Below are 121,896 nucleotides of genomic sequence, written 5' to 3' on the forward strand. Positions count from 1 at the left end.
TGCCCTGAACATCTCACACACTAAATAGAAAAGACAGATGCAGGGTGGAAGGGAAAACACAGAGGTCAAGAGACTTACAAAGGTTACTCAGCAGCTCAGAGCCAGGAATAGATCCTAGGACTCGAGTTCCAGTCCAGTGCCCTCTCCACTAAGCCACATTACCTCTCAAATCCATGGAAGAACTCAAAAAGTAAAGTACTGCTGGATGCAGGTACGTGTAGCAGAATCTGGCCCTTTAAACCATCTGTAAAATGGAGCTAACACTCCCACACCTTTGAGAGGAGATTGTGAGTACAACTAGTTAACATTTGTGCCATGCTTTATATATATGAAGAGCTATAGAAGCGTTGAGTACAGCTGATAACAGGAGACACCCACACACAGATCGGGGGAAACCAGACCCCTAAGGATAGAAGGAAACTCTAATGGCATAAACAAGTAAAGGTCAGTAAACCCTTTCTCAGCATTTCCAGCAACGGCTCCTTTAAGACAGCTGGCTAAGCAAGCTATTCTTTACAGCTGCCCATAAACAACTTTTTAAAATATTGATCATGTAAAATCAATATGGGATTTTCCCCCTCCATGTTCAGTAACTAACATCTTTATGGTTGTAAGTCAGTGTGCTGTGATGTGCAGTTCAAACAGGTGGGCTCAGAGTGAGAGAAAGAGAGAGAGAGAGAGATTCATTTCACTGAGATGCCAAACACTTCTTCTATACACACACACACACACAAGGATTCCAGGATGTGACTGGACTGGAAAATAAGCTCCTTTTCAAGGACATTTTCCAAACAAAATGATAAAAAATATTAACTTGAATTAAGGACAGAAAAAGCAGAACTAAATCTACCTGGGTACATTTTCCCAGCTGTTAATTGTTTGTCCTGTTGGTCAATTTATTCCATCATTAATTGAGAAGCCTGGGGGTGTGGGGTGAGAAAGAAAAGGAATTTACAAAACATTCAAAATTGGGTATTTAAGAGGTATTTTCAGATGGAATGTTATAAACCCCTTAAGAGGCTCTGGTGCTTAGTGCTCTACCCTGCCAACCAACTCAGGCAAAAGCCAGTTAAACCATGGATGCGTCTGTGAGGGTTATTCAATGAGGGGGTCCTCTTATATAGACAGACAAGGCCAAACTAGTGGCCTCTTTCCTATACCTTATCAGAGAAGCACATCACAATGAAAACAGATCTAAGCTGGGACACACACACCTCTGCTCAAAATGATCATCAGTGTTTAATATAGATATAATGATGCATTCCAGCATAAGTACATAGGGACCAATCAACCACATTCTGGGGCCAGAGGAAAGACTGGGGCTTTGGATCAGATTTATAGAGGGTAAATAATGTCATCTACGTGCAGGTTTCAGAGACTGGGTGGAGCTCCACATCACTAAAAGAGAAAAATGAATGTAGAAAGCAAACTATTTGGAAGGGATTTCTATCAGGAGCTCGTTGGAAATTTTCCATTAAAAAGTTGCGGGGAGGATGGAGGATTAATGGAAAATGGCTTTTTGACTACGCAGGAATTTTCACAACAAATTTCAGTTTTTGTCCCACAAAAAATGGTTTTCATTTTTTAAAAATGAACATTTTTCTAAGAATAAGTTGTACTGTAAACAAAAAAAATGTAAACATTCCCTCCTCTGAAAGGCTTCACTGTGATCACAATAATACTGGCTGAACTCTAATCAAAGCTAGAGCAGCTCTGGTGACCATTTAGAAAATAATTAATTGAACTTTACATGACATTCAGATGCTTCAGATCTCAAATGCCATGCTACTCCATGGGTATTCTGGGAATTTTGCAAACTATGGAGAGTATTTGTTTAATGGTGGGGTGGCTCAGTATGCCTATAGTGTGCTGAGTCATTGTATTTATGAAGGGAAAATGTACAAGGGATCTTAGATCTAGATACTAGATAAGGATAAGATCTAGATAAGGATAAGTGCAGGGTCCTGCACTTCGGATAGAAGAACCCAATGCACCGCTACAGACTAGGGACCGAATGGCTAGGCAGCAGTTCTGCAGAAAAGGACCTAGGGGTGACAGTGGACGAGAAGCTGGATATGAGTCAGCAGTGTGCCCTTGTTGCCAAGAAGGCCAATGGCATTTTGGGATGTATAAGTAGGGGCATAGTGAGCAGATCGAGGGACGTGCTCATTCCCCTCTATTTGACATTGGTAAGGCCTCATCTGGAATACTGTGTCCAGTTTTGGGCCCCACACTACAAGAAGGATGTGGATAAATTGGAGAGAGTCCAGCAAAGGGCAACAAAAATGATTAGGGGTCTGGAACACATGACTTATGAGGAGAGGCTGAGGGAACTGGGATTGTTTAGTCTGCAGAAGAGAAGAATGAGGGGGGATTTGATAGCTGCTTTCAATTACCTGAGAGGTGGTTCCAGAGAGGATGGTTCTAGACTATTCTCAGTGGTAGAAGAGGACAGGAAAAGGAGTAATGGTCTCAAGTTGCAGTGGTGGAGGTTTAGGTTGGATATTAGGAAAAACTTTTTCACTAGGAGGGTGGTGAAACACTGGAATGCGTTACCTAGGGAGGTGGTAGAATCTCCTTCCTTTGAAGTTTTTCAGGTCAGGCTTGACAAAGCCCTGGCTGGGATGATTTAATTGGGGACTGGTCCTGCTTTGAGCAGGGGGTTGGACTAGATGACCTCCTGAGGTCCCTTCCAACCCTGATATTCTATGATTCTACTACATTGCTACACTTTGAGTGGGCTGAAAGATAGCAGGAATATAGCAAGTGAAACACCTCATTGGTGGGACACAGGAAGCTGTGGGATAATTCTTCAGCTCCCCAAGGAGACCCTTCAGCTAGCTTTGACTTTTTTCTGCTGTATTAATATTTCTACAGTGCTCAGAAGGGAAGTCTAATGTTATACAGTAAGATCCATTTTATAATGTTACTGTCTAGCATTTTAAAAAATGCAGTAGAATCCTCTAAACTGAGATGTTTTCCACCTAGTTCCCCAATTAAAATTCATAGATTCTTAGAGTTTGTTTTGAGCCAGACTAGGGCCCCTTAGATCATCCAGTCAGACCTCCTGTATTTCACAGGCCATTAATTTTCACTCAGATACCGCATATTATCCCAAAGACTTTAGTTAAACTAAAGGATTTCAGTCCTCAGGGAACTAAACTGTGTGCCACGGGCAGAGAATGTGAGAGACCGAGGTGCCCTCAATGCTTGCGAATCCTGCAATAGCAGGCAACTGATTGGGTGAGATATGCCCATATGATTTCAGCTGGCATACCATGACCCAAGCTGCAGAGGAAGGCAAAAAAAAACCCCTAAGATCCCTGCTAATGTAACCTGGGGGATAAATTCTTTCCTGCCCCAAACCTTGCAATCAGTATGACCCTGAGCATTTGAACAAGACACACCCACCAAACATCTAGAAGAAAGATTCTCTGCATCACCTCAGAGCACCGGTACACCCCGTCCACTGTCCTGTCTCCAGCTGGGACCAATATCCGATGCTTCAGAGGGAGATGTGGAAAAAGGCCACCTCAGAATACATCTAGCCAGTAGTGCAGCAGGGGAAAAATGATTTTCTGACCCCTGCAGGTGACCGGCTGAAGCTCTGAAGCATGAGATTTGATTATAGCCATTATCTTAATGCAGAGCTGCAAGCATTATGAGTATGTTGAGGGCTATGCAGGCAAGCCTGTCCTCCCCCAGCCCACGAAGGAAGGGGATAAACAGGACTCAGGTACACAGATTCCAAGTGCAGAAGAGACCACTACAACCATCCAATCTGACACCGCCCCTGCGCACACCCCCACCCACATACAGACCACAGAATTTCTCCCAGAACAAGCAGCTGCCCTGATTGAGATACAGATCTATTAAATATTGAAAAGATTTTAAATGACACAAAACACCAAACTGAATAAAAGTAGAGAATTAAATATCATATTCCCTCAGTTTCATTTTTCTTCTATTTTTAAGGCAGGATCCTCAATTGATGTAAATTGGCATAGCTCTGTTGACGGCAATATTTATTTGACCAAGTCTACATTTAAAAAATCTGAGCACAACATCTCAACACTAACTCACAGCTTAACTCCTTGGCACTGGCCAAATGTATCCACACAAAAGGGGACTTTTGTGAATACCATCCCATCACCGCTATTTGCTTTCATAAAGCTAAATTTGTCATTATCCCATTATTGTGGTCATCCGAGATTATGTAAAATTTGCATTGCAAGGAAGGGTGGGAAGGCTTTCAAGGCTGTTATAGAAGCAGTAATATATATATTTTTAAAAACAGATACAGATGAGTGCTTACCTGTCCAAGGAGAGTTACAAAGTCCAAAAGCTATCTTGCAACCAAGCAGATTGAAATGGGGATAAATCTGCATCAGAACAATCCACCTCCCATTGCGTGTGGAACTTCCTGTCTGCATTATCAGAAGAAGCAATCAACGATTCTCAACATGTTTTGTGTTTGGTATTTCCATAGCCATGACAGTGCAGCCTGTCTGTGAGCTGGCTAAGCCTTCTCCTGAATAGTGTGGTGCTAATCAACCCACCACCACGAAAGGAAAATGTCCTTGGTTTTTCAGTGAACCCAGCACTTTGCTCTCCCTTCCTTCCGCTTCCCCTCTCACTCCCTTTGTTCCACCTGAGGCTCTCTCCTAACCATTTCCTTCATGCTTCTCATCTTTGAACCTCCTCCCACACTGCCCATTTGTGTGTGGAATGCTCTGCATTTCTTGACTGTCAACCAACCAGTTTAAACCTTTCAGTAATAATCTACCTAAGACAGACATCCATAATTCTATACATTTTACAGTGGCATGGAAACTGTAATTTCTGTTTTGGAGAAAAATCCACATTTCAGAAAATATTTTCATTCCAAATCGCAACAAAAAATCAGATACGCGAAGGCTGCCCACAGTTGTGGACAGGGAGTGGCACAGAGATTCCCCCATCCTTTCTCTCATAGTAAGCATGTAAAGCAACAGACACCCACAATGGCATGCCACTTCTGCTTCCTGTGATCACACAGTAAATATTAACATGGTAGGAGAGAGAATGGACTCCATATGGAGAAGTAAAGCAGGTTGGGCTAAATCTTGAAGTCTTGACTCAGGTTTTCTCTATCACTTATTCAAGCAAAAGCCTTGAGAGAGAGAAAAAGTCTTGGAAGTTTGCCTAAGATTTGATGGTTATGTAAGTAGAAGATGATAGATAGATAGATAGATAGATAGATAGATAGATAGATAGATAGATAGATAGATAGATAGATAGATAGATAGATAGATAGATAAAAATGAGTAAGGACCTCACATTTAGCCCATTGTGATTATTTCTGATTACACTTCCCCCTAGTTTCCACACTACAGAAAGTATCTACCAGCTCTTGTTGACCACTTTTAGCATCTATAGTTGTAGTTCTCCTACAAAGCATTTCAGTTTCAGAGATATTTTTGTTGCAAAACAAGTACATGTGCAGGTGCATCCTAAAGTAAATAGCTGAGTGCTGTTAGTGGGTCTGGCTTTCATTTACCGGGCAGAAAATAAAAATTACCCAAGAGAGGTGTTCACCATCTAAGAGGGATATATCCAAGATCTTAACTCTGTTTGGACTGAAATAAAAAGGGTGACAAAAATGTTCACAGGTTGTGTAAAAGATAATGTAATCTTCAGTGGAGGGTGATGGCCCTTAGGAAACACTGAAATGGAAAGGTAAGCTCAGAGAAGCGGTGGCCAATCAGATTCTTTCTGACTAAAAATGAAAATCTGTCCTAACTACTCCAACCTTGAGAACTTTCTACTTTATGGGGCCTCAAGTGGCAATCTCTGTGCTAAACCATTTAACACACTTTAGCATTAAATAGTTCCTGCTGATAGTACCATAAAAATATTCCAAAATATAGGGACATCCTTCATGTGCAATGAATACAATGACTGAAAAGCTACGTCAGACTTCTATCTAGAATAGTTTGAGATGTTTCATTAAGTGATTATGGAGAGATGTGCTTGTGCTTCAGAACAGCTCACAATGGCTCAGCACTTCTGCCTGTGGGGTTGAGGTGCCCAGCAGTTTTGCAGGGAAGTACACATCAATTATAGCAAGTACTCACTGCCAAAAAGCTAAATAGTTTTTGAAAGATCTGATTACCCATTGCTTCCCTTTTATTGGCCATTTGCTTTATCCATGGATGGTTTCATTGGATGTGCAACTATAAGTGAGTTCTGTCCCAGGGGTGAGGTCCATTTGGTGACTTAAGTGCAGTCACTTGTCATGATGGATATTTCCACAAATGTATGTTTTTCAAGTTTGCATGTCTTTTGTCAATACCTTGGCTCTCCTAGGGGCAGCATGTCAACTTCCTACACTCTTAGAGTTGACTGTTACTGAAAATCCGTCTGTTATGGTTCTCTGAAGCCTGCTTGATGGGAAAGGCTTTTTGACAACCCCTGCCTCTCCAGATCTCTTACCTTGATGCTCCTCTTTCATTTTTTCCCCTTCCCAATAACAGACCCTGTTATTCAGCATGGCAGCATTTATACCTTTCTTCGCCCCAATCTTCCAAAGTATATCTGCAACAAACAGGTCTCCAGCTGAAGAACACTAGTGAGCAAGCACCATGAAGCTCCGCAGTTTAAGCTGCAAGAGTTACTAACATTTTCCCTGTAGGACTCCCTCTTCACTGTGAGTTTGAAGGTTTGCATTAAGCTCATGCTGAAGGGTGAACAAGTGAATAAAAACACACCACTGAGGGTAGCAGGGGAACTACAACTATTGCAAGCACAGAAGTCAGCAGCTGGCACAAAAGTAATGAGGTCACCACATTAAGATCCTGTGCAGCACACGAGTTTTATGGGGTGTTTCGCACAAGGCAAAACTTTAGGTTAATCTGGGAATTCTATCAGAGGGAGGAGAAGGGGAACATGATGTGAGCAGCATTTTGCTCCAAAAATCATGGTAGAGGATGAGAGAAAGAGGAATAGAAGGTGATTTAAGTGCCAGAAAAAGCATTTTGGGGGGTGCTGTCAGCATATACTCAGTATTCGTTCAAATTGAAGGACTGTCAAGCATCTGATACAAGAACACAGGAATTAGCAGACTGGATCAAACCTCTGGTTCATCCCATCCAGTATCCTTTACTCGACAGTGGCCAGTACCAGAGGTTTCAAAGGAAGAAACCCTGACAAGGGATAAATCGCACTCCAGGAAAATCTACTCGTAGCCCCCAATAGCTAGCTGTTGTCTTATACTGTGAAGCTTGAGGGTTTAAACCCTAATAATTGATACTGTATGCTCCCATTTTACAGTCCCCTCAAATGACAATGAAAACAGTCTCATCACTTTCACCTCATTTTAATTTGACTTTACATTTTTATTTTCATCCATGAAAACTGTTTTGTTTTCCACATGAGCTTTTTTGTAAAAGCCCGTTTCTAAGCACTAAAAGTCAACAGCAGCCTTTAAAGTGCTGCTTTAAAAAAAACAAACAAAAAACCCCCACCACTTCCAAGCAATTGAAACAGAAGAGAAGAGGGGTGAGAGGAACATGGAATTGAAAGCTGCTCAAAACACCATTTCCCCTCCAAAGATATCCAATACACTGAGAGATCCTCCCCCAAGGAGTACGTGGGTCTGCGTGGCTTTCTTGGAGATATTCGATGACCTGACAGAGACTTGTCAGGGATAGAAGAGAAACTCAGCAAAACATTATTTTATTTTATTTTTAAGAGTTACATAAACAGCAGCACTTTTCCCTGTTCTTTTCCTTTTTGGAGATTTATTTTAACTATGATCTAACTGAAGCCCATTGAGGGAAGATCAAAACTAAATCTGAACAGATCTTTTAGGTATTTCTTCCCCCAGAGCCTCCACCTTGGAGAGGGACAGATTCTCTGGTTGCAAATTGGCTGTACCTCTCTGGCTGGGGATTCCCAAATTGTGAGGTTGTATACCCATCATAGCTGGTTCCCATCGCTACACCACCCCCTTTAGCCTTTGGTGTAAGCAGCATGCTGGGGACAAGGAGGGAGTGTGGCTGGAGCCCTCTGTATTCCCAGTATCCTCAGCTGGTGGAATGCTTCATCATGGCCTGGCCAATTGCTGCATTTACAGCAACTCCTCAATTGCTCTAAGCAGTGCAAGAGTCAAAGCAGAGCTGGCTTGAGAATCACAGAAACACAGCAAACTACCTTGCAGCCTTCTCTCCCCTCATGCTGTGGCTGGACATAGCAGAGAATCTGGGTCATGGTTTGTTTTGCGATATACTTGAAAGCAGTGAGGGGAAAGACTTTTCTGGTTTGGAGTCGGGAACAAAGTTCAGTGATGCAGACTAAACACATAAAGACATAATAGCGAATGGGAACATTTACGCCCACAGCCGATCCTAAGAATCCCAGCCTCAAGTCTGGTACGTGCTTCTGGTTCAACCCTGTGTTGTAACATGTTGTTGCTACTAGTTCTTCATCTCTGGCCAGTGTCACTGGAGTAGAAGAACTCAAAGAGTTGACTGATAACCAGGAAAAACCTGTCTGATGGCTGAAGGTTACAAAAAGCAGGCAGCAGCCTCTTCCTTGTTTCACCTCCTTCGTGGACTGAATAGCTAAACACCAGGAAGAGCTGCTGTGGAGAGACAGCAATGCATGTAAGAACTTTCAGCAAGTGCTGTATTGCAGCAACAGGCCCAACAAGCATCCAGCTTCTGGATAACCAGAATATATCAGAGCCGAGGATGTATGTGAGAGAGTAAAGAATCTGTAGGTGAGCTGCAGAAGTAAAGAAGGAATATACTCACATATGGCTGTTCTGAAGGCTCAACATTATATATTAAAGACCACATTTTCAGAGACAGGCACCTACATGTATTCCATGCAGTATGCACAGCCAGGGACAAACAGGTATTTGTGGGCACAAAATAGGTAGCGGTGACACATACCAATAGCTGTTTTCCCCCGTGTACATGTTTTACCGGTGCAACATAGGCACTTATCTTTGAAAATCTGGCCTGAAAGCCTCAAGGAAAGTAGCAGAGTAGTGCACAAAGTTTCTTTTTACTGGCTTGTAGGAAAAGCTCAAAACATTCAGCATCTGCCATTAGCTGGCAACCCCAGCACTTCCACTTTTTCTTCTTAACTGAAAACACTGAGCACACTGGTGATTGCCGACATGGGGAAAGAAAACAGAGCTAAGACTGCATGCAGAATAAGGTTAATGGCCAATAGTTCCTCCCTGTGGGGGACTTTCATGAACAAACTACAGGTGTTTTGGCAGCAGGGGAAGTTGTCTGAGCGGCAGGGCTGCTAGCCCCACTTCTGAGATGTTATCCTGCCCACCCGATACTTTCATCCAGCACTCACACGTTTCCTGTCTCCTGCCAACACAATAAGGGGGCAGGTAGGGCTTAGGCCCTACAGCGATCTAAGGGTAAGAGCTACCATTTCTACTTCTCAGAACACTTCGAGGCACCTGGGGCTTGCCAACAGGAACGTCCTATGAAGATGAACCACAGACAGTTCCTCAAACTGGAAGTGCTAGAGGTAAAGGAAAGCATTTTCCCCTGTTCCAAGGGTACTACAGGAGAAAGGACAATATTGAAGGGGGATATGGATAGGGTGGCATTGATCTCTCCCAGATCTCTCCTCGACCCATTCTCCCCTCTCCACTCTTTCCAAATGGAGCATTCACTCCCTATATCCCCCATAACTGCCTGTTCCACTATCCTGCAGACCGCTGTGAAACTCACCTCTCTGTCTCTAGCTCCACAGGGCTCTACACTGAGCCCAGCTAGTGAGTCAAGGAGGCTGACAGGTAGTGCTGGAAACAGGCAGTAGCTGGAGAGCTGTCACCCACATTTGGCGGAGACAGAAAATATTATGGCGGATAAAATGTTACCTAGAAAATCTGCAGCTTGTGATGCAGTGCACATATGATCAACTTGTGTGTGTGTGAGAGAGAGAAGTTCAGGGTTTATAGGGTCTGTGGTTGTTTAGAGGGATCTAGAAAAAAAGTGAGACATATCAAATTCCAAAGTAACTAATTCTTAAAACAAATGTCTTTTAGAAAATTCAGTGGGGCTCAGAAGAGTTCATGTGTAAAATCTGGAGGCTAGATTAAATCACCAGTGGGTTAAAAATAACGATTTCATTCCTACTTTAAATGAAAAGCTTGTCTCAACGTTAGTTGTGCAGTCGCTATTGCCTAGTCATACTACGTTTTTCTTGACATTCCTCCTAACATTTTCTTACTTTTAAATCCTCCACTAACTTGAACACGCCTGTGGTATGTGCTAATACAGGTGAGATTAGCAAGAGTGTTAATCTCCCTACGTCCTGGAGAAGCTAGATTGCCCGAGCTCTGGTATTCATTGTTATCCCGCTCTGCCTGTGTCTGAAACTTCCCCTCTCTATTCACCATCTCTCTCTGAAGTGTGTTGTGATAGTTTACATTATTTCTTCTTTATGTAGTGCTAATGAAAACTGTTGTACTCATCCTCTTGGAGACCAAAGTCCTCTGTTTATCCACAGAACATGGTAGCACAGAGCAAGCACAGGTATCACACAGCAAGCTTCCACACCCAGCTTGCCACTTGGGCATTACAGCACATACTTAACCTGTGGAACTCACTGTTACAAGATGTCATTGACAATGATAAAGGTAAGTACCTGACAATGGGTATCTTCAATGGGTGCAGCTGAATTGGTGCTGAGTACAGCTTAACTGCAAGCGTTGCCAAAAACAAGCTGTGTTAAGGACCATTCCAGAAATTGTGGCTACAAATGCACAGATCCTGGTCCTACTTTAGGAGTTAAAACCTTCTGGTCATTTCTAAATCAGCCTAGATTTGAACCAGCAGTCAAGATAGTCTGCATCCTATCACCAATCTTAAGCTATCAGGTCCCATTTGGGATATTGAAATGGATGTTGCATAAAATTGTATTGCCATATTCACTTAGATGCTATGATGATGGGGGCCATATAAGCACCTAGACAGATGGACAGACAGACAGATACACAGAAAGACTTCAGAAAGTGGAAACGCTGAATACAGGTATAACTATATCATCACATTTTTGCTACCACACCTGTTTCTGTTCATAGATCCATTCAAGAACAACTATGCTTTAAGAGTTTCATTCTTCAAGTCATTACTTGAGCATTAGGTTGCAACAGATTTTTCACGTGCTGTCTGGTCTGCTTTGTGGGGACAATTAAAATAAAAGGCTGATGTACAGAGATGTATGTGAGGCATAGTTGAGGCAAATGTTCATTTACATTTTCTGCAATTTTCTTGAATGAAATACAGTACCATAGCTTGAAAAAGGAACATCCAATTGACCTCAAGCTTTCTAAAGAAAAATTCTCCTCTGGCATAAGACTAAGCATGCCAAAATATCATATGATTAGATAACTCGATAGATCTTGATCAATTCTTGATCTAGTCCTATGTGGAGCACAGGATCTGGTCCAAGAGGTGAATATAGCTAGACTGCTTGGTAATAGTGACCATAATATAACTAAATTTAATATCCCTGTGGCGGGGAAAACACCACAGCAGCCCAACACTGTAGCATTTAATTTCAGAAAGGGGAATGACACAAAAATGAGGAGGTTAATTAAACAGAAATTAAAGGGTACAGTGCCAAAAGTGAAATCTCTGCAAGCTGCGTGGAAACTTTTTAAAGACACCATAATAGAGGCTCAACTTGAATGTATACCCCAAATTAAAAAACATAGTAAGAGAACGAAAAAAAGAGCCGCCATGGCAAAACAACAAAGCAAAAGAAGCAGTGAGAGGCAAAAAGGCATCCTTTAAAAAGTAGATGTTAAATCCTAGTGAGGAAAATAGAAAGGAGCACAAACACCGACAAATGAAGTGTAAAAATACAATTAGGAAGGCCAAAAAAGAATTTGAGGAACAGTTAGCCAAAGACTCAAAAAGTAATAGCAATTTTTTTTTAAGTACATCAGAAGAAGGAAGCCTGTTAAACAACCAGTGGGGCCACTGGATGATCGAGGTGCTAAAGGAGCAATCAAGGATGATAAGGGTGTATGGGGATAGATAGATAGATAGATAGATAGATAGATAGATAGATAGATAGATAGAAGGGGTGTAAGGGGATGGATAGATAGATAGATAGATAGAAGGGGTGTAAGGGGATGGATGGATGGATAGATAGATAGATAGAAGGGGAGTAAGGGGATAGATAGATAGATAGATAGATAGATAGATAGATAGATAGATAGATAGATAGATAGATAGATAGATAGATAGATAGATAGAAGGGGTGTAAGGGGATAGATAGATAGATAGATAGATAGATAGATAGATAGATAGATAGATAGATAGATAGATAGATAGAAGGGGTGTAAGGGGATGGATAGATAGATAGACAGATAGATAGATAGATAGATAGATAGATAGAAGAGGTGTAAGGGGATAGATAGATAGATAGATAGATAGATAGATAGATAGATAGATAGATAGATAGATAGAAGGGGTGTAAGGGGATGGATAGATAGATAGATAGATAGATAGATAGATAGATAGATAGATAGATAGATAGATAGATAGATAGATAGATAGATAGATAGATAGAAGGGGTGTAAGGGGATGGATGGATGGATAGATAGATAGATAGATAGAAGGGGTGTAAGGGGATGGATGGATGGATGGATAGATAGATAGATAGAAGGGGTGTAAGGGGATAGATAGATAGATAGATAGATAGATAGATAGATAGATAGATAGATAGATAGATAGATAGATAGATAGAAGGGGTGTAAGGGGATAGATAGATAGATAGATAGATAGATAGATAGATAGATAGATAGATAGATAGATAGATAGATAGATAGAAGGGGTGTAAGGGGATGGATAGATAGATAGACAGATAGATAGATAGATAGAAGAGGTGTAAGGGGATGGATGGATAGATAGATAGATAGATAGACAGATAGAAGGGGTGTAAGGGGATGGACAGATAGATAGACAGATAGATAGATAGATAGAAGAGGTGTAAGGGGATAGATAGATAGATAGATAGATAGATAGATAGATAGATAGATAGATAGATAGATAGATAGATAGACAGATAGAAGGGGTGTAAGGGCATAGATAGATAGATAGACAGACAGACAGACAGAAGGGGTGTAAGGGCATAGATAGATAGATAGACAGACAGACAGACAGAAGGGGTGTAAGGGGATAGATAGATAGATAGATAGATAGATAGATAGATAGATAGATAGATAGATAGATAGAAGGGGTGTAAGGGGATAGATAGATAGATAGATAGATAGATAGATAGATAGATAGATAGATAGATAGATAGATAGACAGATAGAAGGGGTGTAAGGGGATGGATAGATAGATAGACAGATAGACAGATAGATAGAAGAGGTGTAAGGGGATGGATGGATAGATAGATAGATAGATAGACAGATAGAAGGGGTGTAAGGGGATGGACAGATAGATAGATAGATAGAAGGGGTGTAAGGGGATAGATAGATAGATAGATAGATAGATAGATAGATAGATAGATATCAAAACTGAGTTTAGAATGGGAACTTCCTGATAATCTTATCTATGGAATCACTGCCCTGGCCCCATAGTTGTCATTGTATCGCAAGGGAGTTGTTATGATAACTGCTCAATACCCTTGCACAGACAAGTAATATCTGAAGATAAATCTTGCAACACTTTGTTGACAAGTAATTTCAGCAAGTTAATATTCTCTTGGGGCAGCTTTAATGTATGATTCCTCCTTCTTTAGTTTCCTTTAATTGATTTGCTCTTTTGTGAGTAACAGAGACAAGGCTTCTGCATGTACCAGACGCAGATGAACTTGTACTAGCTCCAAATGTGCACGTGCTTCGCCTTGCCATTCCCTTTCCTTTCGGTCTTGCTCTTCTGACCCCTTTCTGAAATGTCAATCTGTCCTGCTACAAACTCAACGTGGTAACCACCAATGCCCCATTTTAACTCCCAAACCCCTCTCCTTTACTCCTTCTCCATTGTCAGTGATTCCACTCCCTTTCCTGTTCCACAGATCCACAATCTATGTATCATTTTCATCTTCTCTTTCCTCCTCCTCACTTTGCTGCTATTGCTGAATCTTGCCAATTATTCCTCTACATAGCCAGCATCTGCCCATTCTCAAGCTAAGCTACTGGTGCAAGCTCTGATCACTTCTCACCTTGATTACTGCAACCTCCTCCTTTTCAATCTCCGTGCTTCTTGCCTCACTCATCTAATATAAAATGCAGCCAGGAAAATCCTCTTCCCTGCCCACTACGATGACTGCCTCCGTCTGCTTTGCACATCCTTTGTTCTCACCTTACTCATCCAGATAAAAGATGGAACCTAGGAACAGAGAGCTAGGTCAACCCAGATGATCTCAACCACCTGGGAGAAGTTGCTAATGTGTCTCAGGAATACATTATGTTTAATAATGAAGAGAGAAGAGAATTATAGAAAACCTGCTGTATAAGCAGATTTGTATCTAAATGGAATCTTTCTAAAAATGTGCCATGACATGTCATTGACCTTTTAATGCAGCCGTTTAAAAATTCACAAGTCCTTTGGAAATTATATTATGATTCCCCTACCCAGCCACCTGTTCTTTTTGTCAGGGGAGAGAGTAAAGGCCAGTCAGACAAGCAGCCCCTGGGCTCAGGACAGTTGAGGGGTTGATGTTTAGTTGTTACCAATGGGAACAACTGACTAGAAAAGCCATAGCAAGTAGACAGAACCATGGCTCCCACCCAGTTCCACACAGGACATGTATAGTGCATCCCCTAAAGGTGCGTGACAGATGGCTTTCCCCACCCCGGTGCAATTAGAGAGCTCTGGGAAGTAGCCTGCCTTTCTCGTGCTTCCTGATATTGCCTCTAGGATGACGAAGCACTGCATCTTCTCCAATATACATGTCACAAACTAGTCTTAACTGTGTAGTGGTCCCTATTTCCGAATGCTGGTCAAGTATTCGGTGGACTATTTTGCACACATGTCTCAATACCTAAGCAATGCCTTGAGGGCAGGGATGCTATTAAATAATTTGTAAAGTGGAAGGCATAGTCATGGTGATGTATAAATCATAAACAAAAAAGAAATCACGATGACAGAATTTTATTCTTAACTCTGGATTCCTATTTTCTTTTAATCTAAGTAAAATAATCATTATTAAAGAAAATGTTTCTACCTAGTTCCACATGTATTCTGTAAGGAAAAAATGGCCAAAGGAGGTAATGTGATACCTCTTATTGGACCATTATATATATATATATAATGCATAAGCCTGGAGGCTAAAAACATATTTTAATCAGAAGTTATTCTTATATAATTGTTTTGTGGTTTAAATAGTTATCTGCATAGACCTGTGTCCTTGTCATTTCTTGCATGGCCCTAAAACCAGAAATTAATCTGTGCTGGTGTTTCAAGAGAATCTATTAAATACACATAAGTAGGATGAAAGGCAAAGGCCATGTTGTAACTAGAGCATGAGAGGGGGCGGCAGACTACCTGGTTACTCATCTGATGTATAACAATGGTTTGTGGTGTGACCGTAAGCAAACATTTTCAAAAGGGCCTACTAATTTGGAGTTCCTCAGTATATTTCAGTTCCTATCTTAATACACCTACAACTTGATTTTCAAAGATACTGAGCACCCGCAATGCCAAATGAAAGTTAATGAGTGGTAATAAACTGTTATAAACATTTTAAGTTTGACTGCTGTGGTAATTAATCAGAACTGTACACTAACCAATTGTCCCTACTGCAAACACTCAGACCATAATATTGAAGCAAAATATTTATTTTCTCATGACATTCCTCCAAAAATGCTCTCTTGCGTCAGTGTATTTCCTTGTTATTCAAAACTGTGTCTCCATTTTATTTTGTCCCCATTTATTCACTTCCAAATGTTGGTGGATATTCAGTAAAATAGGGTACTTTGTTTTCCTTCCTGCCCTTAAAACTTCTTGTGCAGTTAAACGAGCCATCAAATAGTGCAGGTAGACAGCCTATGGAACCTCATGATCTTGTCATCTCTACCCCAGCTTTACAATCACTTGTTACAACTTGACTTAAATTAGATTGCAAGCACTTTGGGGGCAGGGACAATGTTCATTTATGTGTGTTGAGCCCCCAGGATAATGGGGCTTGACTCTTGTCATCTTTACCCACCCTTCCAACTGTGTATATATATATATAAATTGTATAGCTGCTTTCCCCTCTAAACCAGGTTGTCGTTGTTGTTTACCTGCATGGTCTTCTTTGATTGAGGGTTTTTTTTTTTTTTGAGCATCTCGCAAAGCCGCTCTTACATGATTTCCACGTATCCTTCACATTTTTCTGATTCAATTCTTCCTCCCAGCTGATTTGGCTCCTAAAAGTTTTTTGGCTTTGTGAAGCTTGCATTAAATAGTTATTGTCGGACACCCCTCCCTCCCCCAATTTCCCACAACTGTGAAAAATTAAATAGATTAAAAAAAAAAAGTTGAAAAATACTTCGATATTATCTGTGAGAATCGTTTTTTAAAACAAATGAAAAAACCGAACTGCGCCAAGGCTGACGAAAGAGGAGCGGGCGGCTGTCTCGCCCAGCGGGGAGGGAGGCGGGACACCCCAGCCTGAGGACTCCGGGGCACTGGGGAGAGAGGCTGTGCTCCGAGGAAGGGGTGCCCCGACGCTGCAGTCCGTCTGCAGACGTGCCATAAATCCCAACGGCAGCCCGTGGAAGGAAGCGATGCCCCCGAAGAAGACAGGCTACCCTTCCCAGACCACCTTGCGAGGAACTCCCACAGTCCTTCCGATTACCCCACGAGGACTACAACTCCCAGCAAGCTTAGCGGGGCAAAAGAGCAATCCCTCCCCCAGCATGCCTTGCGAGGGATAAGGCCGAGAGCGGCTACCGCCGCTCCCCGCCTGGGAGCGGACTACAAGTCCCAGCAGGCCTTGCGGGCATGCGGTAGCGGCTTCCGGAGGCTGGGCCGCGCCGCGCCGCGTCCGTGGGTGCCGTTGAGCTGTGGGGTGAGGAGGCGGCGAGCCGAGGCGGGTCTGGCCTGGCGGTGCCTCGGCGGCGGGGGCCCAGGGAGCGGCGAGCGGGGCTCCGGGCGGCGGAGCAGGGGACGTAGGCCGGGGAGCGCTCTGCGCCGCCATGCTCAATATGTGGAAAGTCCGGGAGCTGGTGGACAAGGCGTGAGTATTATGGGGTGTCGGGGTCTGGGCCTGCGGCCTCGCGCTTACTCCCCCCCCCCCTTCTTGCCCTCCGACGTGGCCGCTGCCCCGCCCCCTGTGGAGCTGGCGGGCGCCTCCCCCCCGTGCCAAGCTGTCTCCTCGTGCTGCCCTCACGGCCCCTTCAGCTGACTTCCCCGTTATGGTTTCTGACCCCATACCCTGTGACTACCCCTTCTACCTCCCTATCCCCCGTGTGCCCCGTCATGGCTGCTGCCCCCTCACAGCCTCGTCTGCCCCCGTCCCCCCACCCCCCCCGTGTGTCCCGTCATGGCTGCTGCCCCCTCACAGCCTCGTCTGCCCCCCCCCCCCCCGTGTGTGTCCCGTCATGGCTGCTGCCCCCTCACAGCCTCATCTGCCCCCGCCCCCCCCCGTGTGTGTCCCGTCATGGCTGCTGCCCCCTCACAGCCTCATCTGCCCCCCCCCGTGTGTGTCCCGTCATGGCTGCTGCCCCCTCACAGCCTCGTCTGCCCCCGTCCCCCCACCCCCCCGTGTGTCCCGTCATGGCTGCTGCCCCCTCACAGCCTCGTCTGCCCCCGCCCCCCCCCCGTGTGTGTCCCGTCATGGCTGCTGCCCCCTCACAGCCTCATCTGCCCCCGCCCCCCCCCGTGTGTGTCCCGTCATGGCTGCTGCCCCCTCACAGCCTCATCTGCCCCCCCCCGTGTGTGTCCCGTCATGGCTGCTGCCCCCTCACAGCCTCATCTGCCCCTGCCCCCCCCCGTGTGTCCCGTCATGGCTGCTGCCCCCTCACAGCCTCGTCTGCCCCCGCCCCCCCCCCGTGTGTCCCGTCATGGCTGCTGCCCCCTCACAGCCTCATCTGCCCCCCCCCGTGTGTGTCCCGTCATGGCTGCTGCCCCCTCACAGCCTCGTCTGCCCCCGCCCCCCCCCGTGTGTCCCGTCATGGCTGCTGCCCCCTCACAGCCTCATCTGCCCCTGCCCCCCCCCGTGTGTCCCGTCATGGCTGCTGCCCCCTCACAGCCTCATCTGCCCCTGCCCCCCCCCGTGTGTCCCGTCATGGCTGCTGCCCCCTCACAGCCTCGTCTGCCCCCGCCCCCCCCCGTGTGTGTCCCGTCATGGCTGCTGCCCCCTCACAGCCTCGTCTGCCCCCGCCCCCCCCCCGTGTGTGTCCCGTCATGGCTGCTGCCCCCTCACAGCCTCGTCTGCCCCCGCCCCCCCCCGTGTGTGTCCCGTCATGGCTGCTGCCCCCTCACAGCCTCGTCTGCCCCCGCCCCCCCCCCCGTGTGTGTCCCGTCATGGCTGCTGCCCCCTCACAGCCTCGTCTGCCCCTGCCCCCCGCCCCCCCCCGTGTGTGCCCCGTCATGGCTGCTGCCCCCTCACAGCCTCGTCTGCCCCTGCCCCCCCACCCCCCCCCGTGTGTCCCGTCATGGCTGCTGCCCCCTCACAGCCTCGTCTGCCCCTGCCCCCCCACACCCCCCCGTGTGTGCCCCGTCATGGCTGCTGCCCCCTCACAGCCTCGTCTGCCCCCGTCCCCCCACCCCCCCCGTGTGTCCCGTCATGGCTGCTGCCCCCTCACAGCCTCGTCTGCCCCCGCCCCCGCCCGTGTGTGTCCCGTCATGGCTGCTGCCCCCTCACAGCCTCGTCTGCCCCTGCCCCCACCCCCCCCCGTGTGTCCCGTCATGGCTGCTGCCCCCTCACAGCCTCGTCTGCCCCCGTCCCCCCACCCCCCCCGTGTGTCCCGTCATGGCTGCTGCCCCCTCACAGCCTCGTCTGCCCCTGCCCCCCACCCCCCCCGTGTGTCCCGTCATGGCTGCTGCCCCCTCACAGCCTCGTCTGCCCCCGTCCCCCCACCCCCCCCCGTGTGTCCCGTCATGGCTGCTGCCCCCTCACAGCCTCGTCTGCCCCCGCCCCCCCCCGTGTGTGTCCCGTCATGGCTGCTGCCCCCTCACAGCCTCGTCTGCCCCTGCCCCCCACCCCCCCCTGTGTATCCCGTCATGGCTGCTGCCCCCTCACAGCCTCGTCTGCCCCCGCCCCCCCACCCCCCCGTGTGTGTCCCGTCATGGCTGCTGCCCCCTCACAGCCTCGTCTGCCCCTGCCCCCCACCCCCCCCCGTGTATCCCGTCATGGCTGCTGCCCCCTCACAGCCTCGTCTGCCCCTGCCCCCCCACCCCCCCCGTGTGTCCCGTCATGGCTGCTGCCCCCTCACAGCCTCATCTGCCCCTGCCCCCCCACCCTCCCCGTGTGTCCCGTCATGGCTGCTGCCCCCTCACAGCCTCATCTGCCCCCACCCCCCTGTGTGTGTCCCGTCATGGCTGCTGCCCCCTCACAGCCTCATCTGCCCCCGCCCCCCCCGTGTGTCCCGTCATGGCTGCTGCCCCCTCACAGCCTCATCTGCCCCCGCCCCCCCCGTGTGTGTCCCGTCATGGCTGCTGCCCCCTCACAGCCTCATCTGCCCCCGCCCCCCCCCGTGTGTGTCCCGTCATGGCTGCTGCCCCCTCACAGCCTCGTCTGCCCCTGCCCCCCCCTCCGTGTGTGTCCCGTCATGGCTGCTGCCCCCTCACAGCCTCATCTGCCCCCACCCCCCCGTGTGTGTCCCGTCATGGCTGCTGCCCCCTCACAGCCTCATCTGCCCCTGCCCCCCCACCCCCCCGTGTGTGTCCCGTCATGGCTGCTGCCGCCTCACAGCCTCATCTGCCCCTGCCCCCCCACCCCCCCGTGTGTGTCCCGTCATGGCTGCTGCCCCCTCACAGCCTCGTCTGCCCCTGCCCCCACCCCCCCCCGTGTGTCCCGTCATGGCTGCTGCCCCCTCACAGCCTCGTCTGCCCCCGTCCCCCCACCCCCCCCGTGTGTCCCGTCATGGCTGCTGCCCCCTCACAGCCTCGTCTGCCCCTGCCCCCCCCCCCCCCCCGTGTGTCCCGTCATGGCTGCTGCCCCCTCACAGCCTCGTCTGCCCCTGCCCCCCCACCCCCCCCCGTGTGTCCCGTCATGGCTGCTGCCCCCTCACAGCCTCGTCTGCCCCTGCCCCCCACCCCCCCCGTGTGTCCCGTCATGGCTGCTGCCCCCTCACAGCCTCGTCTGCCCCCGTCCCCCCACCCCCCCCCGTGTGTCCCGTCATGGCTGCTGCCCCCTCACAGCCTCGTCTGCCCCCGCCCCCCCCCGTGTGTGTCCCGTCATGGCTGCTGCCCCCTCACAGCCTCGTCTGCCCCTGCCCCCCACCCCCCCCTGTGTATCCCGTCATGGCTGCTGCCCCCTCACAGCCTCGTCTGCCCCCGCCCCCCCACCCCCCCGTGTGTGTCCCGTCATGGCTGCTGCCCCCTCACAGCCTCGTCTGCCCCTGCCCCCCACCCCCCCCCGTGTATCCCGTCATGGCTGCTGCCCCCTCACAGCCTCGTCTGCCCCTGCCCCCCCACCCCCCCCGTGTGTCCCGTCATGGCTGCTGCCCCCTCACAGCCTCATCTGCCCCTGCCCCCCCACCCTCCCCGTGTGTCCCGTCATGGCTGCTGCCCCCTCACAGCCTCATCTGCCCCCACCCCCCTGTGTGTGTCCCGTCATGGCTGCTGCCCCCTCACAGCCTCATCTGCCCCCGCCCCCCCCGTGTGTCCCGTCATGGCTGCTGCCCCCTCACAGCCTCATCTGCCCCCGCCCCCCCCGTGTGTGTCCCGTCATGGCTGCTGCCCCCTCACAGCCTCATCTGCCCCCGCCCCCCCCCGTGTGTGTCCCGTCATGGCTGCTGCCCCCTCACAGCCTCGTCTGCCCCTGCCCCCCCCTCCGTGTGTGTCCCGTCATGGCTGCTGCCCCCTCACAGCCTCATCTGCCCCCACCCCCCCGTGTGTGTCCCATCATGGCTGCTGCCCCCTCACAGCCTCATCTGCCCCTGCCCCCCCACCCCCCCGTGTGTGTCCCGTCATGGCTGCTGCCGCCTCACAGCCTCATCTGCCCCCGCCCCCTCCCCCCGTGTGTGTCCCGTCATGGCTGCTGCCACCTCACAGCCTCATCTGCCCCTGCCCCCCCACCCCCCCCGTGTGTCCCGTCATGGCTGCTGCCCCCTCACAGCCTCATTTGCCCCCGCCCCACCCCCCCGTGTGTCCCGTCATGGCTGCTGCCCCCTCACAGCCTCATTTGCCCCCGCCCCACCCCCCCGTGTGTCCCGTCATGGCTGCTGCCCCCTCACAGCCTCATTTGCCTCCGCCCCCCCCCCCCGTGTGTCCCGTCATGGCTGCTGCCCCCTCATCTGCCTCCGCCCCCCCGCCGTGTGTCCCGTCATGGCTGCTGCCCCCTCACAGCCTCATCTGCCCCCCCCCCCCCATGTGTGTCCCGTCATGGCTGCTGCTCCTCTCTCAGCCTTCCCTTCCACCCCATCCCATCATGGCTGATGCCCCTCTGACAACCTCAATGCCTCTCTCTCCTTTAGCTGATCTGTCTCCCTCCCTCCCATTATGAATGCTGATTTGCCCCCACATCATGGCTGCTGCCCCTCTTATCCACCTCTCTTCTAGATGATCTGCCCTGGCTAACTGCTAGTCTTCCCCGCTCCCAAGTTCACTGTCTTTGCAGCTGACCCTTGGTTATTTGGCCCCTGTCATGGGCTCCAGGCCTCTCAGGTGGGAGAGGAAGTGATACACTTAAAAATGACCTGTACTGGAAGAAATCCCCAGAATACTTGCAAAGGTTCATTTCCTCTTCTCTCAAGTTTTCTGCCACTCCCTCCCTCCCCCCCGAATTCACATACTGCACCTTATTGCTACTGTGGCTATAACTGACTCACAGCCTTTAGGCCAGAGCTGGAGTGGGTGGGGAAAAGGCAATCCAGGAAATAACACTCCTTTTGTGAGGACCTTAAAAAACCCCAGATAGTTTAGGGCAAGTCTACACTACAAAATGAAGCTGGTTTAAGTTACATCAACAGACAGCCACCACAGTAGTTAAATTGGTTTTGCACATCCACACTATGCTCCTTGTATCATGTCCTCACAAGGAGTGCTTGCAGTGATTTAACTGTCAGTATGGGGCATTGTGGGATGGCTTCTGAAAGGCAGCAACAGTCAATGTAAGCAATGCAGTGTCTACACTGATGCTGTGTCGACCTGATTACATCGACCTAAGTGCTACTTCTCTTCTGGAGGTGGAATTATTAAGTCAATGTAGTGGGCGAGTTACATTGGTGGGAGCTACATTTTCATGTAGATGCTTACAGAATTAGGTTGATGTAAGGTGCCTTAGGGCAACCTAATATGTAGACTCAGCTATTTGCATAGTTACGTACTGCACATGAGAAATTCTATCACTAGCCTGGCTGCCTTGGTTACTATCATCATGACCATCACCTTTGTCTCATTTTGAAGAATGTAGCAGGACATGAGTTATCACTTAGTGTGTTTCTCTGCCATTCCTTATTTGTTGTGGTGGAGAAAAGACTGAGAATTTCACCCAAAATTTGTCTGTATCAGAGAATGCAGTTTTTATTTAATGGTAAACTTTTTGCAACTTTGCATGAGCTATCAGCTTCAGTACAGGAGTAACTGGATGAAATGCTATAGCCTGCACTATTCAGGTGGTTAGACTACATGATCTAATAGTCACTTCTGACCTTAAAATTTAAGAATCTGTCTTTCAAAACATGACTCTATTTGTTTAATCTTCAGTTACTCTAGTTTGTCTGAACAGTTTTTAACCAGCCTGCTTTAGAAACAGCCAGCTGAAGAGGAACAGCGGTTTCTTATTGACACTGGTTAAGTATTCATTTTGCTTCCTGGTGCACCCTGACCCAGTACACAACTGAGTCTTTTCTAGGACAGGAAACAAAGTTGACATTTAAAATATGCAGAGTGTAAGACTTTTTCTCAGGAAGTTGTTTACCTTTTCTCTGCTGAGTCTCCTTTTTATGACAGCAATTGATTCTTGTCAATGGCGGACACTAGTTTTAATAGATAGAAAAAGTGGTATGTCAGGTTTTGTTGGCCTTCAGTTTCTAGTATTCCTGTGCTGATCTTGAATTCCAGATTTTAAAAAGACATTGTCAGGGATTAGTTTTTGTTGCATAGGTTTTGTTATAAACAAATATACATACACACTTATTTTACTTTCCTAAACATTAATATAGAAGGAAGCTGAGATATTCAGTGAAAGAGCTAGGAATAGAACTCAGTCTCCTTATTCATGTCTAGTGCCATATCCACTGGCTTTGACCATTATAGTAGCTTCTCCACTCTGTTTATTATTAAAAATCAGTCATTCAAAAAATCCTCTATTTCTGCAGTGTCGAATTTTAACAAGAGTAACACTTTCTCCCTTTGAAGAGGGAGAATGGGATTTAAATAAGGAAGTGGCTTGAAATGTGTGCAAGTAACTTGAAAACACAGTTCTGAAAACTTTAATATGAAGTCTTTTGCTTATTTTATCTCCTAGACCTTGGTTCCACATAAAGCTGATTTTGGCCTTCTTACTATTGTAACTTACTGATCTGTTATATAAATTCATACAAAAAGTTTGTTAGAAATATCTTGATAACAAAAGAAGACTTCCATTCAATCATTTATTTCTATTCTTTGTTTGTGATCCACACCACAATGACCTATGTCCTTCACTTTGTCTTTTGCTGGCTTAGAGCTCTGTTTGATCAGTCATCTCAGATGTCAAATTGGAGAACCACTTCTAGACTTTCTAGGCTCTCGTTCTCTAAAAAAGACATTGTGGAGTCAGTAATCATTTGTTGTTAAGTTACTACTATTACTACTTATTTTTTTATTATTTTGTTATTAACATCTGCGTGTGCTAGATGAAATTCCAGAAGAGGTATAAAACACATTCCCTGCCCTGGAGAGTTTATAATCTGAAAATAGACTGGGCATGACAAGAGATGACAGAATAGTTCTTTAGATTATGAAAAGTGCAAATAAAGATCCAAGTTTATAATTAACATTTTTAAGGTATTTACTTTGTATGCTTCCCTCAGTTTAGATAGAAACTGAGTTGTCTAGTTTTACTTTTTGATTTACCTGCACTAGCATCACTTTGCAGTAGTACCTGGATGTCCAAAACGGGGTTAACTTCCCATTGTGTGAGGCACTGTTCATACATATAACAAAAATGTGGTCCTGTCCTCAAAGAGCTCCCATTCCAAGGCACTGATCCTGCAATATTTTAATGTGGGTAGACCCTTGTGCCCACACAGAACCCCATTCACTTGGCTCCATGTTGGTCCAGGGACCCATGCATAGCAAATTGCAGGTTGGGACCCAGGCAGTGGTGGTTGCAAACCAAACACTAAAGAGGAATATTTAAATCCCCCAAAAAAGAAGTTATCTTGATTACTTCAATTTCATGAAAGTATTTCTATTTTAACTGAAGTTTTGTGAGATTTTTGTTTAATAAAGTTGTGATTTTTTATTTTAACTACCTGATCGTATCCCTTTAAGTTTTGGGAAGACACTATTCCAGTTTCCACTGTGTGACCTGAGTATTTTTAGCTATCAATATAACCTTTTAATAGTCTTCACACTTTTTTCTTGTTAAATTTATAGGTTTACTGAGTAGTGGTAAATGAACAATAATTTCATGCCATGTCTTTACTGGCCGGTTGAAAATAGTTTGGGGCCTAAACCAAGTGGTTAATGTAGTTCTGTTGCTATATATGGAGGGGATTTTGCACCTTTAATTTTATCCCGGCTGTCTCTAATTACCACATTTTTCACAGAGATGTTCAGAAGTATTTTAAAACATAGGCTACTAAATATCACAGTCTGTACAAGTATTCCTCAAATGTGTCATATTAGTATGAGGAACTGCCTGTCTGCATAGCTTATTACTGCTTGCAGGCTTCTGACTTGAATTTTCTCATCTTTTTTGGAATAAATTGCTATTTTTGAGTCGTTGTTAACTTGTAAGTAAATTAACATTGGAAAAGATGAAACCTTTTGATTCTGTGAGCTTGTGTCATTTGGAAGTTAGTTTTATTTTTTAAAAAACTAATATTTGAAACAAAACAATAAACTCTTTGACTGCAGCCCTACTGCATTGAGCTGTCATCTTGTTCACTGTCCTACCACCAAACAGGGTTGATTCTGGTCTGCAGAGCTCTCTTCTTCCTGCCGAAGAAAAATCTAGGGTATTGCATGATGTGATCTTGGTGATTCAGGTGGCACCCTCCCCTCTGAGTCATTGCTGAACCAGTGCCCTGGCAGAATGTTATGAAGTGCTGTGCCGTCAGAAACTTAGGTTAAGGTCTACTTCAGTAGTGCTTTTCCAGTATAGCTGTGCTGTTATACTGGCCAATCCTAGTGTAGAGGCAGCTGATACCAGCAAATCTGTGCTTTTGTTGGTCTTGTTTATTTAAGCCCAGCCCCTACAACTAAAATCACCTATGCCATCAAAAGCACAATTTTGTTGGCATAATTGTCTACAGTAGGTTTTTTTGCCAGCGTAGCTATTTCAGTCAAGTCACACCTCATCACATGACAAGAGTTTGTAGTGGGAACCTGGCCTTAGTCTCTTGGGTGAAACATACATTTTAGGCCTTGATGTTAGCCAATTTTAACTATGGGGACTGAATATTTTGTAAATATTATGTATCTTGAAATTTCCTTTTTTCAGTTTTGTTGTGTGCAATGCTTCATATTCTATAAAAGGTTTTTCCAGAGAAGCTTGTAAAGGAAAGTTTAAACCAAGACACAGTCCAAAAAAAACCCCTGTCATTCAACTAACTGTAGCTCACGAAAGCTCATGCTCAAATAAATGTTTTAGTCTCTAAGGTGCCACAAGTCCTCCTTTTCTTTTTGCGGATACAGACTAACACAGCTGCTACTGTAAAACACAAACTAGAGGTCACCAAGTGAAATTAATAGGCAGCAGATTTAAAACAAACAGGAAGTATTTCTTCATGCAACGCAGAGTCAACCTGTGGAACTCTTTGCCAGAGGATGTTGTGAAACCAAGACTATAACAGAGTTCAAAAAAGAACTAGATAAATTCATGGAGGATAAATCCATCAATGGCCATTAGCCAGGATGGGCAGGGATGGTGTCCCTAGCCTCTGTTTGCGAGAAGCTGGGAATGGGCAACATGGGATGGATCACTTGATTCCCTGTTCTGTTCATTCCCTCTGGGGCACCTGGCATTGGCCACTGTCGGTAGACAGGATACTGGGCTAGATGGACCTTTGGTCTGACCCAGTATGGTTATGTTCTTAAGATCCCTTGGTGTACTTTTCAAAGGAATGGAAATGTTAGCTCTAGTATCCTTGCCAAATTCTAATTTAGGTAGTTGTACATATGTTTCGACTTCCCAAATCCCTCTTCTGCTTTCAGTTGGATACAGTATTCTTAATTTACTGTCCTGAATGAACTGTTTGCATATTGTTGCTTTGCCCTGTTTAAACAACAAATGTGTTCTTCCCCTGAAGTGGCTGCATTTAAAGTAGTTTGGATACGATTCCTATGTGTTTGTGTTTCTATAGTTTGCAAAACAGTTTGGGATCCTGTGGGGGGAATAAAAGCTGATGCATAAATATAACATGTCATTGTAACTTTGTGTGTTGTCTAAGAAGCTCCCATCACAGGCTTTTAGAGCACATTGATAACTTGTTCCCTCCATCCTACTTAACCTTGGACCTACTGTGACAAGCAACAATCAGATCTAAATCTGTTGACTTTATAGCCAGGGGTTTCACTTTCTGCAGCATTTCATTATTTTACTGCTCTGAGCTTCTGTTATCTCCTGAATGCCCATGGCTTTTGGAGTGAGAAATGAATTGATAATAGTACAAAATGTTAGACAATCTGATTTTATCAATTTAAAAATTAACATTCTCCTATAAGGAGAAAGTAATCGTGAAATAAGAGGTTTGGAAGATCTAAAACCAGGAATGGCCTAGACAAAGTAGGTGTCACACTGAAAAATATGAATGTAATGAGCACAGGATGATCCAAATGTTTTCAGACTGTTTTCATTTGGATTACAGTTTAGATGTATGAGTTAGTGGTACAGAGGATTGGTAGCTAGAAGATTGGTCACTACTCTGCTCATGTTTTGGAGATACTTGGATATAGGGGTTAATTAAAAGGGTGAGGGAGATCTTGAATTCTAAATTCCCTGCCCTTATATAGTTTCCCCCCCCCCCCCCGTAGATGGGTTCTGATCCCATAGTTACATAATCAGTCTTGGAGGACATCATAGAATTGCTTTGGAGCTTTGATAGTTGAAACTTGACCATACCCCTCCCCAGGGTGAAAGTGTCACCTACACAACACTTCAACATGCCTCCTCGCTGTTGGCTATAGAGGTAAATGCATATATATAGCTCTACTCTCACGTGACAGTGTATAGTTCCATATCACTGTAGGCCCTACTTCAAGTGGGATATTTATGGAAACATATTTCTCTATTACTGTCCTGCCAAATATATGCATTTAGGTAACTTCTGTGTTTTGATATGCAGAGCAAGTGTGTATGTCCCTGTTTAGAATGGGTAGTAACGTCTGCACTAGTATTAAGTGCTCAGCTCTGTAGAGTGAGACAATGGTAATGAACGCTAGTACTCTGGAGTTCCTGGCACCTAGTCGCATGTGCTTGTATATCTGCCCGTGTTAAGTCTGCACCATGTTTAGTGATTAAATAGTATTGCTTATCAGTAGTTTACCCTACAGTTATATGGCTTATATTTCACTTTCAACTCCCTGTTGCTTATATTTTTTTGCTGATGTGTGACCAAGATGTAAGTAGGGCCTTACCATTACCCCACTGTGTGATTTAAGTCACCTCATTTAACTACTTTCAGCAGGTTTTTCCTTATGCCTGTAATTGTTGAGCTTGTTAACAGGCAGTTTTCTTTTTGGTTTATGGATTTGTCCACCCAGAGTATTCAGCCCTTCCATGACTGAGTTATTGCTCATTGGCTTAGTAATAGCAGGTATTATGGTAAATGGTCTGTCACATGATATATCCAACTGAAGGGTAAATAACTGTCTAATACTTATCTACAGCTGTCTGACCTTCCTGTAAACTCCCCTCTAGCTCCAGGGTCATTTCATTTTACCTTATATTTAAGATTTATTTTGTTCTGCATAAGTATGATCTCTAGAGCAAGGAGCATATTGATCACTGTATGTAAGGGATAGTTAACCCTCACTGCATGAGTTATCCTCCCATTGCTGCTTTATGAAACCTCCTGGTGATAACTGCTTTAACAGTGAGCGTTTTGTATCCTTATTACAAGCAAGGTGATTGTTACTGTCTCCATCCTTAAATGTACTTTTCTTCTCTGCTCTTCAGTCCTTCTGAGAGAGAGAAGGAATGTAGTGTTGGGATTGAGAAGAAAGATCATTCTGAAGCTATATGATACATACAAGCACAGAGTGTAACTGTGTTTGCTGAGCACGGCTGTCACAGGCAGCATCTTTCCCAGAGCCTTTGTTTCTTGTAGGGCTGAATGAACAGCTTAATAACAAAGAGAACAGTTCCAGCTTAATTTCAAGTAGTCACTCTACCTACTCGTCTACCTTTCTAAATGAATCCCTCTAGTTACTAGTGCATGTCATTTAATATTGTACTATAAATTACTCATTTTTGAAAGAACACACATTCTGCACCTCTGTGCCCATGCGCTGTTTTTGTGGCAAAGCTTTTTTTCTCTATCCAAAATGTACCAGTAAATTATCGCCCAGAAAATAAGAGGTAGATGAAAGAAAGTGAAGCAATATTTTTAATGCAAGATAAGTGGGTGTAGTCATATACACACAAATATATACATGTATTATACAAAATAGGTTTGAGTGCAGAACACTTGGTTTACATGAATACCCAAAAAACTGAGTAAATCGTGGTAATCATTAAAACATTAATTATTTTTTCCCCTCTACAATGAAGCTGTATTTCACCCTTTTGGTGTGGTTCTGTGTTGCTAAATTACTCTGATTCCTCAGTTTCCAGGGATCAGTGAAATCTTTCCTCTGCCAACTTGGAAAGGAAATAAAACCATATGCTTCTGGGCAAAGGCCTACAACCTCTGCTGGGGTAAGGAAGAATCATGTCTGCTGGCAAGTTATTCCATAATTGCCTATTACAGGGTTTCTTAAACCTTCTATTTGAAGCCTCTGCCTGTCATATGGGGTATTGGACTTGGATGGACCGCAATTGGATCCAGTATGGCAATTTCTATGGTTTAAGATCTTGAAATACCTGACCTTCAATATTAATGAAATCTTATGGTTCATGCAGACAAGTGAAGGTAGCTCTAATTGCCTGGTATTTATAAGGATGGTTAGGATGGCTTGAAGAAATTACTTTCCAAAATGTGCCCCTTTGTCCCTTAACATACTACCTTGTGTGCATTCGTAGGCATTGTACCACTGATGATTTGTAACCTCTTGTACTAAGACCTGCCATACGTAATTGCATTTAATGGGTAACGGCATTCTGTGGTGTTAGAATGTTCAGCCAGTGGAGTGATCTAATTGGGCACATAATTTTAAATTTAAAAAGGCAGTTGTGATCAGGAAGACTTTAGGAAGCTTGTGTGTCATAACTCATCCACTCAAGCTTTATTCCTGTGATGGCTTGATCTTAGAGCTCCTTAATTATTATTTATTTGTATTTCTATCGTTCCTCAGAGCCTAGTTATAGAACAGGACCCAATTTGGTTGAAACTCTTACCCTTGTATGGAGTGTAAAAATACAACACTTAGAACCAATAGAAGCACTGTATGTACTGTATGCTAATCTTAGTTCGAGTGCCTGATCTAAGCATCTTTAGAGTGCTCTTCAGACATGAGCTAACTTTGACATCGCTCAAGTAGCTAAGCCTTGCTTTCATTTTATGGCAAAGGGAAGTCAGGCGGAGGTGAAGTGCCTTGCCCAGCACTACACAGTGTGAGAGCAGTAGAACCAGGATTAAAACTCAGATGTGCTTTGCTCCCAGTGCTGTGCTATTTCCTCCAGATATGCTGCCTACCACAGTGCGTTATAAATAGTGTGTTGTACACATGCTTTCTTCCCAAAAGCCTAATTTCTTTCCATTGTATACATTTCTAATCAGGATTGCTCCTTTCCAAGTAATCTATACATAAACATCGCAGCTGTAACTAAATCATTTGAATTCCAAAGGAAGAATCCTGCACTCAGATGCTGTGTATGCACCCTCTAATTTCAGCTTCTAACTAAACTATGCAGCACCTGCTTTTTGTCTTTATTTTTTTTCCCATGTGTGACAGCATAGACTGCCATGATCTGTTTCAGTGGAAACCTTAAAGTGAGGATCCATTGGTGCCTGGCTTTCTCTTCCCCTTGGGTGAACAGTGAGCACATTTACAGAGTTTAGAGGTAGAGCTGGCTGATGGCCATTTCTCTTCCTCATTTTCTGGAAGCAACATAATAATGAGGCAGATGCAAAAAATTATGAATCCCTCTGAATTGCTCCTAACTGGAATAGCTTTGCTTCGTTGTAAGATTGGCTTTATGGCAACGTTAGGAAAGAGAAGAGATCCTCTTGGCCTCTGAGGTGAGTAAATTGTGTGTACCCTGATAGGTGAGTGGGATATCGGATTTAGTGATGGATCCATGTCAGAACTCAGTAATAAAAACAAGAGATTTCCTTGATAGTAGGGAATGGTGCTTTCCCACCCCCACAAATCGGGAGTGTGAGCCTGCTTTTGTTTTCTCAGTCAGTCTTTAAATAAAAAGAATACTTGAATGGCTGAAAGACCATTAAGAGAGGAGTGCTCAGCTGTAAATTAGTGGTGACTGAAAGCATAATGATAGTGCTGTCCCTTTTCCATGCCAAAAAATATCAATGTGCATTTCTGTTTTCACGTGCCACTTTAAAACGCAGCCTTTGTATGCTTGAGATTTAAATCTTTCTACTTACTTTAATTAGTTTTGATTGTTCTCCTGTTTCAAAATTGGAAAATGGTTTACAAAATAGAAAAACAGAATAAAAATACTTGATTAGCTCTAACTTCCAGTGTGTAAAGTGACAATTTGAAAATAGAGATGTTTTCGAGAGAGAGAGAGCTTCTACTTTTTTCTGAGCAACCGTGTTAAAGGCATCTGATCAATCACTTTTACTAAAAAACAAACAACCCCTTTCCTCCAAAACCTCATAACTTGTTGAACAAAGTAATATAAAATCCAGTTACCAATAATGAAGACATAAATAGCAGATCACCATTTTTCCCTCGATGCACATACATAACTCTAATTGTTCGTGACAGTTATGTACATGTATCAGTGGGAGAAAAGAACCTGCACTTCAACTATGGACTGCTAGAGAAACCAGTAGTATATAGCGAGCGTCTTGAACTCAAACTACTTTTTCGAGTAGTGTCCCTATGGGTGCTCTACTTCAGGTGCACATTGCACCTCTTGAGCCCTTGATTGGAGAGTTCGAGCTAGCAGCGTCCATATGATGACCTTCACATGTGCCCTGTACTTCCTCATGGCAGACCCTGAGGCTATATAGAGGTGTGTGACAAAGCTGCCCTCAGTTTCTTCTCTACCGCGTTGGTCTGAGAGGGAACCCTACCACACCCACCTAGAGCATACTCGGCCTTCTGTTTTTTCTTGCAGTTAGGTAGTTGTAAGGAAGGGCTCGTCTTCACTACTGTGAAGATCGATGCTGCTGCAGTTGATGTAGGTGGTGTCAATTTAGGTGGTGTCAATTTAGTTGGTCTAGTGAAGACTCGCTCAATCAACAGCAGAGTGCTCTCCGGTCGACTCCAGTACTCCAGCTCCCTGAGAAGAGTAAGGTAAGTCGACCAGTGAGCGTCTCCCGTCAATGCAGTGCAGCAAATATACTGGGGTAAGTTATTGATGTAGCTGGAGTAGCATAACTTAGGTTGACTTACCCTGGTAATGAAGACAAGTCCTTAGTGTTCAGTATAGTGGGTTTTTTGGTTTTTTGGTTTTTAGGATTTCCCCCCCTCTAATCCCTCCAAGAGAATTGTCTTCTCCTGGCAGGACATGCCTGGCTTGCCAGAGTTCAAACACTGCCTCTCTTCTCGGGAGGCTCTATGGGTAAGCAACAGGTACGCCAAGTGTGTCCATTGCCTGGGGGATTCCCATGTCTCCCAGAAGTAATTCTGTTTGGCTCTTATGTCCAGAGCAAGGAAGAACAGTGAGATAAAGCTCAAACTGCTAGCCATGGAATACACCTTTCAAGCCATGGAATACACCCCAAGCCAGGTCAGGAGCCTGCCGCCCCTCTCCCCCCCATACATCTGTCCCCGGATAGATCCAGTGCCCCATCAATCTCAGGGCATGGTTCCTCTGAGAAAGGAAAGTCTATGAAACCCACTGGGAAGACTCCCAGAAAGAGGACTGTGGACTCTCACTCTAAGGAGCCTGCTCCAAAAAAGACCACATCACTGGTAAGATCCTCTGTCTCTGAAGGTAGCATTGAGTCTGAGGACTCTTCCTCTAGTACAGCAGGCCTGTGGAGCCCTGCAGCTCCAAGGAGAGGATGCATGGCTCCAATAGGGCACCAATGCTCTCCACCAGTAAGGAGAACAAACACAGAGAACCGTTGAGTTCGGCCTGAAGCATCAGCCATTGGTGCTGACACACGCCTCAATCCAGCCATCAATATTGATGCAGGCAGCTCAGCTGCGAGTTCCTGTGCAAGTGGTACCATCGGTACTGAGCAAGCAATGGCATCTAATATCTACAATGCCTGTACTATGCCCATCGTCCTCAATGCTGTTGGGAATTCCTATACTTGAGGTACCTCTCAGTGTTGGAAGAACCAGAGTCCTGTTGACAGGTACTGAATGTCTCTCGTTACAGAGGCCTCTGTCACTGAGCAGCCATCGCATGGCCCAGGGTTCTCCTCCATCCTCAATTGCTTCCTGACCTCCCCCATTGGAAGATGTGTAAGAAGATGATTCCCAGTAGGTCTCCTTGGTTCCAGGGAGGGTTCTCCTATGTAACGCTTTAGGAATTTGCTTTTAGCCAGCCACAGGGAGGAGCTTGCAGGTGACCAAGGATGGTAGAACCAGCTTTGCATGCAGCTCCGCATCTTTGCAGACCCATAATGGCTGTATTGGGACCTGTGGGCTACCTGTCGGCACCAATTTAAGAGACATGTGTCATCCCCCAGGGAGACCAAGGTTTCACATCCTCCTCCCCACCCATCCCCCCACAACAGGTGGAAACTTTCAAAGAACAGGAAGCTAGGGCAGAAGAAGTTGTCACCCTTGACACTCCTATTTCATCATCACCGGATGAGACTGTTATGCCTCCACCACCTTCCATGGCTGATGACTTCAGGCAGTTTCAGGACCTCATTAGAAGGGTAGCAGATACTCTGCAGATCCTGCTGGAGGAGGTCAAGGATCTTCAAAACAAGCAGCTGGATACCTTGCAGTTGGCAACACCCTCCAGAGTGAATCTACCTGTTAATGAGGCACTCCTAGACCTGACTAAGATGGTATGGCAAATGCCTGCCATTATTCCGCAATGTGCATACTAATGTGTTCAGCTCTCTCATTGGTCTACCTCTATCTTTCTTGCAGCATGTCTCTCATCTTACTGACATCGCAGTCGTCTGTATTCACAGGAAACCGATAAAGGTAGACGGAGGAGATGTATATTTTGAGTTGTGTGAGGGCTTTAACTTCCCAGCTCGACTTGGAATAAATGGATATTGTTTAGCTAAAGTCCTTCACACTTGAGAATGTGCTCCTTAGACAGAGATGGTAGTGCATCTGGGATTACAAAGGTCACTCACATAAAGAAGTCCAACAGTTTCTTTAAAGACTAATTTTATTTCTCCCTGTTCATACCCTGTTTCTGAAGAGTAGAGCCAAACTATTGAGTATCTTTTTAGAGAGAATGTCAGTTTGGAATTTTGCCTCAGTGTCCTCAGTTGGGACCGTACTAAGCTTAAAGAAAGCAATCCAAATAACTAGGTTTCAATTAATCTAGTTTCAACTGATTAAGTAACATATTTTGATATTTCCCAGACTGGGTAATCACTTTGGGTATGACTGTGCTGCAACTGGGAGGTGTGATTCCCAGTCCAGATACTCTCATTAGCTCAGCTTGAGCTAACATGCAAAAAATCACCTTGTGGATGTTGCACCATAGGCTAGCCACCTGAACTCAGACCAAGGGGTTGGGGAAGCTTGGACTCAGGTGGCTAGCCCAAACGGCCATCAGTGTCAGCTAGGAATCGCTTCCCAGTGTAGACATAACCTTTGAGATCTGTAAGTACAATGGAGACTTTCATGACTGAATAATTCCATCAATAGGCCTAAGTGAAGCCAGTGTAAAAACACATACTAAGGGCATGGCTACACTGGAAACTTCAAAGCACTCCCATGGGAACGCTCCTGGTACTCCACCTCCACAAGGGGATTAGCTCTGAGCGCTGGGAGCATGGCTCCCAGCGCTCGGGCTTGTCTATACTAGCAGCTCAGACTTGCTGCACTCGGGGGTGATTTTTCACACTCCTGAGCCAGCAAGTTAGAGCGCTATAAAATGTAAGTATAGACAAGCCCTAAGAGTTTTAAGGAATTTTGCAACCTCAAAAGGGACTCCCCTACTCTGTCCCCGAAGGGCAAGGATTATAAAGATGGGGTAGTGCAGAAATATTTAATGTCTAGGTTGTGACGAGGTGGTTTTTGGTCTCTAGAAGAGTTGCTCTTAGTAATGTTTTAGGACAGTTGTGCATGTCACAATGATTACAACTTTAGACTTGGCCACACTTTCTTAGGGCTGCATCTTCCTTATCACACATCACTGCTTCAGACTTCTGACTTTGTTTACCCAATGTTTGTTGCATTCTCATCCCAGCCACTCTTTTGGGTTGAACACGCCATTATTTCTGGTTTATCTTGGGCACTTCTGCTAATTTGTGAAAACAGCAGCAAACTGAAGTAGATGATCACACATTTGGCGACTAAAATTTGATTTAGCAGCTGTGCAGATAGCCACATATGAGACACTTTCAACTCGAGTTCTAAGCTAACGTAAATAGTGTTCGAAGCACTGGAGGGATGTACTTTAATTTTTCTTGTTTTAGGGTTGATGAATCATTAACAAACCAGTACTTTGTGTAGAATAGTATTTTTGAATAGATAAGTAAATCTTTTTGGACATGGATCAGATTGTCATTAGGTTCCAGCTAGTGTGATACCAAGCCACTGTAGAGTGTCTGTGTTTTAAGGAAGCTTTCTATGATACTCTTAAAGTGTATTCCATATCATAGAATCATAGAATATCAGGGTTGGAAGGGACCCCAGAAGGTCATCTAGTCCAACCCCCTGCTCAAAGCAGGACCAATTCCCAGTTAAATCATCCCAGCCAGGGCTTTGTCAAGCCTGACCTTAAAAACCTCTAAGGAAGGAGATTCTACCACCTCCCTAGGTAACGCATTCCAGTGTTTCACCACCCTCTTAGTGAAAAAGTTTTTCCTAATATCCAATCTAAACCTCCCCCACTACAACTTGAGACCATTACTCCTCGTTCTGTCATCTGCTACCATTGAGAACAGTCTAGAGCCATCGTCTTTGGAACCCCCTTTCAGGTAGTTGAAAGCAGCTATCAAATCCCCCCCTCATTCTTCTCTTCTGCAGGCTAAACAATCCCAGCTCCCTCAGCCTCTCCTCATAACTCATGTGTTCCAGTCCCCTAATCATTTTTATTGCTCTTCGCTGGACTCTCTCCAACTTATCCACATCCTTCTTGAAGTGTGGGGCCCAAAACTGGACACAGTACTCCAGATGAGGCCTCACCAATGTTGAATAGAGGGGAACAATCACGTCCCTCGATCTGCTCGCTATGCCCCTACTTATACATCCCAAAATGCCATTGGCCTTCTTGGCAACAAGGGCACACTGCTGACTCATATCCAGCTTCTCGTCCACTGTCACCCCTAGGTCCTTTTCCGCAGAACTGCTGCCTAGCCATTCGGTCCCTAGTCTGTAGCTGTGCATTGGGTTCTTCCGTCCTAAGTGCAGGACCCTGCACTTATCCTTATTGAACCTCATCAGATTTCTTTTGGCCCAATCCTCCAATTTGTCTAGGTCCTTCTGTATCGTATCCCTCCCCTCCAGCGTATCTACCACTCCTCCCAGTTTAGTATCATCCGCAAATTTGCTGAGAGTGCAATCCACACCATCCTCCAGATCATTTATGAAGATATTGAACAAAACCGGCCCCAGGACCGACCCTTGGGGCGCTCCACTTGATACCGGCTGCCAACTAGACATGGAGCCATTGATCACTACCCATTGAGCCCGACAATCTAGCCAGCTTTCTACCCACCTTATAGTGCATTCATCCAGCCCATACTTCTTTAACTTGCTGACAAGAATACTGTGGGAGACCGTGTCAAAAGCTTTGCTAAAGTCAAGAAACAATACATCCACTGCTTTCCCTTCATCCACAGAACCAGTAATCTCATCATAAAAGGCGATTAGATTAGTCAGGCATGACCTTCCCTTGGTGAATCCATGCTGGCTGTTCCTGATCACTTTCCTCTCATGCAAGTGCTTCAGGATTGATTCTTTGAGGACCTGCTCCATGATTTTTCCAGGGACTGAGGTGAGGCTGACTGGCCTGTAGTTCCCAGGATCCTCCTTCTTCCCTTTTTTAAAGATTGGCACTGCATTAGCCTTTTTCCAGTCATCCGGGACTTCCCCGGTTCGCCACGAGTTTTCAAAGATAATGGCCAATGGCTCTGCAATCACAGCCGCCAATTCCTTCAGCACTCTCGGATGCAACTCGTCCGGCCCCATGGATTTGTGCACGTCCAGCTTTTCTAAATAGTCCCTAACCACCTCTATCTCCACAGAGGGCTGGCCATCTCTTCCCCATTTTGTGATGTCCAGCGCAGCAGTCTGGGAGCTGACCTTGTTAGTGAAAACAGAGGCAAAAAAAGCATTGAGTACATTAGCTTTTTCCACATCCTCTGTCACTAGGTTGCCTCCCTATCATCCTCACCAGTTTGATATAGACTGCATATTTATTGTGTAGCAGAAAATAGCTGGCCCATCTAGGATACAATTAGAAATGTTAAAATGACAGGATTAGTTAGAATTTCTCAAACTTCTTAAAATACACAGCCCAGCCTCATTAATCTGCAGCAATGATAAGAAGACCTAATATGGATTAGGGAGCATGCTCCTCTCCTTGTTTGCCCTATCCCTGCCCCCAAAACAGCAACTGATATTCAACTCATTTATCACTTGAGTGCCACCTGACATGCAGCGTCACACACACAAGGTAGGATTTCTTGTCTTTAAAAAGAAAAGGAGGACTTGTGGCACCTTAGTCTCTAAAGACCTCCTTTTCTTTTTGCGGATACAGACTAACACAGCTGCTAGTCTGAAACTTGTCTTTTAAGTGGGACTTGGTGGGGGGGGAGCACTGTGGAAGACTGGAAAGGGACAGGAAGTGATTTTGGGGGTTGTGTTCTATTGAGGTTCTAAAACTTCTTAAAATATTCAAATTCATTTTGGAATGAATTTGATACGGTCAGAATCTCCCCTTAGATGGGGATCTCACTGAAGTCGGTAGCTGCGTGTGCATCTCTGAAGCATGAAAGAAAGCTGTAATTTTTCATGATGCTTTCTAGTCACCATATGATGATGTGAAGTAAGGCTGAAAGAATCTGCTTTTCAATTAAGCCTTTAAAATACTAAACATTCAGGCTGTTGCATGGTAAATTAATAATCTTTTTGGTGACATCATAATATAGTTTTACTTGCAGTAACTTGGAAACTTAGAAATCCAAAACTTTCTAATTGGAAACTGGGTTCTCATTCCTATTTTCCATCATTATACTTCCATCATTATATTCCATCAAAATGACAATTCGTTTGGTTAATTATGCAAAATAATATAAACATATTATAGCAATTTACCTAGCACAATTGCAATGATCAGATTTTAGAACAGTAGAACACCAGAGTTAAACCAGTCAATCACACCTCATTTGAAACTGGACAGCGCAGCAGCAGAAACCAAACAAAAAACACACACAAAAACCTACCAAATACTGAACAGTAATACTGGGGGTTTATAAACATAAACTACTAAAAAAAAAAAAAAAGGAAAAGTTTAAATTTTTTTTGACAAGATAAGGAGATGGTTTCTATGCTTTTCATTTAAATTAAGATAGTTAATAGCAATATTTTTCTTCAGCATAGTAAAGTTTCAAAGCTGCATTAAGTTAATGTTCAGTTGTAAACTTTTGAAAGAACAGCCATAACGTTTTGTTTAGTGTTACGAACGTTTCAGAGTTACAAACCACTTCCATTCCCAAGTTATTCGTTCCTCTGAGGTTTACTGTATGTGCAAATCTTCCCATTAATTTGTAAGTTTTTATATCTGATCATAGTTAAAACATTTAAATAATTTTTCAAGTCTGTTGCTTCATCTCAGATTTTCCTCTTTTCATTGTACTTGCAGGCAGAAACTAGAAACTGGGGCTATGACGGAAATGAAACCACCTTATGTTGTCTTTTGAGGATTTAATTGTTTGCTCTCCTAGTGGAACCATTTTAATAAATGATACCTCTGAAAGGAGAGGAAACTTCACATTGTCCTTCTATATGAGCATTTTAAAAAACTATTTTGTGTATATAATATTGACAGCCAAGCTTTGCAATACAAAAGAATATTTATCTTCAGTGATCACCATAAGGTATTTGTAATGTATTTTTAGCTCTGTCTCAGTTAAGTTCTCTCTCCCCCACTGTCTCCCCCCACCCCAAAAAAAAAAAAAGTTTCAAGAGCGACTGATGTATATAGATATCTCTTATCCTGGATGTTCCATTGTCACAATTTTATTTGTATGCAATTTGTCTGGCATATTTGAGTGTGAACCAATGGAGGTGGACTGTAGCCATTCATATAAGATCCTCTGGTTTGTTACATCTTATGAAATAACTTTCTCCAACTCTATAAAATAAAAGGATTTGTAGGTTGTGACTCTGCTTTACTGAAATCTTAAAGGTAAACAGAAGTATTGAGCTAATTGAGTATATTGAGAGTTGGTAACTGCGTCTTTTGTTATCCTTAATTGGCTATTCAGGGAGTGGGAAAGCAAAATTATAGTAATCCAAATTCATCAGAGAACAGAGGAAAAATCTGAAACAGGAGAAGATTGGGCAGCAGTGTTTTTTTGCTGCTGTTCTTTAAAGGTGCTCCTTTTGATAAAAGGATGAAGATTTAAAAAAAATTGTGCTATTGTACATTGGGATGTTCCAGACCATTGGGTTCAAATATATTTAAGATGTATCTGAATATTGTTCCCAGTATGCATTTGAAACAATAATGTTTACTTAGGAAGCTAAAATTTTGCATGCAGAGATTACTCAGGCTTAGGGTTTTTTTTTAATGTGAAAATTCTGTTATATTTTTCTAAGGGAGAACTTGGATTCAGACAGACCCATTTATGGCAGACTGGATTAAAATGTTATGGCCAAGGAATAGATTCTGAAAGTAAGGTTATAGTGAAAACAACGTCTGGAATCTTAGGGGCTGCCTAGATACAACACTTAAAGTAAACTAGAGTAGAGTGTTCCTAGAATATCCAGAGGGAAGAGGACAAGAAAATATACTGCCTCCTTATAAAATATCTGGAGTTCTTTTTAACTTAAGAAAAGGTTTGTAGTATAACTCATTACATAATATCTCTTCTAGAGAAGAAGGAATATATTCCATTCTCCGGAAAACTTGTTTCATTTTAGTTTCAGCTGTCTTGGCTTGATCTACAGTTTTTGTACAGATTTAACTATTTTGGTTGTGGGGGGGTGACTTTTTAAACCTAAATCAGAGGTCCCCAAAGTGTGCTGCAGCTCCTTTCCTGGCCTGGGGGCAAGGCCAGGAGCAGACCTGCAGCTGGCCACAGGTCTGGCTGCACCCTGATCCCACCCTAAGCCGTGGCCCCGCTCCCAGACCCATCCCTAGCTGTGGCCCCCTTACCCCAGTTCATATTACACCCCCACACACAGCTGCAGTCCCACTCCAGGGGGGGCGGGGGAGGAGGGGAGGTGAGGCAAGGACAGCGGTGGGGGGGGGACAACCCTCAAAAGTTTGGGGTTTGCAGACCTAAATAGTTAAAGCAGTATACCCCCAACATTGGACTAGATTATACCAGTAGGAAGGTGTAAGTTATGCAGGTGTAAGTTATTCTCCTAACTGTGTCAACACTCAGGGTTTGTACTGTTTTTAACTATACAGGCATAGCTAAGGTGGCAGAGTTTTTGTGTTCATAAGCCCTAAGTGTTAGTGCAGACCAGCTTGGGTGTAAATTCTAATATACACGAGTGTGGTGTGAACATGATTGGTGCATACTAAAAGTCTTCTAGTGTATGTTGACATAGTACTGTTTGAAATAGAACTACATCAGTGCATGCTAGGGAACTTTCAGCGTGCATCAACGGGCCCAGTTAGTGCACAGCACACTGGTGTGCACTATAGTTTACATCCCAGCTGGTGCACATCAACATGCAGTGTAGACAAGACCTTAGTATTTTGCAGCATAGCCTCTCTGCAGAATGTCTGAGCCAGTGCCGGGGCACTAAAAAATGAGTAAAAAGAAAAGGAGTACTTGTGGCACCTTAGAGACTAACCAATTTATTTGAGCATAAGCTTCCGTGAGCTACAGCTCACTTCATCGGATGCATACTGTGGAAAGTGTAGAAGATCTTTTTATATACACACACACCATGAAAAAATACCTCCTCCCACCCCACTCTCCTGCTGGTAATAGCTTATCTAAAGTGATCACTCTCCTTACAATGTGTATGATGATCAAGTTGGGCCACTTCCAGCACAGATCCAGGTTTTCCATTTGTGAGAGTGTTGGGTCATCCTTCAAATCTTGGGAGACAGGCCAGTCCTTGCCTACAGACAGCCCCCCAGCCTGAAGCAAATACTCACCAGCAACCACATACCACACAACAGAACCACTAACCCAGGAACCTATCCTTGCAACAAAGCCCGTTGCCAACTGTGCCCACATATCTATTCAGGGGACACCATCACAGGGCCTAATAACATCAGCCACACTATCAGAGGCTCGTTCACCTGCACATCCACCAATGTGATATATGCCATCATGTGCCAGCAATGCCCCTCTGCCATGTACATTGGTCAAACTGGACAGTCTCTACGTAAAAGAATAAATGGACACAAATCAGATGTCAAGAATTATAACATTCATAAACCAGTCGGAAAACACTTCAATCTTTCTGGTCACGTGATTACAGACATGAAAGTTGCTATATTACAACAAAAAAACTTCAAATCCAGACTCCAGCGAGAAAATGTTGAATTGGAATTCATTTGCAAATTGGATACAATTACCTTAGGCTTGAATAGAGACTGGGAGTGGCTAAGTCATTATGCAAGGTAACCTATTTCCCCTTGTTTTTTCCTACTCCTCCCCCCCCCCCCAGACGTTCTTGTTAAACCCTGGATTTGTGCTGGAAATGGCCCACCTTGATTATCATACACATTGTAAGGAGAGTGATCACTTTAGATAAGCTATTACCAGGAGGAGAGTGGGGTGGGAGGAGGTATTTTTTCATGCTTTGTGTGTATATAAAAAGATCTTCTACACTTTCCACAGTATGCATCCGATGAAGTGAGCTGTAGCTCACGGAAGCTTATGCTCAAATAAATTGGTTAGTCTCTAAGGTGCCACAAGTACTCCTTTTCTTTTTGCGGATACAGACTAACACGGCTGTTACTCTAAAAAATGAGTAGTGATGTTTGAGACTGGAAGAGTACCTGTTGATATCTCCATCACGTAACTAGCCAGCATATTGACCTGAATGTAATAAGGGGTTATTAAAAGATGTATGAAATGAAAAATTTCAAGTTGTTGAGTTGTTCAGCTCCCATTTAATAGATTTATGCTGAAAAACCTCTTTATGTCAGCAAATTGGGTGTAATCAGGCTAAAATTAACTAGATCACGAAGTGAGACCACGGACTATTGCTTTATCTGAACTAGTATTTCAGCTTCTTCAAAACTCTAGATTACTTGAGCTCAGGAGTTTTCCCCCGCCCATTTATTATCAGTGTTGAATGGAGGGGGATAGCCTTAGTTTTGGCAATTCTTGCATCTCCAGAAAAAGAGAAGCCACTTTGGAAACTGTCTTAAATTTGTGTTTCTTTATCATTTGCAATGTGCTCTTCTTGCTATATGCAATGGAGTCTGGGAATGAGCTCCATTGATCTAGTCACAGCCAATGCATTCTTGCTTTAGCACAATATAGGGCACAAATAGTGTCACTTGGTCACTGTATTTATCTGGCATGATTTGCGAGATAAATTTGATAACTTTTTTATCAGATTTCAGTATTGCTTGTGAAAGGAATGCAGTAGATGTATCACAGCTACATGTGAGTAAAGCCCTATAATATGTGGTTTGGGTATAATCGGGGTCCCATGAACTGAAAGCCTGTAAGCAAACACAATACTAAAGAGCAATGTATTGAGAAGGTGCATTGTAAGACTATCAATGTTTGTTAGGTACTCAGATGCTGCAGTGGTAGAAGCGGTAGAAGTCTGTAGATTGAGAATGTTTCCCAGGAAATTAATGTGCTTGGGTGGGTTGAAAAGCAGTATTAATAATTCAGAAGATGAGGACTTGGATGGAGGGTGGCTTTTTTTCAACAGTGGTTTTTTTTAAAAAAACAAAAACCCCACTAAATAAACACACACTCTAATTGTAGATGGTGCTTGCAGGATAGTGAAAATATTCAGGTTTTATAAACTTGTTTTAAAAAAATGACTAAGGGTTTGTCTTAGTTGCAGTGTTGGCTTGACTTCACTTCTCCTGAGTTAGCCTAGTTTGAGTGAGAGTAGTCACACTGCAAAATAACACTGAAGCTGCTTTTAAAATGGGCTCCAGAGTTTGGGCCGGTAAGCCTGACTTTAGTACGAGACAGACAGGTTGAAACTATAGTAAAGAACAAAATTGTCAGACAAATAGATAAACATAATTTGCTGGGGAAGAGTCCACATGGTATTTCTAAGGGGAAATAATGCCTCATCAATCTACTAGAATTCTTTGAGGGGGTCAACAAGCATGTGGACAAGTAGGATCCAGTGGCTATAGTGTACTTAAATTTTCAGAAAGCCTTTGACAAGGTCCCTCACTAAAGGCTCTTAAGCAAAGTAAGCTGCCACAGGATAGGAGGAAAGGTCCTCTCATGGACTGGTAACTGATTAAAAGATAGGAAACAAAGGGTAGGAATAAATGGTCAGTTTTCAGAATGGAGAGAAGTAAATAGTGGTGTCCTCCAGGGGTCTGTACTTGACCCAGTCATATTCATAAATGATCTAGTAAAAGGGGTAAACAGTGATGTGGCAAAATTTGCAGATACAAAATTGCTCAAGATAGTTAAGACCCAGGCAGACTGCGAAGAGCTACAAAAGGATCTATCAAAACGGGGTAACTGGGCAACAGCATGGCAGATGAAATTCAGTGTTGATAAATGCAAAGTAATGCACATTGGAAAACATAATCCCAACTATGCAAATAAAATGATGGGTCTAAATTGGCTGTTACCACTCAAGAAAGATCTTGGAGTCATTGTGGATAGTTCTCTGAAAACATCCACTCAATGTGCAGCGGCAGTCAAAGCGAACAGAAGGTTGGGAATCATTAAGAAAGGGATAGATAATAAGACAGAAAATACCATGTTGCCTCTGTATAAATCCATGGTATGCCCTCATCTTGAATACTGTGTGCAGATGTGGTTGCCCCATCTCAAAAAAGATATATTGGAATTGGAAAAGGTTCAGAAAAGGGCAACAAAAATGATTAGGAGTATGGAATTGGTTTCCGTATGAGGAGAGATTAATAAGACTGGGACTTTTCAGCTTGGAAAAGAGATAACTAAGGGGAGGATATGATAGAGGTCTATAAAATCATGACTGGTGTAGAGAAAGCAGATAAGGTAGTGTTGTTTACTACTTCTCATAACACAAGAACTAGGGATCACCAAATGAAATTAATAGGCAGCAGGTTTAAAACAAACAAAAGGAAGTATTTTTTCACACAATGCAGAGTCAACTTGTGGAACTCCTTGCCAATGGATGTTGTAAAGGCCAAGACTATACCAGGGTTCAAAAAAGAACTAGATAAGTTCATAGAGGATAGTTCCATCAATGGCTATTAGCCAGGATGGACAGGGAGGGTGTCCCTAGCCTCTATTTGCCAGAAGCTGGGAATGGGCGACAGGGGCTGGATCACTTGATGATTCCCTGTCCTGTTCATTCCCTCTGGGGCACCTGGCACTGGCCACTGTCGGAAGACCGGACACTGGGCTAGATGGATCACTGGTCTGACCCCGTCTGGCCGTTCCTATGTTCTTATGACTGTATGTGGATTATCAGCACCAAAGTGACTAGTGTATTAGCTGCACAGGATAGAGGAGACCCCACTGTATTATTAGTTCAAGCATCGTCAGCACTTGAGCTTTAACCCTTGCTCCCTGACAGGCCAGCTAGCTAAAGCACCACTTACCTCCAGACAGAGTGTGTGTTGTGTGTAATCGGGAGTTGATTTAGGGACAATGGCAGAGGTATACCTTGAGCGAACAATGCAGGGATGGAAAGCCAATGAATGGGGTCTTGTTTGATAAACCTGGTCCATTACAGTGGCTATTTTGCAAAGTAAGAACTGTGCTTTATTGTGAAGTGTGTACATTCTTCTTTGTGTACCATAGCCCCTCCAACCACCAATTCCTGGGTATTCAAATCCCATCTTGATTCCTCGATGTAAGGATAGTTTTGGATGTATCTAGAATTCCAGTTTGAATCACTGCACTACACAGTGTATTTGCTAGGACCAGTGGCTGAAGTCTTTCTCTAAGAATTCCTTTCTATTTTGTGGCCTAAGCACTCAATTTCTAATGGTTCAGCTAATACTTTTCAAGCATTTATCGTGTCAAGACCATTCTTTGGCAAGCTGTGTTACTTGTATGTTGGCAGCATAACCCTGTCACATGCTCTTGATCTCTTTAGAAAGCCATGGTGTGATCTGTGTTATGCCTTACTGGAACACAATCAAAAGAGACCAGTAAATGAACAGTCATCAATAGACCAATATCCTCAGTGTTAGTTTTATTTTTTAAATCAATCGAATTCTTGCGTGGGGTACAACTGCTTTTGTTTTCTAGAAGAATTATCTTAATGTAATTTTTTTAACAGAGAAATTCTCTGCATTAGCATGTTGATAAATCATTGTTTGCAATGCAAAGAGTAGTTGACTGTTTCTGCACCTAATTTTACAAACTTAAAAAGAAAAGTTGCCCCACAGCTAGTTATTATGGAATAATCCTGCACTGATTTCCACAAATCCTTTCTCCTTAGTATTGTTAGTAATATGAAGCATAAGGTTCAAGGCATTCAGTTAATTCTTTCTTGTTTTTATGCAGCTTCTTATAATCCCTAGTGCTGTTGTCTCTCCTTTATACCAAAAGAAAAGGTGGGTGAGTTGAACCCTGATTGTCCATTTGAAACCATTATTTTTATCATTTGTGTCTCATGGTCTTTTTAGAGGCAAAAGCCTGATTCTCTTCGCTGTGTGGAGATTTTTAGGAAGTTGAAGACTTTTGGGGCCTGATCCTGCAAGCTGATGTACATGGAAGGCCCTTTGTCTTCAGTGGGGCTCTGTGCAAGCTTCAAGGGCTCTTGTGGGGGTGGGGGGATTGGGGCCTTAAAGTGATAATTTAATCAAATGTAATTATGCTGGAGGAAAATGACATCAGAAATGTTTCTCAGACAGTGACTTACATCTATTCAGCATTTTATAAATGCACTTCACATTTAGTTTTTTTCTACAAGGACATTACTGCGTAAATTATATAAACACAGCAAGGGGTGAAGAGCTGAGTAGGGGAGTAAAAAACAGTGAAGTGTTGCAAGATATGCTATGCTTAGGTATCTTGTAAAAGGAAAAAACTGAATATAGTTACTATATTAGTAAAATTTGGGATGATTCTTCGTTTGTATTGCAGTAGTACCTAGATACCTCAATCAAGATTGAGGTGGTTTTGTGTGAGCCATTGCATGCAGCATAAGGAAGAGTTTCTGCCCCAAGTAAGGAACATGACAGAGGCAATAAATGGATGGGGGAGCACAGGAGCTCAATAATACTATTATGATTAGTATAATAAGCAGCAGACGTACCACATCAGCTGGCCTAGTCATTGTTGAATGTTTTGTAGGCTAAGGTATAGGCTAACAATGGAAGTGAAATGATGTGTTCCCTTTTCTCCTCCAAAATCCATCCTTGCTCAAATAACTCTTTAGCTGATTAACTTCGGGGTGAAAGATGTGATACTGGAGACGTGGGCCTTTCATATCAAAAGTACTTTGACTCTTACAGAATATAATCAGATTTCACTTGTTCTTATCTGTGTCCCATTTTGAGACACTTGTCAGAGGAATAAAGGAAATGTTAGAAGTTTGTTCAGACCATTCTTATAAAGAAAATAAGTGCTTTAACCTGTCCAAATAAAAAAAAAGTACATAAGTTAGTTTACACACAGAGTTCAAACACCAAATCAACAGCTGTATTCACATCATGGAATTTTACAATAAAACTTCATCAGTTCTCGCATTGGTTCAGTTGAATTGGTGGGGCTCATAGTCTAGGCAAGGCTTCAGTGACCCTTGTGAATATACCGGTGTAAACTAGTACAGCTTCAAGAACATCATCTACGCTATGGTTCCCACGGGTTCATCTGAACTTGTGTTGGAACAAGGGGAAGTATAACTTCTACAGAATTCTCTAGTGTAGACAAGCAAGTATGTTCAACACTTTATATTGTAAACCGAACCGGCTAAGGTGGAAGGATGGCCTTCAGGCTGAGGCCTTGGACTGGGTCTCAAGTGATCTGGTTCCATTCCTGCCTCTGCCACAGACTTACTGTTTGAATTTTGGGTAAATCACTTAATCTTGCTGCTTTAATTCCCCATCTGTAAAATGGGGATGATGTAAGGATCGTGACCTGTTACGTCTTTTTAGTTGGAAAGGTCATCAAGACTGATACTCCTATGTGTTTGTATAGTCCTTTAAGAGTTAATGTCATAAAAATATTAAAAGTTCGCTATGGGTAGCATCTGGAAAGCAAACCTTGGTACAACAGGAGCCTTCACTTGAGAGGTCTTGTAGCAGGAGTTTTGCTGGTCAAGAAAGACAGTGGAAGTTCTGGGTGGGAAGCTTGCACTCATTTTAGTGTAGCCGACACTGCCAGTGTGTCACACACATAACTGAGAGATTTGCCAAATTCATCCCAAAAGACAAAAGGCGGCATTGGTGCAATGCTCTGCATATTTAGTATCCTTTGCACTCAAAATATCTGAAAGTCTATAACATTACGTGTAATACACATGTATTGTTGCATGTAATGGGCCCAAATTAATCTCTGGTATAACACCATCATATTCATTTGAACTGCACTAGGGATGAACTAGGCTCAATGTTCAGGAGCAAAATGTGTTGCATTTTAAATAAGGATGGGTCTGACTATTAAAAGAAAATAGTTATGATGTGCATTCACTTGATGGGAGGTGATTTTGCATTAAGCATCTAATTTACAGACTGAGTGCTTTTTCCTTTTTTAAAAACGGTTGTCTCCAGCAACTGATTGCAGAATAAATAATCCAATTTAATTAGTGATTCCATCTGTAACTGTAGATAAATACTAATATTCAATCAATATTTTCTAAATTAATGTTTGTGTATTACTCACAATCAATTAACTGTTGCTGCCTCTGACCCTTCTGTAAACAGGTGTGGTTTCCAACCTCCTCTGAATAAATCACATGCACATTTTGTATAATCCAGATTAGCCCTTTTCTGAGATTTGACTTTGTGTAACACAACGCTCAAACAACGCCAAAGCTTTCTCCAAGGTTTATTGCTGCTTGAGCTCTTTGACCCAGATCCTTGTTTCCTCATGCCAAGAGAGTTTCAACAAAATCCACCTGCTTGTATAACTTAGCAGTAACTGTACTGTGCTCCAGTGCAAGGTTCAAACAAACCGAGCATGGCTTAACATAGGAGCCCTGCCTCCCTATACAGGGTTTTAGATGTTCAAATAATATGCTGGTTCTGTTAAAGGACATCTTATGTATCAAACAACTGAGTTCATGTTTTTCTTTGCATCTAAAGCAAGAGACTCAGGCTTTCATAACTAAATATAAGACACTAACAGTGGCTATTTTCAATTACACCCATGTAACAAGCTCTTTAAAAAATCAAAATAGATGTTTGTAATTTTATTGTAAAATGTAATTGTGGAAATTATCTTCCATTAACAGTTTAGTATTCTGTCAGCTAACTGACGCAACAATGCTGTTAAATGTTTTAAGTGTAACTCTTTCCTTTCCACTTTAGCTTTAACTTCTGGTTAAAACCTCTTGCGTCTCCCACATGTCTCCTGTTCTTCCTTCTAAGAAGCCTAGGAATTATCATACTGACTATATATATTTTACTGACTATAAATATTTTATGGGATATGCTTAGTTATTATTAAACCTATGCTCTGAAGAATAAAGGCATATATCCATACTGTTTTTAATTTCTTATCTAATACAATTATGGATATTCTCATTATCTAGATAAATGTCTACGCTCTTGCTATCAATAAATTATGGCAGTATGTTTCACAGGTTAATTGTTATGTAAAAGTATATTTTTATCAGTTTGAAATTTTGCTGTGTAATTTGCCCTATTATTGTATTATGAGAGGGTAAATAAGAGCACCTGTTTTACCTTCTGTAAAAGTAAAACAGGTGCTCTTACACAATCACAACTTAGACAAGAACTGAAGAGATCATCAGGACTATTTCCTTCTCCTCTTCCCCCTCCCTGCCCCCCAAATCATTCCGTTCCGGATTACAAGAATTTCACCAGGGATATGGTAGAAATTCTGCAGCCTCCTGAGTGGGTTGAATTTAGTTTGATTAAAAGTTCAAGTAGCTCTCAACTACTTTAATCTCAAGTATCCTCAAATTCTTGCTCTATGGTTTTCCTTTTTTGTGCCATTAATAACAGCATTTAATTTCTTAAAACATGTTTAATATCCTCAACTTCATTTAAAACAGATGTTTTACTTGGTTTACAGTTCTGCTTTAGACGTTGAAACTTTATGTGCAACTGTAGATACATGTTTCAGAGTAACAGCCGTGTTAGTCTGTATTCGCAAAAAGAAAAGGAGGACTTGTGGCACCTTAGAGACTAACCAATTTATTTGAGCATGAGCTTTCGTTCTCTGAGTGATTTAAACACTAGTACATTGAGAGAAAAGAACTACTAAAGCATCCCTTTCTGATTAGTGCTGGGGATTGGGGAACTGCAGAAGGAGAACATTCACCTGTAGCCCTGTCCCTTGGGGTGCAAATACTAGACCTCAAAAGGACTTTGATGTCTGTTTTTCCTTTAGTACATCATGGACTTGTCATTGATAGAACAAGCAAACCCCACTATAGAAATCAAGTAAGGACTCTTCTTCAAAAGGGGAAAGAGCCAAAGCGCCAAGCAAAAAAGCTTATGTAGGTCTTCTGGCAAATCAGCGTCATTATGGCAAACTTCTGGCTGCCATCCTTTCTTCCTTCTTAATTAAACATTTCATCTCTCTTCCCTAGAAGCCCTCTATCCCCCAAGAGGTGGCTGTGTGGGCAGAAGGAGCTGTCAACAGTAGCTGTGGCCAGAGCACTCTTTTTTTCCCTCCTGGATGTGGTTGGTGAGCAGCTCCACCAGCAGTCAGATGGCAGGCCAGGGAAGCAATCACTCTCAATCCCTAGTGTTACCTCTTTTAAGTAGTGGCTAACTCTGTCCTGAGGGAGGGAACGAGATGTCTAAATCCTGTACACGAACACAGTTAATTTTAAAAGTACTAATCTCATTGCTAGTTTGCCCATTACCCGAAAGAAAATGTTTTATTCACTTGTCCTGTTCATTATCTAAAAGTCTGAGAACTGGTTAAAAAGAGAAGTAAGTGTAATCATTCTGGCTACGAAATGTATCTAAACTGTAAGAACCAGAAATCTATATGTCAAAAATTACTAGGATCCCCAAACTACATGTTTTTAAATCTTTTGGTTGTATATTTATTATAGTCTAAATGTAATTTGCATAACCTTGGGAGCATACAAATCAAAAGGAACTAATCCTGCTAAACAGTGACTTCAGCTGTAATAAGCCAGATTTGTGTGTGTATATTGGTGTAGGAAGAGATGGGGAAATTTGCCCAATTTGCAGTTCCATGACTACTTTCTCTGTTCTATTCGTTTGAACACAAGCTTACTTTTCCAGTGTTCAGCAATGTAAGTATTGAGTCTTGTCTTCAGCTAAGAGGGTGAATTGAAAAGGAACTATTAAATCTTTGTGAAATTTGTTTACATTTTTACTAATTCCATTCTTAGGCTATGTTTCATTGTAAAAAGGTGCAGTGACTGTAACATTATAGCAGTGAATACTGTGCAATCTAAACATTGTAAATCCACTGAGAAACCTAATATAATGAAATGAAATTCTTACTCTATATTTACCATGTAGCTGTCGAGCCCTCCCATTAAAAGGAAGTGCGGTTCTTAAGTACTTGAATTTAGAACTTTCTAAGTACTTGGTGTGTTAAACAACCTTTTTAAAGAAGGAAGTTTGTATAAGAGAGAGATCATATGTTAATAACTTTAATCCTACCGTAGACATGGCCATAGATGGGGCCAAACAGCTTGAATTTGGAGAGAAGATGGTAATGATTAGAGGAAGCCACTGACAGCATATCCAATTTTTTATTTTTTATTTATTTATTTTTTTAAATAAGTTGCAGAACTTTGGGTAGACTGAAAATGGGAAAGATTGGGGCTGGAGAAGGAAGGCAAGAGGTAACCAAGGAATAGACCAGGGTTGAAGGACTTGGATAAGAGCAGAGGCATGCTTTTAGATGTGGTACTGATTATCCGTTGACAACACTAAATGTGCTAATATCACTTATGGTAAGCCATTAGTGTATCATTTGATTGAAGTAACTAATTACATTACCCAGGAATGTTACAATTGTTGATACTTTTGCTTAGTATTAAAACTGTTGTGACTGTCTGCATAAACTCTCACATGAATACTTTCTGTAACATTCTGATGGGTGAAGAACTGGAAATACGCACTGTAACTGTGTGTGTAATATAATTCAAGTCTACTGATTTTATATATAAGGAATTACTTGAAGAATTAGCAAATGTTTGACACTTGAAGACACTTGAGTGACATTTCTGTTATCTATTATGCCACTTGCTTCTCTCATCCATGTTACATATGGCTCTTAAACTGTAAGTTCTTTGCAGAAGGGGTGTCTATATTGCAGCTAGCACAGTAGGGCCCATCCTTGGAATTAGGAGCAACCACAATATAAAAATTTAATTTATTAAGAAATGGTTTCTTGCTGAACTTGGTAAGTCTTAATGTGGCCATTGTATCAGCTTCCCGACACACCTTTTCAATCCTCTAACTTGTTCTTATCCCAATAGATGCCTTAATGTGATTGTAAATCTAGTACTCACAAAGCTGATGGAAGCAGCCTTTGAGCCTTTAACCACTTTAGATTGCCTTCCTTATTGCCAATAACAACATCAAGGAGAGTTAGTGAACTATTGGCCCTGGTGGCTGATCTTCCTTATGCTATTTTATTTGATTAGGAGACCGTGTAGAATCCCAGGTCCACTGAAATCAGTGGGAGTTCTGCCTTGACTTGAGTGGAACTGAGAATTTCACCCTATGTCCACAACCAAAATTCTTACCTGCGGTAGACTCTGACATCAACTTAAATCAGATTCTCAGTTTGCCAGCCTTCTTCCCTAAATTACACTCGTCACTGGAAAAGGATAATGGACTTCGAGATGCTAGGGGGGAAAAAACAGTCACTGGGGCCCTGAACCCTTAAATACTATCAGACCTGAGTGCTCACCACTGTGAGAGAGCTTACCTGTGGCCCCAATGGCTAGAGGTTTGTAGCGTCAGATGCATCAAGAATTCTTTCAAAGAATATAACTATCTGAAGTACTTCCGTGAAAACTTTCTCTTATTCCTAGGTACAGCATCACAGACTAGATATTTTTTGTTCAGTGTATGGTACTGGATCACTACAAGTTTAGATAGTTCTAAGGTTATCTTCCAATCCAGGTGTCCCATTGTCCTGTGCTGTTGTGCTTCTTGGCTAGCTTAAACTGCTGTTTGTAAAAGTCCTGAGGGTGGGTCTGTTTGTAATACAAGCAGTTCACAAAATATGAGCTTAGCGCATATTGGTGAAATATTTCCACAGTGATCTGTAACCGGGGAAAGAGAGCCCATGGGTTTGAAGATTATGGGTGGGATTTTTCAAAAGTACCTATGTGATCTAGGCGCACAAGTCAGATTGAGTTTTCAATAGAGCTTTTGCTCCTGAGTCACTTGATTTGCTTTTGAAATTCCCACCCTATATGTCTTATGGAAAATACTTAAATATATTTATCATTCTGTTTTTGAACAAGTACTAATTGATTACACACAAACTTCAGTGGACAGGAAAGACTGAACTGTTGATAGTGTGGGGGGTTTTTTCTCCCAAAGCACTTTTAAAATTTCACCAGAAGAGGGCGACTGCCTCTCTTATGACACGGGACACTGACCTTTTAATGCAGATTTCATTGTATAACTACTTAAAAACAATAGTCTCATGTTTTCTAAAACATTTTGAAAAGGGAAAAAAATGTACTTTAGCTATAATACAGCATTGGTATAAGTTGTAGCAGCTCTGGAAATGGAATGATTCTGTTTGTTTTAAGTGAGAAGTAAAAGTAGTTCATGAAGGGAAAGGAGGGTATATTCTGTACAGCGTATTAAGGTGTTCATAGCAGCATGCAATCCTCATTTCTTTAATTCGGCATGCTTTTTAAAGGTTTGAAAAAGGGGTTGCTGCATAGTGGGTTATCTTATTTACTTGGTACTGTTTTAACCACAGAAGTTGTAAGGCACAGGAAATAGCTTTATAGTTCCTTCCTCCCCCAAGTCATAATTCAGTTGTGGACACCAGGATGTTTTTCTTGGCTTATCTCTTTCTGTACAATTTGCCTTGCACATCTGCCACATAAATAATGAAATTGCTAACTTGAAAAAACGAAGACGATATTCAGACTCTTACTGTGCTATAGTGAAGATGGTATCATTGGTCAAGAAACTCAAATGATTGAGAGTTCCAGAGAGAGAATTCTTATCATATCCGGTATTTATATACAACATTGCCTGCTGTTGTCATCAGTGGCACCAATTCAGATATTTCTTTTGGGGGGGGGGGAGCAAATTCTGGTTCTCCCTCAGCCTGGAACCTGTTCTGGTCCCCACTCATCCACCCTCCTCCTGCAGGGACCTGGGATCTCCCTTGGCTGGCAAGTCTCCCCTCTTACCCACACAGCGCATGAGCAGGTGTCACAAGGAGTTGAGTATTTGCCGGACTCCCCCACGCTGCCCCGTGTGCTAACAGACTTCCTGTGTGCCAACTCACAACACCATTGCTAAAATTGGGCTCAGCAGCCCCTCTCTATGGAGGGGCAGGTAGGTCAGATTTCAGTGCACTGCAACCATGTAGTCTGAGCAATGCTCCAGACAACTCTGACAGCAGCTGTACTGATTTAGTACGGGACCACTGCTTAAAACTGTTCGGGCCATATCCCTCCCCAGTTCCACCTGTGGAACTTTGAGCAAGTGCAAAACCCTTGTGGGAGAGGGAGCCCTTCGTGCCCTCTCCTGCTCCAACTCCTTGTAATTGTGCCACTGGTCTTCATTCTTGTGGTGTTTTAAACTGCTGTTCAAAAGTAGGTAATTTCAAATGGTCAGGTAGCACTTGACCGAAGGCATTTTAGAATAAGGGTGCCCATCTATTTCTCAGCTGAATTTGAACTGCCGGTGTCATAGTTGGCATCCATACGTTCCATCTGTAAGATCTTAAATCCAGACTGCACATTTCATAACAATACTGACATAACTGACACAAACTAAATGAAAATGACACGAGCTGGCTAGTTGAGAATAAGTGGGGGATTGCTGGCTGGTAAGATGGTAACTAACCTGTGTTGGATTGATGAAGACTTTGTTTTTTTTTAAATGCACTATTAAGATTTATTCCAGGTACAATTGACTTCCCTTCCTCTGCAAACCTAGTCAATAAGCTTGAGGAACTTTGATACTTGAATTTCTGGGGGGGTGGTTGGGAGAGCAGACGGGCAAGTAAGCATGTGACCTCCCACTCCCAACTGTAAACCAGGCTACTTGGTGCATTAAGCTTTCTAAGGCAGTGACACATACTGTAACAGGTTAAGTCAATGAAATCCTAAGGCTGTAATATACCTTTTCTTCTGAGCTCTGATATACAAGGAACAGGACTTAAAGAAAAAAGAATATATTTCTGAAACAGGAGCTTGTTTTGGATGGGCGATCAACTCTGTTTCCTCAGAGTCTGGAACAAGTGATGCCATGATAATCTCCTAACAGAAGGAGATGAATAGAGCTGTATGATCAAACTTTTCCTCTTCTGGGATGCTAATGTTCCTCACGTGTTGTGCTGGCCCCTAGTGGCTGATGAGCAGTGCTGGGGTTCAGGAGCTCAGGTTTCTCATGTTACAGTTTAAATGCCCTATTGAAATATTTCAGGCACAGCTGGCTAAGTATTAGGTAAATTATTTTAATAACAAAGTAATGCTTCTGGAAAACTAATTGTAAACTGTATATAGATGGACTAAACAGGTTAAGAGCAGCTTAGGTAGGAATGTGGGGAAATGTCTTCTATATGAGCCAGTTGGAAATTTTGTATGTTATGACACATCAACAGTAGAGGCCAACTTCTGAGCCCAATATTAAGACTGCGTGGTTTATATTGAAGGAAAATCTTTAACTTTTTAAAATGCATCTGTTTTCCTCCTACAGTACATGACTGAGGATCCTTTAATTAGCAATCTAGGTACTAAAGATACTTTATCCACTCAGACGTTTGGACATAGCACTTTTGTTCTATCTCTTGATGATGACGACCCTGTTAAATGGTAGAGGAAAATTTCTGACTTCTTTCTAAACACAAGCTCTACTGGATAAGTGCCACTTCATTGCAAATATAGTATTAATGTGAGCTGCTTTTTCTGCTGTTAAGGTGATGTGATAAATGTTCACCCTGGTGATATGATGTGTAAAAGGTTATTTTACTCTATAAGTGTGGATGTTACTATCTTTGACTTCTAAAGGTTGTGTAGTATAACCTCATGTTGAAATAAACCCCCTCATTTTACCTATTATGCCATTTTTAGCCCCTAGCTGTGCTGCTTGTGTGAAGTCAGGGGACAGGTCTGAACAAAGCTCATAAGAGAGGCACCAATGAGCTGACTGAACTATTAAACTGGGTTTCTGTCTCTTACCACAAGCAAAGTCCTATCTCTTCCAGTTTGGGTGTTTAGAGCAGATCCCAATAACATGCACTGAAGTGGTTAGTAGTTAAATTGGTTGGAGAGATGGTCTCCAGCACTCGTATTACTAGAATGAACACAGAGCTCAGTCTGAGTCTACTTACGTTCCTGGAAACTCCCAAGTCCACACTGGACATGCTCAGAGGTTTACCTCAGGAGTTAATTACCAGCATGATATTACATGGATAAACATTCCTATGTGTGTGTGTGTACCCCACCTCAAGAGTCTTGATACTCTGGTTGAGAGAGCTGTGCAGGAGGGAGAGAGTGCAAGGAACTACTTGCTTATTGAGCCAGATACAATGTGATCTTTACTCCTGTTGTAAAATGGATTTATTTATTTATTTATTTGCATATCCATTTTCAGATGATGTCAGCCATTGACCTCTTATGGTTGACAAGTAACTAGATTGATATGGCCAGTCTGAAAATACAACAGATCTTTGTTAACATATTTTTATTTGGTTTTATGGGTGCAGGGCTTGAGGTTGCAGAAAACCACCATTTGTTGATGTAGAAGAGGAGAGCACTAGATTGTTACCAACTCTGAATACATAACCATATTTTCATGGCCCCAATATAAGATTTTATTTTATTCTCCGCTTAATAAGAAAACTGTTTGAAGTGGTCAGGTAGAAGGTATTGTGGGAACTGCTTCATAAAAAGGGAATAAGCAACTAACAAAATTAGACTTGATGAAAACTGAAGTGTTCACATCTCAAAATTGTTAAAAGGTACGACTGTTCAGCAGATGGTAATTATAGATTGAGGATAGGACTATTAGGCATATACTGTGATAGCTCTTATAGAAATAACTTCAATTATTTAAAAAAAAAAAGATTTCTTATCTCTTGCAAAATTTTCTCCCTATACTAAGCAATGTTTTACAGTAATAGAGCTTTTGTTGCCCGGTACCTAACCTAATAGTCTTTATCAAAGGAGTAATTCTTGGGAAGGAATGATTTCAAATGTGGGTTGCTGTTTTTCTTTTTTTTCTTTTTCTTTTTAAATTTGGTGTTTATTCAGTAGTGTTGGTATTAAAGCTTTCTATAATATATAACATTTTTTTTACTCAGCTTTACTCTTCAAATGGAGATATTTAAGGAATGATCTTTCATTGCAAATTGTTAATGGTGGTAAAAAAGAGAGTTTCTCGTTTCAGCTTTTAGTATTTTAGTGTTCCCAGTTGTAAAATTAAAAAGGAAAAACAGAAGGTGCATAATCCAGTAAGGTCCTTGGAGTAATAGTTAAAGGTATAATATTATGCACATAGGAGTTCATGTATATATGATATCATAATTGGTTTGAAATATGCATTTAAAAAATTTAACTGGGTAGCCAGGTTCCCTTTTCACGCTGCTTGCTCCCTCAGCACAGTGGGTAGCTTCCCAAAGGTTTGAGAAATGTTTCTAATTAGTCTTGCCCTGTCCAATCCAATACCTTTTTCCATCACTATAAAGAAACTATTATAATATTCCCTTTCACTATGATTTCAATTTATTTTAGGTTTCAGAGTAACAGCCATGTTAGTCTGTATTCGCAAAAAGAAAAGGAGTACTTGTGGCACCTTAGAGACTAACCAATTTTTTTGAGCATAAGCTTTCGTGAGCTACAGCTCACTTCATCGGATGAATACTGTGGAAAGTGTAGAAGATCTTTTTATACACACAAAGCATGAAAAAATACCTCCCCCCACCCCACTCTCCTGCTGGTAATAGCTTATCTAAAGTGACCACTCTCCTTACAATGTGTATGATAATTTTAGTTCTCACTAGTTTTGGCTTAGCATTGAACAAAGCTAGTGCAGATCTCCTGTCCAGAATAGAGCCTGTGCACTTGCTGACGCCACCTACATCAATAGAAGTCCTAATGCTCATAGCTCTTTAAATGGAGTGCCCTGACTCTTACCTCGGGCTGCACTTGAGGTTTTTTAGTTGTGCAAAATACTAATTTAAACAACTTTTGTTATGCTGCTTGGTCCCTTAACCAGCATTAAGTGGGTTCTGTGTGTGGATACGTTTTACACTTTCCCATTACACTTCTTAGTGTGTGAATTTTTTTTCTCAACCCCTTTTGATTGGCTCATATTTGCTTTCCTTACCTAATATCAGCTCTTCTAGCTACTTTGAAGTAATAGCCAGTGCTACAGTGGGGATTGAATTAAGGGAATACTTTACTAGTGTTGCTTACATGGGAGCGTAGTTTTATTCAGCACAGTGATTCTCCCCGTGGCAAGAACTGTATTTGCAAACTCCAGTAAATACTGATTAAAGTGTGCTGCAATAGTTAGTTTTTATCCACTTCAAATTTTGTATACTGATACTTGTAAAGCAGTACTATATTCCTTGATACTTCAGGGATATTTCAGTTTGGGTCTGGATCTGGGTGTTGGGGGAATCACTTGGACATTTCTGAATCCAGAAACTTCTTGTCATTAGAGGATTCTTGTGCACATTGAAGGGCTGAAATGTCATTTTCTAGTGAGCCAGGTATTTGTAATACTTCAAAAGAGCATTGCTTCCCAAATTCTATAGAGTTGGATGGTAAACCTCCCTTAGGAGTTCCAATTTGGGTACAAGTACAGCATAAGAATCTGTGGAGGGTGTCCTGTGATCCAGAATAATGAAAACCACATGATTGATGATCAAGGTTTCACCTCACAACATTGCAAGTATTATTTAAAACTGTTATCCCTAATGTTTTGGCTGAAAACACAAAATAGAACAGATTTTTCCTGGCACTAAAGTGATTTTTTAGCCTAAGGGTACTTTCCTTTTCAGTGTTTATTTTATGGGTGTTTTATGGTAAAACACTTTGAAGAGACGTTGATACTTTCTGGAGAGCATAATACACTTCACCCTCTTTAATACGCTGTTCTTCAGAGCTGAGGAGCATTATTGAGATCTGATGATTCATTATGGGGTTCAGTGTTGTGAAGAGCCCTAGTATAGTAGCCTAAAATATTACTGTTATCACAGCCACGGAATGTATTGAAATCAAGTACTTAGAAAACTCTGCACAACATAGTTATCGCTTACTTATGTACACAGTGTTTCTTGTGCCTACTTTGTTCCTGAGTTGTGTGTACCATCTGTATGGTGAAAAATGATCTTCATGCTTTCTGTATTTAGTCTTGTGAAGTACGCTCCTTCAGAAAATTGTAACACATGTAAATCTTTACTTGCAAATGAACTATTTCATTTGTATGCTTTAAGAAATCCATATATGTTTGTTTGTCTTTGGAAGAGCATTTCAGGTTTCTTCCCTCATTTTATTCCTGAAAGCTGATGTGATTTGAGTGTTCTATAATATGAGTGGGAACGGATAGCTAATTTGTAAATATTCTGCACACCAAATTTTGGATGGAGCTTATTGTTTTTTGGCTTTCTGTTATCTTTGTAGGAATGGTTACAGAACTGACTTTTTTCTCCCACACCTCCTTTCTCCCTTCTTCCCCACAAAAAAGACAAGCAGCAGGAAATATAATGAAGCATGTACAATATTTCTCTCCAACCCGTTTTCCCTATTTTCTGTTTTTAACTCATTTTAAGGCATGACACTTGGGTCTTGATGAGAGCCGCATTGCAAATATTCTAGATCTCAGGAAACCATAACTCAAAAAGAAATTTGGAATATTTATGAGGTTACTGTATAGTTCTTTCAAAGATCCTTTCCTTTTCAGAAGCACATAAAACACTTTAAGTAAACTGGGTATGTTTAATCACAATAAAGGCATCTCTTTTTTTAGTTTATCTGATTGTAGAATTAGGTGTTAAATATAAATATTCATTTTTTCAAAAACGTGAAGAATATTTAATCTTTGTTAATTGATCCACACTGAGACAAGCCAAATATTTTTAAATAATGAGATGTACTGGCATTCCCACTGCCAAAGAATTTGAGAGCATCACTTAAGCTACCTTTTTAAAATTGTTGTAGATGTGTAGCTTTTTGTATTTATAAACTTAACCCATCTGTTGCTGAGATTTTAAAATAAAGAACACCCCACGGACCACGGCTTTTTTTACTGAACCCATTTATTTATTTATTTGTTGCTAGTGCCTCTTTCTGGCTAGAAATATAAGAACCAAACCTATACTGACATCACTGACTTTGAAAAAAGGTGCTGGAACAGTGAATGAAAAAGAAAATTAAAATGTATCAGTGGGAGTTGACACTGATCTATAAGATTAAAAAGACAATTATAAGAAAGCTAACCTGTACCATGTAAGCAGAAAGGAATTTGGCAAAGGTTTTGTAATCATTAATTTATCTTTTTCCATATGCCGTACTTTTAACCTAATGGCTAAATCCACTTCTTCCGTTTACTTAACATCTCTATCCATGTCAAAACTGGCTTGTTATAAGATTTCAATTGTGAGGGCTTTAAATTAATGAGTTGGTGTAAATCCAAAGGGAATCTTTGAGATTATAGTGTGCTTTAAGCGTTCAGTACTAGGATTCCTTCTGTTAGTCTTAGCTATTGCATAACCATTTGTTTGCAAAGCAATCTGTCCATGAAGTCCAGCACGATTCCCTGGAAGCTGCCCAGTATAAACTAATCAGAGAGCCCCCCCTGGCGTCTGAAAGTGTCCTCGGATATTAAATTTATATCAATCACAGGAAGTCTTGGCAATCAAACCAGTCACTTTTTCCCTTCACATCTGGACATAAATTATTTTTTGCTGCAAAGGTCACAGGAATCATGGGTAGGGCATGGAATGAGGGCCATAGAAAACATGGGAAAGGAAGAATAAAACTATATTTCCACCTTTTTAAAAATAGCTATTTTTAAAAGACCTGGAACAAAGCCAAACTATACAACGTTTTTAAGTTTACATTTGTTTCTGAATTAACTGTGGCTTAAAGATATTTTGTTTTGGAACGTTTTGTGCCATTAGATCTCATCTTGGTATTTGAGAGCTTTCTACAATTTGCTGAGAACAATAACTTTACTGTAGGATGGTTTTAGAAATGGAGCATGTCTTCCTATTTTAGTGGGGTTTAACTGGACTTCCCCCCCCCCCCCCCCATTGCTTACTTCTTCCCAGTACTGTGTTAGCCCTGTACTTTGAGAAACTATTTAGTTGATGCTGGTATTTTTCCTGCAAGTTTCTTTTTTATGTGATTTTTTTCCCCCCAATCTCAAACGTTACTTGAAATATAGGAAACTCTTTTTTATATTCCCCATCCATCCCCTCAAACAAGAGCTTGGGGAGGTTTTATAAAAACAAACAGAACCTTTCCCTTTTGACCCACAAGTTTTCCTTACATAGGACAAGAAAACTAGTGTGCTGAAAGCTGCAAAGCTTCTGAAGCCTGTAGTTAAACAAATAAATGAAAATGTTCCATATGCATGAGAATTGAAAATGGTACTAGCTTACATCTGGATGTCTACAGCAAACAAAACAGCAGAAACAAAAGTTTGTAGGGTTTTTTTTTAAATAGTTTTTAACGGTGACTTTATACAACCCTAATTGCTATTGTTCAAACCTATTGCTGAGTTTGGACATGCTTTCTTAAACAGATCATAGTCTATTGGCTTGCTGATTACTTACTCAGCCATGTAGGGTATGCTTTCTTCAGACACAGTCAAATAAAATTATTTTTCAGAATCTGATCGCAAGAATTCTAATGCTGAGAATCCCTGATTAAGTCTAGGAGTTCTACCTCTGGATTTATTACCCTCTGTGTCCTTTTCTGGCTCTTAAAAACTTTTTGTTTCTCCTTTCTCTTTTGCTTTACACTCCAAGTTCCATCATTCTTCTGCACGGAGGGTTAGATGGGTGTCACTTTAAAACCTATTCATGCTTCTCCCTAAACACCCAGACGGGTGACTGTAAAGCAGTGTTTTTGTTGCCATTCTGGATTCAGAAAACAAAGGAAGGTGAACCCAGTCTCCGCCCCGCCATAGCATTACTACTAAGCCACTGGACCAGTTCCGCATTTCATTCCAGTTGGTTTACAAGACGTTCTATGGACTCCAAGTTGAAAACAATCATGTTGCAGCAACTTCTTTCAGGTTCTGAAACCAGTTGTATAATGTATTTAACAGGTTTTTTTTCTAAACTTTGTCGTATAAGGGGTATAAACATAGCCATTGCATATCTATTTTAAATACACTAGAGCGTGTGAGAACATTCTACAAGTAGGGCAGAGTATATGTAATGGTGTGTGTTTTAGTTGTGCAGTGTTTCTCTGATGTACATGTGAATATGCACAATTATTCCATTTTCCCACTAACACATCATCTGAAAAAAATACATCTTTAAATATTGCCATAGGAGAGCTCTTTTCATGTGAATACAGTTAAGGAATAAATCCATTGAGCCCCTCTTTTGTTCGGGTTAAGGCAGATCATCTTGCTTCCAGAGTATATTAGGACTTCTTTTTCGTAAGAGAGCATTAAAAATTAGACTTGTCATTAAACGTTGTGATTAAACATTTTCTACAGCAGCTATTCATTAAGAAGGCAGATTCTTTGACTCTCTTAAAGATAGTACTGCAACATCTTTTTTCCTCTTTCTATATTGCATTTTTGCAAGAACTCCCGTAGAGGGTCCTTGAACTCTTGATATTGTTTTCATTCCTATAATCGGCATACAGGGAGCCCTGTAGCTTCTCTCCCTTTCTCCTTCCCATTTTCCCTTAATTAAAACTGTTCAAGCTAAAAAACATACTTCCCTGTGAATTTCTCATCTCCCTTCTTTCCAGCTTCTCCTATCTGTGTAATTTTGCTAGCACCTGCTGGGATACTGACATTGTTTGGATTTCATTATAATGCACATGGTTTGAAAAAATACACATCCACTTCTGTTCATTGAATTATAGAAGTACTGGCAAATAATTGTGCAACATGTAAGCCTGCAAGCAAGCCAGATCTAGCTGGGGAAACTACCAATTTAGACTCTAGTGGTTGTTTCAGTTTTAAGTTGACCAAAAGCCATTTTTACTGGACTGATTCCAACTCTCGTGTAATCCCTAGTCTCTCATCTGTATTCTTGAAGACTAATGGAAAGTAAAAATCTTCTTAAAGATAACTTAAATGTGTTGTATAATGTCCTCAGGGTAGCTTCTTCACTAAAGATGTTTTCTTACCTCTACAGGGTGGGAATCTCATTAAGGTACCCACTAGTGTCATTATTAAGTTTTCATGTGTTTCTCAGTTTGATGCTAATCTTCATGTGTGTGTTAATTTTTTGTTCCTTTGCAGCACCAACGTGGTTATGAATTATTCAGACATAGAGTCTAAGGTTCGAGAAGCAACCAATGATGATCCATGGGGACCTTCAGGGCAGCTCATGGGAGAGATTGCCAAGTAAGTGATGATTTGACTCAGCGGTGATGAAAAAGATGCATCTTTATACAGAAATGTAAAATTTGCTGCCAAACCAGCAAGGATGCCAGGTTGATAGAGAGGAGCTGACAAATAATTGTAAATTAAATTTTAGGATTATATGCTGGAAAAAAAAAATCAGAATCACCAAATCAGAGACATGTCACAGTGTACTTGCAGTGTATTTTTTTTTTTTTTTAATTCTTGGTCTTACAATATGTATAATTTTGTGGGGTTTTCAGAATAAAAAAGATCCTATTTGGGGCCAGTTGCTCCAATACTTTTTAAGGGTTTAAACAGTAAGTTTAGCCAAATTTTTGCTCCTGAACATATGTATCAGTTTATCTTTCAGAGAAGGGCTTGGATAGTGTGTGATGAGCTAGTTATGAGGGGCACCACCACAGTCATGTTGTAGACATTAAACCATTGCTTTGAAGAGAATAGATTCCTCTTCTCTCCTCCCCCCCCGCGTCCCCCAAATTGATAGATACTCAGCTTTGTTTGAATGGTGGTGTGTGAAATTCATCTGTATAAATAAGAAATTTTGGTAGCTCTTCACTTGGAGTGTGATGGAATTACAATAGTTTTAGACCAAGTCTGCCATCTACTGTCAACATTTAATTGTAGCAAACTACTAGGGAAAACTTATGAAAATAATTTCTTTGCTCCTTTTGTTTAATTCTCCTAGAGCTACATTTATGTATGAGCAGTTTCCAGAACTTATGAACATGCTTTGGACTCGAATGTTGAAAGATAATAAAAAGAACTGGAGGAGAGTTTATAAGGTGTGTGCATATAAGACATTTTTAGGGTGTGATTACTCTTACTCTGTGTACTGAAGAACAAACAAGGTATTAATTTCAGTTTCATATCTTGATGCACTGTTGTGCATGTACGTATTCAACTATGTTACGTTTGTATTACCAAGAAACTGTAGTTACAATAAACTTTAGTTTTCTCCTGTCAGTTGTTACTATTAACTCTGTTATAAAAGTCAAATTTCTGTTTTGTTTTTTGTTCTGCAGTATAGAGCTTTCTGAAAACAAGTGTTTTGTGTAAAATGCTTTTTAATTAACATAGTAATCTTATTTTACTGTTGCAGGAGTGTCAAACAGAATAACATCTACATTTTGTACTTAAACAAAAGAAATATAATTTGTATGTATCCCTGTTGGTAAACAATTCTTTTTCAAATTATTTTCAAATTCTTTTTAAGCATTCTAAAGGATATTGTTTCTAACTAGAAAAATTAAAATTGTTTCCAAATTAAACAGCTTAAAACTTAATTTACATTAAGTATTCTGCCTGAAAAGAATCCAAATTTTCCCACTAATTTTGAAGATTGTATTTCATTTGCCTTTTGTCTTATTAGTGGTAGAGAAAGCACTGAACACCAGTTGAAGTTTTCGTGGCTTTGAATAATTTGTGTAAAGTAGATCTTTTTCCTTAATATTGTAATGCTGTACTTCCAATGTAACAACATATGTACGATTATATTGTTTTTTTTCGGGGATGGGGTGGGATTGGTATAGCACATATCATTTTTAAAATTTAAGGTTTAGATCCTACTGTGTCTTGTTTGAGGCTTAGATTATATATAACAAGACAAAAATAATTGTAAGGCACACTCTGTTTTCTTGGGGTGCCCAATGCTTTGTACTCGTAATTGTTTTCCCTGAAGTATAATGTAAATGAATATTTAATGCTATCATACGTACTACTTAATTTTCTAAATTAAGTTGGAATTATCTACCAGGTTTGAATATATTGCATTTTGAGTACGTATTGTAGCTGATACTCTGTTTCATGTGACTTTTTTTTAGATGGAACTTATTGAAGTTCAAGGAAGTTCACAATTTTAAAAAATACTTTTTCAACTTCTTAAAATTTTTCTCTTGAAGTTTCCTTTAAACTTACTCCAGAATACTGTGTTTTATACATGAACACATTCCTGTAGAGAGCAACAGAAATAAGTCACCATAAAAATTGCTTTTAAATGAAAAACTTTGGGGAATTGAAGGGGCAGGGGGGATACAGGAAAACTGTTTTGTTTTACAGGTTTAGGTTTGCTTTTTAAATTTCCATCACCATCTTTTTCTGATAAGTTATTTTGCTTCAAGAATTAGTGATGATCTAATAACAATCTACTTTGTTTTTACTGAACAAATGCAATCTAAATTTGCTTGCGATGCTTATAAATGAAAAAGGGGAAGGAAAAAAGAGAACCTGATAAGGCAAATCAGTGTAATAGTTACTTATTTAAAAGGGGAACAAACCTTGACATTGACTGACTTTTTTGGATTTTAGGATTTAGTTTTTTATTGCACTTAAAACAAATTCTGATAGAGCTTTTGGTCATGCAGTCATTTAATGTGCTTTGTATTTTTATAGTCTTTGCTGCTCCTAGCTTACCTCATAAGGAATGGATCAGAGCGTGTTGTTACGAGTGCCAGAGAACACATTTATGATTTGCGCTCCCTGGAAAATTACCACTTTGTAGGTGAGCAATAGAAAAATCTTATAAGCAAATTAAAACAGGAGTTGGAGTTGTCAGTCACCTGAACCAGCTTAGAAGCTTCCCTGCTCTAATTAGAATGTGACTGTTGCCGGTTGTGTGAAGAGTGCAGAATCCAAGACGTGGGACCCTAGAGTATTAATTAGTGAAGACAAGAACTTGCAGAAAAGACTGGCTAATAACAACAGAACCAACACAACATGAGTGTTCGGGTTTATATTAAAATATGCACTAGAGACTGGTCCCCTGTGGTGTCCGTAAAGGAATAGCTTTAATCATATGGGAAGAAAAGGTTAGAGCTCCAAAACACACACATCTGTTTGAAGCTGGGGGTTTTTTTCCTCCCACCAAATAATATTTACAGTGCAAAGGCAGCAAGGCCAATGTGTGTTTTGAATGTGAAAGAGGCTGGCGAGAAAAGCAAATTTTAGTTTTTAGCTGAAAGCACTTTAAAAATTCAGTTTTGCAGTGTGACAGAATTCTAGCAATTAGTGTTTCTAAAACTGCACTAAAAAAGCTAAAAACTGGTGCTGATTCTTAAAATGGGTTAAAATCGGAATAAAATGAGTGAAGAAAATAGTTTAAATCTGAGTTTGGTTGTTTTACTCCAAAACTTACTGTTGTTGGTCTGTTAAAGATTAATGCTAGACCTTTCTAAATAAAAATTGTGCTTAATGAAAATACATGATTTAGCTGAGGATGAAATTTCAATTGAAATAAAATGTTACGTTTGACCTCATATTTTAGACAGGTTCAGTGCATTTTAGGATTTTTCTCATAACTGTTCATTTTGTAACTTTTTAAATTTGTTAGCTTGTCTAATGCTCAGTTCTAACTGCTATTTCTGAATGTTTTCCCCTTTGCCAATATATACAGATGAGAATGGCAAAGACCAAGGTATAAACATACGCCAAAAGGTAAAAGAAATGGTAGAGTTTGCCCAGGATGATGATCGACTTCGTGAAGAGAGGAAAAAGGCAAAGAAGAACAAAGACAAATACATTGGGGTTTCTTCTGACAGTGTCGGAGGGTTCAGATATGGTGAGTTCAGTGCTGTGTTGGTCAACTAGTTGAGGAGAGCAATTTGCACCCAGTGACTTAGCTTGGTTTCATGGATGTGCTGCACGGAGCAAATTAATACTAAAAGAGTAGCTACTTACTGAGCAAATCCTTCCTGGATAAATTGTCCCTTTCTAAAGGACTCTTTAAAATATACCTGGCAATTTTAATACTCTTATCAAGCTAATAACTTTTCACATCCTTCTGGTACCTCTGAATAGAAATTAAATATTTTCAAATGTCCCTGGGCGGGAGGGGGAGAGAGTCACTTAAATGAACTAAAATGGAGATTTTTTTTTTTAATATGGCTGATGGTGATGCACTGACACTTCCAAAACTTAACTGATCTACCTAAAAATTGGCATGTAGGGTCTTTTGCCACAATAGAATTCGAATGGAAAGTTTGAAGCAAATCAAACAAGGCATTTTAAAAATACAGGGCTTCCAGAAGAATTCTGTGGGTTTTTTTGTTCTGTTTTTTTTAAATTGCTAATACCTTGTCACCGCTTCATAGCTGAAAAATGGCTTGATGTAGACTTTCTACCCTTGTCTTAGCGAACTGACCTCGCTGCGTGCCTCTGATTTTGTTTTGGTGGTGGGTGTATGGTGTTAAAGTAAAACAATGTGTACCTTAAGATATGCAAGCAGATCTTAAACTCCCCGGGTAGCATTATATGGACCCTTGGCATATAAGCCATCATATGTATGTATTTTGATATTCACATCAGGTCTGTGTGGTGGTGGTAATGTGTGTGTGGTGCTGCTTGCTGATCTACAATCTCTAATGGAATTCAGGGGTCTGCATCTGGTCTATGTGATTTTTTTTTTTTTTTTTTTATTGTATGCGTTGAATCTGCAGTTCCCATGCGCGCCTCAAGGAGCGTGCTTCCCAGTGCCAGCACGAGCACCACACCCACTTTGCCTTGATACGCTAGGAAACTTGCAGCTGAATATGTACTGTGCTGCTTTATTGCACCCACCAGGCCCACTCTGCCTTGCAAAACTGAAGGCAGGTCACCCATTCAGTGTTTCAGTGGGTGCTTGGGAAACTTAAAGGAACCTTATTTGAGCAACAGCTGGTATTGAAGCTTAGGGAACTGTGAATTTAAGGGAGGAAAACTAAGCAGTAGCTTTGTCTTAAAAATCAGTTTAAAGGGATATTCTAGGGTTAAAATGCAAAAATGTATAAGTCTGTAAATGCCATTAAGGTCACTTGACCATTCATAACTCTGCATCTCTCCTTGACAATAGGTGCTCCAGAGCCTAATGTGTCCAGGGGAAGTTGCCCTTCATCTGCAGGAGTGATTGCCTAAAATCTAGCTTCATAGAACTGATAGGTTTTTTCCTATGACTTAAGCATTGATATCTCACATCAGGCCTTTTTTTGCCGTGCTTTGAAGCTTCCCCACCTCTCTCTGCTTTGCTTAAATGATCACTCATGAGCAATGCAAGGCACATCTTTGTGCACCACTCCATCCTTGGCCTCCTGCATGCTCCCAGCCCTGCCACAGTGAGGAACAAAGCTCTGAGCGGTGCATCTAAATTTGCATCTCTTCAGTGTAGCCCAACATGTTGCATCTAAACCATCAGTCTGTCCATATTCTCCCTGGTACTATTAGAGATCGGGATATTTTCCACTAAGAGGAAAGTCCAACCCTCATGCTCACAACTTCTGAGTGCTCCTGTGCAGTGAAACCAGTGTGACTTCTCTGTGCGAGAATGGACTGTATGTGAGGGAGGTGTGCCAGGAGTATGCATCCTCTATGTGATCTGGAGATTTACTCTGAACAAGCCACTGTGTGGCACTATGGACCCTTACACATACCCTTCCTCCTCTCTGTGGTGGAAGTGCCAGTGGGCTGAACCGTCTCCATGGTATAGGGAAGGATTCCCTTCCTTCCCCCTCCCCCCCCCCCACTAAATAAGATAGACAGGCAGTTCCACTATGCTGTAGGATAAGTGCCTCCTTGCAATATATTTCTTTGGGTTTTTGCTACCTGCTGGGGGCTCTGGTAATCCTCTTGTCTTGTAGAACACTCATGGGCCACTGCCTCTATACCTTCTTCATTGTTGTCTCCTATCTTTCTGTCTGGGTTGGCTCTTGTTTTACTCTGTCCAAAGATAACTTACCCACCCCATGTTGATCAGTGGAAAACTTCATTCCTTTTCCGTATTCTCTTCGGCTCTTTTCACCACACTTCCGAATCTGAACCTGTCATCTCATTCAAATGTTATTTGTTTTTATACTAAAGGATCTATAATTAGCATCGCTTCATTTATCACTATATTGAAGTGTTTGCAAGCCATTTGCATCATCTTAAAATGCCAGCACAAAAAAACCCCCTTCAGGCTGAAATTTTACATACAAGGTCAGGTCTTTCAGCTGGAAAGGAATAGTCTCTTATACAGAAAATGGATTTTTTGCAGAGGGATCCAGTAGGATTTATGGGGGGAAATAGTTTTAAGATTCTTTTTGCTTTTTCTGAAGTATCCAAAAACATATCCATTTGGGTTATTTTGTGAGTTTTAAAAAATGTGAACAGGCTATTTTTTAGCCCACGATTTTTAACAATGCTGTGTCAGGCTAATGTGTAACAAAGTTCTGGAACATGTGAATAAACTTTACATAGGGAAACTTGTTTTTTTTTTTCACAACCCCACCCAACCAATATTTCTTTTTGTTGTCTCAATCTACATTTCAGTACATCAGGCCAGGTTTTTAAGCTGTTTGTCAGCGTTCTAAATGTTTATAACACACAAGGAAACACAATAGAAGTTAAAATACAGAAACAACAACAACAAAAAAACACATTCAGTGCACATTGATGTGCTGTCTAGCACTTTCTCTGCTTCTTGTGATGGAGAGCACTATTGATTATCTGGTTTGGTAGACACTTTCAATATAGTCTTGGTACATATAAAATGGAGAAAAGGATATAGGCAGCTGGATACTAACATTGAGCCATTTGATCAGAAAGCATATCTGTACGTGTCCAGATTCTGTGTTATACCAAAAAAAACTAACAAAGTGAGTCACTTTGATCTTCACATTTTCTTTTCCGGAGATTGAGATTTTTATTTTTGCATGTGTAATTCAGATTGGAGAGAGGCATAATTTGGATTCAGTTGAACCTTTTTCATATTCCTATCACTTGTGTGTGGATTTAAAACTTTAATTGAGCATGATCCTTGTATTTTTTTTTTTAGTATCTTACAAGTTTCTTATGAGTTCCCAAATAATTTACTGTTTTTGCTGTGTGCTTGCTAGTTCCCTTTCACTCAGGTAAGGCACTAAAAGCAGGCTGGTCAATGTTTCCTTTCTAATTTTTATGCCCTATAACCAACATGTTCAAATGTTTGGTGCTTAAATGTAAGTACTTGAATACAAATTTAGGTACCCCATAAGTGGCTTAATATTTCCAGAATCCAAATACCTGCCCTATGAAAACCAAGCCACTGATTGGGTGGCTAAAATTTTCAACCGTAGTGCAGTCATCATCATTGTTTCAGATTCCAACAATTCAAGGGGAAGTTTTAGTGAAAATATCTACTTTAATAAATCTCCATTTAGATGTGTACATGGACTATTTGCACGTAATTCAAGCACAGCTATAATCTTTTTTCTAAACTAACCAGCAGCTAGTTGGAGTTCTTGCTTCTCAACATTCAGAAGCAGATTTATTTTGCTGCTAATTCTTGATGGCTCTGTAGTGTTGAGAAGTGAAAGCACTGACTGGCTGCTGAGAAAGTAAGTTGCTATACTTTCCTTAATGGTTTTTAAATCTTGTTGTTTTTGAGGGTTTTTTAACAGGAATAGATGCTAGAAATATTACCATATGTTTTCACACTAGTCTGTTTTGGTGTTTGGTACTCTGCCTCTGTATTCATGAGCTTTTAAAATGTATAAAATCTTTGAAAGATTTACCACTTAGCATAGCAGCTTGGCCTGGAATGCAGTATTGCACGTTAAGTGACCATTATAAAAATGGCATGTTCCAATTCTGATAAGTTGCTTATACAGCCTGAGTTGATTCTCTTATGCTGCTCCTCCAGCAAGGTTTAACACTATCCTGATGTGCTATGCTGTGCAGTGCATTAAGGTTGTGTAGTTATCATAAACAAAAGCTTTTGAATCTGTATTCCTGCCACTTAATCATTGGCCTTACATGGCGTGCCTTGCTGTAGCAGTGTTGATTCAGCACTGTGGGAGCTTTCAGTTTGCTTTGAAAACTCATAAGATTACAGTTTTTGTGGGGTAAGGGGGGACGACTCCAAAAAGACTACAGGCTTTTTTGTGTGTTTACCATCAGTATTATGTCTTCACAAATTATATAGGTGAAAGGTATGATTCTGAGCCCAAGTCAAAATGGGATGAAGAGTGGGATAAAAACAAGGGTGCTTTTCCATTCAGCGATAAACTAGGTGAACTGAGTGACAAAATTGGAAGCACAATTGATGATACCATCAGCAAGTTCCGGAGGAAAGATAGAGAGGACTCTCCTGAAAGATGCAGGTACTTTTACTGTGTTAAAATAGCTGTATCTATTCTGAATAGTCACTGTTATTGTAAGGCTTATTAGGTGTCTGCAGTTTTTTGCCACGCTTTCCCCTCCTAATAAAAATACAATTTGGGGCCAGTTTGTTGTATGACCCTCTCCCACCCCCTTTACCCTGCTCTGTTGGTCCGGGGGTGGGGGGGGCGGCTATGTAGCTGTCCTCCCTAACCCCAGAGAATAAGAAGGCTCTTTGGGTGGTGTAGAGTCAGCATAACTTCCCTGGCCCTGCAACTGCTTGTTCAGGGGGAGTCTGGCCAAAGTGCACTGAGCTCTAGTAATTCTCAGCTATTGGCCTCCTGGGCCCACTGCAGCAGCCTTGAAGCTGCTCTATTTTATGACAGAGTCCAGGCAAACTCCTAAATGACCCAAGAATAGGAGGAGACACAGAAATTGCTCATAGCCACTTTAGCCCCACCCTCCATCTCCTATTTTCATTGTTTTTCACTGGGTTTCTGTATTGAGCAGATCTCAGGAAGAACAGATTTGGCCCACTTACTCTTGTACTTGAAACAAATAGTTTCATTTTCAGCTAACCTTTTTGTAAAATATGACAGATGTTTGTTCACCTGGCCACTAAATCCTCTGCAGTAAGAAAATAAAACTGAGGTGTGTTTGCCTACAGCACGAACTCTAAATGCAGCACAGTTTAACAGGTGTGTTAAATTTTATTATTGAGAGATCAAAATCATTCTTAACAATCTGAAATTGCTACAGAGAAAATGCTCATTTAAATAATTTCCTGTTGGGTAAACATTCTAAAATTGTAGGAATTCTAATACATCGTGCATTTATGTGTATTGGTAGTTTTTCAAAACACTATGTATAAGTATTTTTTTTAATACCAAGTGGTCCATCAGGGAAGTGAAAGTAATACTAATGGCTGCACTTTTCAGAACAGGGCAATATGGCCTTCCCCCTAGGACATTAATAAACCAAAACCTAGTACTCTATGCACACATCAGCGTTCCCTCTTAGAATTTATCATCAATAGACTACAAAGAGAAAGGATCAGAAGAAACCTAAACAACTTCAGATTTAACAATAATGGTACATTGATTTGAGCTTTATGTCCTTATCCTTCAGAAGCAATTTTGCACACAAGAATATCCTTAAAGATCCTTAGCTATATTTCAAATAGAAAATGAACAAATATTTACCTTGATATTCCCCTCGTGTTGTCTTGTGCCACTGTGTTCTTCCTCCCACTACTGCTCATCACCTGGGTGTATCTCCATCTCCGAGTGTGCCAAGCAAGCCTCTCTCCACCTTCTAATCCCACCCCAAAACAGTCATCTTTCAGCTAGCTTTCAACTGCTAATCTCTGCTCTACTCCAGTGTTTTTAATCTTCTGCACTAACCAGTTCTCTAACTTAATCATTTGCTCTTTCACACCTCATAGTTATTACATCTTGTATACTTTGTTGTTATCCTTTCTCTTTACATAATCATTAAGTCATTATGCAAGGTAGCCTGTTTCCTCTTGTTTTTTCCTACCCCCCCCCCCCCCCCCAGATGTTCTGGTTTAACTTGGATTTAAACCTGGAGAATGGTCAGTTTAGATGAGCTATTACCAGCAGGAGAGTGAGTTTGTGTGTGTATGGGGGTGGGGGGGATGTGAGAAAACCTTGATCTATGCAGGACATAGCCCGACTTGATTATGTAAAGAGTTGTCACTTTGGATGGGCTAGCACCAGCAGGAGAGTGAATTTGTGTGGGGGGGTGGAGGGTGAGAAAACCTGGATTTGTGCTGGAAATGGCCCACCTGTTGATCACTTTAGATAAGCTATTACCAGCAGGACAGTGGGGTGGGAGGAGGTATTGTTTCATGATTTCTGTGTGTATATAAAGTCTGCTGCAGTTTCCACGGTAAACATCTGATGAAGTGAGCTGTAGCTCACGAAAGCTCATGCTCAAATAAATTGGTTAGTCTCTAAGGTGCCACAAGTACTCCTTTTCTTTTTTCTCTTTCCTTTCATCTTTTACCAGAAATGTCAGCCCAGGGACAATGTCTTTGATTCTGTAAAGTGCCATAAAAGCATTTGGTATTATTAAATCAGCTTTTAAACAAGGAGTAAAAATGGGAAATTATGCAGCATACACAAGCAAAAATGCTCTTCCAAGTGGTAGTTAAGGTGAGGTGGTGCCATCTAAGTCCCAAAATGCAAAATAATCCAGACTTATGCCAATATGCCGTGTCTCTAGTACTGCACAAAAAGCAATCCAAAAGCATCTTTTTGCCTGAACAGCATACATGTGGAGCCTAATCTGGAAGCCATTACTTGTGCAGTGGGAATTGAAACAAATGAAAGTTTTGTCCGCAGGAGGAGCAAAGTCTTCAGGGTGGGTCCATATTGTCATAGGAATCTCATGATGTAATGTGTAATTAAAACCCAATAAAAATCATATTGATAGCTATTTATGCTCTTAGAACTGTGGTACCTATTTTTATCGTTTCCTGTTCCATAACCCACTAATTGAATACTGCAGGTGCAAGTTCTACATAAATATTTAATGTCTAAGCATCAGTGATTGGAAGAAATTGGATTTTAGTAATTGTGTGTGGCTTAAAAATTAAAAATCCAACACTGCACAGAATGGTACTTTGAAGAATGTGTGCAATAGATATGGAGTTTGTATCCTTCAGTCCTTCTGGGTTCATGGAAATAACCTAAATCAGTGGTTCTCAACCTGGCGTACACATACTCATGGGTATGCAGAGCTCTTCCAGGGGTGCATTAACTCATCTAGATTTTGCATAGTTTTACAACAGGCTGCATAAAAAGCACTAGCAAAGTCAGAACAAACTAAAATTTCATACAATGATTTGTTTATACTGCTGTATACACTATACACTGATATGTAAGTACAATATTTCTATTCCAATAATTTTATAATTGCATGGTAAAAATGAAAAAGCAAGTAATTTTTCAGTAATAGTGTGGCTGTGACACTTTTTTGTATTTTTGTGTATGATTTTTGTAAGCAAGTAGTTTTAAGTGAGGTGAAACTTAGGGATACGTAACACCAGTCAGACTCCTGAAAGGGGTACAGTAGTCTGGAAATGCTGAGATCCTCTGTCCTAAATCATACAAATGTATGTCGAAGTTGTCAAGTCCAGTCCCCTACACTGTGGCAGGATCAAGTAAACTTGACTGATTGTCCAACCTGTTTTTTAAAACCTCCAACTATGGGAATTCTACAACCTACCCTGGAAGCATATTCCAGAGCTTTATAACCTTTATAGTTAAAAGTTTTTCATAATAGCTAATTGGTCCCGTCGATATTCGCTTCTTGAGGACAAGCGGTGCCGAGAGTCCCAGTCGGATGGAACCCAGACAATCTAGTCGGCGCTGAGGGAGATCCACATGGACTCTGCCCCAAGTGGTCGCTCGGCGGTGAACAGCATCGGGAATGTTCCCTCGACTGGTACCGGTACCGGGCTGGAGGCGACTGCAGAGATCCCAGTGGCGGCTTGCCTCTGGAGCATGGGGCCGACATCTGTGGCGCTCTGGACAATGTCCAGGGACATTACGTTTTCCATGTCCACTGAAGACAGGACCCCCAGCAATGGGGTTTCATCTGAAGCAAGAAAGATTTAGGTTAAGTGGCCCACCGGCTCTTCCGAAGGTGGGGAACTCCCCAGGTGGACCTATTCGCGATTTGGCAGAACTAGCGATGCCCCGGTTCTGCTCCGGAGGGACCCGAGGAGGGGCGCTGTCTCTGCCTTTCTCCTGTCCTGGTCAGGCCGACTTCTCTATGCCTTTCCCTCTAATAAGCAGGGTCCTGGAGAAGATGAAGATGGACAAGGCCTGGGTCGTCCTGATTGCCCCGGCGTGGCCCAGGCAGCGTTGGTACAGGACCCTCGGGGCCTGGCAGTAGCTCCGCAGTGGCCGTTGCCGCTCTGCCTGGACCTGCTCTCTCAGGACCAGGGCTGCCACCTCCATCCCAACCTAGCAGCTCTTTACCTCACGGTGTAGCTGCTCAGTGGCTAGGTGGAGAGGAAAGGACGTGCTCAGAACAGGTTCAGTGCGTCCTCCTCAAAAGTAGACTGCCCTCCACTCGCTGCGCTTATTTGGTGAAGTGGTCCCTTTTCTCTAGGTGGGTGGCAGACCACGGTGTCTCCCTGGTGGCTGCCCCGATCCAGCTCATCCTTGATTACCTCCTCCACCTGAGGGCCCAGGGCCTGGCGCCCTCGTCAGTCAAGGTGCACCTGGCAGCCATATTGGCCTTCCATCCGCCGGTGCAAGGGGGCACGGTATTTTCCCATGCTATGATTGGCTAGTTCCTTAAGGGTTTGGACGGTCTTTTTCCATATTCTAGAGTCCCGGTCCCACAGTGGGATCTAAACCTGGTGTTGGCTCCTCTCACAGGGCCCCCATTTGAACCACTGGCCACATACTCCTGGTCTCACCTCTCGTGGAAGGTGGTCTTCCTGGTTGCAATCACGTCGGCCAGGCGAGTCTCGGAGCTCAGGGCCCTCAGCTCCGAGCCACCGTACGCTGCGTTTCATAAGGACACGGTCCAGCTCTGCCCACACCCCGCGTTCCTCCCGAAGGTGGACTCTGCCTACCACATGGGTCAGGACGTTTTTCTACTGGTCCTCTGCCCCAAGCCTCATGCAGCCAGTGAAGAGCGCCGTCTCCACACGCTCAATGTGCGGTGGGCTCTGGCTTTCTACCTCGAGCGGACCAAGCGGTTCAGAAAGTCCTTGCAACTGTTCATCGACTCAGCTGACCGTGCGAGGGGCCAGCCGATTTCCACTCTGCGGCTTTCCAATTGGATCACTTCGCGCATCCACTCCTGTTAGGAGTTGGTGGGTGTCCCCCCGCCACCCATTGTGAGGGCACACTCAACTTGGGCGCAGGCCTCATTGACTGCCTTCATGGCCCACGTCCGCATCCAGGACATTTGTAGGGCCGCCACGTGGTCTTCAGTTCACACGTTCACCTTGCACTATGCGATCGTTCCCCAAACCAGGGATGACACCAGGTTCGGCAGGGCTGTCCTCCATCCTGGGAACTTGTGAACTCCTACCCACCTCCAACAGATATAGATTGGAATCACCTATTGTGGAATACACATGAGCAATCACTCGAAGACAAAAAGACAGTTACCTTTTCTGTAACTGGTGTTCTTCAAGATGTGTTGCTCATGTCTATTCCACACCCTGCCCTCCTTCCTCTCTGTTGGAGTTGTCTGGCAAGAAGGAACTGAGGGTGGGGGGGGGGCGCACAGCTCCCCTTATATCGTGCCAGGCAGGCACCACTCCAGGGGCCGGGGGGGGGCACTCCCCCCCTACAGGTACTGCTAGGGGAAAAGCTTCTAGCACCAGTGCACGTGGCGAGCACACATACCTATTGCGGAATAGACATGAGCAACACATCTCGAAGAACACCAGTTACTGAAAAGGTAGCTGCCTTTTATCTCCCATGTCTTTACATATGCCACTCCTCATAATACATCCCAGAATAGCACCCTTTGTTGCAGCTGCATCACGTTGTTGATTCATTCAGTTTGTGAGCCACTGTAAGCCCCAGATCCTTTTCAGCAGTACTACCACCTAAATGAATTCACTTAAAAACAAACATCCTCCCCAGTTTATTCGCAGTCTGTGAGGGTGCAGTACTGTAGAATTAATGTGCTGTTCTACTCTGAAAAGTGACTACGTAAAGGGTACTGCCTCAATCCACAGATCTTCTCTGTGTTCAGTCTCAACTGTTGACGTTGCTGATTAAAAATTTTTTTTTAACTCCTGTTTGCACTGCAGTCAGTACTGCTCTGGAAGGATGAGAACAGACTCCGTCTGCCTTTCATCTCGTCATTAGAATGCTTAAAATTCCAATTACAATCTTTATTTTTATTGATGCATGAACTAGAAGAACCCAGCTTGACTTTCAGATTCCTGGTCCAGTTAGAAAAAAGGTTCTTTTTTACTTATATGCTGAACACTTGATCTAAGTCATTGAGAGAGAAATATGTAACCCCATCATGCCATTTTTCAGAGCAGAGCTACACTTAAGGTATGTGCAGCTGTTTGTCTGCAGAGAAACTGGGCCTACAATTTGAGATACGGCTATTTTTGAACCTTAGAAGGAAAACATTCCTGTCTCACAGAATTGTTCCTTTCCCAACTTACCAGTATTGATGGCTCGTTGGAACTGAAATGGTAGAAGAGAAGGCAATTCAGAAAGCAGTCACTAAAAAAGCCCCTGGTTTTCTGTTCGTTGGGATTTCCCCTAATCTTACACTAATGATCCAAGCCTGACCCCAGTGTCCTCATTGCTTTGCACTCCATTAATGCTGATCCCATCCTTATGTACAGAAGCAGTATTTTCCACCAGGTACCTTCATGCATCTGTAAAACAATTTCTTAATACCAAACAGGAATTCTTGAACTCTGTCCAAATTTCTCTCGAACATTTTAAGAAGCTAGTGTAGGCAGCAGATGGCAAAGGAAAACAAATTGTGGTGTTGGTCTCCCATAAAACCGTAAGTGTCATCTTCGCTAAAGGTGACCTTGGTTTAAAGAGTGGTAATCCTTCTTTGTGGGCTGACTAGGTTTAGGCATTCTGCCTCAAACCATCTCCCCCAGAATCTAAGGGACAGTAAACCATTTTCAGTCCCAGGGGAGGGGGAGGGGAGAAACTCTAAAGAAAGAGACCACAGGCTAGAGTTCAGCTCCTGGCTGTTATGTGAACATGTACTGCTCATAGGACATTGAATTTAAGACTCAATACAATACTAGATGAAACTTCTTAACATTCACTATGCAGTTCTCACATGAAGCGGTGCGATTTTATAGGGATTTATTCTGTACATGGTAAACACACTTAAAGCGAACATTAATCTATAATGTTTCATTGCTGTTAATGTGACCATCAAAGAAAAATCAAAACAAATCTCCTGAGACATTCAGTTTGAAGCAGTACAGTTTATTATAGAAAATTGGGCACTGTAATATTTTATGTCCTACATTTCAGAATATATATTTAACCTCTCTGGAAAACTTTCAAATATAACACATGTATCCACCTAAACGTCGCTTCTCTAATGCTGTAGATTTGGAGATCAGTTCACCACTCAAACCCTTTTTATTTTTTGTAGAGCTAGAATTTCTGGTAGTGCAGCAGTTAAGATGGTGTAGATCACTAAAGGGTCATCTCTGTCTTACTCCTGAGCGAGTAAGATGAAACTTGTGCTATAGTGTAATATGGGCGTACATCTGAAGCGTACATTTCATCCATGGATGTGGCAGCACCTGCAGTTGTTAACATCTCCTCTCCCTCAAATTCCCCACAACACATGCACACATTAGGTACCGGGGACTGCACTGATGTGATTAACAATTAACAGTAGTAATTGTATTTCAGTAGTACCTAAAGGTCCCAATCAGGGTTGGAGACCTATTGCGCTAAGCGCTGCATGAACGCACAATGGAAAGACCCTGCCCCCAAAAGAGCTTACAGTCTAAGCCAGGGGTGTGGTGGCTAAATGATGCATTGCATTAGTGAGCTTGCCAGTCATCTTTGGAGACTTGGATTAAAATCCTGATATCACAACTGAAAATGAATGTAGAGGTCTCATTCTATTCCCTCATTTGTGCATGGTGCTAATAGTACTGTAGGCTCAGAGGGCCAAGAGCTGGAACAGTTGCTACAAGTCAGGGGTTAGGTGCGCTGGCAGAGCTGTGTGAGAGTCTTGCACCATACTTGCTTGTATGTCTGGCTAAAGCTAATGCTGTTAGTCTTTGGAATACAAAGTGGAATGCTGGACGTTTATTTTGAGTGATCATGAATTGAAGCACTTCCAGTGGCAACTAGACTGTATGTCTCCTGTTTCCTCTATGTATATGAAGTATGACAATCCACCCCCCTATTCTCAGCAGAGAACAAAGGCTACCCTCTAGAGCAGTGGTTCCCAAACTTGTTCCGCCGCTTGTGCAGGTAAAGCCCCGGCTGGGCCGGTTTGTTTACCTGCTGCGTCCGCAGGTTCGGCCAATCGTGGCTCCCACTGGCCGCAGTTTGCCACTCCTGGCCACTGGGAGCTGCTGGAAGCGGCACTGCTCCTGGCCACTGGGAACCGCTGGAAGCGGTGGCCAGTACATCTCTCGGCCCGCGCCACTTCCAGCAGCTACCATTGGCCTGGAGCAGCAAACCGCAGCCAGTGGGAGCCGCGATCAGCCAAACCTGCGGACGCGGTAAGTAAACGGCCCGGCCCGGCAGGGGATTTCCCTGCACAAGCGGCGGAACAAGTTTGGGAAGCACTGCTCTAGAGTATATTGTAGTTGTCATATCTCCACTGACAAAAGGACAATCTTTGTTCAATTACATATGTTAGTACTCTTCTGCATTATTAAAATATAAAAACCTTTCACTTTTAACTGTGTACCCAGAAGGAAATTGCTATTTCAAAATAGTTTTCAATATATTTAAGCTTTCTCTCTAGCATTTTTCATTGTTGTGTACAATTCTGTTGCCCTAATGATAACATGCAGTATGCCTGTTGCAAAAATGAATGAGCTTGTACACCACCTTTGGTCACAAGCAAAGTAAGAATGGAGAACTTAATAATCAGATTAAACATACATTACTGTGGTGCATAAAAAGCTTTCAACTAAAACAGACACATGCTTTGAGGCGTAAGAATAAATGTGTTTTCTGAGCTGGGAAATTTAGAACAGTTCTGTATAATACTGTGACCCAGTCTTATTAAAGCTGGGTAACCTTTTTTTCACAAATACCTCAAAGACATAAAAGCCCATATATCTCAAATGGGAAATGGGCTGGAAGTGGAGTTGGTATGCTTGGCATCTTAAGGCCAGCATCCTTGCTTGGTGCGCTGCTTCATTTGGACCAGTGAATACCTCTTGGGGCAAGTGTTGAACAGGCCTACCAACTTCACTCTTTTTCTAGGTTTCAGAGTAGCAGCCATGTTAGTCTGTATTCGCAAAAAGAAAAGGAGTACTTGTGGCACCTTAGAGAGTGATGAAGTGAGCTGTAGCTCACGAAAGCTTATGCTCCTATAAATTGGTTAGTCTCTAAGGTGCCACAAGTACTCCTTTTCTTTTTACTCTTTTTCTAAATATCCCTGATTATAACAGGCTACACAGCTGTATCTACCAAATATCTTTATACCCCACATGTACACAGAAAAGTCTCTGGAAAAATTGGGATAATGTTACCCCCACTTTTGTAAAGTGCCACATAAGTGCAAAGTATTAATTTCTCAAATATTAAAGCGCTGTACTCCTTTCCCTAAGTCGCTGTCTATAGTCTCTTGTTAATACCAGTCAACACTGTGAAGGGGATGATAGGCAAAATTCTTAGGCCTGAATCCAGTGTCCATTGAAGTAGATGAAAAGACTCCATTGATGTCAGTGGGCTTTGGATCTTGGTGAGGAGGAACTCAATCATATTTGTACTTACTAGCATCATTTTTGTTTCATTCTTCATTGCTCTTCTAGTGACAGTGATGAGGAAAAGAAAGCAAGAAGAGGTAAATCCCCCAAAGGTGAATTCAAAGATGAAGAAGAGACTGTGACGACCAAACACATTCATATAACGCAGGCCACAGAGACCACCACCACCACCAGACACAAACGCACAGCAAACCCTTCCAAAACCATTGATCTGGGAGCAGCAGCACATTACACGGGAGACAAAACCAGTCCGGATCAGAATGCAGCTCAGACCCCACAATCTACAGTAAAGGTAAGATGTAAACTTCCATTCTTCCAAAGCTCATCCAAACTGACCACTCACCAAGTTTAAATCCAAGTTAAACCAGAACATCGGGGGGGGGTAGGAAAAAACAAGGGGAAATAGGTTACCTTGCATAATGACTTAGCCACTCCCAGTCTCTATTTAAGTCTAAATTAATAGTATCCAATTTGCAAATGAATTCCAATTCAGCAGTTTCTCGCTGGAGTCTGGATTTGAAGTTTTTTTGTTTTAAGATAGCAACCTTCATGTCTGTGATTGCGTGCCCAGAGAGATTGAAGTGTTCTCCGACTGGTTTATGAATGTTATAATTCTTGACATCTGATTTGTGTCCATTTATTCTTTTACGTAGAGACTGTCCAGTTTGACCAATGTACATGGCAGAGGGGCATTGCTGGCACATGATGGCATATATCAGTTTGGATGAGCTATTGCCAGCAGGAGAGTGAGTTTGTGTGTGTATGGGGGTGGGGGGGGGGGTGTGAGAGAACCTGGATTTGTGCTGGAAATGGCCCACCTTGATTATCATGCACATTGTAGGGAGAGTGGTCACTTTGGATGAGCTATTACCAGCAGGATAGTGAGTTTGTGTGTGTGGTTTTTGGGAGGGGGGTGAGGGGGTGAGAGAACCTGGATTTGTGCAGGAAATGGCCCAACTTGATTATCATGCACATTGTGTAAAGAGTTGTCACTTTGGATGGGCTATCACCAGCAGGAGAGTGAATTTGTGTGGGGGGGTGGAGGGTGAGAAAACCTGGATTTGTGCTGGAAATGGCCCAACCTGATGATCACTTTAGATAAGCTATTACCAGCAGGACAGTGGGGTGGGAGGAGGTATTGTTTCATATTCTCTGTGTGTATATAAAGTCTGCTGCAGTTTCCACGGTACGCATCCGATGAAGTGAACTGTAGTTCACGAAAGCTCATGCTCAAATAAATTGGTTAGTCTCTAAGGTGCCACAAGTACTCCTTTTCTTTTTGCGAATACAGACTAACACGGCTGTTACTTTGAAACATTCAGCCATATATAATTAGCAAAGCTCTCAAAATAAAAGCCCCAAATTAAAATACAGAAATATGATTTTGATTTATCACTAGGCTGAATTAGCTCCTAAATTGTTTGGACATATCTAAGGGGGAAAAAAATACTTGTGGCAAGTTTTTTTCCCTTGCCCCTGCATGGGTAGCCATATAGTATGTTCACAAATATTGGTCTGGGTCATCAATCTCTATCGCTATTAGACTAGAAAACTCAGTGTCTGGGGCAGTGTTTTAATTACAGTCCAATCTAAGCTACAAAATAATTGTTGGAACAAGTTTGTGGCCCAGACACAACTCACCTTTTTTTTTCTGTACGCAAAGGGAAAGAGAGGAAAGAAGTCTTTTATAACATGGCTGGGTTGAAGGCCTGTTTCACAATAGTTTTTAAACATATCTACTTATGTAGTATAGGTGAAGTGTCTAGTCTTCCTAGCTTCCCTTGGGTTTCTACTAATGTATTTCCTTTCCTACCCCATCTGTTTTCTTTGTTTTTTGTCTCCCTGTAATTGTGGGCATGCCAGACTCTGTCAAACGATTATGTATGGTCAATCCACAGTTTATGAACCTTTTTGTAAGGTTGGCTTACGCACATCGGAAAATATTGAAAAATTCAAGAGCCTATTGACATCTCTTGGAAAATGGCAGAAACTTTTAGGAGCACATCTTGCCTATATGTATATCTTTTATAGTGTCTATTTTTAATCTGACACTGACATGCAACGTGGATCTTTATTCCTGTCCTGCTCTTTGTTCCTTATTTGAAATTGTAAATCCTCTGAAATTAAACTTTCTTGTTCTAAAAATTAGTGTCACTGAGACTGCCTCAGGCTGCTAGACACAATGTTCTCAAGCAAAGATGTGTCTTTGGTTAGACTCCACAAGAGGTTGTTGCGGAGATTTCTGCTGCAAAGCTGAGGCTACTCGCTTCTCTGCCATAAAAAGGAAGAGCATGTTTCCCATTGGACTTCCAAATGTTTCCTGTGGAGGTCTTTCATCAAGCGCTCTCTGACAGGCACTTCGCTGCTGTCCTATCTGCAAGAAGTCAGAAAATAATATAGACTTCTTGTTGTTTTCAGGCGTGGGGGTTCACCTTGGGCTCCCATACAACCCTCAGGGCATTTGGTCATCCACAGTGTGGAAAAAGCTATGAAAAAAGTCTCTTCAGGCTGAGATCAGTGAAGTTCACATTCCTAGCTTCTCAGACCTCCCCAAGGGTCAGTACTTTAAGATAAGTGACCACCTTTGTCTGCATCAGCTGGCCGGGAGGGATCAGAAGCTCTTGACTGCTGAGACATTTCACAGTATGGAATGGGAAGAGAGAAGATAGCCTTCATTTAGCCCTACATACCTGAAAATCCAGTCTGACTGAATTGTCAAGTTGTCCAGTCATCAGAGTGGAGAATGAGCAACCAGTACTTCCATATCATATCTGAGATTCAGCCAGCCTTAAGTGTTCCTATTTGCTTCACAGCCAAATCACTAGTAAAACAAATGTCTTGAAGGACACACTCAATAGTTCTATAGTTCTAGGCATGGAAGCTCTCTTCCAAGTTACTTCTGCTCTCCCCATGCTTTTATTGAACAGAACAGGGTAAAAAGAGAAAAATTACTTGTCGTCCTGCTCATAACCAGTTGGTTAATGAGTCCCTGATACTTTGAACAAATGGAGATAACAACCATATGTACGTTTCATCTATTGGTTACCCTGATCTTCCATCTGGAACCTGCTTTTCTGAATTTTGAAGTATGGCTCTTGAATGTAGCATAACTAAAGAGATTTTATCTAATTATTATGTTATACCATCGTCTCAAAAGGAACGCAGTCTTAGAAGGCCTCTGCTTATTTCTGGCTCAGACTCGGTGGTTGGAGCTAATGGACTGTGTGACACCAAGAAGAACTAAAGACCTTCCTCCATTCTTACTAAATAATCTGATCCAATAGACAAGCCATCACTTAGATCTTTAACATACCCAGCATTCTAGGAGCAGGCAGTAAGACTCCACTATCTTTCTCACATAGCATGATTTTATCAGAGTCCAAATAAAGCTGCCTTTATACAAACAACCTATATGGAACTTGATCTGGGTCTTAAGCTCTCAAACTCCATGTTATCATATCCATGTACTTGTGGTCCAGTGAAGTAGCTTTCTTGGTTTCCATTACCTCTGTAGGTATTCAGAGTACCCAGACAAAGAAGCATTCTGTATACTTCACAAGGACAAGGTGATCCTGTCAACTTTGCTTTCAATAATTGCTGTTGTGAATCCTCTGTGATGTTAAGAAAATCATCTTTCCCTCTGTCTGAATCTGAAGCATAAGGAGGAATTCAGGCACAAACTGGATCTCAGATGAGTTATCAGCTTGACTAGAGATCTGTGAATCTGAGATTCCACCCCAAATGCAGGAATAAAAAGTCTTCAAAATAACCATTTCCAAATGGCTAAGATGTGATATTAGAAAAGTCTACCCCAACATTGATAGACCGGTTCCCAAAAGTCTACAGGGGCAATGCTCTCTATTGACACAGGCCCTCACCTGAAGAGATGTTCAGAGTTGACTGGCCATTGATGCGTATCTTCACCAGGATCTACAAACTAGACTACAGCCTTAGTGCTGCCTGTGGGAAGAGGGTTCTGAAGCAGTTCTTTAAAACTCTTTTGAGAGTGGGATTGTAAAGCTTTCCCCTCCAGATGATCATGCTCTTATGTGTCTGATTCTTTCTTACTGCTGGTTGTAGCCCACAAGTACTAATTTAATGAGTGCGTTAGAGGGGTACAAAACTCTCATTGGAGGAATAAAGCTAATGTCAGCCATTCGGGATCTCTTCCTCCCTCCCCCACACACACCCCACCCCCCAGACTAATGTCTGAGTCCATGATTGTTCCTCTAGTAGGTAGAAACCATCTTAAAATGTGGAAGCCTACTAGGAGAGTTCTGGAGGTCAGCAGACCTTCCTCTCTTTGTTGTTGACCAGGATTGATTGTCTGGACTGTCTCCCACTTCCACCTAAAGTAAGAGAATCCACAAACTGTGCCAGTGCGTTTGAGGAAGAAACATTTCCTCACAGGCAAGTAGTCAGGCAGACGTTTAGTAAAATTGTACTTAACACTTTTCAGCAGGCCATCCATCAGTCTGCCATAGATGCACTTGACCGCAGTGCCAAGGTTCATAGAACATTAAGAATGCCATTGTATTCTTTGTGATGTTTCCTGCAAGAATATAGGATTCAGAGTATGACAGATTAACCAAACAGATGGTGATCTCATGTATTAGAGCTGGGTGGGAAGCAGTTTTCTCATCAAATATGAAGACTTTTTAAAAAACTTCCCATCCTGAATCAGACAAGTAGTTGAAATTTCAAAAACGTTCATAAACCAATAATCCAAAAATTTCAGATCAGGTTAAATGAAATGTTTCCCTTCAATTCTGACCTTTTAAAATTTGTATTTTTAGTATAAATTAACTAGTTTCAAACCAAAAAACAAAATATTTTTGTTTCAGTAGTGCCAAAATGAGATGTTTAGAAAATTTCAAAACGCTCTTCCAATTTTTTTTTCAAAATTTGTCAGAATTGACCCTTTCCTGAAAATACTTTGGCCAAATCAGCATTTTCTGATGAAAAACATTCTCTTGGAAATTCATGACCAATACTAGTATTAGTGACTATGCCAATGAAGTGACTTCTGATGGGTCATGGTACTGTCAGGAAATGCATTCTCTTCTTTGTGACATGACTGATAAAAGGAAGGCTTCAATACAGCTTTCCATCTGTCTCCTTTGTGACCTTGCAAGCTAAGTCAGGGTCCCCCAGTAACTTTAGAATTATATTTGATAATACAAATCAGTTAATCTGAGATTTTAGATAATGTCTTGCAAAACACTTTTTTTCTCCCAGATAGCTCTGTCCATTAACTAAGGGCTTGTCTCCATGGCAAAATTTTCTTGCGTAGCTATACCAGAATAGTTGTACTAGTGTAAATTCCCCTGTGGACACACAATTCCAAAATAAGTGATTTTATAATTTTCCAAAGCACAGTCATTATTCTGGAATAAACTCAATGTAATTCTGGAATAGTGTCCTCATGGAGACTTATACCAGTATAACTGTATGGAATAATTATGTATTAATGAATTAATAATTCTTCTATAAGTATGTGAGAAGAAAATCTCCCTATGTAGACAAGTCCTAAGATCCATTACTTGGAGTACTAATGGAACATACTCACCACCTGTTAACGGTGACCTTCTTTACTAGTATTTTACTTAAGGTTTACATCATTCAACCAAAACCAGAGTAATTTAAACATGCATTCCTTTTGATGTTTGCTTCTCCGGTTTAAATCTTCCATGGACATAAATGGCTACAGATAGTAAAAATAACTAGGTAATTAGTTCCTTCAGCACTTTTTAACTTCAGGTTCTCTGAAATATATTCTAGTGAAGTCTGTCTTTGCTTAATTAGGTTACTCAAACAAGCTCCCCTCTACCCATCTGCATCTCTGCAGACATTCTGGCCATTTTGGGGGGCCAATTCATCAGGAGAACAATGCTCAATTCATGCGTGAAGTTTGTGATAAGACCGTTAAAAAGCCAGACTAGTTGAACTGTAAATAGTGCTTCAATCATGTTTTTTAAAAAGCTGGTAAATTCTGTCATCTTTAGGCTTCGGTACCCCCTGGCAGCAAGTCGTCTAATGATCTGTTTGATCTGTTTGATGGTGCTGGCCAGCCAATCTCAACAGGTATATATCTTTATCCTTAATCTATGATCTGTTTAATTGTGACTGTCTGTGCACAAGCTTGTGGGTTTTAATATTGTAAGGATAAAGGGAAACGGAAAAATGGTGAAAAGCAAAGCAAAATGTTTCAAGTACTCAAAAAATGGACTACTGTGTATAAGTTTATAACTGCACACAAATTACCATATTACAGTAAAAGCTTTATCTGGCATGTTGGGAGAATGGGGGGTGCCAGTAAATGAAAAAATCCAGTTAACTAAGAGGGAGGGAGTTTGGGTGTGGGAGGGGGCATGGGGCTGGGTGTTGGGGCACAGGAGGAGGTATGGGGCACAGGAAGGGGTATGGGGCATGTGCTCTGGGAGGGACTTTGGGTGAGGGAGAGGGCTCGGGGCAGCAGTTGGCGTGCCGGATCCAGGTGGCACTCACCTTGGGCAGCTCCCCTCAAGTGGCAACATGTCCCTGCTGCTCCTAGGCAGAGACACAGCTAGATGGCTCTGCAGACTGCCTCCCCCGCAAGCACCACCCCCTCAGCTCCCATTGGCCACCGTTCCCTGCCAACAGGAGCTGCGGAGCCAGCGCTTGGGGCAGGGCCAGAGCAGTGTGCAGAGATGCTTAGCTGCGCCTCTGCCTGGGAGCAGCAGGGACATGTCGCCGCTTCTGGGGAGCCATGCTGAGCCACGTAGGGAGCCTGATGACCCAGTGCCAACCGGACTATAAACCGGACTTTCAATGAAGATCAGAAATGCTGGTTTATAAAACTGTCCGGTTGGTAAAGTGCTAGATAACACTGCTTTTACTGTACATAGGATTAATAATAACCTTAGCAAATCATAAAGATTAGCCACTAAATCAGTCTGTCAGAAACTGCATGGATTATAATGCAGAGTTATTTATAATTAATTCTAAAAGCAAGCACAATCCAGTCAGCTTTAAGTTTCTCATGTTACAAGTTAAGGGATAGGCAGCTATAGAAATGGATGACCTCCATTCACTAGCCACATCTAATGTATACAGCAAAAGCAAACTCATTTCTTTTATCTTCTCATGACTCCTGGATAACCCCAACCCTAATGCCAAAAAACTCACTCTGAAGTTGTATTTCTGTTCAATTAATTTATGGTGAATTATTCTCTAAATACTAAACTGAAATTTAAGTTCACTGATGTCCACACTAGCACTAAACTATGAAATCACAGTAACTCTTTTAGACAAGCTTTAGATTTCAGTGACTTGCCTACAAAAGTACAAGACTGGGTTGGGTGTGAGAGAGCAAATATAATTTTTTTTAAAAAAATGTTATGCTACAGCCTTCATGCCAGCCACAGTTTAAACAGTGGATCATAAACTATTAAAGGGAGTTTGTCATGTATCTAGGGTGTTTTAATGGGACAATCAAAGAAGAGTTAACTGGAGGAGGATTCAGGTGGTCAAATGGCTGGATGTAATTTTTTCCTCTGTATCAAGATCAATTTTAACAGAGAATTAAGCACCAGTGTGACCCTTTTAGTTGGCAAGAAACCTTTGAGGGAAGGTTTCTCTCTCAGTTGCAAACAGAAATTTTACTAATTAACACAAGCTACTGTTTCTGTGGAACATGGGGCACCTTGGTAGTGCTTCTTTCCTTGTAGTATTTGTAGTAGCTTATAGTGGTGCTGAATGAGCCTCGTCCTCCCCATAGCAGGTTGGGTTATAATATTTAAATTCTGTGAATTGATTGCAGCTTTTCCAGCTGTATTGATCAAAACAAATTTGCAATTTTTCAAATAACTTGTTACTCTTTTATATGATACGTTTTGGTTTTTTTTTTAAGGCCATGCTTCCTAGTTTTGCCCCAAACCAAAGGCTAATAGCTTTGTGGATGATGCATAATCATTAACTAGATACAATAGTATAAGATTTACATAAAACTTAAAATGTATTTAATTCCTAACTTTGTGGGTTATTTATGAATCCATAAGTCCATGAAAATTCAGTAAAGGATTACACTTTTAGCAGCCAGGAACAATGTGGCACAACCTCAATGCTGCTGCACTGCACAATGTCACTTATCAAAAGAGTGCAAACTTGTTTAGTTTAGACATGTTACGCATTCATGAAATAACTGTCAAATGTGATAAATATCTGAGATACTACTTGTGCAGTAATGGTGTGATCTTGAAAATAGTATGGGTGACAAAGCAGTGATGCTGGGTAGAAACAGCACCCATAGTTCTCACCAGACAACCTAGTTTAAAATAAATAATAAATTAGTATCTGTCTTAAGTTTCTCTCCTTGCCGCTTCCCAGAGATCTTTAAAGTTTTCATACATTAACTTTTATTTGCCTTTATTGAGGGAAAGGTAAATGAGGTGAGGCATGCATTTTGGAAATACTAAGATCTGTGGCCATTCTGATACGTTCCAGATGCAGAATCCACATTGTCTTCCACCTTGCCCCTTTATCCTTGGAAATACCCTCTGTCAGGTTTTTTGTAAAAAGCCTATTTTGTAACACTTTATTCTTTCCCTTTTAAATCCAGTTTTAATGGGAGATATATAAAAAATACACAAGCACACACTGTATATGTATAATCTCACATTTATTTATATATAGAGAGAGTTGTTTTTAAAAAATTCTGAACTGAGGAATTTTTCACTTTTAAACTGACTCCTTGCTTTTCAAACAAATGGAGCTCTCCACATTTGAGCACATCTGACCTTCTGATTCTTTTTGTTGCTCTACAGTGATACACCAATTTTTCCCTTCTTCAGCAGCATTGAGGAGTGGTATTGAGAAGAGGCATATTACCAGCTGGTCATTGTAAATAATCTCCTTGCTGCCCTGTGAAGGCAGATGGAAAGAGTTCATTTATAGCGACACATCTCCTGTGGGAATCTTTGAGGATAGCTCATGTTGTGAAGATTAGCACTGTCCTTCACATGCAGGTCGCTTGTGATGACCAATATGTTCCTTGCAGCACAGGGTGTGGGAACATTTCCTGGGTCACAAGACATAGTGGAGGGGTCAAAAGCAGCCTTTGATCTCCCCTGTAAAGAAATTGGCAGGGAAATACTATGAGTTCAAGGATCTGTGGAGGCATTTGCTAAACAACTCTTCATCTATATGTATTTTTCAGTGTAGTAGGTGCTGTAATTGTTTCTCCTGAGATGCGGGAACACTGAGCAAGTTTTACAGTACAGGAAAGGGATGGTGAAATTTGAGATTTACAAATTACTAAAGTTGCCCAAGTAAGTTACATCCTGTTTACAGACGGTGTAAAGACAGACTTGCATAGAGAAGTCACACCAACAAGACAGTGCCCGGATTATTGGAGACTCGGTTTAATTCTAGGCCAATGGCTTCCTCCATTGAGAGCAGCTTTTGTTGCTATCTGTCTAGGTTCTGCTGCTTTCCTCTTGAGCTTCGTGTTCAATCTGAAAATGAAACAGGCACATGAGAGAGAGAAACTTGGCAGGAGTGAGCATTGAGACAAAAGACCTGAAGAATATTCAGAAATCCCTTACATCTTTTGGGTTCAAAGTGAGGGGGTTAGTCAGTGCTGTGGCTCTGGGTTACGTCTTTACGCTTGTCAGGAAAGCAGCTGATCTTGAGGTGGTTTGACATGGGAGAATACAGAACTTGCATTGTATGTTCTGTATACAAAAAGGTCAAATCTTCACTTTCCTTAACAGGAAGCAAATGAGGTGGTATTATTAAAGTGTTTCCTTTGCAGAAGACCCACTAAGTTTGATCTTCTAACTTAGTTTCTGACTCTGATATTTGACTGGCTCATGCCGCCTCCCTCCCACGTTTACACTATATCCAATGCAAGGTTTTTATATCAAAATACAACAGACTAAACAAATAGTTTTATATAAATTCGTTCAATAGAAATCCTACTGCATTTGTTCGGACAGCATCATCATCCGACTGAAATTTCCTGTCTCTTTTCTAAAAAGAGTGGTACAGGAATTACAATGGAATTAACCTTCTGTGGGAATTCAGAGACGCATGGTCTTCCCTTTCTCTTTATTTGCTGCCTTATATCAAATCATACACATTCTGCAGGTAGAGACCATATCCCCTTTGAAAAACAGTCATGCCTTCCTGATATTGACTACAATAAAAAAAATTGAAAAAAAAATACAAGTACACATGTATTAGAAAGTGAATTGTTCCTTTTATTACTGCTAGCCGTTTATTATAAAGGAGATAGTTCTAGTTTAATTAACCCAGTTGAGAGTAGCAGATGGGGCAGAATGTCTTGCAGCGATAAGACAATTCAGAAGTGGCACCAGATGTTGGAAGCTGTCCCTGGTGGTGTTTGAGTGCAGCACAGATGTTCCAGTCCCACCTGGCTAGTTTCTAAACACTGCAGGCTAAGCAGCTGTGATGTAACCTATATAATGTACGCATAACACTAAAAGCACAATAATTGAACTGCTGCTGCTACTTCTCCGGGTGTGACTGTTCAGAGGTGAAATCTTTAAGGACAAACAAAAATAAGGTCAACTTTTTGGTACTTTTAGGCCATTAGAATAGCCACTTAAAAGCTGTAGGGGAAAGAAGTGATCAAAACTACACTGTAAAGCAAAGTGTGTTTTGGACTAAGCAGTTAGCCTTCTGCCTATTCTATTGTCCCAAATATAATTATTAGAGCTTTTTTCCTTTTCTTTCTAGTTTGGGTTGAATATGCTTTAATGAAAAATAGTTACAATACTGTATTCAAAAGTTAATAATTTATCTGGTAGCTTACAAATGCATGGCTGGGACTTCAATGTTGTTGCTCTAGAGAGAAAGCAAACTTATAAAAAATGAACACCAATGCAAGCTTTGTCCTTGAAATCTTGATACCAAGATCATTGCAGAATCATTCATGCTTTAAGAAACATAAAAACTAAATATAAGAAGACTTAATTTTTCATGGTAAGCAGCATAATAAATTAAGGATTCCTCCAGTAACAAAAAGTATTTATTTTGATATTTTTTGCTTCTCAAGTTTTAATTTTGTAATCCTCCCATTACTTAGTTGTTTATACCATACCAGCACCATCTCCTGCCAGTTTGATCTCTCAAGCTTCATTGCGGTGTATAAATTACTATTTTAGAATGAATTGTGAAACAGAACTTGCATCTTTGTTTTCCCCACCACCTATATGGCAAAGCACAATCAGCTAGATCTGCAGCATAGGCAAGAAGAATCCAATTTGTCTAGGTTCATATAAATACAGAGTGGTGGTGGTAATAAAGCCACAAAAAATGGTACAGACATACGACAGAATCAACAAGCTCTGACTGCCAAATGCAAGAGGTTTAAAAATAAAATGAAACGTCTGAAAGCAGCTTACAGAAAGCCCTTGTCAAGTTCATTGAGCAGGGTCTCTCTCCACAATCCTGTAAGAACACTGTGATTCCTCTCATATCTAGGTGGATCGACTGACCCGTTTGGAGGATTCGCTGACTTTGGCTCTGCTGCTGCCTCAGCAAGTTTCCCCTCACCACAAGGTAGGATAATTTACTGACTGAAAAGCTGCCATTAGGGATGAGGAGAAGGGAATGAAGCCATTTTCCTTTTTGTGGCATTATTGGCAGTCAGTTCCCTTTACTGGGGCTGGTTTGTGTTTGTATAGTTTGACCAAGAAAGCCACATGCCTCACCTCAGTGGTGCTTGATAGCTTTTAGGGTCTCTTATGGGTATTTTCACACAATTGAGGATAAATAAAGGACAGCTTTCTGGTTTTGATAAATGATTCTTCTGTACTCCTTTAATGGGTATGGTTTAGAACACTATTTTGCCTTATTTGATGCACGCTGCATTGCTGAGAAGCATCCCTTAGCAATGTTGCTATAAATTCAGAAGATATCTTAGAGGAAATTGGCAGACTTCATAGTCACTTCCATCAGAAGGAGACAGGGAGTGAGGAGAAATAGTACATAAATAGTCAGAAAAAATGGAGGCTAATAACGGAAATTTAGATGAGTCTTTACCCTCCCTCTTCATTCATTTCAAAGTGATTCAGATTCCCAAGTTGCTTTTAATATCATTGTCCATCCTGGATGTCAGGTGGCTTAGAGGAGAGTTTGTGGATGTCACAAATCAGTATTTAAATTTCATCTTTGTATTGGCATAAGGTTTAAGTACTTAAATAGTCCATGAAAACACAGCTGTGGTATGTTGCAGACAGAAAGCGAGAACCCCACTTCTTGGCAATAGCAGATATAGTTGATTCTGAAATTTGTGAGGGCCTTATTTCATAAAACACTGTACCAGTGGGAACTTCAGGCATAACTTTGTTTTAGTGAAAGTAGAATTCCTTACAAATTGACATTTGGAATTATGGTCTCGCTAGAACCATAACAAAATAAGATGTGGCTTTTAGGGTGGAAAATCAAGACAATAAAACTTACTCAAGGTATTCAACACTTCCAAGTTTTGTGGGTGTAGCGTGCCAAGTGAAAAACACATATTAAACATCAGAAAAAAATCCACAGTAAAAACATGGTTTTTATTATAATTGGAAATGGGGAGGGGGGAGCTTTTTTAATAGGAGTCTTACTGGTATACTGAGTGCTCCCACTGACCGTATTTGTGTTTCCAAAATCATTGGAGAACTCTTCATGCTTTCTTGGCTGTTATTGATAGAACGAATCGCTAACTGATACAGCTAATCACTGTTCATCAAAATGTTTTAATGCCTTATGTAAGATCATCTGACAAACTTTTTTCTCTGAGAAAAGGCAGACTTTCTCCTGATCTTTCCAGTCAAAAGTTCACAAACTTTTTTCAGATACAAGCAAGGACTCTAAAAAAAATTGCCTGAGTGGGACAGCAGTATTTCAGAAAAGTATTTGATAGTCTGTCTTCAAAAACAAATTTCTATTGCTTGACTGTGAGCACAGCCACGGACTGAAAAGTGATTGAAGGGCCCTAAACACATGGTAATGACAAACAACAATGTATCAAACTGTTCAGCGGTGTTGCAGGCTAAGTTCCCTCTAAGCTGCGTGGCCACGCAGCCGCTCTGGGCCACGGCAGGGAGAGATGCCTCTCCTCCAGCCCCAGACCTGCTGCGGCCGGGGGAGAGGCGCGCACACACCCACAGCCAGACCTGCCGGGGCATAGGCACCTCCCCTGTGGCCCCAGACCTGCTGCAGGGATAGAGAGCTAGGAGGAGTCTTCTCTCCCTGCCATAGCTCCAGGGCAGCCTGCACCCTGAATGCCGGAGCCCTCCCTCCCCTGCCCTTGCATCTTGACCCTCTGCTCCAGCCCTGAGCCCCTCATCCCTGGCCCCTCCCAGGAGCCTGTAATCCCAGCCAGAGCCCTCACCCTCCCACACTCCAAACCCCTTGGCCCCACCCCCACCACATGAATTTTGTTATGTGCACCAATGTGGAGGTAATGTGTCACACATCACCTCCATATTGGTGCACATAACAAAATTCATTCCACACCTGTGTGGGAAAAATTAGAGGGAACACTGGCTTCAGGGATCCTTTCTAGGACTGGCGTATCATAGCAACTGTATTAATCTGGAATATGAGAGAATACTTAGTTGGGAGGCTTGTGAATGTCCATGAGGACACATACAAAGGGATTTTAGTATGTTGGAAATTCTGGGGGAAAATAACAATAGAATATTTGACATAGCCCAAAGCTCAGACTGAGTACTACATTGGCAAATTGGAATTTAACCTCAGGATAACCCCACCTCCCCAGACACTCCCATAAACAATTCACCTATAAAAGTCTAACAAATAAAACCAAAAATTTAAGCTCATATGCAATGAGGAATAATAGTCCACCTGTGCAGGACAAATGATAATCCCTAAAGATACTCAAAATCCCACTTGTCTTCCAAGATTAACAAAACATTTGTATAATATAAATGGAGAGACAAAGGTATATTGGCTTTGATGGATGTCAAGGAGGATACTATCAAGATTTCAAAATCTCCAGGTGGAATAGGAGTTACACCTGGAAGGACTGACATGAGGCCAAGTTATGCCCTCAGTACTCTGGCATAACTTCATTGTCTTCAGTGGAAGATGCTTATGCATATTCGTGGGCTAAAACCGATCGATGGTCTTTCATAGCTTAGCTAAATGACAACTTGTAAACAAGTATTGGAAAGATATGAACACCAAGGAGGGGAAGGAACTGTTTATAGGGGCACAAGAAATATATCTAGGAGTAAGAGAGAATAGCTCTTCCTTCTAACAAGGAGAATGTATCCATAATGAAATATCACACTGGGGAGTGGTTTCTCAAGGGAAATAGAGCCCACGTCGCTTGTGGTGCTTAAAACTATTCTGAACAAAGTAGCAGTAAGCAAACCAGAGTGAACAGTCTTATGCTAGCAAAGTGTGTTGGAGCTGACCACTTAAAATCTCTTTTTTCTTAACTTCTGTTTTTCTGAGCTCAGCCTTCCAGTAGGAGTTGAGGGTGCTCGGCCACTTGCAGGAGCCAACTTAACAATGTTGCTAAATACATGTATTTGCGGTTGACCAAAAAGTATGGAGCTACAATAAAAAAGGGTTTAATTCTTTTATTGAATTATGAACTCCCAACTTTTATGCAGTTGGGAGTTGTGCATCAGCTACGGGTATAGGAGTAAATTCAGAAGGAATGAAGACATTTCTGTGTCAGATTAGTAAATCTCTTGGCAAATTGGCTGCAGATCAGCACCTGGGAATCTTTTTGCATTATTTGCTACATTTAGGAAAGCTGTATTGGGCATCTGTGGGTTAACACACCTTTAATATTTCAACCGGCAGGAAAAAAAAGCACTGTCCTAATTGTACAGGCTTCCTTACTTGTGATACTTATTCAAAATAAAGTTCTTTTTTACAAGTATAAAGCTGCCTACTATGCAAATAATTTGTGTATGAATACAGCCTAAATGACACAATCCTTTATCTGCATTAACATGATTAATCTATTCCGATCACCATTATGCAAGGGGCCAGGAGTCTTGTGAAATAATTAATCATTCTCTAACCATATAAGCCCCTCTAGTAATCCTTTCTTCCCGGATTAATCATCTTTGATCAAGTTCCCCAAAAGGGGGGCAAAACCTTCTCCTCTTACCCCACTTTTTCTTATTTTGTGTTCAGAGCTGGGCATGCAGTACGCATAGAATCAGCACATTCAGCGTTTACTTGTCCATCAGGGGTACTTTAAAGTGGGTTTAAATCTTTAATATGCAGTTCTAATTGAAATACTCTAATACGGTCCCTTTTGTAAGGGAAATGAAAGCAAAACGTTCGAGTAAGGCCCTGAGCTAATGACAATTAGTCCATTTCTTGCATTAAAGCTGCTGGTAGTGCTTGGATTTTGTAAACTAACTCGCTTCTTTCCCCCTGCCCCCTTTTCCATTACTTAAAATTTAACACACGAGTGAAGGTAAAGGTAATTAAAACCAGGTTTGAACACACAGGTGTTGAAGCATTTACATGGAGTGTAAAATATTATTGCCCTTGGTTTTGACTAGACAAAATACAGCTCTAGGAAATAGCCAGGTGTGTGGGTTGGACACCTAGCCAGGTGCATAGGTCTAGTAACTTTGAAATCCGTGAAATCTCAATCAGAGCCTCTTCCTTTGCTCTTGCAAGGGGAAGTGGAGTTGATTTAATCATTCATTAGAGTTCAGAGCTCTTTTCCTACTGCAGGGATATTGCTTGTGGCCTAGCTGGGAGTGAGAACTTCATCATGAGGTACAATCCTACGGGGGAATATCATAATTCTTATGCATGGTGGAAATGTTCCCTCTAAGCTGTGCATCCATGTAGCAAATAAAGCAGTCCTGTGCATTTCATGTGCCAGAAGAATGATATTCATCTACTACATCCAGACCTGTAAAACATTAGCCACATAACCAAAAATCTGACCTATGCAATGCTTCCCCCCCCCCCCAAAAAAAAACCAAACCTCTAGAAGATTGTGGCCATTTAAAAACAAAACCACAAAAAACACCACAGCTTTTGGGATATTTTAAATAACTTTCACTATAAAATGTTACCCGTGATGTTTCTTGTAACTTTTTTCCTGTAAGTGAAGGAAACTTATTTTGATGTCAGTGGTTTGACTGATCCTTAGAAAGGTAAGGAAATGGAAGTAATGATCCTGTCATATCCTGGCCTCACTGGTCTGTATGTAGGCATTGGGGCATGTGATCTGAAACCGGTACATATGAAAGCATCATGTATTCTCATAGCCCGGGGGAAATATTACTTACGATGTTAGCAGGCAACAGAGTAAGATAAGGACCCTCTGGTAATCTGTTTCGAAAGCTCTTGGTTTTATTGGTATCCCACTTAGTGTCACTATGTTCCTATGTTGTGCAAAAACTATTAATTATATGTAATTAAAAAGTTTTGAACAAATGGCTGTTTTCTTGTATGCTTTACTATGACAGTGGAATTGTGCCTCTCATGTGCAATGACTGGATGATACCCATTAGATGGGATCATGGCTCTATTGAGAAGATCAGAGCATTGGATTAAAGTACTGGCAAGTTTTGATTCTTAAACTTCTAGCTCTGCTTTTGACAGAACCTCAAATCTACTTTTCCAGCGTCTGTTTAGAAGTATTTGGATGCTGCAAACTTAGTTGAAGGAAACCTGTGTCCCACTCACCCAGGTCCATAGGTGACACGTTATCAGATGTGATTTTTTGTCTGTGCATGGGTGTTTCATATTTCCTTTGCTACCTTGTTAAAACTGTTGGAATATTCATGAGAAGGAATGATGTCCAGATGGAGATTCTACCTGCAGATGTTAATCTGGACGGACACAAATCAGGTCTCATTTGTTTCAGTTCAGAGAATGTGATGTTTTTCTGTGCCTTTCAAAATCTTTTACCTTCCTTCCCTCACCCCCAGGTACAGCAGCAAGTGGGAACGGAGACTTCGGAGACTGGAGTGCCTTCAACCAAGCCTCTCCATGTCCCAGTGCTTCAGCAGGAGAGCTCTTCGGAGGCACTGCCCAGCCAACTGTAGAGCTCTTTGGTAGCTCACAGCCAGCTCTTGGCCATCCTCCAGCTGCCTCAAATTCTACTGACCTCTTTGATTTGATGGGTTCCTCTCAAGCAACCATGGCTTCTTCGCAAAGCATGAATTTTGCTATGATGAGCTCTAGTGCGGTGGGCATCGGTCTACCCATGTCAAGGTCACAGGTATGCTGTTGTTACTCAATCCCTTAATGACTGGTTCCTCTGTGAAGAAAAGGTTCTAGAATATTTTTGTCTTATTTTAGCTTAAACCTTCTTGTTACCTGTAGCTCTCAGATGCTTTCTTTATCACTCGGTCACTCTATCTGAGATGCTCTGTTATCCTTTTTGGGGGAGGGAAGGTTTTAAAGTTCGAACATGAAAAAACCCAATAGCATATGTGCACAGCCTACATTGTCAGGTAACTGGTGGACCAGTCCTCACCCTCTTCTGTGTGTTGCCCTGACGCACAGAGGGGTTACTCTAGTGGAAAGTAATTGGCTGTTGAAACCAAAGCACATTGACTCTTGTGCAAAAAACCTACAAATGCATTTCAAAAAGCCCAGAATAGAATGGGCTCCTGGTCTGGGAGACACCAGGCAACTCTGATTTTGTGACACAATGCACTGATGCAAAATGCTTAGTGCTAACATATGAAATACCATCCTGATCATTTCCAACAAGATACCAACTGATGGGGAAACTACTTTGAAAGAGATGAACTCTTTGTCTCATAAAAACTGATGACATTTCTCTTCGGCTTTTTAACTTCTCATATGCAAACATAAACGACCATTTGTTGTACTTTATGATGATGTGATGGAACTGTTTATTTCTTAGACACAGCAGTAGTAAATGTTAGGGAATGAATGGTATCATTTTAAAAAAAATGTTTCTTTTGTTTCTAGCCTTTGCAGAACGTTAACACTATGCTGCAGAAGCCCAGTCCTCTTTATAATCAGAGTACAGAGATGGTCCAAAAAAATGTCAGCAAAACTCTACCATCCACTTGGTCAGATCCCAGTGTAAATATCAGTTTGGACAATTTAGTACCTGGTATGCAGCCTTCTAAACCTCAGCAGCCATCGCTTAATACAATGATTCAGCAACAGAGTAAGTGATCCCATTGATTTAATAATACTTCACTGGCATGACCTGCTATGCAGATGTTCCCAATGTGTCTTTAAAAAAAAAAAAAGACCCCTTTACTAGATCACCTTTTCCTCTTAATTTTATTCATAATCCCATTTTTCATCTGCTACACTGCCTCTAACCATTGGCAGCTCTGTTACCGTAACATGATCCAGAAGAATGAGCCTGGGAATGTTTCAGGGCTGTGAAGCCAAGCCTCTAACTGCAGAGGCTTGCTTCATTCCCAAATCTTCACATTAGGTCTCCCTCATCTCTTAAGCTCTTCCTATGGATGGTATCAACTATCTGACCTCAGAGCTCAATTTGTTAGCAATAGTTAACCTGGGTGTAAGACATATTGTAAAACTGTTAGACTTTTCTGAACTTTAACTGAAGAAGGAAGAGATGTGGAAATTAATTATTTTTTGTAGGCTAACTGGCTAGAGAACATAAATATAACTTTTGTCCTTGTCTTTGTTCACTGTGAAGTCACAATATAGTTCTAAAAGTAGATTGTAACTCACCATGTTCACCCCTAGGATATTGATTAAATTAAAGGCTGTTGTATTTTATTTTTCTGCAGATATGCAACAACCTGTGAATGTGATGACTCAAAATTTTGCAGCTGTGAGCCTCAACTCCCAGTCCAACGTGATGCCTGTTCGACCCCCAACAAGTTCATTGATGGGAGGGCCCATTCCAGTGGGAATGGGGATGCCCAGTGTTATGACGGGTACAATGGGTATGACCTCCTTGGGAAACACACCTATGATGAACCAGGGAATAATGGGAATGAATGTGAACATGGGGATGCCAGCTGCTGGAATGGGTTTGACAGGCACAATGGGCATGGGGGTACCCAATATAGCTATGACCTCTGCTATGACTCCTGGAACTGTGCAACCCAAGCAAGATGCCTTTGCAAATTTTGCCAATTTTAGCAAATAAAGATTGTAAAGAATTGGTCAGAGTGAATGAAGGATTTTTAGCTGCACAAATAGAGCTGGGGGAGGGATGGAGAACACTGATCAATACCTTTTTCCTTTTATCGGTTAATTAAAATGAACCTACATAAAGAACCAAAAGGCTATTTTGTAAAAGCTTGAAACACCTAGCATTCAAGCTCTGGGGAGACGAAAGGTTCTTCTGATGAATCAATTGGATGACTTTGCAATTAAGAGGCCATTGTTTTGTAGCAAGACCATCAAAAGCCTTTCTAGATGGAAGAACCAATTTTAACATTGAAACTTGTGGGGAGACTGGAATGGGTGTTGGGTAAATCTGTTTGAATCTAATTTTATACTTTTCTTTTTTTTTCTTGAGGAGCTTGATTTTTCTCTCCCTGAATCGCTTTGTCATAATTGAAGCCATTCCTTTTACTACCACTCTGAGTCCATATTTGAAGTCACTCAAGTACAATGATCAGTTTTTTATAAGAATATATATTTTTGTCCAAAAAAAGGCTTACATATGTGCTTATGGCTAATTCAAAGGGACCTGGAATGTGTGTGTGTGTGTGTCTATCTATATATATAGATAGACACACACACACACTTTTGCTGATGTTCCAGCAACACTGCTATAATATTCAAATTTTTATTGTAAAAACCTCTTTAAGCAATTTGGTCATTAATAGGTTTAGGGGCTTTTCACACCTTTACTGATATAATTAATACCCAGTGCTGAATTGGGAGAGATTTCATCCAGAGCTGCTTTATGGTTTCCTTTCAGAAAACTCCCAGCATATATACACTTTTTGCAGTTCTATTTCAGTGGCAACTTCATGCCACATACACCCTAGGAGCCACTGGTTTACAGTGTCAGCAGCAGTCAAAAGGCAAAAAAAAAAATTCTTTACAAAAAGAAAAGTAACAAGGTAACTACATACTTTTAAGTTAATATAAATCTCTAAACCTTGTCAATCCAACAGCATTGCATTTTAGATTTTATACAACATTTGGTGACTTTTTGGTGTAAATATGGCATTAGCAGTGGTGGAATCCAATAGAAAGGAGTTAAATATATATAATACATATATATTAAAGGAAACCTGTAGCAGTCAAAGATTTTATTGATTTAATGAAAATAAAGGAAATTAATTAAGGTTTTGTTTTCCTGCTGTAATTCTGCATTTTAAGTTCACACATGAATCATGATTCTAGAGTCTGGAATACAAAGACATGGTTATACTCACAAGCTGGGAGTATTATTGAGAATAAGCACTATATTATAGGTATGAAATTTATTACCTCCCCTTTCTTATGTTGGATTTCTTTTTTATTATTAAATTGATAAAACTTTGTTTCCATTGTATGCACAATGTTCTGTTGTACATAACATTAAAATGGTCATTAAACTCAGTGTTGGGCCGCTTTTCCTTTCATTCCATTTGACGTTTATAAGAGCGTTTGGGAAAAAAAATAATTATAATTTGGGCAAAGTAATTTTTATAAATAATTTAAATTTGTTTAATGACTTCTTATCTCCAGCCTTTGCTATCTGGCTCTACTGTTAGGAATTAAAAATGAAGCAGGCAAGATATCCTGACCCACTCCAGCCTTGCTAATGCTCCATCTACAACATTTCTAATTAGGCAGAAATTCATGTACTTCAGCTAAGTGGTAATGAAAAGTGATTCATTTGCTGAATAAGAGATGAGAGTGAGTGTAATTAGCTGACTGTGGTTTTTAATCTTTCAACAATTCAATGTGTTTAAATTAGTTTCAAAGAATAGGAGCTTTCAAGTGTTGTTACATCAAAGTAATCAAGGCAGACTTTAGTGGATGAGCAAGAGAGATCTTCTCTCCAGTTGCCATTTTGAAACCTTTAAACTTTGTTGGAATAATCCTCTTCAGAACTTGTGACAGATGGTACGATTCAAGCTGGTTTGGAAAACAGAATTGCCAGGCGGAGGGAACAGATTATTTTTGGAGAGTATGGTGGAGAAGCACAGAAAGCCAAACGTACAGGCCAAACTGTTAGATTGTTGCACAACTTAAGAATGTCAAACACAGTCAACATGAATGTCCTCTGTATAAACATTTGGAAGCTACAGTCAGCTGTTTAGAGTGATATGCTTTAAACTCAGTTTGGCTGGTTGTTATGGATGGGGCCTGACAGCCTTTTAACTGAACATAGAATCTATGGCCTTGCCTTGGTTTCTCAGTTACTTTTAGAAGTTAACTCATTGGGGTTACTCTGGTCCCTATTATAAATCCTCTTTTTTCTAAGATATTTTTTGTAGCCAATGGATTGGAATGGCTCCAAATGAAGCCACCCTACTCATTTCATAGATCTAATACCTCTGTCCTTACACCATAATCTTAATACTGAACTGAGTCTTTGCATAGACCAACACAACAGTAGGCTATTGGTCCATAAAGAATTATGAAAAAGGTGAGGCATGGGCTAATATCCTGGCTCCCTGACATTAATTGGAACACCTCAAAGAGGTTCTTCCATCCTTAAAGGCTCTGCCCAAGGAGCAAGTGAATCCATTTTTAATGGCTGGGCACTTCTCTGCAAACTTCAGCCCAATATATGCATATAGGACCATACAAAGTGTTCTGCTCATAGTGCAAAGCAGATGCTGAGCAAATATAGGAAGATACTGGGAGGTGTGACCCGGGGTGCTTCCCCTTAATAAAAAGCAATTCTAGGGACACTGCACTCCCAGGATTAATAAACACAAGAATAATCCAGCAGTTTGCCCAGCCTGCAGCCTAGTAGCTAGTGGGTTGATGTATTTAGTACTACTTAGTTGTTGAGTTTTTTGGGGGGGGTGTGTGTGTGTGTGTGTTTTTAATAGTTTCCCAACTTTGCCATAAGTCTAATTCCACTCTGCTCATTTCTTTTAAAAATAGCAAGACTGGTTTGCGGACAGTTACATGACCAAGTTGACTAATTTTTCTTACCTTAACATTTGCAATATGTTGTAATGACACATGCACATGTGAAAGGATAGGAGAAACTTCCTGTTCAGGTCCTACACTAGTCTGTCTCAATCTCTCCTCAGTGCATGTCCCCTGTTGGGAGCACTGATGTGGGCTGACCACCGGCAATTTAGCCACCATGTCCTCTAGATCTGCAGGGTTAGTCAACAAGTAAAAATGCTTGTGACCAATATAGTCTAGCACCGCCGCTGGTGATATTCACCTAGGGAGAGCAATAAAAATGTTACTGTACAGCCATGATACTCAGACCTCAGTGGTTCAGGAGCCAAATTAGCAATCAACATTACCCAAAAGAGCCACAGTATTAAAATGACTAACCAAGTATTCTACAATTGGTTGATAATATAGTAAAAGCATCCTGATTGGTTAATATTTTGGATTGGTTAATAATTAAATCAGTGGTTTTAATATGTGCTGCAAAGAATGGCAGGCGATGCATTAAAGAGCCACTTGTGGCTCCCAAGCCTCCGTCTGAGGATCACTGGGGTAAAACGAAGTTGGTTCTTCAGCCTTCATTGTGACTGGCTGAGCAAACAACTTGTGAAGGACCACTGTGTTAGCTATCGTCCTGTGTGGAGCAGCTTTGCTGGCCAGGATCTTCCTGTTCTGGCAACAGCCTACAAGAATATAGGAACAAAACTCAAGAACTGTATCAATCCCTTGAAATAGGTTTGTTGTAGCTTGTACCTGGGTTTTCCTCTTCCTCCACCTCAGAAGTACTGACAAAATATGAAGGGCCTAAATGTTTACCTTCGAGACATGGTTGAAGACTGGAGGCCCAAAGTTCAACCTTTTTTTCCCATACACGTGTTTACGTGGAATCTGCAATTCTTTCCATTTCATGAGTTGGTTTATGACCCCAGCACAGCATGCCTGAGAAGCTCTAGTGAACATGTGCAAATGGAGGAATCTGGGCAGAATTCTGCAGCCTGCTTTTAGTTTCATTCAAGCTACTCAGTTGTTATACCCACTAGTGCTGGGAGAGGAGGGAATCTTTCAATCTTATTGATATGCTCTGTTGAACGTTTTTTCCTGAGCTGTTTCTCAGTGCTTTGCAGCATGATAGCCAATGCAGCTGGCCTACGCACGCATCTGCAGTCCTCATGCCAGCCAAAGTCTTTCGAAGCCATTTTAGCAGAAAAAAGTGTAACAAATCAATATATTTGCCATAAATTGCCAAATGAGGGCCTAGTTCAAAGCTCTTTGAAGTTGATGGGAATCTTTCCATTTCATTCAGTGGGATCAGGCCCAGAGTTGCAGCACCTGCCATCCTGCAAAAATATAAATCTGACTGCTTTTAAGAATGAGCATAATCCATAGGCGACCCATATTTAACCCAAAGCTGTGGATGGAGGGGATTACTTGGTTTGGGTAACGTCCAAAATAATCCAGGATTTTCCAAAGGCAACTTGGTCCCAGCCCAAGGGGCATGCAAAGTGTAGAGACAAAGGTTAAGGGAATACATGCAGACAGTGGTCAAAGGTACTGCTTTGACACAACTTGACAAAATGAGGTTTACTTCCTTGTCAATATAAAGGATGCACAACAAAGACTGTCTTGGTGTTGGAGAGACTACGGAGGATGAATGTAGAAGTATTAGGCAGGGAAATTAGTGTTTCCACTTCTCTTTAAAGGGATCTGTATTATGAAAAACTGAAATCTCAGATCCACAAACACATCTTGGTAAGTTTTTAGAAAAGGTATTGACCACATATTTAAGAAGTCCCACCAGCCAATTTTCAGGATATGAAAAGACCATTATTTAATACTCTTTATATTGCTCACACAAGTAAAGATAAGGAAAACATTCTAGGAAACTATCCTGATTAAATCTATCTAAAATAAATACAGCTGAAACTTGTAAAAATGAAATCTGATTCACCTATTCCTTAGTACAGTCACCTAAGATTTTGAGTACGCAACCAAATGACCATGACACATTATAGAACCTCTACAAAAGCTTTTTATTAACTTTGCAATTGGATTTGGATTTTATCACCAAACCATATATGTGGCTAACTAGTCAGTTATATATGCTGATGAGATGGTGGGTCTGTTGATGAATTATTACTGGTAAGGGAGGGACTGGCTTTTTTTCCTGCTTACATTCAGTCCCAACTTTTGTATGACCTATTAATCATGATGAAAGTGCTCGCAGGTTGGGTGCTAAAAAATAAAATCAAGTAAATAAATACAGCCCTGGAGCATTCCCTAGGCTGCCCCAACCACTGCCAATACATCTGCATAATTATTTTAATTTCAATCTTGTAGGAAAGAAGTGTCCCTGCATGGAGTTTTCAAATTGAGCAAACTTCTTCCTGCTGCTTTGTTGACCACGCAGTGATCTCCAGCTTCTGCCACCCTCACAATGAATAGCTGCTCAATCTACAGGTAGTTCCATTGCGATTTTAAAGGATGGTGGGCAGTAGACTCTATCCCCGTACATCTGGCTCTGTGTGTAGGAGATTGTTTAAAAACACATGCGTCTTCCTGTTGTGTGCACCCAGAGTCTTGCAAAGTAAAACTGCAGCACAGATGCAGGTTCAGGGATAACCAGAGCATTCAGTATGTTCTACAAAAGAAAAATTACATTCAAAACTGCTAAACAAGGGTATTTATAGCAGCATCTGTTTCAGCTAGGAACTGTCTGAGGCAGCTTGCTGAGGGAGGTAGAGGAGGGATTTATCAATGAAGCGTTTACATAATGCAGGCAGGCATCCTATACACAAGGTGATACCAACAATAACAGCGTAACAAACATCTGAAGACTTTTTTATTCTCCTAGGTCTTTGCTCCTGGAGGCACTTGCTCCAAGAACTTGTTTCTGCAGGCTCTGCCTTCCTCTATGAGTGTGTGTATATGATATAAGTATTTATAATAACTCCTACACTAGTTGCATACCTGGTGTTGATTAATAGTTTTAATGTATTTGTGGAGGAGGCTGAAATGTTTTAAAGGGACACTTCTCTCAAAATTGGTCCAAAAATAAACCTCTGTGAAACCAAAAGGCCAATATTAGTTTCCATTTTTTTAATGTTCCAGTGGAAAATTGTTAAATAGCACTTACTTAAAAGTTTTGGCAACTTCAGCATTGCAATTCTGAGAATCTGGAAGTGAAACTAACTATAAACCAAAGTCAAACAGGACTTTGTTGCAAAAACAGTGAAAAATAAAAGTAAAAATTTTCTCCAATCTAATAAACTAAGGAGTTACGACCACAGGAAAAGAAAGTTGCTTTACAATATGATCAAGTTAATGCTTTTCTCTTTTAGATATCACAGACCTAGTAATGTCAGTTTGCACTGATGGGGAGAGATGGCCAGATGTGAATATTTTTGGACTACTGATATATTTGTATTGTATTGCTGAGCAATGAATTAGTTTCCTTTGTCTGAGGGTTGACTTCAGATGGAATAGTAAGAAGGAGAAGAAGTCTCCCAATGCTCTGGTGTTTTGACTATAAAAGAATAAGAAATGAAAGCACAAGATAAAGAAATGGAAGTCCAATGTGTATAGATTGCTAGAAACTATCTATTACACCTGGAGGTTGCAAACAGTCATAAGGGGAATGTGACCACCATACGCTTTCCCTATTGCTAAATGGGAGAGCAGTCCCTGTATTCAAGAGGGTGAGAACCACTGTACTAGATGTTCATTGGAGTCTCTGGTTCCTTTTTCTGCTGCGGAATGGTATGATGCCCAGCTGTCTATAAACTTCAATTCTGTTTCCACCAGATTATTCAGAATCAGTCTGAACAGTTTTCCCTTAACATTGTTAGAGTCAGAGCTCACCTAATGTTTTGAGCAAACATATTAATATGGGGGTGTGTGTGTGTTTTCCTGTAACGTTTCAAAAACAAATTGAAAGCTTGTATTTTGGAGCTGATGTTTTCAGACATTCATAGAGCTTTACAAACATTAAAAAAAAATATTAAAAGTGAAAAGCCTTGAAAGGGATTGGGAAGAATAAGGCTGTAATGGAGATAATCATTTATTGAGTGCAGCTAATGTACATAAGACTTCCTGTCCTAAGGAGTTTGTAGGTTATTTTGGACAGACAGCCTGTTGGCTCACCAGGGATGTGGCTACCCATATGTGATGCAAGGGATTTTCTTCTCTTCAGACATCTAAAAGCTTCAAGGAAGCAGAAGGAAAAAAGTCTCCATTTTTATGTTGTTCCTGTACACAATAATAGGAGGAAAACCATACAGGAAACTATACTGAATGGAAATGTTTATTAGAAAGGAGTCTTTAACTAGGTTTTGAGAGCCTTCCTTGATAAATGTAAATCTGAATTTTTTACACTCATAGTAGCAATAAATACTTACAGCTGGTAGGACTCTTTACCTATTCTGTGTATATGCTATACATAAACAGGTATAGGACTATTTATTGGCTCTTTTAAAACAATTTTTAGCAGTCCCCAAGAGTTTGCAGCTTTAAATTATATTTAAAAAAAAAAAACCCTTGTGCCATAAGGTACTGGTTTAGTAATTAACTGGTTCTTTAATAGGGCTTCAATTGCTTTGCTTCATGATAAGGGGGGGGGGGAAATTACATTCCAAGACAGAGCTACATTCGACATCTGGGAACCTCCTAACAGCTGGCTATCTAATGAATATGCATCTGCTTAAGAGGCTGTAGTCCATTAATAAACCAATAGATATAAAGCAGAAACAATCTTTGTCAGCGTCAAATGAGATTGGGTGCACTGTGCTGTGAAGTGTCACTGTCACATTGAATCGAATTGGTGAGGCTAAGAATCAACTCCTTGGTACCAGTGTCTTTGTGCCGGAGAACAGGGCTTCTACCATTCATGAGATGGCAGGGGATGGTGGTTGAAGTCACAAAGCGGTGGTGGTGGTTTCTATTGCACGTTGTTTTCCTTATTTCTCCTGGTGCCAGTTGTGTGCTGGGCGCTGGTGACCTTTTAGTTCAAACGCCACGCTCTGCTTTGTCTGACTGTGTTCTACAAAGCTGGGAGTTGTTCTTCAGCACAAATGAGTTAGGAGACCTAGGAATCCAGCATATGAATAAATGACGGGGCAGGAATTACAGGAACTGCAATAAAACCTACCTATCTATTTGACAGAGAACTGCAGGTTTCTAAGTGGAATGATAACACTCCGGGAGCTGTTCTGACACACCAGTGTGTTCATAGAGTGAAATCAACATAGCAGATTTCAGAGACTAAACCTCTTTTCCTGTGAAAAGAAGGCTGCAGGAACTGGGAGGTGTCAATGGCTATATTCCTAAAATCCCTGACCTCAAGAGCTGAATCCAGCATATGTAGCAGCATGTGTCGTACCAATCCATGGCAGGAGAAGGTGAATGGTGGCTGTCCTCCTATGATGTCGTCCCTGACCTTTGCATCCTAACATGCCTTGGTGGGATTCTAAACAGGATTAGCATTGTTTCAGACACCCAGTGCTCTGTCTTGTAGAGATCCTCTCGGAGTGACCCAGTGCCCAATTCCTGTGCATGACTAGATGAGTCTATAAGCCATACGAGAAGTACTGATGATTGTTCGGGATTTTGGATGCAAAGTGATAAACAGGTGCAGTTCTGTACTGGGGAACACTGCGATACAGTCCGGTTCCCATTAGTGATAGATGGTTGATACTGATCAGCAGTTTCCTTCAAGTGCTAACTAATCTTCACGTACCCCCTGTGAGATTGGTGTGTATTTTTCATATTTTGCTGGTGAGGGAAACTGAGGCAGTGTGTGGCTTGCCTGAGTCTGCACTGGGGCTGGGATTAGAACACAGACATCTCTAGCCCCCAAGTCACTCCCAGTTCTGGCTCACAAAGTAGATTGTAGGGAAACTTGTCTGATTGGGGTAAAATAGAAAAATCTGGATTTTTGCTGTGACTAAAGTCAGTATGATTGCAGTGGCATTGAGCTCAGCGCTGCTCTCTTTCCTCATAAGCAGTAGCATTTAGTGAGCAAGAAACAAAAAAGAAAAAGTTTCAATCCGAAGCAAAGCAGTATGTATTTGCTACAGATCTGCTGCATATTGCTTCTGATAACTTTACTTTTCCCCACATACCATGACACTCATACAATTAAAGCGAAACTCTGCTAGTTGGAGAGAGACATTACTTCAGGAATGGAGTAGAGTATTTTTTTTTCTCACTGGTCCTAAGATTTGAAACAAATGACTGACGACAGTGGCCACACTGATGGTCAGCTTGTTTGCAGAGTTAAATTCTGCCACTAGGTGGAGTGTGAATACTTGAGCTCGGGGGCTGTTCGCTATCAATTCAGTCTCTTGTTTTCTTGTGGGTCATGACAATTTCCTAATCCTTAAGATTTTTTTTTTTCTGGGACTGTGTCCACGCATATGTCATACACAATTGTGGGGTGTAGAGGTCTGGCCTGATTAAGAGGCACAATATTTAGCAGCTGGGAAGTCACAAGTGAGTGTTGCAGGTCATCCCCAATGAATGCTGATACACCTTTCCCATCCCATAGCATCCTGTGTTCATTATACACCTCAAGCTTCTTTGGCAATGGGGACTGCTTCCCAGACTACATAAGTCCTGAAAGACTCCACTAGTCTGCCCATAGGTGAAAGGAACCCTGTTATTACTGACAGATTATTTAAACCACAGTTACTGCTAGAATGACTCCAATTTTTCCCCACCACTTTTATTTATCTCTCATTCTGAAAACCAATATTGGATCACTGCCTTTTATTAGGTCACTTTCCACTGGCAGGGTACAAGGAGCCATGCCAGCTAGAGACAGGCCCACAATTCTATTGCTAGACGGTAGTGAGTGGTGTGATGCAGACTGAAAGCAAATTTTGCTATTTGCTCATCAGCAACTGAAGAGGATTGATTTACCAGCTAGGGCCAGAGGTCACGTGAGTCAAAGGAAGTCAGAGCGTAAATTCCATTGGCAGCAAATATTTGTGATTGTAGTGAAAATTGGGTCAATGCAATATGCCGCAGGTAAAGAACACACTGATTTTATCTTAGCCCTGGAGCCCAGGGAATTTAATTGTGTTTTGTGGGAAAGCCCAGTCCAAACTTCCCCGGAAAAGGCACATAGATGTGCAAATGTACACTTTGCAAAGAGTGAATCCTGCTGGTCAGACTGATAACCCCTGGGAGCCTGAAGCCCCCTCTCTAGCTACAGAATAGTTTTAGCATCCCCCGTGGCAGAGTAAGCTATTGTGCATTGCCTTACCTGAGTGTGTCTTAATTGACCTCGAGGGACCACTTCTAAAGGTGAAGGTGGTTTATGGACCACATCCATTGAGCCCGTCTCTCTTCGGCTGAGACCGTCAGCAAAGACGCCAAATGGAGAACTTTGAGCTGAATAGATACTTTGCTACTGAGGATTGTACTGAGAGCACCAAACAACTCTTAAGACGGTGACAACTTGGGGTCATGACTGACCTGGGGTTGGGTGTGCCAAGCGTTGATGAAAGGCTGTAGGTAACCTTTTCAAAAGCACCTATGTGGCTCTGGAGCCCAAGTCCAATTTTCAAAAGCGACTTAGGCATTAAAGGAGTCAAAATCCTGTTGACTTTTAATGACACAGGATTCTAGGTGCTTCGATCTTGACCAAGCCCTAGTTTCAAAAGTGCTGCTTAAGTCCCCTTTGTTCCTTTGGAATGTTTTTACTTGAATTTTAAAGCCTTAGACCAACAGAACTAAGATGCACCATGCAAGTAAGATGCCCTGTGTTTGCTATTTCCAAAGGATACAAAAGGGCTGTAACGCAGTGAGGGGGTCCTTCTAAAGGGTTTACTTTTCAAGGTTTCAGATGCAGCAGAATCAGTAACCTGTGGCGCTTTCAGCAGTTGAATCTAAATTAGTACAAAAAGTACTAGGTGTATCTATAGTGAACCAGATGTACCTTGGAGCTAATTCCTCAGCGGAATATGAATCACCGAGGAAAGTACTTCAGTGGCCATGGTCCATCTGACTTCAGCACCTCGCTGACTGTTCAGAAACTGAATAAGCCTATGGACGTTGCTGGTGTCGTTTTTGGCACCTATCAGTTTCTTGCCTTTTTTCATAATTGGTTTAGTAATGACAGAATCTTAATGATCTGCTTAAAATAAATAAACCCTTTACACCATTTCAAAGATTTTGTGATGCACAGCTGCTATTAAAATAGCACCAGCCTCATGTGCTTTTTCAGCAAGTGACCTAATTAGTTAATAAAGTAATTGAATATTAAAAAGGATGTTGCAAGTGATTAAAATTTAAGAGCCTTCAGAACATTATTAAAGCTATAAATCATACATCACTGTTTTAATTTGCATAGCTACAGAATTACTAATGGTCCCACATGCATACGCTTCTTGGCAATTAGTCTTTTTACAAAATGTTGGTGATGCCAGGGGCTTACCAGAATCGTTCACTAATTTTTGATTTGCACACACAACTCATGGTGAGAGCGTAAGGGGTTAAACTCCACGAGGCCAGGAAACTAGACTTCAGTTCCTTCACATGCCTGTATACAGTCTCTCCTTTGTTCTGAGCCCCTTCCACAGAGGAGGACCTTGCCCTTTGAAATCACAGCTAGGAATAAGGCGAGAGATTTTAAAGAGGAAATTTCTGTTTCTGCTTTGAATTTCTGAAGCCAGTCAGGATGTGGTTTCCTAGTAGCATTGTCTGTGTGTATGAATTTCACTGCATCACAAACAGCATTTTTGGCTGACAATGGGTTACCATCCAAACACCTTTTTACACTGCTGCAGTTCCACTGACTGCAATGGAGCTCCTCCTAATGCACGTTTAGGTGTGGGCCCAACGGATCTAGGGCCAGATCCTCTGCTAGCTTTAGCTCTATTGACTAGGCCCTGCTGTGTTAAAAGTAATTTATAATCCAGTACATTCAGTATTCTTTTACTGCTATTAGTGTTGCAGGAGCCAACCCAGCTAGGAGAGGGTGTGTTGGACTGCATTTTTGTGTATCTTCAACAAAATTCTCTACCAGTTTTCAATGGGAGGGCCACTCCCTTCCTTCTACAAAGGGCGGTGAGGGTACCCCTGTCCTGCAGAGCCTCTAGTACAGCTGGGGATGCAGGCAGTGGAATAAACCCAGCTTAATGTTCAGATCCCAGGTTGAGGTTGTTTGGCACTTAGAATAAACATAATTTTACTTGCAAGTCCAGCATTTTTGCTCTGGAGTCACTGTGAGACCACAAACATTAGAACTGCCTTTTGGAAGCATATTCCAAGTCCTGACACACAGATGAAACTAAAGAAGGTATAATATCTTTGCCAGGGAGGGGTGTGTCTTTGTGTAGCACATGTGCGCACGTGTACACACACACACATCTATTTCTAGTGTACCAGGCCCCACGCGCTGTGCTTCCACAGGGCCAACCATTGTACCATGTGATGCAAGGATAGAACCAGGACACCGGCTTCTACAACGCTCACCACACTACCTTCTCTGCAGAATATATCTATATATGTATTTCATGTGAGCTATGCGTTAAACACCAGGGAAAGTCACTAGAACATTGCAACAGCAAACTGACCAGGACAACTTCTAAGGCACCGCTGCAGTTTGCTAGTCAAAAATCCATTGTTAAAGTACTGAACCTGAGATTTACACAGTGGATTGCAATGCTGTCTCGGGTGCCCAGAATCTGTTCACTGAGCCAGTGTGCCTCCTTCCATCCAAATGTGTGTGTAAAGGTAATAACATTAGTGGAAAAAGTGAACGTCCAGACAATTGTGGGCACAAAAAAAGAGATCAGAGAGAATGTGCTTCTAAACGCATTCATTGATCCAAACATGTTGTTCTGGTGGGTTTAATTACAAACTCACCCCAAAGAGAGCCCTGGAGGGATTGCTATACATTTCCTAATCTTCCAGGCAATGAAAGTTTAGGTTGTGGTTAAAAGAAATGGGGCATTTCAAAGCTAATAAGCAGCTTGGCCCTTCTGTGCTCCTGATGTTGCAAGTCAGCAGAGCATCAGGAAATGCTAGGTCTGTTTAGCAGGCCAGGAAGGTGCACATGCCTGCTCCCTTTGACACTGTGGGAGCTGGTCCATTGGGTGAGCGTGGGGTAGTCGTGTGGCTATAGTCATGCAGTGGCAGGCACAGGTGCCGGAAGCAGTGAAGGAGAAGCGATTAGTTGATACTCATCTAGTCTTTTTTAAAATCCCATCAAGGACCTAAGATAACAAAAATCAGTACATGTACGGTAGAGGGTACCAATCAGGCAACTAGTGCGGATGGGTGGACTTTTCAACGGAACTGAAGAAAGGCTGCCTACCGAACTCAGGGTGATGCCATTAGATCATAATCCAAAGGGGGGTTAGTCACTCAGAGAAGGACCTACTGATAGCACAGTTGCTAGGAGCAACCCCTGGTGAGGTAGGTGGTTTTGGGGAAAGGACAGCTCGCCCCAGCATTAGCAGCCTGGAGAACTAAAGCCTGGGAAATCCTGCCAGTGCATAAAACGACAGTTAGCCGGAGGGTCAGGATCAAGTGGATTTTGTAACGCATGGTGCCCGTTTTTGGAATTTGTTCGGCCTTTTAGCAGTCTGACTATTTTGTTCAAACACAAATGAGTCTTTTCAAGGGAATAAATACAGTTGTATGGAAAATTCGTGCTGGGTAATGACTAAAGTCTTCAAAAAATGCAGTATGGGTGGGTCTCGGGGACACTGTGTTGTGTGTCTGGAGCCGGAGGAGGGTGCGACTGGATAAACACTTTGGGATTAATTAAAATGGAGACACTGCTTGGGCCAAATGATCTTCTCTTATTCCTACCTTCAGCCAGTGTCTGGAGAGTCTCTGCAAAGGTTGTTTCAGGCTTCACTGATACATGAGGGCACCCTGTCCGAGCTCTAGGGAGAGGTGGGTCGTGCACCATGCTGTCTGGACTGAGGAAAGAAGAGTGCTTCTTAGCCAACCCCTTTAGGCTTAACGACACACCAGGATGGAGGAGGTGATCTGGGTGGGTTTGGATGCTTTCAGGAAGGGGACCTGGTCTGCTATGGAGTGAGTACAGTCCCATGGTCTTCCAGCCTGTGGCACCAGGACTAATGCTGCACAGACATCCTAGCAGCCACCTTAGCTAGCAGCAGTGCCTGTGGTTTGGTATTCTCCCTTTGCTGACGCTGCCTTGTATCAGCTTTGCCATTTTTCCTGTTGCTTTATGCTGTTAGGCTGGTGCTCTCAGTTCTTCCACAGAAAGCCCCACACACTTTTCCTGCTCCGCCTGCCAGAGGATTGTTCCACTTAACAGATCAGATCTTGACAGTCCATGACGGGAAAAGGCTACCTCCCTGGAAGAAGCAGAACAGTCTCCCAATAGAGGACATGTTAGATCGTGTGCTTGTTCCTACTTAAATTATTCTATTTACAGGCAGGTCTACTTGTCCAGCCATCAAAGTGATGTGAATTTTCTGGTACCCGATTGCATTGCTCCTCATTATTTGCTCTACCTCCAGCCATCGTAGTACCTGGACACACACACAGGTTGATCATACCCTATCCCAGTTATGAGATGCTACACCCAGTGACCCTGAAGCTGACACTTAAGGTAAACCAATTCCTAATTACTTTCCAGGTTGAAAGACATTCCCGAACAGCTACTGCTTGTCACGATGTTCTCCGATAACATCGCATCTGAAACCCTTTGCCTTCTGCTGTTTGGCCACCTATTTTACTTTCCCTGGCTGTTTTTGTCATTGTTGTATGACCATGAGTCTCAGCTTTCCGTGCTATGACTGTGCAGGAGAGAAACATCAGAGATGACCTTCTGGGGTCCCTTCCAACCCTGATATTCTATGATTCTATGATCTGTGTGCAATTCAGTGTCATGGAAGGAACCAGCTTGACGGGCCGGGAGGCTGAAGGCTGATCCTCATCTACAGAACAGGTACAGCACAGGGCAGTAGCACTTCTGGCTTCCCCCCCTGCCCTTCCAACCAGTGTGCTTTCTGCTGTGCAGGAATCGCCTCCAAGGAGGGAGGGGTGGTTCAGCCTCAGCTCCATTCAGTCTTGGGATTTCCAGTGCCACTTGCAGTGACATTTTCTTCGCATGGACACCTTGCACTGAGCTCTGGAATTGAGCCCCCACCCAATTTGCACAGGCCACTCAACAGCTGAGTAGCAATTTTTGGTCAGTACCAACCTGGATTGAATGTGACCCCGTGACCTGAAGGTGAAAGGCTCTATATTCCCATTACCAAGCTCCTGAGCCATCCAGGGTGTGGTCACAGAATTGCAGAGCCTGACGCTCCCAAGCAGATTGTACCCAGTGGAGAATGTGATGCTCTGCCCAGCCGAGTTGAAGGGTGGTGTCCACTGCGGGTTGGCCATCAGAGCAGTCTAAATGAACATCTTCATTAATGATCTCTGGTTTGATCTGGCCCAGGTTGTGACCAGTTCCAACTCCCACTAGCACGAGTGCCGAGCTCGTAGGGGACACAGTAAAGGTCAGCAGCTAGATTAACTTAACTGCAGACTGAGAATCACACTGAATGGGGCACAATGCCCAGCCCGGCTCTTTCCAGTTCAAGACTCACGTATGTGCAGTTTGTCAAGGTAACCCCCTTCTGCTGCCAGCCCACGCTGTCCTCGGTACTGCCTCTTCTACACAGCTGGCTTCCCCGTGCCTCGGACTAAATAAACTCAGTGTTGATAAGAAAGGTCAGTGTTGCCACTTGGGCCGGCTGCATCGTGTGTAACTTTCATGGCCTCAGTCTGGACTTGTAAGTATTCAGCACTAACCGGCTATTGCGACTGGAGAACTCCCCAGCCAGCCTTGTGTAGGGGTTTCTCTTTAACCTAGTGCCACCTCGTGGTGGAACGAAAAAGCTGAAAAAAGGATTTCTTGTAATAAGACTATAGCAAAATTTCAGGATTTTCTCCTCCAGGAGTGGGTGGGAAGGGAGACAAGCGGACTGGGATTTTGCAGTTGAAGCTAAGTGCAGAAGGCGATTTAAGGTTCAGCTGAAGTCAGGCCTTGTATTGGTGTGAAAAGGCGAGAAAGCAAAGCCTCCTCAAGCCTTTCCCCTCCATATTACAACCACCTTGAGTGCAGTTAACTCCCCCTTTCAGAGACTGGCCTGGTCAGGGATTTATTCCTCCAGCAGCCCACGCTTGCAGTGCCCGTAAAGTCCATGCTATTCTCTCCGACACTGTCTCCGAAACTCTCATCCCCATGCTAGCTGAACTCTGAAGGAGCAATGTGCTCCAGGAACTCTTAAGTGAAGAAGGAGCAGTCTAAGGGTCTGTATTTCCAAGGGGGCTTTGGTTCAAACCCTGTCTTTTGGGTATTCAGCACCTACAGAAGATGCCAGGCAGAACAGCTCGCAGAGTTTGCTTGCTATCAACCAGGGCTGGGTTTGACCTACAACCTGCGTCTGAGCCATCCGGTCTCAGTCTGCCTTCAAAGGGACTCACTAGCCATGTGCAGGGGCAGTTGTTTTCCAGCGAGCCCTGTGAGTCAGCTGTGCTGTGAGCTATGGGACTGTGATGATACACGCAGGCCCAGCCCTGCCCCAGACTCAAGCTTTATCTGTGAGAAGCAGCTCTGCTGCTGACCTGCATTAAGTGTCCCGAAACAGCTGCCGCTTCTAACGACGCAATAAAACAAGGGAAGAGTTGCGGCTGGGGCACCAGCTAGAGTGAAACAGAGGCAAGCAAATGAAATGTGATCTCAATCCGTTCAGCTTGGGAGCTAGAGAGCAGAGCCGAGCAGAGAGGACTAGCCCGAGGAAGAGATTTAGGGGCGATTGGGGCAGTTATATTAAAACCATATGTTATAAAATCTGCCAAATATTGTACAAAGCAAAAGGGAAGGCGATAAAGGTCCTGAGGCCTGGACAGGGTCAGATAGAGCCAGTTCCTCAAAGCAGCCCCTCCCAGGGGTGCCCATCAGCTTCGAAAGACTTATTGCTTTATTTTTTTTAATGAATGCTTAAGTTTCCAGCCTTTGTTATGAAGAAAACCTTCTGAACATGACCTGATACGCTGTTGTCTTACTGAGTCTACAGCCAGAAAAACAAGGCCTCCACCCACTAGAATGGATCTATACCTATTGTCACTGACAGAGGTTCCCACCCAAGTGCTTTAATTAACTATCCAGTTCATATCCACTGGGTATTAACTCTGAAACCTAATGATAGCACATTCAAATATCAATGTTGTTAAATATTTTGCCGCTGATTGCTTTTAGCAGATTCTGAGATTAAGAACGGTTTCTGTCTATCACCTCTTTTTCCCAGTTTGACTCATGAGCATGGGCTGAAAATTGACAGTGTACTTTTCTGGTAACTCTGTTAGCAGTAAGAAAAGGAGTACTTGTGGCACCTTAGAGACTAACCAATTTATTAGAGCATGAGCTTTCGTGAGATACAGCTCACTTCCTCAGATGCATATCGTGGAAACTGCAGCAGGCTTTATATATACACAGAGAATATGAACCAATACCTCCTCCCACCCCACTGTCCTGCTGGTAATAGCTTATCTAAAGTGATCATCAGGTGGGCCATTTCCAGCACAAATCCAGGTTTTCTCACCCTCCACCCCCCCACACAAATTCACTCTCCTGCTGGTGATAGCCCATCCAAAGTGACAACTCTTTACACAATGTGCATGACAATCAAGTTGGGCTATTTCCTGCACAAATCCAGGTTTTCTCACATCCCCCCCACCCCCATACACACACAAACTCACTCTCCTATTACCAGCAGGACAGTGGGGTGGGAGGAGGTATTGGTTCATATTCTCTGTGTATATATAAAGTCTGCTGCAGTTTCCACGATATGCATCCGATGAAGTGAGCTGTAGCTCACGAAAGCTCATGCTCAAATAAATTGGTTAGTCTCTAAGGTGCCACAAGTCCTCCTTTTCTTTTTGTGAATACAGACTAACACGGCTGTTACTCTGAAATCTGTTAGCAGTGTGACTCACCAGCTAGGATGCTCCCTTGTGGCTAGGCATGGCATGTCAGGGTCTCCTGCTTTGGCAGCCCCTGCTGACGTCCACTCTGACCCGGCCCTCCAGCTGGGAAATCTATAATCCCACCACCTCTGGGGTAAATTAGTAGTCCAACAAACAATTGTCTGCCAACCTCAAGTTGGGGCTTCAGCCCAACTCCAGACTCACTAGTCCTTACCCCTAATATCAGGGGGATTTGTGCTCCACCTTCCTCGGTGGGCTGGTTGGGGAACTTTAGCCTTCACTCTCTTCTGGGATCCAGTCCAGGGTCCCTTTAATAAGTAGCCAAGGATTGTCTACCTGGCCCAGTTCTTACCTTTCCCTATTTTAGGCCTTTCCCCCAGCCTCTTCTCGGGCTCATTGTGTATCAGCATCTCTCTCTAGACCTCTTCTCTAGGCTCACTGCTGAGCTTCTTAGCACTGCCTGCCATCCAGCTGGTGCTCCTGCAGGAGAGTTCTCTCTACACCCCTGGCAGGGCAGTCTCTGATCCAGCAGGAATCTTCCTACTCCCTGCAGGCCTCTCTGCCAGCACAGAGAACCCTGGGTGGACTCTTTTCCCCCAGCTTTCATTTGGCTCTCTCTTGTAGGTCTACCTTCTTTGAGGGAGGCTCTGTCTGCTAGCAGCCCAACACAGCACCCTGGGTCCAGCCAGCCTTCTCTCCCTAAGGGCTTGGTTACACTTGCAAGTTATAATGCAATAAAGGAGCCCCGGGCGCCCCAGCTCATTCCCCGTCCACACGGGCAAGGCACGTAGAGCGCTCTGACTCCGCGGCTAGAGCGCTCCTGGCGATGCACCTCGGTGGGTGGAATAACATTTCATGCGCCCCCACTGGAGCGCCCCGGCGCCAGTGTGGATGCCCTGGTCTGTTAGTGCGCCCTAATCGGCCTCCAGACGTGTCCCACGATGCCTGTTCTAGCCACTCTGGTCATCGCTTTGAACTCTACTGCCCTGCCCTCAGGTGACCAACCGTCAGACCTGCCCTTTAAATTCTCTGGGAATTTTGAAAATCCCCTTCCTGTTTGCTCAACCAGGTGTGGAGTGCTCTCAGCGAATCTTTCCAGGTGACCATGCCTCCACGTGCCAGGTGATCCCCGGTATGGAGCAATGGCGAGGTGCTGGACCTCATCAGTGTTTGTGGGGAGGAAGCTGTCCAGTCCCAGCTGCGCTCCAGCCGCAAGAATTACGATACCTTCGGGCAGATATCAAGGGGCATGAGGGAAGGGGTCCATGACTGGGATGCACTGCAGTGCAGGGTTAAAGTGAAGGAGCTGCGGAATGCTTATCACAAAGCATGCGAGGCAAACAGCTGCTCCGGTGCTGCCCCCAAGACCTGCCGTTTCTACAAAGAACTGGAAGTGATACTTGGGGTCGACCCCGCCTCCACTCCGAGGACCACCATGGACACTTGAGATCCAGTGCAACAAGGCAGGAGGAAGAGGAGGAGGAGGAGCAAAGCGGGAGCGAGGGTGCTGAGGCGGAGGAAGACACCCCGGACTCCCTAGATGCATACAGCCAGGAGCTGTTCTCAAGCCAGGAGGAAGATAGCCAGTCGCGGCGGCCGGTGCTTGGGGAAGGACAAACACCAGAGGAGGTTCCCGGTAAGCGGCTTTTATTTTGGGAAGAAAGTTATTCGTTGCAGGCTGTTGGGATGAGGAGGATTAGGGCTGCATGCCTGCCTAGATGCGGAATAGGGCGCTGATGTGCTCTCTCACATCGCGGTAATTGGCTTCAGTGATCTCTTCAAAGGTCTCAGCTAGAACGTGGGCAATGCGCAGGTTTCTCGGGAGAGCCACTGTGTTCCTTGTCCCAGTCAGGCTAATTTGTCCACGCCACTGTGCTGGGAGGGGCGGGGGGGGGACCATTGCTGCTCACGGGCAAGCTGCATATGGGCCAGGGGAGAATCCGCATTGCGGTAGGAGATCCTCCCTTGCTTCCCAGGTCACCCTCAGCAGCGATGTATCTTCCAGGACGAACTCCTGTGGAAATGTGGGGACAGTGTTCAGTATTGGGGTCCCCTGCTATTGTTGGCTCTCCCCAAGGCACAGAACCCCAGAGGACAGTACAGCCGTGAAACAATCAGTCACGCTTGACCCTGTGCTTACTCACCATTTTTGGGCTCCCATGGTTTACGTGCGCTCGCTTTGGGACGGGCCAATTATTCTATTGTGTAGACTGTGCTTGCCCTTACGTACGGGGGAATCATTGCTCTGTCTGGTGTGAACAATGCTGCCTCTGGTAAGTGTTGCATTTTGCCTTTACGGATGCAACGTTGAGATTTCAGCCATCTGTGTTATTACCGGCCAAAAGGCTTCAAAGAATCAGAAAGAGGCCACGTAGAAGGAAGGAAGACGTTGCATGAAGTCATGCAGCATTCAAGTAATGAAAATCGAAAAGTGCAGGAGTGGCGGGAGAGTGAAAGGAAGATCCACCGGCAGAATGAGGAGCGCCGGCCCAAAAGTGCGGTGCTGCGGCAGCAAAGCCCGGATCGGCTGATGAGCATCATGGAGCGCCAAGCGGACTCGATCCAGGCGCTCGTAGCCATGCAGGCAGAACACTACCATGCCCGACCCCCACCCCTGCAGCCCTTGTCTCAAAACTTTCCTTTGTGCCCCCATGTCACCTCCAACCCACTTTCCCCAACATCTGGGTTCTTACCGCCACCAGCTGCCTCAACATCTGTAGCTTCACCCCCCAGCCCTGAAAATTACGACCCTGACCCACTGCGCTCAACCCCCATCACCATGCAGTAGAGCCATCCTGAAGTACGGCACTCCAGACAGGAAGGCTGAGTATGAGAACAGCAAATCTGTGATTGTACCGTTCCCCACCCCACCCCCTTGCCCTTTCTGTTTCCCAAGCAGTTGTGTTTTTTTCCAATAAATGGATTTTTTGGCTTTGAAAACATTCTTTATTATTACATAAAGTAAAAGATATCTTAGCCTTGGAAAGAAACAGGCACTGCAAGTCAGTGTAGCAAACACAGATTCCTACTAACATTGGAACCACTGCACTTCACTCCCGTGCAGGGCACCAGACATTACTGGTGGCTTTCAGCCTCAAATTGCTCCCTCAAGGCATCCCTAATCCTTGCAGCCCCGCGCTGGGCCCCTCTAATATCCCTGCTCTCTGGCTGTTCAAATTCAGCCTCCAGGTGTTGAACCTCCAAGTTCCATGCCTGAGTGAATGCTTCACCCTTCCCTTCACAAATGTTATGGAGGGTACAGCACACGGATATAACCGCGGGGATGCTGTCATCGGCCAGGTCCAGCTTCCCAAACAGAGAGCGTCAGTGGTCCTTTAAATGGCCAAAAGCACACTCCACAGTCATTCTGTACGGGCTCATCCTGTTGTTGAACCGCTCCTTGCTGCTGTCAAGGCTCCTTGCTGCTGTCAAGGGTTTCATGAGCCACGGCATTAAAGGGTAAGCGGGGTCTCCAAGGGTCACAATGGGCATTTTGACTTTCCCTTCGGTGATCTTCTGATCCGGGAAAAAAGTCCCGGCTTGCAGCTTCCTGAACAGGCCAGTGTTCTGAACGATGCGTGCGTCATGCACCTTTCTGGGCCAGCCTGCGTTAATGCCAATGAAACACCCACAGTGATCCAGAAGTGCCTGGAGAACCATAAAGAAATACCCCTTCGGATTAATGTACTCGGAGGCTAGGTGCGCTGGTGCCAGAATTGGAATATGAGTGCCATCTATCACCCCTCTGCAATCAGGGAAACCCATTTCATAGAATATCAGGGTTTGAAGGGACCTCAGGAGGTCATCTAGTCCAACCCCCTGCTCAAAGCAGGACCAATCCCCAACTAAATCATCCCAGCCAGGGCTTTGTCAAGCCTGACCTTAAAAACTTCTCAGGAAGGAGATTCTACCACCTCCCTAGGTAACGCATTCCAGTGTTTCACCAACCTCCTAGTGAAAAAGTTTTTCCTAATATCCAACCTAAACATCCCCCACTGCAACTTGAGACCTTTACTCCTCGTTCTGTCATCTGCTACCACTGCGAACAGTCTAGATCCATCCTCTTTGGAACCCCCTTTCAGGTAGTTGAAAGCAGCTATCAAATCCCCCCTCATTCTTCTCTTCCACAGACTAAACAATCCCAGTTCCCTCAGCCTCTCCTCATAAGTCATGTGTTCCAGACCCCTAATCATTTTTGTTGCCCTCAGCTGGACTCTTTCCAATTTTTCTACATCCTTCTTGTAGTGTGAGGCCCAAAACTGGACACAGTTCTCCAGATGAGGCCTCACCAATGTGGAATAGAGGGGAACGATCACGTTCCTTGATCTGATGGCAATGCC

At 42.4% G+C, this 121,896-nt stretch overlaps 1 protein-coding gene across 1 annotated transcript; it reads left to right on the plus strand.

Annotated features, from left to right (window-relative positions):
• Positions 1-16,944: 16,944 nt before the first annotated feature.
• On the plus strand, positions 16,945-101,065 carry CLINT1 (clathrin interactor 1). The gene is made up of 12 exons (XM_073355206.1): positions 16,945-17,199; positions 62,857-62,961; positions 63,668-63,764; positions 65,371-65,479; positions 66,371-66,535; positions 70,889-71,066; positions 80,573-80,819; positions 86,533-86,611; positions 92,015-92,092; positions 97,468-97,760; positions 98,483-98,687; positions 99,289-101,065. Exons 1-12 carry the CDS (start codon positions 17,159-17,161, stop codon positions 99,651-99,653), a joined length of 1,962 nt encoding a protein of 653 aa, XP_073211307.1. The 5' UTR covers positions 16,945-17,158; the 3' UTR covers positions 99,654-101,065.
• Positions 101,066-121,896: the final 20,831 nt, after the last annotated feature.

This window comes from Lepidochelys kempii, chromosome 8 (assembly GCF_965140265.1).
Source record: "Lepidochelys kempii isolate rLepKem1 chromosome 8, rLepKem1.hap2, whole genome shotgun sequence".
Classification (NCBI taxonomy): domain Eukaryota; kingdom Metazoa; phylum Chordata; order Testudines; family Cheloniidae; genus Lepidochelys; species Lepidochelys kempii.

Excerpts from the sequence above, each read along its gene's own strand:
- CLINT1 (XM_073355206.1), top strand. The coding sequence starts at position 17,159 with ATGCTCAATATGTGGAAAGTCCGGGAGCTGGTGGACAAGGC. Across the intron at positions 65,480-66,370 it reads GGAAAATTACCACTTTGTAG|ATGAGAATGGCAAAGACCAA; the intron begins GTGAGCAATAGA and ends CAATATATACAG. Across the intron at positions 71,067-80,572 it reads GACTCTCCTGAAAGATGCAG|TGACAGTGATGAGGAAAAGA; the intron begins GTACTTTTACTG and ends TTGCTCTTCTAG.